This window comes from Nyctibius grandis, chromosome 9 (assembly GCF_013368605.1).
Source record: "Nyctibius grandis isolate bNycGra1 chromosome 9, bNycGra1.pri, whole genome shotgun sequence".
Taxonomy (NCBI): Eukaryota; Metazoa; Chordata; class Aves; order Nyctibiiformes; family Nyctibiidae; genus Nyctibius; species Nyctibius grandis.
In genome coordinates, this window is record NC_090666.1 from 14,337,934 (window position 1) to 14,459,829 (window position 121,896).

The window sequence follows — 121,896 nt, forward strand, 5'->3', positions numbered from 1 at the left end:
CTCTCTTTTTTTCTTCTAACTCAATATTGCATTTCTTTCTAAGGCCCAAAGTTACTGCTCAGAAGTCAGTGTCATACTTAGAGCCTTCCAGTAGCTAAGTCTAAGCAGGGAAGCTTTTTTCCTGAATATTTTCTCAATTTTACTCTTCAAGTGCTCAGAAATCTATGATATTAGTGGTTATAGGTCCTTTGAATGCTGCCGTAAGCCGCCATGCTGAAAGATTTTGATAATTTGTCTAATGTACCAGCAGCTGTTCAGGCCCTTGTCTGCGGCTGGCAGCAATTACCACGGCTCGTGCCAGTGGTGCTGAACACCTGTTAGGGGAAAGAGACCTTGGTGTGAGACCTATGCTTTAGATACATTGAGTATATATTAAAAAACGCTTGAAAGTGAAGTATTTCTGAGCCATGTTGGTATGCAGTTTTATATTACCCAAAAAAACTTAGTTGTTTTTTTCAAAGAGCATACTTGGAATATCCTTCGGGTTCTGTTCTGGGGTTTTTTGATTGTTTTTTTCTTTCAGAATTTCAGTGGGAAATGAAGTCATGTCAATATTCTGATTGCTGAATTTTGCCATGATGAGCTGTTAAACAGGCTGCTATATGCTCAGAGCAGCAGTACTTTTGGTGATCTAATGAAAAAACATCCTCACAGTGTTGCGTATGTTTGCATACATGCAAAATTAAATTAAGTACATTTATTGAAGGTGTTTTGACTTTCTATAATTAAAAGTTAACTGTATTCTAGTCTCTTTTAAGGAAAAAGTTAATAGTTGACTTCTCAGTCTCCCATTTTGCTGCAGAGTAAGGGAAATCCTCTTGCTTGGTTTTAATCTGATATTGAGATGCTTCCTGTACAAGTTTGAAATTAAAATGAACTGGTGCAAAGTATAATATTCATAAGTGAATATTACGAAATTATTATTTCATAATAGTCAAATAGTAACAGCTGTATTCCTGAATGGGAATTATTTTTTGTACTGCAATCTGTATTAAGAGTTTACACAAAAATAACACAGGAAATAGTGTGTACAGTTACTGGAGCAAGGCATTTCTGGCAGATTTCCACGGCATGCTCAAACTCTGTGAACTGGCCTACATTTGTCTTTCATTTAGAAGTGTGGAAAAGATTTTTTGCTGAGTGCCGACTACAGCTCAAACCCCCACCTACGCGCAGAGGGCTGAAGAGTCACAAGCCATTGTTAAATAAAGGAGATTTATAAATTTGCAAGTAAAAGTGTCTTGTGTAGTGACGTCTTGCTTATACAAGACAATGGATAATAAATTATTAACCGAATGAGGTAAGGAATTCCATTTCCTACTGTTTCCTGCTGTCTCTAACAAGTAATTTGAAGCCCGGGAGTTTCTAATTTCTCAGGAACAAAATGCCATCTAGTGGTAACTGCTAAATATTTTGAGCAAATGCATTCTTTATATTGTCATAAAGTTTTGGGTTTGTTTCCCGCCCCCCCCCCCCCCCTCCCGCCCCGATGTTCTACATTTTACAGCACATTAAGTTCTTGAGAGAGGAAGAGAGAGAGGCTGGGGAAGGTCACAGCTTGCCCAGGTCTGTGCCTGTGGTGGCTGGGTGCCACGCTGCCTGCTGCCCCACTGCCTTCCCCTGCTGCCAGCCGCAGGCAGGTAGTGGAGTTTTCCCCTGCTAAGGGCTGAATAAACTTTCAAACAGCGTTGGCTGGCTGCACCTTACCGTCACTTGACAATAAAATATAAAAATATAAATTTGGCCAGTGCTGTACGAAGAAAAGCTGAAAGCCACCTCTGCTTCACTGACTGTTCATCTGTCTCTCCTGGTAGGAGACTTTTCCCTCTGGTTCGTCATTCTCCAAGGGGGTAAGGGGAAACCATTCCCTTTGCTCTTCTAATGAACTGCCAGGGAACGGTATAAACCTCTTCACAGCACAATTTGCCTACTTGACTCCTTAGAGAAGAATATAAACTCTAAAAAAGAAAATCAAAACTAAACTTCGGCCTCTAGAATAGACTGGTGAAAAACTCTAGCTTCTAGAATAGAATAACAGACTTTGCTTGTACAGCAAGAACAAATAATATCTCACACACACAAACCCCTCATAATTATATTTATATGTATTCACCAATGTAAACTGGGGATAGGAGACAGCAGTCACACTCCGTATGTGATTTGAGCCCATTGATGGAGACACTCCCACTTTATAACCAGAGCTGACTGAAGAGAGCTCGGCAGTGTTTCATCTCTCCATGGTTTTGCACTCCATTGTGATGGGGGTTTGGTGGTGGGTCTGATTTTCCCATGCACTATTTGAACTTCTCCATCTACTGGTCCATGTTACCCTGTTCCATTGCAAGATACTCGCAGCAGCGGTTGCCAGGGCTGTAATTAGAGGGAGGATCTCTCAGAAGTATTCTGCAGGCTGGTGCAGAAATCTAATCTGTCCTGCTGATGTTATTGTAGAAGTCGATGGAGATACCATGACATTGGTTTGAAGGGCTGTGAAGGAGTTAGTGGATGCATAAAGAAATCCTTCATTTTGATTCTTGTTTTGTATGATATTTGAAGTAAACTGCAGCAGACTGAAGAGCCTAATGAACAAGGGCACTAACAGCACAGCTCACCAAGAGGGTCATTTGAGATGGGCTCACTGCCCTTGCTGTGACACCAGCCCTGACACTCCAGCCCGGACACCAGCACCTGGCCCCCAGGATGCTGCTGGCTATCTCCCCAGGCCGTGACATCAGGCAACGGCCAGCACAGCTGCAAAGAAAGAGGAGGGAGCAGAAACAGGACTAAAGCAGCGCTGGTTTGGGTGGGAGTAAATTGCCACAGAAGCACATTTAGATAGGCAGAACAGGAAGAGTTTGGGGAATATTGGCAAATGCAGTCTGAAAAGCATCGAGAAATCTGTCTTGTTTGTCCTAGCTAAAAATACACGAGGAAATCCCTAGATCTGGGACAACTTCTTAAAGCTAGAATAGTGCCTTTCTCTACGTAACAACTGTGGTCTTGCAGGTGGTGTGGCTGCATCTGCCCTTCACTCACGTTTTCAGAGCAGCAGGATGGTTTGAAGAGGATATGATTCTTCACAGGCAGAAGGCAGGTGTTCTGTTGTGTGCACAGGAAAGAAAAGTAATCTTAAGAGCAAATGGCCATGTGATCAAACCTTGAAATAAAGGAGAAAGAATAATGAGAACAATCTGATTAGTAATGATCCATCTGAATTTTGCATGTATGTTTTCTGAAGCTATCAAGCTAAATACAAATCAATATATAATGCCTACACAATATTTTTCATTCCATCAAAGAACTGGACAGAGAATAGGCAATGTTACTTTTAAAGTTTTTTCATCTTTATATGAGTAATGATTATATGCCATAAAGTGGAAATTAATTTTAATGCTGTATAACATGCTAATCTGGATTAATACTTTTGATTCTTGACACTCTCAGAGAGTAAACTAATTGGATTTATTTGTCCCATGTTCCTTTAAAACAGTTTAAGACAGATTCTTCTTAAAAATATGTCCATTTGGGAGCAGAAAGGAGAGCAGTTTTCCTTTGGTGGACCAAAGAAGCTGTTTTCTAAGAACAAGCAGCAAACTGGCAGTTGAAACTTTGCTGCAGCTCACACTGAAATGGCGAGGGCCTGGGTCCCCCTGCTCATGCAGTACTGTACAGTGTTTGCCCAAGAGCTTTGCTTGGTTCCATCTTTTAAACACATATTTCCTTGACTTAGCGGGGTTTAAGAAAAAGAAAAAAAAAAAAAAAACCTCTTTGGAAACTGCTCCCCTTATCAGTGACTTGTTGCTGCAGAAAAACTCTGAATTTTGAAATTATTGTAGTTGCACAGCTGAAAGCATTGGTATCACATCTTTACTGCATGTAGAAAATGGCTAGCAACTGAATTTTGGAAGGACTAAACCAGTAATTAGTTCCCTGTGTATCTGTTTGATTGGGGATCGCGTGAGTTTGCAACTGACGATGTGAAGTTGAATTCCAGATCTGAGGTCAGTGCGGTCATGTGCAAGTCGGATTGCAAGATCCGTTGTGTGATCTCTGATTTTGTTTAACTAAAACTGCTGCATGCACAGCTGAAAAGTCATCAAGTCTTAGTAATTGTCTCTGGCATTGCCAATTTAGGACCTGGATATCTGCTAATTTAGTTTTGCTTTGCTGAGGGGCTTTCCTCGTGTCTTGGTTAACAATAAGCAAAATGTGCACAACCATGGGATGTAGTTACTCTATTATTAAAGAAAGAGGAAATAACACTTTTTTCTCCCTTCCCTCTTCCCTCCTCCCCCAGAAAAAACAGTGACATTGGGTACAGAAAAGAGAAATTTCTGTCTGTGAGAGCCACGTAATAAATTATGCTTTTTGGCACAGATAAAAGGGCTCAGAAGGGATCAGATAATTTTGTCCTTTCATAAGGAATCTTATTGTTGTAAACTTACGGTTCACTAAAACTATTGTGAGACTGGCAGGTCAATTAATGAATAGTGAAAATCTCAAATCCTAATTAAATCCCAATATTACTTCCAGGAGTGGTTTATCTCCTCTCTAGGAATATTTGATTTTAACAGCTTGTTTCACAGGAAAAGCTGATGATCCCTTCAATAACACTTCAGAATCACTCAGAGGAAAAACTTCAATCTCCTTCAGCTCTGTGAAGTCGCTTTGGTTAATGGCATCTCTCTGCGATCCTGAAGAGCTAATGCTGGTCTTGAAAAATATTTCCAATGTTATTCTATGCTGCATATTGTGCCCTGCTGCCGTTACCTGCCTGCTTGCAGGGTTAGCTGTGGTCAGTGCCGTAGAGCAGAAAGGCACCACAAGTGCATGTGCTTGCTTGCTCGGTTTGGAAAGTTTTACGTTCTCCTTCAAAAGTCTTCCTGGTAGAAGAAAACACATCTCTTTCTTAGAGATTCATTAGAACTGCAAATTAGTTATCCAGTCCTTCTGCTATCTCAACATTTTGAGACTTGGACTTAGAAGCATCTTCAGGTCATTATTCATTCTACAAAGGCACTTGATAACTAGATTGTGTATGTATGTCTACACAGCAGGAAATTCTCAGAACATTTCCAAAGTTCACTTCGTATTCGTGTAGTCCCTTTTCTAAACTATCACATAAAATTCAACTTCAAATTTGATGCAGTTTGCCTTACCAGGGCCCATACACCCTTGTTGATATAAGGCACCTTATTGAGCTTTAAAATGCCCTTAAGTGTTTCATGTGCTCTAAAACTTGGACAATCTTTCAAAGAACCCTAAATATCCTAGAAGATGCAACTCTGAGAGGCAAGTTGCATGGGATAACTAATACTCTCATTAAAAACATTATTTTTGAATGGCTTCAGCAACACAAACATTGGCTTCTCTAACAATGTAGAAATCACTTTGAGGGCTCTGATATTAGCAAATCAAATAATTGCACTAAGAGCACGCAGGTTCTACACAGCACTTCAGAATTGCAGGTTTGGGTTGCTTACGAGAAGGTTTAATTTCTTTAGCAATTCTTTAAAGCCATCCAGTGCATCTAGAAGTCTCACATGATTGCATGAAGAACCACCGTCACTTCTGTGGCATAGCTTATGGCTCCAAGTAGGAGATCATCTGCTCAGGGTTAGAGACAATTTGAAAGTCAGGACTAGAAGTATCTTGCAGATTTTTTTTTGATGGCTAGCTTGTTCTTAGTTTTTAGTGTTTATAGATGAAATTATACTCATAACAGTTTATTCCTAAGACTATTTTGCCATTGGCTTGCCTTCTGTTTTTTAACTTGCAATTTCCAATTTTTTTTCAAATGTATACAAGCACTACTTCAGCTAATGCCTTAATATGTATTTCTAAGCGTGGTATAAAAAGGAAATATTATGAAAGTTAAATTGAAGCTATAAGCTGCATTTTACAGCCAGTATAAACACACTTCGGTGTTTTATAGCCATCAGTATTATCTCCTTTGACACTTGAGGCTTGTCCCTAGGAGACAGAAAGCAGAAACTTCCTGGAATTTCTTTAATTAGCCTGTTCATTTCACTTAATAAAACAAGCAATCAGAAACATATTGTGTTTCATACACAGGACTCTTAAAAATGTAACTTAGACTACGTAGCTCTTACATCTGAGCAGAAGTGCAAGCAATTTTGAAATTTCCTAATATTTTAATAATTTTGTTAATAACTGATCTTGCATTAGAAGTCTGTGCTGATGGGATTATGCTAGTAAGTGTGCACACGAGCAATAAGAAAGCTCATAAAAAGGTCTAGTGCTAAAGTATATGCAGATCAGCTGCAAATAAAAACACCCTTTTGCAGTTATAAATAGTTTAGTCACTTGCGTATTTTGATATTGCTCACTCCGAACATTAGCTGGAACCTGTTGTGAAAGCTCCAAGTGTCAGCATAAACCCCAACATGCTGAGCGACCACAATCCACAGCGAGCGTTGGGGTGACCAGCACCTTGTTTGTGTGCTTGTGCCCTCAGGAAGCTCACGCCCTAACAGAAGGTAAGTCTCACTTAGTTTTGGTCAAATCTAGCAATTTATGTGATAGTGATTAGAAAAGTAACTCGGGTAGCTCTCTATTTTCCCTTTCCATGTAGCACACTTTTTGTTTTTTAATTGTTTTCCAGCCTCCATCCTCAGACCTGCGGGAGAAAGGAAGACTTGTCCTTTCTCAGCACAACTGTAGTGCTGAAGTACCTGTACATTTGTGTTTGAAAGTATTAGAGGAGTTCGTCAATGTTTATTAAATAAATAGTAAGGTAAAGGTGAAAGCTTGGAAGAAAACAGCAATGAGGTAGTTCTTGACGTGAAAGACTGGGCAGGGTACCTGTCAGAGAATCTGAAAGTAGCCACCTAATTCAGAGGAAAAGAAGGGGTATTTCAGATGTACCTACCCCAGCATTTTCCATTCTCCAGCCTACTTATGTCAGCAGTGTTAGAGTGGAGGTGTTACTGAGGGGGGCAAAGGTGGATGCTCTTGGAAAGTGCTGCTGGTTTTCTCTGTTGCATGGGAAAACTGGCTACGAAGAATAATTCAGGTGTGGGTTTTCTTTTTAATGGAAATTACATCCACATCATATGATTTTGCCAAGACACATAGAGAGCACCTACTGTATCCTATCCATGGTACCTGTTCATGATGTAAGTCTCATCACTTTCATGCACAAGTCCTGGAAATCCAATTAAGTGGGAACCATAATGTAAAAGTCCTTAAGAATTATTTTGGGAAGGACTTTGCTCAGGAAGCATAGGCAAGAGTGAGCTTTTTTCCTTTGATGCAGTTTCATTCAAACATGGCATAATGTCTCATAACATCAGTCTAAACACAGCACACTGTTTAGACATTAAGCAAACAGCTTTAGTTTAGTTTTAAAATTAAGATTGTCCTCCTGCGCTGCTTCCCCTTAGATTTTGTGGCATTCACTTCTAGTGTAACCAGAAAAAATATCTAGCTCTAAAGGTTGTTTTTGTCACCTACGTCTGTTAAACATTTTTTCATGACCCAAAGAGCCAAAAGCAGACATGTCAAGCCCATTTTTCATTTCATTGATGTACATCACCTACTGTGTACTAAACTGCTCTAAATTGTTACGGGATATAGTGCAATTCCTATTGATCAGGATAGGATGCCAAATGTGAGTTTGTAATGTGGTAGTTGTGATTTAAAACAGAAGGTATGGTGGATATGTTACACATATCTCACTTTCTTTGGCAATGATCATAAAATTCAACATGCAAGTGCCTCCTAGTAACTGTTACTTTGCTAGTCTGTACTCTGTAGATAAAAGAAAAAAAAACAAACCCACAATTACCACCAAAATCTGCAGACTAGCACAGATCCCAGTAAAACACTTATTATGCCTGATTTGCCAAGGTTGCTCATAGCTGCTGTACTTGATGCACGGATTCGGTCTCCCTCTCTGCCTTGTACAGCGTTGGGTAATACTGTGGTTAAATTACTTTGCCATTAATAATGAACAACAGCGTCCAAAAGATAAGCTCAAATGCCAGTTCTCTCATCAAAGGGAGAAATATTATCCAAAATGCTAGTAATATGCAAGGACAATTCTGGGTTTGCATCTATATAAACATTAATTTTAACTAGTAAGGTTGGTAGTCAGTCTTCAAACTTTTTATTGATGACTTTTAAATTAGATGATAGAACAATTGAATTTATCTTACTGAACAAGTGGTAGAACTCTGCCTTGCCGTTTTCCAAGGAGTAAATATTGCGTTGCAAATAGTGTGAACTCTGAATCTGCTGAGTAAGGCAGCCCTTGGCTGCCCCCCGCCTGCCCCACATGCTCCCAGCAATTACACTTTAGAAGCTAAATTAAATTCTGCACGTGACAAGGCTTCTACAGTGCTGTTTTCCTGCTGCCAAGAGGGTCTGTTGCAGGAAGACACTAACTGTGGTAAGATGCTATCCCTATTTGTCAGGTAGCATCTCATGGTGCCTTCACTTTTACTGCTTCCCATTAATACAGGACAGCTTTAATATATAGGGTTTTTTTCTTCACACAACATCGTATTTACTAGCTGGGAACCTTTCTTTACAGTTGTGTATAAATCTTTAAAAATGTCAGTGAATAATTTTAAAATCTCATTTATCACTACATGATTACTGAATTAGTTAAGGTTTGAAGAATAAATGTCTGGTAATTAGAAGCCATTTTGTACCAGACCCCCTGACAAGGTGACAGATCAAAGAAAGGCCACTGTGGAAAATAGGCCATTGCTCCCGCAGTGCTCAGCACCAAGAGCGAGGGGGCAAAAGGAGAGAGGCAAAAATAAAAAAAACCCTAAACACTGGAAACCAACCCCAAATCCCAGCAATGAAATTTTACATTAAGAATGAAGCAGTAGTAACCGGCTGCACTATTTGAAGAGCCTTGAGGCTTGGGAGATGAGGCAAGAAACTAACTGAAGGACAATGAGCAGGTCAGAAAATAACGTGTTACATATAGATTTATCTTCTGGAGACATTATTCTTGAAGTACACCTACGAGGTGGCAAGTATAATAATGCTTTTTCTATAGAATGTGATGCTAACATACCAATTTTGAAAAAAAAAAAAGGCTTTTCAAGGGCTGAAGAGCCAGGGGAACAAGACACTAAGCTCATCCTTGCTGCCATTTAAATCAATGGCAAACAACTCCCTCGGTCGTGCAAAACAGGGTCCTCTTTTGTGCTTCCTCCTGCAAAAGAGCAAGCGTAGGAGCTGGGGTCTCTCTGAAGGAACAGCCCCTCGGGCCGAACAGGGCCAGGCTGGGGCTTCGTGCTAGTTGCTCCAGGGCATCCACGTTTCTTCCCCTCTCCCCGAAACAGGCGACAGAGGGTTAGTGCTCGCTCAGCCCCAGCTCTCTTCTAACAAACTCCCAGAGTTGTAGTTAAATCATTGTTATTGCTGGCGCGCGAAGATGTGCTGGCCTGATAAGGCGTTATGTAATTTTAAGATAATGTTGTTAAACAGAAATCGCCCTGAGGATTTGAGGTCCATTGAAAAAGCAGGGTGTGGGGGAAGGAACCTTTGCCTAGTGAACTTTGGGCTAATTTTTTACCTGATCTGCACCTTTGATGTCTCCCTGCTGTGCCAAGGCTACCAGCCTCTGTAAAAGCCAGAGCTGCCGTTGGGTAAGATGGTACGTACCGTGTACGGCCACTCTCCTTGCCACCCACAGCAGGTTTCTTGTGCCAGCACCTGCGAGGGCACATCGAGAGCTCTGGGTGTGAGCCTGGCAGTGAAGTCCTTCCAAAAGCCGCAGCAGTTCTCTGCAGGCAGCTGGAGCCCAGGCCAAAACATCCTCCCAAACCAAGCAAACAATCTAATCAGAAATAATGATTGAGCTCAATTTGTTTTGAAAACTCAGATCAGCTGCAGATCTCTTCCTGGCACAGTAAAATATGACTCTAGTAACTACCCGTGAAATGACAACACACTTCCCTAGGTTTTAGCCGTAACTGCATTAATAGCAAAGGCATTATTAGACAATTGAAATGACTAATCAAATCACTCTGATCTTAACAACTCTAGTATTGATAATGCCTATTATGAAAAATAGGGTTACTTTCTCCAGACAGGAAAACATTTCTAATGTAAACACGCAGTTCAGCAGATAGCAGTAAGTAGTGGAAGAGTAAAAGCTGCCTATTTAATTGAAGGAAGTTGGAGTGAAAGCTTGGGATTTAATTCCAGGAAACATGAGAGAAAAAAAATCTGTATGAAGATCCAACTTCTTTCCAAAAAGCAAAGCAAAACACTCCATGCACACGGAGGTCAAATCATGCAGGCAGAATGGCAAAGATTTTTTGGTGTTGCTTTTTTCCAAACAATCTGTCATCTATTTTTAACCTTCTTTTAGCCCTGCAATTAAAATATTATTTCTCAGGAGTCCAGCTGCTCAGCAAACTTTTGCACTTTATACATGCAAAATGAAAACGTTTTGTGAAATCAGGGCCATCGTGCTAGAATTCATTTGGGAAGGAATAAGATGTAGGAAATGATCGCTCTGGGATAAAATGTTTATTTTTTTAACTTTGCACACTAAGCAAAATATATCAACATAAAACCCTCTGTTTTAAAATATTTGACAGACATAACAAAACCTCATGTTTTCCTTGTTGTACTAAACAAGAGTTAAAGATATTGAAAACTTTCCCACACAATCTTTCCCTTTTGTTCTCTACAAAAAGACTAGGTAGAATTCAGAGTATGAAAACCTGTGTGCAACTAAATACATAGAACACCCCTTTTTCAGACAGACCTTTATGTTTTAGCTGCCTTGTTGAAAGAAAATGTCTTTTATGTACTTGCTGACCCTGAGCTGCATTCACACAACTGGAACCATTAACTGCAGTGGCTGTAGACGCAGCCTATGTCCGTGCTCTTCCTCCTTCAGACTGTCCTGTGGCAAAACCCTCGTCTTCAATGCGTGCCTCCCACTGCACACCCGCTGTGGTCGCCACCAGTGCCCCAAGCGAAGACAGGATAGGCTGTGTGATGCTCACACCACCACCTGCACAATCTGCTTGCCCTGGCTGATGTCTCAGAAGCCTCCCCTGAAGGTTGGGGATTTGCACAGCTGTCATGGATTAAATTTGAGTAAACAATTTGTGTCAATCGTGCTCAGGCTGGGTTTGAACTCTCAGTACCGCAGCTTGCATCTGAGAGGTGAAGCAATACTGGAAAGTGAGAAACTAGTGTGTCACCAAACAAGGTGGGTCTGATTATTCTGCATGTGCCCAGGAAGATCTGCTGAGTACTAACTAACCTCTGGTTTAAGTATCTGTTTTCACGTTAAAAATGCAAACTGTACAAATGAGTTACACCAGGCATGATACGGTCTTTTTAATTAAATGCTTTTAGTTCTGAAATTTACAGTCCTGGACAGCGAAAAATGACGGCAGCTGGGCTGGCTGACATTTCTCACACCAAAACATTTTAAGGGGAATTCCACGGGTTTGCTCCCTTCGTGCTTGCTGGCATTCAGGTGAAAAATTTTCTTCTCGCTTTAAAAAAAGTCACGTTTCTCATAAGATCGTTGGTGTCTGTCCTGTACCAGGTAGGCGCACCCCCGCCAAGGCTGAAGAGGCGCAGGCCGACCCTGCCGGGCCGCTCCCCGGGGGACAGCCCGGTACCCCGAGGCTGGTTTCCTCAGAGAATCTCCTCAGCGGAGAGGAGTCGCCCGGGACGGCCCCGGGGGTGCCCGAAGGACAAGCCGGGCGCTGCCGGTGTCACGTACGTGTGCGGGGATGGGGTCTAGGTCCGACGTTCCCCTCCCGCGGACGGGGGAGCCCGGCCGGCCGCCCCGCCTGAGGGGACGCCGCTTCCCTTTGTGCCCCGGCGGGCGGCGGGCCGGCCGCGTTGCCATGGGAACCGTCCCGCCGGCTGCGGCGGGAGGAAGGCGGCTCGTGTGGCGGCGCAAGATGGCTCCCCGAGGCGGCGGGCCGCAGCGTGAGGGCGGGCGGGGCGGCGGGAGGGGCGGGAGCGGGCAACTCCGCGCCGCTGCCGCGCGTCCCCGGCCGTCGTCGTTCCCCCCCTTTGGCCGCGCCCTGCCCTCTCCTCCCTTCCCCTCCCCTCTCCTCCGCTGCGGGCTGCGGCCGCCCCGTTCCGCCCCGCTCCGCGGCAGCAAGTGGCAGCAGCCGCCGGCGCGGCGGGGTGCGCTGACAGCCCCGCGCCCAACTTGTGTTGCAGGCGCGCCCCGCCGCTGATGCGAGAGCTGCCGCGCCAATGCCAGCGCCGCGCCGCCCGGCCAGCCCCCGCCGCCCCCCGGGCCCGCCCCGCCGCGATGGCTCTGACCTTGTTCGGTGAGTAACCGCCGCCTCAGCCCAGCGGGCGCGGGGCTGCCGGCCCCCATTGTCTGCTGCACGGCAGCGCCTGGGCGTGGGCGCCGGCCCGGAGGGGCTGCCGCAGGCCGGGGCCCGCCGCGGGGCTGCCGGGGGAGGGTAGCGGGCCCCGGGGGCAGCCCCCGGTGCCGGCCGCGGCGTGGGATCGGGCTGCGAATCGGCTGTGGGGCGTGAGAGACAAATAAAAGTTGCGGTGCCTCAGCCAGCCCCCCCGCTCGCCTGAGCAGCGGCGCGGCGAAGCCGTGGGCTGGCTGCGAGGGACCCCCGCTCTCCGGGGGGCGGCGGGGCGCGGGGCGTCATTGCCCACAGCGGTGGGATGCGTGTCTGCGATGGTGTTTAATAGCACAGGTTCGTGCAGGGACGGTGTCAGGAGGCTGCGAGCGTGGGCTGTGGTTGGCTTCACAGCCCGAGACGGTGCAGTGGGAACCGGCGCGTGAAAACTGTAGTTTTAACTGTTGAACGTGTGGGTTCTCTTAAGTGAGGTTACTAAGCTTGCTTACGCTTACTATGCTTCATTTTACAGTGGGGGAAAAAAAAGCTACAAACTGCTGCTAGCAGCATCAGGTAGATGCAGCAATGCAAAGGAAAGCAGAGATTAGCATGACTATAACATCAGTACAGAATTAACGGGATAATCGGGATACTCTTTCTCGTAAGAAGCTCATGCACCAGAAGTGATCTCTAGTGAATAGGTTTAAGTGATGATATGAAGTCTATTTGTAGTGTTTAGACTGTGGATTTCACTTCCTGTGCAAACAAATAGTTTGCTTTCCTTCATCTCGTGGTTCTTGGTCTGGTACAATTTCCTAAAAGCATAAAAACTGTCTCATGGGTTTTCATAAAATTTGACACCTATTATATTATTGTGGCATATTAAACCCCGTCTAAAAACAAGTGTAGCACATGTTGCAAAATAGTTCTCTCTAGATAAAATCTATGTGGTATTGGATTTAGCTACAGTGCTGTCACTTAAATTTATATTTCCTGCCTGAGTTTTTCAGGATGCCAAAGGTGGTAAATCATAGTTCACAGTGGCGCAAATGGTCTCCATCCTTATGGGCCTGATCTTGTTACTCAGCTCATGTGAGCCCCCGAACTTCTAGAGGAGTCAGTGGAGGTACGGGGCCTGCACGTTGGCAGTTGCAGGTTGGGCATTAAGCTCTTTCACTTGGGAACTCGAGTGAATATGCAGAGTGCTCAAAGGGCAGATTGGCTTTTGTGGAAGAGCCTACTGTGTGTGTTGCATTGTATCAGTGCAACTTCAGCTTGTTAAGAAAAGGTGTAGGTTGTTACACAGGCACTCAAGGTAAATACTGTAGTTGTCCTTAACCAAAACCTTTTTAAGCTATTAAAAAGACACACTTTTTCCATGGTGGGCAGTTAGTGTGTCGTTACAATCTTTGGCTGCAAAAATTAAGAACATTTTAATTTCAGCTTTTAAATAAAGTGACATTCCTAAGTCAGGTACCTGCTTTTTTTTAAGCTTACATGATTATTTTTTAATTCACATGTATTTTATCTACTTAATGACATTTTTCTATTAATACAAATTTGCTTTACAAGGTAAATTGAATTAGATGTTTTTGTGAGCTATCACATCTGTTGTTAGAGTAAATGACATTGATACATGTAGAACATAATGAGTAAAGAGAAGACAGAGTGGGCTACCCTGCTGTGTGTAGGTTTTAAATAATATCTTGCCAAGGGTAAAACCTCAAGATTTCACCCTTCTAAGAGAACACAAAGTGACGATAAACTAATGCAACAAATAAGGCTAATGTGTGTCAACAAATGAATATGGTGCCTTTCATAAATGTGAAAGCTTTAGAGTACATCTTAAACCATGAGTGCAAGAGTGTGAGTGGGAGTTGGGTGAATGCAGAAAATGCACAATATGTTTGCAGATGAGGCTGTGATTAACTTACGGTTGAGTTAGCACAGCTTAGTGAGTTGCTGCGTGTCCTCTGAGCTGAGGTAGTGTGCTACACTTTGTCTCTTAGCGTATAACAAAGACGGACCACAACGTGCTTGCTTTGAACATCAAGGACAGCGTTCAGCCTTTATCTTGAATTTTGGCTGCCTGTGGACAGCTGCATTTTCAGTTACTGCACCACAGCTGACCCATAGTAACTCATTAAAAATGTAACTCACAAAAGAGTGTTTTTCAGTTTGTTTCAATGTAAGCCCCTACTAAAGCAACATCAGCAAATCTGGGGAAAGGCAGAATAAATGTGACTGAATTAATATATCTATTCTGAGGGATTAAGCAGCTATAATTGTACTATTTTAAATTCACACCTATCTTACACCAGTAAAACTGTCCTGAGCAAACAGGTCCTGAGGGAGGTGCGTGCTTTGGTTCTGCTCATTCACATAAATTCTAGGCTCAATATTGCATTTTTTTCCTAGCATAATGGTATATCATACTGAACCAAGTTTCACGCATTCTGGGGCTGCTTCTAATAGGTTGTGCTACAAAGCGTGTAAAACTTGAGATAAATTGCCATGTCAGCTTGAGAGGAAAAATCCACCAAGTTTGCTGGGTCCCTTTCAATTAATGTGTGTGTGTGTGAGCACAGCGAGAGAGAGGGAGGAGACAGATGGGAAATGTCATAACATGCTTCCTCCGTGCTCTCGATACTGTTTTATGGCTATTTCAGTGCCTAGTCCAAAGGTTCTACTTAAAGGGGACAGGACTACAGATCAGGGTGACATTGTTGTGGATGCTGTATTAGAATGGACACACAGTTATCAGGCAGTTGGAAGGTCAGGGATGCCTTATTTTTTCTGCTTGGCAGAGTGGTTGGGAGTTTCCTGTTCCTATGGGAGCTTACCCTTTGCCGCTGTCCTCAGAGCAGCACCATGTAGCTGCTGGAGCACTAACTGCAGTTTGCACCTTTGAGGTGGCACCTTGAGACTCTTTGGGAAATTGGTTGGAGAAAAGAGCTTCTGGTGTATCAGCAGCATTTTTCTGCTACAGAAGAAGGCTGTTACCCTTGGGCTATGTGTGTCTCTTGATTTCTTTTTCCTTTTCAGTTACAGCTTATCATCCAGAGTATGATGCAACATTAAAGCACAAAGGGGGAAAATGTTAAGACTCTTCACTTTCTCAGTCTTAGTTATTTTAAAATTCTTTTCTTCATCTTGTCATATTGTCCCAGGCATGACCTTCCAAGGTATCCTGTGCTGACTGTTGGCTGTATTGAAGGTGGTAGGGAGCTGCTCGTGTTCCCACAGCGCAGTGGTACAGCTGATGAGTCAGTGTGTGTTGTGGGTTATGAGGGAGGGGAGGTTAGCTGCTCCACAGAGGTGGAGAGGAAGGGCAGCCCCTGTTGGAAGCAAAGATGGGAGAGCATGGAAGCTGTTGACTGAAAACATACCTCTGTTACCTATTGTCCTGGTTTTGTGGGGATTAAAATTTATAGAATCAATTTTCTGTTACATTTTGTTTCAGTTTGTGGCCAGCTGTGGTAGGGTGATCAAGGCCATTAGCAGTTAAATCCAGGGCAGCTGACCCAGGCTGACCCACAGGTGTATTCTGTAACATTAATGTCAGGTTCACTATAAAAGAGAAAGGTGCTGGGGAGGGGTGGGGCTCTTTTTGCTCTCCTCTCTTCTCCCGTCCCTCTTTCTCTTTCTTCTCAACAATTGCTGTCCCCAGAGCAACTTGCTACCACTCTGTGGGCTAAGTATAATTCTGTGTGTTTTGTATTACCATTGATATTGTTTTCTTATTTTATTAAGTCTGTTTAAATTTTAACCCATGAGTCTACCTCCTTTTCCCAATTCCCTTTCTTGGTTGAGGAGGGGACATTGGGTGATAGAACAACTGGGTATTGTTTAGCCCCGGGTGCGGGCTAAACAAAGACACTTGTCAGCCACATTGGCTACTTCAGGCAAAAGTGTCATTCCAACAGCGTTCATAGTTACACAAAGTTACGGTGGCAGAAATGGCCTGTTGTGACTGTAGGTCATCACCTATACGTGACGTGGCTTTTTGTGGTACCAGTAGAAGTAGGGTTTCACCAGTACATTGAGTTTGTGTCCTAGTGGCCAAACGCTTAGAGCGCAGGTTCGATCTAACAGAGGAAAGCAGATCCTGTACTAGGACCGCATCAGCAGAAGACTGGAAGAGAGTCAATGTATCTGAGAAGTGATAAAAAATGCTGCCTGATCCTGTTGTTTGTCGCAAATAATAGATGCGATGAATTTGATATCCATATTCATGAATTGCTTACCAAGGGTTGGTGGGGATTTTAAAAACGTCTTTGTCCACAAAACAGTGCAGACTTTCACACCCGGTGTGTATAAATGTCAGGAACTTGAGCAGATGTCCAATCCTAGTACTGTTTTTCATCCTACAACAGATTCACGTTCTCTTACAAAAGGTTGTGGTGATTGCAGGTGTAGCCTCTTTTTTTCTCTCTAACCATTTCTTTCTGCCTGCTGCAGCAGCTGGAATGGCATATAAGCCTGTGTCCTTCTCTGTCATTTCAGCACGAAGTCCAGTGGCTTGATGCCCAGCCTTTGTGGAGCTGGGCTGAACCTGCTTGCCTGGTTTAGCTAAAGGATACCCACCAGTTCTGCTCTGCTGAATCCCTGCGAGGGGTGGCAGCTTTGCAGAGGCAGGAAGAGCAATCAGTTATGTTTCTATGGCTAGACTTCCTAGCGCCTGTCTGTTAACACCCCGAGCTGTGAGATCTCACAGTGACACGGCGGAGGTGTGTGCTGTCATTCCACTTGGATGACTCGAGTATGGGAAAGATAACAAACAGCGTAGAGGAAAAAGGAGAGGAGGTGTTAAATTATCCCGTTGCTACAGCTGTTTGCTCGTGTCTTTGAATGTCCTGAGAAGTGTTTAAAGAAACATTGTACTTTGAAAGAAAAATAGTTTTATGTTTTAGTGCTTATGAGTTGTCCTTATGTTTTATGAATGCCCTTTCTGTTCATTTGTTTGCTCACCAACTCCCTTGTGTGAACAAAGGAAGACATTTCAAAGTGGCCAGGAGAGATCTTCGTGGACATATTTGTCATCAGTTATTCATGCTCTTGCCTTCTTGCTCAGAGCCTGCCAATGGATGAAAACTCACCCTCCTGAATAATGGTGGTTAAGAAATGAGAAGTGAAGCAATTCTCTTTTAATCTTTGAAGTGCTTGCACTCTGATGAGTGGCTACAGATGAATGGGATTAGAGACAGAGCTGTAGTCAGCATGACAGATATGGTTATTTAAGGAGATGATGAACAAGGGCAATTTTTAGAGAAATTTGTGGGGAAAATATCAGATGAAAAGAAACAAGCAATGCACTGCTACAAGCAGGAAGGGTAGGGACAAAGAAACCAATTATACCTCCATTGCAGGTGTCCATACATTGTTGATAGAGCACGTGAATATTGATTTGCCCACTTAACAGAATTCCTCTCCACAGCTGTGAGCTCTGGTGTCATACTGCATGGAAGTAATTTTCTATGAATCTATTTACTACTACAAGTATGAAGCAAACCTTTTGAAATAAGTTCTTCCATACTTTAAATACTAATTAATAAATGACTATTTTAAGTTCTATACACCTGTGATTACTGTTCTCCATGCAAACTGTGCTTACTGTCTCGTGGCTGCTTTGAAAGGTAGGGTATACTTGTGTTGGTACAAGCACATATTTTCTAATGTGACAATGTTAGAGAGAAATGAAATCAATTCATTGTTCTCTAAATAAATGTTTTGCTTGCTTAGGGAAGGCTTTTCAATTTTAGAGTGCTTGGCTAGCTTAGTCACAGGTACATAGAAAGTAACTGTTCCTCTGAAAAATGGCTCATGACCAGGTAATGCTTGCGGATTCTCTGCAGGATAGGAAATACTCAAAAAATAGCCTGCTTATTTCTTTTTTTGTGTGCAGAGCCTTCTAAGAACAGAAGGTCAACAGATCACCTACAATTCAAGTTGGTCTCCTCTGTATTTTTATACGTGGCCCTGAACTACGCGTAAAATACGACAACTGGTGGCTAGCTGTAATGGTAAAAGTTTACTGGCAGAGCCCCTTAACTCTGAAGAGTTAGTTTGTGCCAGATAAGTGTTCTTTGAATCTGTTCCTTAACTGCAGTAGGTAGTGGAAGTTTGTTTATGGAATTGAGACTTTTATAGTAGGGCTTTTGTCACTACAGGGAGCATAAATGTGGAGTGCTATAGGAATTGTACCCATCACTGATGCTTCTAGGCCAAAAAAAAATGCATGAAGAACTTCATTGCTCATCTTATGCTCTTGAAGTGGTTTTTAAAGTGAATACATACCCCATGTTGCACTTTTTCACCAGTAAAGCACTGAATTCAAAGTGATGTTTTTAACCTGGTTACAATAGATGCTCTTGAAGTGTTTAGCCCTTGCTTAAAATACTTGAGCTTCATTCAGTACCAACTGACACAGCCTAATTTTAAAGGAGATTTAAGCAATTTAAAATCTAGTGACAATTGGAACTTCAAATAGTCTAATTAGACAAAACAATTTAGGGACATTAGTACAATGTTTGGGGTTTGTTTAAACAAGATTTGAAAACGAAGGTGGTTTGTTAAAAATGGAAACCATGTTAGAGAGAAACTCAATCTTTCAACTCCCATTCACGTATCTGGGAGGGAAAGTAACCAAGTGCTGAGAATCATGAGATTATTTTCTCCTAGGTGCTGTGCTAACCTTACCTAATTTATAGAACCTAATGAAGCAAATAAGGAGAGCAACCTTGAAAAGGTTTTGCTGGCAATGCAATCTCAAGAAAAAATCGAAAGAAAAAAAAATCGAAAGGAAAACCTGCATAGGAACGGGGAAAATAAGGTGGATCTATTAACTAGTAAGTTTGTATCAATTGATCAAAATATCAGAGAAGTGTCACTAACACTTATAAATGAGGATGAAGAAATTTCAGTCATGGCTTCTCAGCTTAGCACTTAGAAGTGTGCTTCGTGCAGTGGCTGGTATAAAATTGTGTTAATTGTATTAATTGCGAATGTTGTATAAGAAATAAGAGGTTTGAGGATCGTTGCTGAAGCTGGTAAGGGCAGGTCCAATTGTGTGCACAAGTAATGAATTAAGATGAGGTTTTGGAATTTTCTCCAAAGAGTTTCTCTTGCAATATCATCAGCTCAGGCACACCATTGAGCAACGGCATCCCTTTCCTCCTTGGCATCAACTGACCTGCTGGGAAGTGGAGACAGTCTGCATAGCACAGAATCTCATCTGACTGTGTTGAACTGAAATATGCTCTGGATCCGAGGATCCACGAGGAGGTCCCAAGCTTTGCTGATGCACACTTCACATCAGCCAAGGACTCGCATTTCAGGTGTAAATCTGGGTTTTCTTCTATTTGTTTTGGACTCAGCCAATCCTTCCTGCCTTGTTGGGTTTGGGGACTTCATTCTCTTACTAACTCCAAGAGTTCTTAACTGTTTTTTCAGATGTGCTAACAGATTTCCATATGATAGAAAGCGCGTCTCAGTGTCAAGAAAAGAACGTGTTTGCGTACAATGGCAGTACCTTAGTTATGACTTAAATATTTTAATCAGTAAACTCAAAGCATAAACCTAATACAAGCCTTTTGGAAGACTCTGTTATTTTTGCCAAATAAAAGCACGTTAATCAGGATCCTCCAAGGGTGCAGGCATAGGTAACTGCTCTGGGCAGTCTAACAGTCAGCTGTGCATTGTTAGACGAATCTTTCCTTTTTTTTGAACTTGGGGCTTAGCGTCTGCATCTCAGGCTATTGAGCTGCTCCACCTTGTGGACAAAGATTGTAGAGTTCTGCAGAAACGGCTTCAGATGAAACAAAACAAAACAGACCCAAGACCTGGCCCAAGGGCAGTTTTGTAGTTATTAACAGAAGATGTGATGCTTTCTCGTAAAATCATAAACTGGCTTGGTTGTCATTTCAGTGGGGTGGATTGTATCTGCCTTGTACCTCTTTGTAAATGACGGCAGAAAATTAAAAACCCTCTAGATTTTGCTTTTTTGAGTCTGTCGTGAAACAAAGAAAAGTGTCATTTAAAGTCACTGAAATATTTGGTCTTCTAAAGTATTTAACAACTACTACGACTTTGTAATTGCATGGCATCTGGGCCTCAAGCACCCTCGCTGGCCAGACCCAAGAAGGTGCTGGGAAGAGTTCCTGCAGTTTTCCGTGCTGTGCCCGAGGGTTTAGCTGTACGGTGGAGTGCTGGGTCAGTGTCCTGGTTCTAGTCAGGGGGAGGAGGGTTGATCACACCCAGCTGGGAAGCCGAGAGTATTCACTGTGTGTGCAACAGCCTCTTCTTTGAATGTGAAAGAGCTGATTGACATCTGACATTTCCAGCACTCAAAATATTTGTTCATCCTCTGAATGAAAAAGGTGACATTTCTGAAGTGATTTTATAGTTACTGGAAAATGTGCTTGTAAAATCCTATTTATTCCTGTGTGAGTCTGATTTCCATGATACGTTTTGATACATTCATCCCCAAATTTATTTTTATGACTGTGTTAGCAGTTCCGTGATAAGCATCGTGGAGAGACTGTCAGGGCTGGTTAGCTTTTGGTTAAAATTTTGTTTAATGCTGATAGGATGCGATAATGTGGTCTGGTTTTTCACATGACCAAATCTTAGTCCCCTGGGAAAATGCATTAGGAAAACTGCATCCTCTGGTTGTGGACCACTGCCAAAGTTGCAAGCTAGACTTTGCTGCTCACAGTGAGCAGGTAACTGTGCTTTTGGTCTCGGTCATCTCTGTGAGGAAGCTCAATGTCACATCCATCTTTGGTGCAGATGGCAGGATCTGGCTCTGCTGAATACATCACGTGGTTGGGGATGGGTGTTCCTGGTGCTGATGGAAGGTGGTGGTTTCCTCTCTGCTGCACTCCTCCTCTCCATCTCCGTCTCCTTCCTGCTTCCTTTGTTGCAAGAGCAGCTGCTTACAGGTAGCCTTGACATTTAAGAAGCTGAAATAAAAATGTAAGTTTCTGACCTTGATCAGAAACTGAATGTCCTGGGGCAGCTTGCCTGTGGGAAATTCCTACTCCAAAAGTAAAACACTGTTTCCTAAACACTGGAATTGTTTTGTTGCCGGCTGCTTGGTGGTGTGCTACCATGGCTAGCAGAGCCACAACTGCAACCATTTAAATTGCAGAGCAAGTACAATAGAGCATCATGTAGCAAAGTCTTTGAGTACTGCTGCAGCAACGGAGAAGGAGGTATGGGATTACTCCTCGTGCAGAGTAAATGTGAGACTGTGAAAAATGGAGTGCAGTACCTAACTGTTCGTTGCTCTTGCATCGGCAGGGTACAAGTCAGTCTCCTCAGTGCTGAATTAGTATCTGATACATATACAATCCAGAGCAGACTATAAAAGTTGCTGATAATTATTTGGTAGGGCCAGTCTTCCATACTTTTTCATCTGCGCTTTATGGTTTCCATATGAATCTAGACACAATGCTTCAGTGCAATCTTGGATCGTTTTTAATTAAAAAACCAAAACAGAACAAACAGGACGTAGCTCTTCCTCACCTCTGCCTTACTGGCTGAACATGCACACATGGCTCTATCCTTCCAATAAAGGAAGCATGGTTTTGACACAGCAATTAATTTTACTGATTTCCTTTTCAGGTCTTTCAAAGATTATGTTTATAAATGGGACTTGAAAGTGTTGGAAAAAATCTTCAATGGTTTAACGGAAGCAGAGAGGTATTTCAAAATAAAATAGTGATTCTTCTTCCTGGTGAGAAAACATTCAGAAACGTTGTGTTGCATATTATTTCAATGACAAAATTTACGTGGTAAAGGAATTATGTCAGGTACTTTTTTATTGAGAAATAACATTTGTAGTATAACAAGGTAAATATTTGCAAGTATGTAAAGGAAAATTACCAACCCAAAAAAAAAGGAGAGGAAACTTACCAAGGCGTTTCCAACGGTAAGCTCATGTGCATATAGCTGTGCTGTTGCTTTGTTGTGGTTCTTGGGGAGATCCTGGCTGCACTGTGTATCTGCCCACTTCCACATGGTGTCAAAGCAAGCTGTGGTTGTAGCCCCCTTGCCTGCCCCTCCTCGGTGACAGAGCAGCAAGCTCATCAGTAACTCGATGGAGCATCTCTTATTCCTTAGCTTTTATTGAAACTGTGCTGTATAAGAAGATACCTTCCACCCCGATCCACCTCTGACTGCATCAGACCAAAGCAAGATGATCGTTCTGTCCTAACTTGCTCTTCTGCAGGTTCGGAATCTGCAGGAGGTGAAATGTAGTCCCAGTGTCACTGCCACCCTGAAGCATGACGAGCCCTGGGCGGGACAGAGTATGCCGTGCTCCTGGGACAGTAACTCAGGGGGATGCCTCCAAGCAGCCTCTGAGATGAGTGAGTTGCAGACCTCTCTGTCTGAGGGAGCAGCTAACTCAGCTGCTAAGCTTGTTGGCATTCTTTTCCACTTAGTAGGAAGATCTGTGAGAAGCAGGAAGAGCTTTTTTCTGCTGCTTAAATGCTTTGTTGATGGGGTAGCCACGCTGCTTATCATGACTCTTAAATGTAAAAACTCTGCCTTTTTTGGAAGGCATCTTCCTTTTCCCGTTGCTGTGCAAGAGCAGCTGTGGAAGACACGGGCAGGGCTTGCCGTGTCTCAGAGCTGTGTTAGCATCTGTCCTTATTTCTGTACGGAAATCCTGTATATCGTGATCTCTGACAATTGCTTGCAGCATTCTGCCTCCCGGCAGTTCCCATCTAGCCACGCAGGTAGGCTAGGACAATTTTAAACTATAAACTGGAATTTTGATCTGTCACATCCTACAGCTCTCCGTGTGTCTGTCTGTACATGTTTTCCTGTGCTGCCAATTGCCATGATAGGGTTCTTTATAAAAAGTCAAAGTGGAGCTAAGGACACCAAAAGAGCTGTTACTCAGAGAGGCAATGCTGGCTGAGGGATTATGGGGTTGGCAAGACTTGGGAACAGAGATACTGATCTTTGATCTGTAGGATGATCTCATCTATGTGGGCTTCTGCTTCTCTTGTCAGCAACTGTTCCTATTTTCTATTTAGGCGTCTCATTCTGTAGGACAACGTCTGCTTTTCACTTGTGGATATTCCCATGGGATCCGAGTTCCAGTAAAGATGCACCAATATCCCAGAAATGCAGCTAATAATTGTTGAAAACCTCCTGTTTAACACGGTGCCATGATAAAATGAGAGGTAATAAACCCAAGTTTCCATTATTTGTGGGCCAATTTGTCTTTCTTCTAATTAGTGGGGAAAAAAGAGAAAGAACTTAGAGAAAAGAAAACCATCTGAATTAATTTCCTATAGGGGGAAACAATGTTTGGAGTTACCCAGAAAAGGACTTGGAGGTTATCTCTGAGCATCAATCATATCGAGCTTTCTGGCCAGCTCTCCTGTTCCTGCTGAGCGGTGACAAACCTTTGAGTTCAGCTCTCCTTCCAGCAGCCTTTGCCCAGCTCCCCTGCTCTCTGCCTTCATCCTCTCAAATGCAGAGGGAGCTGAGGACAAATGGGAGGCCCATGCAGAAAACCTCTCAGTGCTTGCAGAGCTGCTAAACCAGCTTTGAGATGATCATTTGGCTGTTGCTGCAGCCCCACAATGTGGTGGGTGGTGCAGGAGTGGACTCAGAGCACAGCTTCTCCATGGCCTGGACCTCATACCTGCTCGCTCTCCTTTCTCTGGTTCCTGCCTAGTGCAGCACATGAACCTGCCGAGGAGGAGTAGACTTATGAAAAAGATGGATTTAATGCTAGGAACAGGGAGAGGCTAGTGGGTAAATATCTTTTGCCATAGTTCTGTGACTGCAGTTATAATAGTGAGCCATGGAATTGCCAAAAAGGAATGAGAAGTTTTCATCTTTTCTACCTGGAGCATCCTGCTTTGTGCCATTGGAGGCCTCTTGGAGGTTTTGTATGAGAACAAAGAAGAGGTAAGGAACAGCACTTGCAGCTGTCAGATTGGGGAAAAGCTCACAGCAACTGGTGAATGACTTTTGGAGTAAAAACTTAATTCCGATTCGAGAAAAGGCATCCCACCACATTGTATCCATTTCCCTTTCTCTGACCCTGCCAATAATGGTTTTTAGGAGTTTCCTTCATGATTCTATAGAAAAATTATCATGGTTCCAGGCAAGGGTACTTTACTTGGTAGTCTGTCCTCCTCTTTCCAACCATCAGTGTTGATGTATTGCATCTGCTCTGGAAATAAGGACATAAATACAAGCCATGTTTTTGCATGAGCAATGGTGTGTGTTATTGACGACTGTTTTAGAAAATGAAAAATCTGTTTGCAATAAGAATTGTTATAGGTTTGTTATAACTCTGATGGTCTAAGAATTTAAATGGGTCAAGTTTGGGGAAGGAGAGGCAACAGCATCTATTAGACCATCTGACACAGTTAAAGAGAGAGATGTGCTTTGGAACACGTGAGTCTGTCTTGAGGCCAGTTGTAACAGCAGTCAGAAATCAGATCTGCTCTTAATTTTCTCCTGGTGACTCTGATTTTTGCCTGAGCTGATAATGGATGGTTTGGTTTGGTTTTGTTTTTCCCCCAGGAGGCTAATGAATGCACAGCAGCTATCTTGGTCTAAAATGCGAGGGAGGACAAGTTCTCAGCAGATTGTTACCAATGGACAGGGAGGCAGGGTTAGTGTTGTGCTCTTTTGTTGTGTTTCAGCTTTTGGTAAAACCACAACACTCTCTTTAAAAGTGGATTTTAGAGCAGGAAAGTGAATAGATGTTCATTATCTTAGTGCTGGGGGCAGGGGGGGAATCAAAGCAATCAGGTGAACAGTGGTAAAACATGCCTCCCCATTCAGGAAATTAGGGCATTATGCAATGGATGGAGGGGTTGTATTTCAAAAGTCCCTGGACGTTCATCCTTTATTTAGGGTCTCTTCTGCTCAACCTTGACCAGACAGACTTCTTATTCAGGGGAGGGGATTGATTTACAGCCAGAAGACACTTTTATACCATATCATGTTTGTTCTTTTTCATTGTTAGGGTGACTGCTTAGAATATTTGTGTAATCAAGCCCCAGTCAATATTCCCTGTTGGATATGTTAGAGAAACCAAGACAAAAACGTATTTTTGTGAATGCCTTGAGGCTGTGGCTGTAACAGTTGCCACTGGCTTGAAGTTATGGTAAAACTGATCTGCTCTTGTTGATATTATTAATGTTTGGAAGCAGTAAAACAAGTGATGGGAAATGAGCTCGGTCTTGGCGCAGGCAGACTTTTAAAATAGGAGACAAAGAAGGATTTGTGGAAACAAAAGATAAGAAAGGAAATGTCGAAGGGTAAATGTTTTCTCCTGCGTTATCCCTTGCCATGGTTGGAATGAGAGCGGTGTAAGAGCAATAGCCTTGGCAGGTATTTCTCCTGGCTTCCAAGCGAACTTCACTGACCGTGATCAAAACAGTGTCTCCAATGAAACCAGTCTGGATTTAAACCAGGGAAGTTTTATTACAGTGTTCAAGCTTGTGTTACCTGATGTTACTCTGAATTGCTCCAAGACTTTACTGTACTGATATAGAATTGGACAAATTATCTGTCATATCTAAAAGATGCGATTAATCCAATAAAGGCACATTTCTGTCAATTTTGAACTTGCAGAATTAATTTGCAAAAGACCTTTCAAATAACCCTTAGGGAGGGTGGGAAACTGCTTAACTCATTGATCCAGTGCTTCTGGGCTGCAGCCAGCCACAGTCAGTTTTGCCACAATGAGTTTAAAAAAAAATTGACAGGCTGCTTTTCTTTTAAATAGATAAATTAAAGAGGCATATTTGATTTTTGACATAATTTTCAGTTGGAAGTTGTTTACTGTGTAAACCAGACATTTCAGGATACCTATGAGTCTGTAGAGCTATCACAGCTCCTATAGCAAGATAAATCAGAGGGCTGTAGACAGCTGGTGGCCTGACTCTGTTGTACCTCCAGCTAACCCGCAGAGCCACGTCAGGTAGTGGTTCCCATCGTGTCTGTCTTTTCTTGGGAAGCAAAGGTGGTGTTCCCAGAAATGCTGAAAATTGGCTGCGGTCTGTTGTCTGGAGGCTGAGATGCCCCACTGGAAATGGAAAGCAACATTAAATTCTGCCTTTTATAAATGCCCACAAGGTGGCACTTGCCATCTTTTTACTTGTGAGGTCTAGATTTTTATACTTGAAGCAACAGTAAGAAATAATTTTAGAGGTTTTGAAACTTTTCTTAAACAGTAAACTAACTGCGCTTTCATGGGAGGACTGTTTCCCTCCTCTCCGTTAAACTACAGTCAAGAGAAAGAGGACAACAGCTGTTTTGCTTGTTATCATTGCACATGTGAAAATTCCAGCTTAAAATTAAAAATTCATTTTCAAGTTTTTTGTTATAAAGGATTTTTAAAATTTTTATTTGTCATCATTTGTGTAGTCAGATGCCACTATTTAGCTGGCAAAGAGGAAGAAAAACGAGTACTTGCTTCCCTTGCTTTGGTTAAATGAAAATCTAGACACAGATCATTTGTAACCTGGTCTAATCACTTAGATGAGTTCATTTAACAGCAGCAGCACCTGTGATAGGCAAAATATTACTCATTAAAATTTTCCCATCATTCATAAAGAGGCAGTAATAGTAGACCTGCTAATAAAAGGCGTTGAACTCTAGCTGTTTTCAGTGGGTCTCTCATTCAACCCCATTAGAAGCAATCTCACAGAATTTATTGTTGCCGGATCAGACGTTTGTAGAAACCAGGATGATAGTGTGATTTTTTTCTCTCTCCCCCTCAAGACCGATGCAATTATTCCGAGCATGCCCTTCTTTAAGCCCCTTCACTTCTGTTGGCTTTTCTTGTCTCCTACTTGGTCACATCAGAGAAATGTCAGTAGCCCTTGTAGCTTTCTGGGGCACCATTCACACGAGCTTTCTCTTAATCATTTTTACTCCAGTAATAATTAGAAACCTAATGGTACTTGTTTTGAGGGTATAAGCAAAAATATGTGAGGATGAAAGAGCAGAGAAAAATAAGCTTTGTCCCATTAAAAACTTCCTGGAGCACAGTGTGTGTGATGTAGTGCCATGCTGCAGCCGAAGGGATGCTTTCGTTCTAAGTGCCTGTTTTCACTGGTCTGTATCTTTCCCTTAGATTGTATCGTACTCTTTTTCTCCTCCCAGATGGGAATGCCTTTGGAAAATGTGAAGAAAATATATTCAGCTGATGTTTTTGTTCTCTTGCTTAAGTAACTGCAACACAGTTTAATTTAAAAGTCCAAAGCTGCCCAGGTGCATGGAGTTTTATGGGCATTAAGGAGTGCAGCTACCTGCACCAAAGGACAAGGCAATGGAGTAAAACTTTGCATAAGGAGAATTGCTGTTGGTGACCGTGCCCTCTGCCCCCAGGCTTGGGCCCATCCATGTGGATGGATGGCTTTAGCGATGGAGTGACTTTCTTTCGTTGCAGCTTCTCCAGGGTTGGCCTGGAAACAGCTGGGTACGGTTCAGCAGGCTACCTGTAACCCCTGCCTGCCAGCTGCTGTCCCCCGGCAGGAGGTGAACCATGTAAGCTGGTGACAGCTCCTCTTCTGACCTAGAGGCTGCTTGTGGTCAGACTGGGCTGTAGTTTAATGCTGAAGGGCTGCCCCACTCCAGCTCCCCCCGGAGTGGGTTGTGTCGGCAGCACAGCGGGCTCGGAGCCGGGGACCCTTCGCTGGGAGGGTGAGCTGTCCGCACGCTGCCGGGACGCCTGCCGAGCTATTACGTCTGCCTGCATGTTAAAGTGGATGCCTGACTGGTGTCTCTTCTCCACCTGGAGAAGATAGTGGCTTATTTGGAAGCTTTTGCACTGAAGTGCCTTACAGCATGCAATGATGTCTGCCTTCCTGAGGAAGAGCCTCGACATGTCTAAAAGTTCTCAAAGCTTTTTTTTTTTCCTTAATTCAAAGGAATTTGTGTGCCAAGGATAACATTAAAGTAGCATCAAAGACTCAATAACAGTCCAGAAGTATCAGTCATTATTGCTGAGTGTCATACAGTGCATTGTATGTTTGGGAATTGGGAGAAGACCTGGTGCTCAGTGCCCTGGGGTGTTCTCAGCCCTGTGGGGATCTTCCTGTAAACAAAGGAAATTCTGTGATGCCCAAGTTGTGAAACCCTGTGTGTTTCCCACGTGGGCCCGGGCTATGCATGCCATCAGGGTTTTGTCATTAATGTCTTTGTTTTTAGGGACTAACAGAGCAACTTTACTTTTGGATCAACATTATTTATTCAGTCACTTTTAAACCGCAACATTTTCTGTAACATAACAATATAATAGTTTTTATTTAAGAGAGCGGGAGTATACCAAAAAGTTGCCTGAGATCACTTGAAAAGCGTGATGTAAGCCCGTGCAAGGTATTTTGGTCAGAAATAGTTTGTTACCCCTGTGCTATGGAAAGGCAAGGACAGGACAAGACTGACCCAGAGGATCGTTTCTCTTTTTATAGTAACGTGGAGGACTTGAATGCCGTCGAAGTGTTTGTTCCTAAGAAAACGTTTCAAGGCAAGAAAGGTTGACTGTGGCTTTCTCTCTTGTTTACTGAGCACCAGCTGAAGTGAACTTCTCTGCAGGCTTTGGTGGCAGTGTGCGTGGTATCCTGCTTGCTAGGGAGGGGTGGGCTGGCTTCCACTGGACCTCATGTGATGGGCAGGTAGACACGCATGGCTGCTCTTGTTCTTCACTTCAGGACTCTGCCTCTGCCTGCCACCCCATTACAGACCGTCGTTTAACTTGCTGCTGATAGCAGAGGGGTGGAGAGGGGCTTTGTGGAAAAAAAATGTGTATCCCAAGGTCTTGTCTAGGAGTGCAAAGGACCTTTGGCGTGTGCCCTTCCTACCAGTACACAAGCAAGGACAAGGATATTTTGGCTGTTCTCTGCGCCGTCTGCCCTGCCGCCCCCTCTCCAGGAGCCGCCTGCCATCGCTATCACCGTCCCTTCCCCTCCTGCCACCAGCTGTGCGGGGACTTCTGCAAAATGCTTCCAGCGCTGCAGGGTGCTGCCACAGCCAGCGATCAGCTTCTCGTGTTTGCCCTGAAACCGAGTATTGCAGCCCATCTGTGCTACTGCCGCTGCCTAGGGCGGTGGCTGCGTTCATCCTTTAATTACCTTAACGCTGTTCGAGTTTTATTTTGGTTGGAGTGCGTAAAAGCCCTAACTGCTAGGGCCTGCTTGGCTGCAGCTTAAAATATTTCGTGATGGCTTGAGCTTAGTTTCTGAAATGCTGTTGGCACTTGTACTCTGAAAAACAGAGGTGAAAGGACATTTTCTGTTCAACTGCGCTGCTTTTGTGGCTTGAGAATCCAACCAGCAAATAAATTATGGCTTTATTTCTGTAAGTTGAGTGATTTTATGCCCATCCTTTGGGCATAGAGAAGGTGCTAACGAGCAAGATTTTGAGGCTGAGGAAGAATTTTCCAGAAGTTGGGTTTTTTGGGCACAAAAAGGAGTCTGTTGTATGGGTCAGCAAATGGCCATACCTGTGGGTCATGCATCTCTCCAGGAGTTAAATTTTGACACATGCTGCTGCCAAACAAAGCAAGATTAGCATCTTAAAATGCACATTAAGGCTTACTTGTTCATACCTAGGCCGTAGATTACAGAAGAATGTTTTATACTTTCTTCCATCTTTTCATATTTATGACTTACACCATTCCTTGGTCGTAGACTGGTTCAGAAAACAAGAAATTTGATTTTTGTCTCCTGATCATGTTGATATTTGGTCCATATGGCTAAGAACTGGCCTCTTCCAGAATGTTCACCACCTGAGGCCTCACCTGTGTTCAGTAGGGATATTGCCAAATAAAATCAAAGTTTGGGGCAAGAGCTGCTGTGTCGGTAGATAGCTGATTATTTTCTCCCAGCCTGATGTTACAGATCACCGTGCTGCAGGGAATGACATACAGGAAAAGAAAAGTAAAACTGAATTCTCGACAGGAAATCTCACACTAAGTCCTAAATTGCTTTATGGGGTTACCATGCATAGTTAAGCTGCTGCTGCTCTACCCTAGATCCGGCTGATCCTCAGTGGGGAGAGAGAAAGAACCATTTCAAGCAGAGGTAAACATTTTTATTCTTTCTATAAAAGGAATACACAGAGACAAGCAGTCTAAACAGTTTGAGGCAATAGTAACAGTTTTCATATCTGCAGTTAAAACGTACACTCTGGAAGTACTACAGTTGTCCAGATTTATATAAGGAATAAAATGGAAATGGGTAAGAAAGAAGGAAAATAATGAAAGGAAACGCTACATTGTATTGTCACAATTAGTCACATTTGTGTTTATGGAGAAGTCTGAGATGCTCTCCTAGCATTTGTGTCTGTATATGAACGTCTCTTAAATGACTGTATGATATTCTAATGGCAGAAGCGCTTTTCTGTGCAGGCGGGTATTGCTGATGATCGCTCTGTGCTTTTCACTTCTTAATAGCAGATGGTTTATGCCCAAGATACATTATTTCCTTTTTCTTTTGTAAATTTGTGTGCTTAAAAGAGGGCATGCTGGGCCCAGAAAGCAACGCTCCTGCCCCACTGTGGCATTTCTGCCTGTAAAGGGTCTGCCTGTTGTGCTGTTCTGGGCTTTTCTGCCTCTGTTTTCTCTGCGTTTAGACAAATTTCAAGGAAGCCTTGAGCAGAGATGAGATGTCTTGAGACTGTGATGCTGAGCAGATAGAGTGGGCTGGGTAGGTGAGTCCTAGCAGTAGGGAACAAACCAAAGCGTTGCTCAAGGGTGAGGGAGAGGTCTTGTGAGCAGATGAAGATTGCTAAGGCTGGGGGAAGGCAAAGTCCTGGAAAAGAAAGGAGGAGAGTGTCTTTGGGAGGAAAGAGAATGATAGCAAGAAAGTGCTGAGAATTGTTTAAGAAATAGTTAGGGAATGCTCCTGTCCTCCTCCACTGAAGAGAGAGAGAGGGGCTGGCAAACCCTTGCCCTTGGAGAAGCAGAGGGTCTCATAACCTGTCCTGTAGGGTACGTAAGAACTGTAGGTCTAAGCCTGAACTAGAGGCACCAGCTGTGGTGCCTCTTACAGCACCAGCTTACAGGTCTGTGATAAGATGCTTCCTTCAAAGATGAGTTTGATTTTGCTGTGGGTTCAGGAGCAAAAACTGATTTTACAGGGTAAAGAACTGTAAATGTCTGCAGAACTGTAAAAGTCCTGCAGCACTGTTTATCCCCACCCCTTTACCTTGTGTATAGCTGTGGGTCTCAGTGGGATTTCAAGTGATATATCAGTTTAAGATGTTCTTACTCTTTTCTTTACACATACATACATATTTATATGATGACGGGTCTATTTAGGAGCCTGACAGTACATATTTTGAGCAGACAGCTGTTTCTTTTCTTATCTGTTCCAGGCTGGAAAAATATTAGATATCAGTATGGATTCAGGGTAGAGAATTTGAAGAAGTCCCGTTATATTATGTAAAAATAAAATCTTATACGTATACCCTTCTAATCAGAGCAAAATTCTGACGAATTAAAAAACTGTCATTGCTTGGGATAATGGGAAATGGTCAAACATTTTTGCTTTTAAAGGTTAGGAAGACTATTCAGCACCAGCATCTGTCAGTTTGAAACTGGGCTGAATTTGAAATTGCAATTTAGGTACATGGGCAGTGTGCTTGATCTAAAATGTACCTGCTTATGAGAGTGCCCTCATGCTGGCCAATGGCTCACCAATGCTGACAGCATCAGTTTATGCATTTATGTTTTCTACAGTGTTCCAGACCTTTGGAGAAGAGCAGCTTTAAGATGAATCGCATATCACTTAAGGCAGAAATACAGTTAAGATAAAACATGATGCACAGCTTGTAGAAAACAATTTTATTTTATCGTGGAAACATTTAGCAGTGCTGAGATACTGTGCTGATGGGAGCTGTAGAAAATCTGAGAACAGACAGCACAGAGTTTATTGCGTTAATTAGAAAGTAGTGCAGCATTAGTGAGAAAACGTATTTTGAGTTCAGCATTTTCTGTGGGTTTTTTATCATGCCTTAAAGTGCTTTTTGGGTACTTTGGATGCCTAATTGGAGATGCTGCATGTGGAAGCCTGTGCTATCTGGAATTCAAGCCCTTTTCCTAATAATGCATTTCAAAATACTGATGATGTGTTAAATGAGACCACATCGATTAATCTTTAAAAACGGATAACCAACACAGCGGTCTGATGTTTATGCTCATTCTGTTTTATCTTTGTGTAGTGGAGTGGTTTTAGCAATAGAAACATTCTTGCATAGACCCTCTGCTTCACTGTTGTTACTGCACTGTACTTGCTGCTACAGTATTTTATATCAGATAACTTTTTTTTTAAATCACAATAGACATGACCTTTTGTTTTTTCATTACTTCATGTGGGATGGCCAGAGGGTATTCTCACACTGTAAAGGCAGTAGAACTCACCGACAGATTTTTCTAACAAAATCCTTGTGCACAGCTGCATAACATAAATCATTCCTTCCAATTTCTGGATGTTAAATGTTTGTATGAAAGTTACTGCTGTTCTTGTCTGACTTTAATAAGGTTTGTTTTTTTTTGTTTGGCACAAATATTGTTGCTTTTCAGCTTTATAATCATGCTGCCCTTAGTTGTAACAATTATACAGCTTGAGTGCGAGCATGTATAGGTTAGACTGCCAAGATATTTGTATTTTCATAACAGTCAGCTCATATTTTACAAATACAGTGAGTGTTTTCCTTTACTTAAATTATTTATTTGTAAATCCAACTGGTGCGTATACTGCCAAAAAAAAAAGACTATAGCAAAAGAAAATTCAGCTGGTGGGGTGAGAATCGTCTTCTGGGACTAAACCCGTTATTTTTACTTACAAGTTTTGCCTTTTTTCCATGTGACATTGCAGTGTGAAGGGATCACGTTGCAATGCTTCTGGAATGAATCGCCTTGCACTGCCTTAATTAAAGGTATCAGAGTAGGCATGAATATCCATGGGCTGCATCAGTTGCTGCTGATTTCCTTTCGCTGCTGTAGTACCGCACAGGCCGCTGAATGTGTCCGAGGTACTCCAGCCGATCCCCAGGACGCGGCCGCACATCTGCAGGACCATCTAAAGATCAAAAACCATCATAGGTTGAGGAATGGCAGTTTGACTAGGTGCTGCCTTAATAATAAATTCATAATGAATTGTATTTATAAAACCCACTACCACCAAGGTAGTCTGTAAGGACTGCACCCTCTTCACGCATAGCACTAAAATACGGGATAAAAAGTTGAGCAAAATGGTAGCTCAGGTAGGGCAGAGAGGGTGCTGGGTGGGTCCGGGGAGGGTCTGGGCAAGTCTGCACCAATTAAACTGGAAAATATCTCATTCCACTGAGCTCTAATTTAAAGATACTTTGACGTGACTGTAGGTGGGAGAGATGGACTGAAGTATCTGAAGAAGGCAGATTGCTTGTCCTAAGGGGAGGCAATAAAAAATCCTTTCCCAGCTTCAGGCTCAGTTTTGGAGGCCTTAAGGACTCTCAAGCAGAGATGTCACTCATGCCAAAATTCAAGCAACAGGTTCCCAGATTGCTTGATCTTGACATAACCTCATAATAAAAACTAGAAATTAGGGTTTTGTTGGATGCAGCAGGTAGTTCCAGTGAGCAGACAATTGCAAACTGAGCTCAGAAATGAATGCTGCAGTGAGAAGAGGCCTCGAACAGCAAGGCTGGCTGTGTGGTTGCCTCGACTTCTGACCCTGTGGTGTAATGAGTTACCCTGAGTAACTCCCACCAGCTCCAAGGCAGATAAGCACAGCCTCTTGCAGAAAGCCTCGGGACCTTGTAGCATCAGAAGCAAAGCTGGTCAGAGTGGTAAAACAGTGGATCAGAGATGAAGTTTGCAACAGAGCCCTGTGCTCAAAATGTCAGATCAGTTGTCAGCAAGTCATAAGGGAGACAGGACTTAGAATACAGTGGGAATTATTCTTTTTTAATTTGAGAATTAAAATTTTGGTTTAGAAATATGCTGGTGCTTTTAATACATACTGACTGCGTCCAAGTAGAGCTTGTACTCAGTATAAAAAAAACCCTCCTTTTTTGCAAAATATTTCATAGTACTTGCATACTCTGATTATATTTTAGGAGTTGTTAATTGCTATCCAGAAGAGGAAAAAGCTAACGGTGGGAATAAGTTGGATGTAAACTGATTTATTTGAGTATAAATTGAGAGTAAAAAAAAATCTTTCTGGTGTAGGTTAAAAGGGAGCTTACAGTTATATACATAGTAAAATAATACGCATTCCTCTTCCCCGCGCCGCCCCCCCCCGGTATTTTGGCGTCTGATCGGCATGTTTACCATTTTGCAAATGTACTTCTGTAGTTTTTATTCTAGCTGGCTAAAGAAAATACCATTTCATATTTTCAGTTTAAGTGAAGGGAGGAACTTTTAACAGGTTGTTCTATACTCTGATAGTAAAAAATAATTTTAGAACTTAGGTGCAATATTTATCTTAATAAATCTGCAGGTGCTTCTGCGGGGTTATTTCTGTGTTAAAATGTTTCCCGCACAACATTAAGATTTGTTGTTTTTCTTTCAGATACTGATGAATACAGACCACCTGTTTGGAAATCTTACTGTGAGTATCTCAATGTTTTTGTTTGTTGTGGTTTTTTTTTTTTTTTCCCCAAGTCAGAGCTGAAAACGTTTCAGTTGGGTGCTTTAAAAAACTCATTTTTCTTTTCATCAGTATATGAGTTTAAGAAGCATCAAAGGGGTTCATTGCTATTTAGAGATAGGTGCAGTTGTTGATCCTCAAGGACAAGTGAATGCAGGTTATTCGGAGTAGACTCTCTGTACCTTACTAACATAAGTGATCCCACTCCTGTGTGGGTCTGGCTTATATTGGTTTGGCTGCCTAGACTGAGGCTTGCATGAACTCTGTTCATGCCTTAAAGTTAGTATCACTTGCACAATAGGGCTCCTGTGCTTTAGTACCTTGCATCACTAGAGTTGACACTTGAGCTGGTTAGAAAAACTCATAATAAATAGTTTTCCCCCAGAATTTGCTGATGTAGTAAAGTGAGAGCATTTGTTTGGCCTGGCATGACAAGCAGGTTTTTTGAAGCCCTGACTAGAAGGGCCTGTTTTCCTACCAGCCTGCCCTCTTTGGCTCTGCAGCTCTTTGGCTTGCGTGCCCTGGCTCTGAGGAAGCTGGCTTTGCTGGCTGCCTTACTCAGGTGTGCAGGGCAGTAGTCCAGGCGCGTTGCCCTGAGATCAGAGTGTCACTCCCTTGGGAATTTCACAACTTGCTGGTTTTCATTCCTAATTAAAAAAAAAAAAACCAAAACCAAACAAACCACCAAATTTACATAGAAATTTTTTTGTATTTCAAAATTTAGAGGGATAACGTGGTGTTTGGAAGCCCTGATGGAGGTTCAGGGAGACTGAAGAAAACACGAGACAAATGGCACCATGGTAAAGCATCGTAGCTTCCCTCAGTGTCTCACCTCTAAATTCTAGTTCTTTGTAGATAGAAAAGCTAAGGTGTGAGACATTTTGAGATTTGAGGAACCACAGCAAGAAAGAAGAGTCTTCTGTTAAAAGCAGATTTTGAAAGCAGACTGTGTGTTTAACACACTTAACAGTTCCCTAACTCTTATGTCAGACATATTTTCACTTTCTTTTGTATATATTCAAAAAGCTTGGTGTCTTCAGGCTGGCTAAAGAGATTTGTTCAAGCAACATTTCACATGATGAAAATGTTGCTCTCTAAAAGTTGGGGGGATTTAGCACCTGAGAAAATATAGTCATTTCAAAAAGGTTTCCATTCTGCAGTGAGAGATTGTTTTCAACTGGAGATTTTGGGTTGGTCTTAAAGGCTTGGTGAAAACCATGGTTAGAAAAAGAGTAAGAGAGCAGATTAATTTTTTTTTGTCAGCTAAAATATATATAGTAGAGTTAAATGAGCATTAGAAAAACCGCTTTTCTGTCACCTAGACCAGTCTTCTGTTAATGGCTCACAGAGGTCAGTTGTTTCTCTTCTCTCCCTGCCATTGCCATCCTAGATGCATTGAAAAATCACAATTAGGCCTTAAAACTCATAAACAAGCCTTGTTGTTTGGGTTTGGTTTTCAATTTTTGAGTTGTTAAAGTCATCATGAGTTACATAGTAAAGATCTATGCGATATGAGCATTAGATTACTTCTGTAAATGAGAACATGTCTCATAAGAAATTTCAAAGAGCTTAAACTGTATCTAAATAGTCAGATATCATGAAATTTGTAGTAAAAATTACAAGAGTTGGCAAAACTGCATACGCCTTAACAGTCGAGGAATGTCAGGGTCTCTTAAAATACAGTTATGTTAGTTGAAGAAAATAGAAAGGCAACAAGTCTAAAAAAAGGCTGAAGACTTAGTTTGTCCATCTTCAGTGTTTTCTTTAGATGGATGACTTCAAACAGTTTTTAATAACTACCAACATATGCAATTGCTGTCATGTAATTGAGAGGGCTGGGACCTTGGTCTGTTTGTGAATCTGGTGGCAAAGCCTGTCTGTACCTTTTGTATCATCATTTATTATGCCAGTAACTTGTCATATGCCAAGTCAGCCACTTAATACTAAAGAAGTTGCACACAGAATGATTTGAGCAAGCTTTTTTTCTTGCAGTGGAAGGCTAAAAGATAAAACTGAGACACTTCACTACTTGGTATTAAACACCATTAGTCATGATTGCAATACTTGTTACCAAGATCTGTGTATTTTGCTCCCGGTTGTAAGCATTAACAGTGAATCACAGCTCTGTACCTTCTGTGAGCTCAGGGAACACTGCCTCTTTGTTTGGTTTATTCCATGCCGTAATCTATAGCAGGAGGGTCCAACCTCTGCAATACTGAAGCTTCGTTGGCAGCTTCCCAGGAGGTAAAGGCTCGGGTGTGTGCACATGTGTGCTGTCCTACACCATCATGGTTCGCCATGGTGAGCCCTTCCCATGGTTCAGAATTAAGCGCAGAGTCATGGTGTTTGATTATATTTCTGTCTCATGATGGATGAAGAGAAGTGTCTCGTTTGACTTCCCTGGCAATAATTATGGCAAGGAAACTGGTGTGGAACAGTTTGAATTGCATACATCAGTTAGAGGAGAGGGAATAGGCATCCTGTTTTGTAATTTACCTAGTCTACCTGCTGTGCTTCTAAGTGGAAGAGGAGAAAGGTACTGCCTTTGGAGAAGAGGAATTTCCTTCTTGAAAATCTTCTCAGCCTGGCTTGAAGTAAGGTGGGAAACAAATCTCAGTTTTTAGCCAATTTCTGCAGAGCATGCTGATTGTGAGTCTCCACTGCCCTTCTGTGAAATTCAGAGAAATCCATATTCACTTCATGATTTTTATTTTTTTTTCCTTTGAACTTGACTCTACAGTTCTCAGAGTTAGACATGGACAAGGGCCAGTGCCATCAAATATGACTTTTACAGTGGAATCTAGGGAATTTGTGTGCTGGGAAAATAAATGGTCATGCTATGCTTGAAATGAAAATTGCTGTTTTATATACTAGTGTGCTGTTTTTCATCGCTTGCAAAAATCTTTTTCTAATACCAGTACAGACGGTAACGACTGATTTTGGTAACATCAGGAAAAAACATTAGGTTTTTTGTTTGGAACAAAGGGATTGATTTTTTTCCAGTTTATCTTATGATTGCCATATTATCGGGCATCTTGCCATTTTCTCCATTCTCATGTAGCTTAGCACAAAAATACAGCATTTGTCAGTGGAAAAGACTCATGATCAAGTGAGAAGTGTAATGAAGTCAAATCTTATTGGGTAAGGTATGGTATGGTCTTATTACCTGAAGAAGGTGACAGCACTTGTTATTAGACCTTGGTGTTAGTACTAATGATTGAAAAATAATTTAATTTTAAAAGATTACAGTTCCAAATGTCCCTTTTATGAGTTTGAGTACTATTCAAATACTAACTTAAGTGTTGACAGCCTCATTTTCAAGGTGACTTGCCAAACCAAACTCTTTTTGGGATAGAAGTTGAAAGTCACTCCTTTGGTATTATATTAGAAAGTCTGCACATTAGTACTATTAAATTTACAACTAGCTCCTAAGATTTATTCTGGCTTGATGAGGCTTATTTAATAAAAAGGGGAAAAAAAAAAAAAAGGGTGGGGAGGGAAGATATTCGTAAGTGTATGTCATAATTTGGGCCTTAATTGTTTTACCCTGCTACTCAACTCCTGATGTCTTTAGATCTGCAATTGCAAAGGCCATTTTTTCATTTGTTCAGAAGGGTTATCCCTGAGCAGTCGCAAAAGCCAGAGGGTTTGATTCTGCAAAGTCTGAATGATTCTTGTAAAGTCTTGACATATTTCAGGTGACTGAATGTATGCCCAACGTAGTCAGAGGGGACTCCATCTGCTTACTGAAGAAAGTCTGATAGCAGCCTGATTTGACATATAATGAAATTTAATTTGTGTTTATCATGATTCCTTTTCTGATCTGCTTGATGGAAACTTGACTGATCTTACCCCGTGACTCCCTAGTACTCGATTGATTAATTGTAAAGATAATCAATAATTCCAGGTTGGCTAGCAACATTCTTTTTTCTGACCACTTGTAAGTAATTTTTGAGACCTTGATATACGTATCCTCACATTAAATCTTGCAGAGAGTCTTATTTTTTATTAAACAGCAAAATGTAATGTTAAAATGCCTAATTTATATAATGATTCTGTATTAATCAGAATTTTTCTGCCTTTTCTCAGTGTATCAGTTGCAACAGGAAGCTCCCCATCCTAGAAGGATAACCTGCACTCGTGAGGTGGGTATTATACAGATTGTTTTATAGTGTCCAGTAATTCCAAGTCTATCCTTAATGGTGTCCAACCTAAACAACAGTTCCTGAGAGACTTGGTGCTGTGGTTAGAGTAAGTAGCCTTGGTGGCACTGGTACCTGGAAATCCATTTGATCTAAAAATTGAATTAAAAAGCATTTTGAGTATGATAGGTGTACCTGAGAATCATTTACTGGTTTTTCGTTCTTGGATAAATGGAAACATTCATTTTCTCCCCCTTTTTGGGTCAGAAATTCACAGAAGCGAGAGCAGAGCTGTACAGGGGAGCTACGTACCTGCTTTTACACACATCGCTGCTAGATGCGTGCGATGAATCAACAGAGGGAAGACTGAAACCTCCCCTCATGCTGTTATTTGAGTTGTAGTACTTAAGACTCATTAATACTAGTTGCTAAGCTATGCAGAGCCCCAGCTTTTAAGCATCCAAACAGTAACAACAGGATCCTGCTGATATACAGCAATACAGGAGCACCTGGGCATGGGGTCAGTTGCTGAGGCAGACCCCAGATTGCCAGTGTGCCCTGAGCTGCCGTCCAGCAGAGCAGCACCTCTCCAGACCTGTGGTGCTGGAGGGTTTAACTGATACCAAACATCCATGCCAGCAAGATTTTACTCATAACTGAATCTCTCTTGCAGCTTCAGTTAGGAACCTGGGAAACACTCATTTAAATTTCAAAAAAGCTGAAATGTTAGGCTTGACTTGTTAAGCAGTATTACCAAACACAGCTCTTACTGAATAACCACTGAAAGTTATTACGTTGCTGCAATAAAACGTAAGCATTTTTATCATATGCCAAGAGAAAGGAAATTAATCTTTGAAATACATTAGTCACATCAATGTAGTATTAAATACAGAGAGACATGGTACTGTCAGGAACATTAGTAGCTCACAGTCTAGATCACAAAGAAGATTACAGAATTAAACAGGTGTTTTGATGTCGTCTTTTCAAACGCCCAATTGTGATTTTATACAGTAATCTGTCAATTTTTAACATAAAAAGTAGAGATTTAACAGAAGTGAAATTGCATTTAGTGGAAGCGTTCTTGTTTTCTTTTGTTAATTTGATAGGTTTGTATTTTTATGAAAGGTATAGCTATAGCTGATTGCACTTAAGCAAGACATAGCTATATGAAAGAACAATACATGAATTTTACAAGAAGCATTGTAGCAAAATGTTGTTTTAACCAGTGTTTCTACTGTTAATGAGGGTCCGAGCAGGGGTATTCTTGTTAAGATTGTTGTGCAGATATCTTATATACATGAAACAAGGTGGGATAGAGATTTGAAGGAGAGATTTATAGAAGATAAGATCGGAGGTGTGAGAAAAATGGGAGGTTTTCCAGGTTTTTATTCCCATTACAACATTATTAGAAAGTTTCTCTATGTGTGTTCTCTACGATAGGGTTTTTCATTACATGAATATACAGAATATCTGAAGTCTTGTTGGAGTTTAGGCTTGTAATACAGGTTAATTCTATAAACAGGTAGTTAGAGTCAGTGGGGGATTGGCGAAAGTACCGCGAGCAATCAAAACACTCTGCTAAGTCCTGTCATCACTGAAGAAACAAATGCAACACATTAGTGTCTGTAATGTCATATTTCTATGAATTTATTCCAAAACAGATTATAACACAACAAACTTTAAGTAAGTGTAAAACTTTCCCTGTGCCAGAGTGAACAAAAAAAGGAGAGAGACATTCTGTGTTTTAAAATAGCTTCTTGAACTCTGCAGAGTAAACCTGTGTCTGCACCATGAGCATTGTTGTAGAGACTGAGAAATAAAAGCTGCAGGTTTTAGAAACTAGTGAGAATTGGACTTAATAAAACAGAGCTATGAAAGAATCACTCAGTTGCGGATATTTAGCTGCAGAACAGAGCATATTAAATACACATTTTCTCATTAGAGAATTCATTTATTAAAAAAAAAAAGCTCTTTGAAGCTTATTTTTCTGATGAAGGTAAAATTGAAATAATACATTATCCGTGTGCATTTTCCTACTTCTTCATTGATTCGTTATAATGGAGATAACTGTTTTTTGTTGTAAGTATCGAACAATTTATGCAGCTGAGCCAGACTTGAAGTGAAAATACATTCAGCGAGAAGTAACGTGTTTAACCTTTCTCTCTGATCTCAGCCTTTCCTGCTAGTGTTGAGCTTTGTGATCTGCTCTTTCTCAGCTGGGTTTCTATTAGCAGCCATGTGCAAGTCAGTGGGGAGCAGAATCTTTTCCTAAGTGGTTGAATTATTGAGCTGTATACACAAATTCATAGATCTTAGGAAGAGAATTTTGGTCCAGAGAACACCAAAGAGGTCAGTGGGAGGGAACAACATGTAATTTGATTAAGGTATTAGCACATAAATTGCTTCTCTTGCCTTATTGTATTCCACTTGTTGACATAAGCAAGTGTGATGATTAGGGGAAAGTGCACTTGTTAAAGAATAAATGGAAATCACACTGTAAAAAACCCAACCTTTTATTTAAGGTGCAAAGGCATGTGTTGTACAAGTGCTGATACTGAGAGGTGTATTCAACAGAATGACCTACTTAACATGAAATGCTTCTCAGATAGAGAGAATTCGAGTTTCTGCTCTGTTACACCAGTTTTGTATCAGAGCAACACACAGATCAGTGGAGTTACACTGACATCAAAAGAGCATTGCGTTCATTTGGGGTTTTTTATTGTGAAGGTGCAGCAGAGCCAAGGCTTTTAACACTGTATGAGTTTAATCTGTAAAGTTGGTGGTTCCATAACAATCTAAGGATGTTTGACTTCTGCATGAGGCTTACATCCAAATTATAACGTTGTTTGTCCAATTAATATTGTATTACTTCCAAGGAATTCGTATTTGTTGTGCATATAATCTTTTATATACATGTGTGCAGGTGCAGGCATATTTAGGGCATCCTTGACTATTATATGAAGGCACTCCATGATAAATTTTAAATAACTATAAATGAAAAAATATCAGACAAACGATGGAGATAATTAAAACCACTGGCCTTTTCCATCCTATTACGAAGCTTCAGCCTAATTCAGCGCTAGTAGTTAACAAGCCTGTTAAACAGCATCTCTGTGTGGTCTTGTGAAAATGGCCTCTCTGAGTAGTCAAGAAACATAGCATAGATGGGCATATATAAAGAACATCCTTGTTAGAGCTGTTGCCAAAGATGGCTTTATCTGTATGATACTCAACCAGAATGACTTCCCAACTTTCCTGGTAACTAAGCTCTTCTCCGAAGGAATGGCTGCTGTAAGGCACTTGCCAAGTCTGCCCCTTTTATCTGTTCATAAACTTGGTTTCATTGGCTTCACACCTCAGTTTGAAAAAATCAGAAATGAAACAATGGAGGATATCTCATTGACCTTTGTGTTTCTTGCAGGTACCATAGTGAGACCTGAATCTTTCCTGCGGCCTCTGCATCAGTGCTATACAAATAAGCGCATTGAAAGCAAGTCTCTCAAAAGTTATTTTTTTCTTTTATTTCTAAGTCAGAAGCAATTTTTAAAACTCTGCCGAGCATAGGCTAAACAAACAGCAATAGGAATTTTTTCCCATAAGTAAAAAGTCCTGAGAAGTCAAAAGACTTAGCATTAAGCTGATCTTTGCTGGATACAGAGAAAATGAAGTAGCTAAGGCTGCCTTTACTAATGCTCAATGATACTTTGGTCCAAAAATACTGCCAAATCAGAAAGAAACTGCAGAGGATAATTACACTGTATTTTCAGCTAACAGCTTTAGTTAAAATGACCATTTTCGTGCTACTGCTTTCATTTCATTTAAAAATGTATTTTCTTTCTTAGGTGGGTTTTAGTTCCAGTCCAAGATGGATGTTTTGGTTTTGTCTCCTTAACTTAAGGCTGACTGAGTGTGAAAGGCTAATGAAGCTTCTGAACTGAAGTATTCTGGCTTTCAGTGCTCACATGCAACTGGAGAATACATGGGTGCCTGCTGTTGTAATTTGTAGAAATACAGTCTGGCAGGAACTTTGTGAAGTTCAGGCAGACACAAAAGACCAAGAAAGCTGCATGTTGCTTCTAGTTCTGGCGCAGCTAAGGATACCTAAAGTAAGAAGAAATGCTACGCTGCCTTTTATGATGAAGTTGCTATGAGTAAAGTTGGTGTAATGATACTTGCAGGAAGCATTTTGGAAAGCTGGAGAACAGTGTTTACTGTCTTACATGGTAAATTTGGCTTACAGGAAGTCTGTGTGTTTTAGTAAGTTGATGCGGACTGCACTAAGTGTGTACATAGCCCAGCTAATTCTGACTGAATTAGAATGCCCCTCCTGAGTTCTGGTGGCGTTGCCTTAGAATCTAAATATATCCATTCAATCCAGATGTCAAAAAGCCTAATATTATAATAAATCTTAAAAGTTACGAAAAAAAAACCCAAAACACCAAAAACTAGGCAATAAAAGTCTGTGAACTGGCGTTCCAGTTGCAGTGACTCTTATACAAGCAGTGTTATACATCAGCATTTATACTGAAGCTTTTGCGAGTTGGTAAAACTGATCAGTAGAGGCTCCATGTTAACAGAAGTGGTTATTTTCCTCTTTAACTCATCATCCACCGAGATGAACTGCAAATCCAGCCACAATTGCCTGGAAGTCCAGTGGAGCTTTTTCTCTGATGCTTCACTCCTGTCATCTGCCAGTTCACATTTTCAGATGTTTGCACACACAGTATATTATAATTTGTCTTAGGATTTGTAAGTACTCTGAAGATGCCCTGTCATGTTACTAATCTATTTCTGAAATGGAATGCTTTTGCTTATGTACATTTTCCAGTTCTGTCATATAAATTCACTGTATTTGCTGAGATAAATAAAATTTCAATAGACAGACAACAAAGTCTTACAACAGGATTCTTTTTTTAACAACTACCTGAGATTAGTGTCTTGTCTTGAGGGTTTTAGTTAGGAATTGTTGCAATTTTCTATAACAACAACAGTAAAACGTTTTTACTTTTTCTCCATTCGTGTTGCTGTTTTCCTGTTGAAGAAATAGCCTGCATTTAACAAAACATATGTATAACTCTCTTCCTTTTTTGAAATGATCCAATGTTCAAGGTTTAAATCTGGGCTGGCTATTAAATGGATGGCAGATACTTTCTATTAACCCTTTCCTTCCCCCAGGAGAGGAAAGGACAAAAGAAAAGGGAGAGAGACTTACGGGTTGGAAAGTTAAAACAGTTTTAATAAATAATAACAATGAAAACGAGTATAATAATAATAGAAATAATTAAATGTATACAAATACATACAAAAGCAAGATCGAGCTCCCCTGCACCACCGGTGCTGCAGGGCGGGCTCCAGGAGGTCCCAGACTGGACTCAGCAGGAGATGGGAACTCGATTCAGGAACTCACAGATTGGGATCAAAGGCAGGAGAAAAAAGGACAGAGTCCTCTTTGGATGCCAGACGTAGAAGAAGAGAGAGTGACCCTCGTGATCCCTCAGCGTTAAACTGAGAATGACATGTATGGGATGAAATACGTCACTGGTCAATTTTGGGTCACCTGTCCCGTCCACTCCTCCCCACAAGTGCGACCCTTTTACAGCCTTTCACTTGTGGACCATAAGAGACTTAGCAGTGACCTTGGTTTCTATAGGAATAAGTGTAAGCAAGAGCCTTTCTGCATACCGTTCCTACCGTTACCTTAGTAATAACTATAAACTTCAAGTGTTACCAATCCTAGAAGTGAACGTTGTCTGAAAAACATGTAGTTAGCTTCAGAAAGTGCAGTTACTTAGAAGAAAATTAACTGAAAGGAAAAATCACTGAAAGGAAAATGGGTTCTGTTCTAGTCTAAACCAGGACATCCAGTCTCTTCAGGCCCTTTGAAAACAGTTATCACACCGGTCAACTCTTGTTTGCTGTTATGTAGGAAAAGGAAATCTTTTAGAACATTATAAATCTTTCCAGTGATGGAATGATTTTTCAAAAGTGATGAGTAGCTTTTTGTTTGCTGGGAATGTGGAAGAGTTGTTATTAGACTGGACACCGGGATATACTTTCAGTTGTTTTGGACATCTGAAATCTTTATACTCCACTGAGATAACTGGAGAGAAGTGCTAATTATAATAGTTTTTTTCTGAAAAGATGGAAAAAAGAAACTGAAGTGGCAGTTTACTGTATTTTGTGTTTTATTATAGCTGGATTGTTTTATATTCTTGTAGTTCAGGTTGTACAATTGTTGAATTTTACTCCCCAGAGTTTCCTCCTTTAAATTTAGCAAGGAGGGATAATCTGGTGGTTTAGATTATTGAGCTGATTTCTGGGAGGTCTTCAGTTCCTCACTCGTCTGTAAACTTCCTGAACAATTGCAGATGAGTTACTTCATCTGAAATGCTTACAAGGCAAATTGTGTTCCGACACCCTTGCATGTTGTGTGCATTTACACTGTATGGTCTTTAGAGCACGGACGGGCTTGTGTTACGCAGCATAACACATGCATACCTGTTGTTGAGGTCTTTTAGGTGATACTACAGATCACACCGTTTAGCAAAGTCAGGAAGCGCAAGACTTAGGTACTTGGTAATGGTCGTTTAATCTCCCACTGGCCCTTGCTCTGAGGGGATATGGTAGTGGCTTAATTTCTTGCAGCGGTGGCACCAACAGCTCTATGATGGAAGATAACTTGTAAGAGTTTTCTAGATGTTTCACTGTATTAATGCACTTAACAATATAGTACACTTACACCTATGAAATGAATCTTTTGTTTCCCCATTTTGGCAGTTTATACAAGCAATACTTAATGCTATCAGTTTGTATTAGCAGAGCCCTGAGGATGACATGATCCAAGCAGCTCATTCTTCCTCACTCCATTTTAAGCCATTCAGAAGTGCAATGTTTCCCAAAGGTCTTCTTTTAGTTTCCCTATATTCCACCCTCAAGGAAAATCCTGGGGTAGTAGGTGATTTTTGTCTGTGCTTTCACGTTATATCCCTTTCTATTTTTAATACTATATTGTGGACAGTATGCTTACTGTATGGGTTCACCTGTTATGAAACATTACAGTCTCTGTTGTTTCTTCTAGGTAGAGAACAGACCCAAATATTATGGAAGAGAGTAAGTAACATACATCTCTGAAAGTGGTTTATCTGGACTTGTTGGTTGATAATAGTAACAGAAAAGGTTGCAAACGTTTGCTCTGGGCACTCTTTCTTCTGTATGTTTTACAGCAATGTGTCTTGCTCACCATCAGATTATTATTGCAGTACTATCGCTTTTGTCTGCCTAAAATTACAGCTACGTTTTCTGATGGATATGGATATAGAGTGCTACCTTAAGTGAGAAAAACATATCTTTCTGTACTTGCAAAGGGTTGTCTCTACCCTCACCTCCAGTTGGCTTTTGCAAAAGTTGTTTGTGTGCAGGAAAAAAAGAGATTTGGATCACAAATGCAATATAAGTGTACAGTATATACATGTCTTCTATTTCAGGCTGCTAAGGCAAAGATGGTTAGATTTAGTGTGGGGAAACAAAGCAGATCTTATTTGTGTTTATTTTGGTAAAAGATGTGTAATATTGCTAGGTTATTACACCAGTAATTACCGAGATTATGTGCAATCCTCAAGATTTTAGCAGATTGCCATAATATCCCTGAATGCTGCAAAACATTGCATACCACTGGTGCAGAACATGTGAAGCCAGCAGGAGAAAATGGATTTATTTCTACATATTAAATTGATAGATGGATATTTAAAAAGCAGTATATTTGTTTCATAGATACTGTTTCATAGAAGCCTTTCTAAACCATTTGAAGTGACTTCAAATGCAGGCAGAAAGGGGGATTAATTTAAGCTGTAGATTCCTGCAAATCAGTCATTTTTATGTTTGCTTCTTTTTTAATTACCATGGTTGGTGGTTTTTAAAAGAAGAGGAAAAGGTGATTTAAAAGTGAAAAGGCGTGTGTTTCAAAAAGTCTTTGTTCCTTAGATTCCATGGGATGATCTCAAGGGAGGAAGCTGACCAATTATTAAGTGTTGCAGAGGGAAGCTATCTCATTCGTGAAAGCCAACGGCAACCTGGAACCTACACTTTGGCATTAAGGTTGGTAATTAATATTTAATTTTTAAATTCATAAAATATTCAAAAGATTGTACTGTGTTGTTGGCCTTAGCACTTAAACTTCCTTGTGATTGTTTTAATTTTTTAAAAAAAATCATAGTCAGCATTTAATGAATTGGTACTTTTTTACTTTAGTTACAGATTTGGTATCTTTAACCTTCCCTAACCCTTTCTGAAGTGCTAACGCTCCTTATTGTTTGCACCACCAGGATAATAGCCGTTGTGTTTTTGCTGGTGGTGCTTCGTTTTGCTCTTCTCCCGCTATGTTACAGATGTGACCCCATGTAGACATTGGGAGAGCAGGCAGTCCAGAAATAAAAGGCATCTTATGAGTTCACGTGACTAGTCTACTGTATGGGTTACTTACTAGTTAGCTAGCTGTTGCTGAAGAGCAATTAATTCTCTCTAGTCCCTCTGTGGGATGGCCAGTAAATTGGGAGTTTTTTTCATCTGAACATCTGTTCGCTAACAATGTTTGCAGATCTGTTTTTCTTCACTCTGCACAATTCTGGCAAGTGGATCAGATATAAATAAAAAACTGAAATAAAAAATAACTTAAATAGTTGTAAGTTTTAAATAGTTTAATTATTTTTAAGGTAATGGAGGTTATTTTGGCCTGGACTGTACACCTAAGTACTCAGATGGGAGATGGTGATTATTAGCAATGTTTTAAATCTAAGTGGGACAGAAAGACATTGAAGGAGAAGATGCAGTTACTGAAAGTTTTATGTGGGTAAAATAAGATTACGATTAAAATAAAAATATCATTCATAACAGGTTGTGATGAATTAGTTTTCTTTTTCAGGGGAAAAAAAAAGGTATGTTTTACTGAGATATTTGTTTTTGTAGTCACAAGATTCCAAATAGAAACACTATTGACATTTACACTAGTTTGCATTAGCAGTGTAAATAAGTTGGTGTTGCCTATTAGGGTCTAATACTCCATTTCATCTACTTCTGCTCTTGGAATATTCATTTAAAGCTAAAAAGAAAGCAGTTGTCTTTACACTTGGCTTGAAGACAAAGACCTCCTGCCCCTTGCTTGTGATGGTGCAGAAGGCACAGGGCCTGCAAGCAGTTGTCTTTACACTTGGCTTGAAGACAAAGACCTCCTGCCCCTTGCTTGTGATGGTGCAGAAGGCACAGGGCCTGCAGGCTGTGAATGATGAAGCTGCTGAGCATCTTGCAGGATGTATTGATAATAGCTTGTTTTACAAATGCTCCTTCAGTCCAGCAAGTCAAAAGATGGATCTCTTCTAGGTCTTATGGTATCTCTTTCAAACTGGAAAACCTCTTTGAAAGCAATAAAATCTATTTTTATACCCAGTAGAAAAGAGAATGGATAGCTGTTGGGGATCAATTTGGGGAACAGTTTCAAATGATAGCAAAGCTGTTATCATTGATGTATTTTGAGGAAATTCAGCATTTGGCAAAACACCTCAGAACCTGAAACTGTAGCATGTTGCAGCCATTTCATTAAGTTTAAGCACCAGCTGGATGACTTGTATATTAAGGGCAGTGGTCTAGGTGGCTGCTTTCCATCCCACAGCAAGTAATGCTCTGTTGTCTTGCTGTTGGCCTTTAAAGTATAGGAATGAGGGTCTTTGCTCTCATACCTTAGGTGAAAATTCTCTGTGAACTGCAGTGCTATGTCTTCCACACATGGGAATTTTACCACTAGGATTTCTTTTTCTCTCTACTAGAAGTGTAACAGGAGTCTGCGTTTCCATTGACTGGAGGCAGAGTTTTGCCCAGTTTCCATTTTTCCTCTCCCTGGAATTATATATGCAGAATATACTCACCAGCCAGTATTCCTATTGAGTGTGTTGCTGACGTTGTAGCATGTCTTAAAGACTAGGTAATTTCTGCGGTCTGTCTGTTCATTCTGACTGTGAGAAGTTTGCTGTGATTGCCTTGATGAGTTTATGTAATTTTACCTGTAATTTATAGCATTTTTGAGACTATCATTTGTGTTTGTGTCGCTACACTGCCAGACAGCAAAGGTAGCTCTGTCTGCAGCTTACATAATCCCAGTAGGAATTTCAGAATGTCATCTCCATGGCCAGAAATGGAGCTTATTAGTAGGGTGGTATGTGTGGGCAAAAACTTTCCAAACTCGATGGAAGACTTTGATTGGTTTAAGGGTCTCCAATTTCACACTTTCTTTTCTAGCTGTGTGAATCAATTTGATCTTTTCATACTAGGCTTAAATGCCACTCTGTCATTCAAGCAGTCATATTAGTTTTAAGATCTCTTCTGTATTATTTTTGCTTTTCCTTCTTTACCTTTGTTTTACCCTTTAGAAGGTGTGGGAGGAAAGAAAACTTGGTCAGCTGTTAGTTTTATGTAAGGAAACAGACGCAGAACAGGTTTCACAGCATTTTACGAAGTTAACCCAGCAATGTTGAAGAGGTGCTCTAATCCTGCAATAAATAACATAATGACAAAACAGAAAATGTTTTCTGATTGTTTTTCAGACGTGCTTTGGAAAACGAATGGAAAACATTGAGTAAAATTTAGATGCTTGAGGGCACCCATTGACTCGACATAAATACTTGGTTCCCTCTGTATTTCTGTGTGTCTACTCAATCTCTCTCTCACTGTGTATGTTTGTTGCCTGACTTGTCTGTCTTTGACAGTCTGTCAGCTGTGATTAGGATAAATTGGAAACTGCCTATGAAATGTGATTGCATCATAAAAATCCCAATTCATTGAGACCTAAAAGTCTTGTGGAAACACTGGGTAGGATCAGCTGCTGTTGAGACTGAGACAGCATTTTTCCCTGGCTTGTAGTTACCGGTTCTTCTGCTGAGGGGCAGACAATTCAGTAATACAGACGGCTCAGCATGCTCAGCTCTGCAATGTCTTCTTCCTGCGTTTGTGTCAGTGTGCCTGGGAATCCTGAAAAACCCAGTGCATCCAGTCGTGAAGAGCCGTTTAGTGAAACAGGATCATAACCCTTTCTGTGGCAAGGTATGATGTCTCTGTAATGAAATATTTCCAGTCTTCATTTCCGCAGTGGAAAAAACAAGCTTTTTGTGCTTTGTCCTGAGGACAGGACATGTGCACTTGCAGCCCAGAAGGCAAACCGTATCCTGGGCTGCATCAAAAGAAGCGTGGACCAGCAGGTCAAGGAGGGTGATTCTGCCCCTCTACTCCCCTCTCGTGAGACCCTACCTGCAGTGCTGCGTCCAGCTCTGGGGCCCCCAGCATAAGAAAGACATGGAGCTGTTGGAACAAGTCCAGAGGGGGGCCACGAAGATGATCAGAGGGCTGGAGCACCTCTCCTATGAAGACAGGCTGAGAGAGTAGGGGCTGTTCAGGCTGTGGAAGAGAAGGCTCCAGGGAGACCTTACAGCAGCCTTCCGGTACCTGAAGGGGCCTGCAGGAAAGCTGGAGAGGGACTTTTTACAAGGGCCTGTAGTGATAGGACGAGGGGTAATGGTTTTAAACTGAAAGAGGGTAGATTTAGATTAGATATTAGAAGACATTCTTTACTGTGAGGGTGGTGAGACACTGGGACAGGTTGCCCAGAGAAGCTGTGGATGCCCCCTTCCTGGCAGCATTTGAGGCCAGGGTGGATGGGGCTTTGAGCAACCTGGTCTAGTGGAAGGTGTCCCTGCCTGTGGCAGGGGGGTTGGAACTAGATGATCTTTAAGGTCCCTTCCAACCCAAACCGTTGTATCATTCTATGATGACCCAAACCAGCCAACTCCTTAAATCATAATGCAACAATTTGAATGCTATATTTGATTCCACCAGCTATTGTAGCTGATGTCTAAAATCTCGATGGTATGTTCATACCAGACATTGGTGAAGGTATTTTGAAATTAGTTCCAATTGTAGTTCTGTTTTGTCTAATATTTTGGTTTGGTGTTACTAAATTATGTGAAGGCTCTGCGTCCTCGGAATTCAGAAGGGAAGATATCCTCGTGTTTCTTTGATTTATTTATTTTATATTACAGTTTATTTAATCAACTTCAACATCAGTATCTGCTGTGTTGGTAAAGTTTCTAACATAGTTAAATTGGAAGTTAGAAAAAGCGCTAAAAAAACCCCATTGGCTACAAAGCAAGCTAGGTGAGAGATAAAGGTAGAACTCGGAATCCTTATTATGACTGCCCAAACATTGTATTTTTGAATACATCATCCTCTGTGCTGCAAATCTGATAGAGATTAATTGAACCCTAGCTCAACTTTGTAAAGTGAGTTTTTGTCATCTCCTGGAATTACTAAAGATCACCTCACAGAGAGCTGTGTTATAGGGGAAAACCAACCACATTCTCTCTTTCTCTGTCTCTATCCTCATTGCTCATTCCCTTCTAGACTGTACTTACAGTGGGCATTTTCCAGAGATGCTCAGATTGTCTTTGCTCTGCACTGAAGATTTCTACTTGTTAAACAACTTAGTCTTTCTAGAAGATAATGAATAAACTGTTAACACGACAAGTCATAACTCCTTTGTAGGCAGACAGAATTCACAGTTATAAAAACATGTTTTTGTGAAATCTGAAACAGATTGGACAATCACATGAAGCTACAGCCTTCAGCTACAGCCAAAATGCACAGAATGCAAATGCAGTTGGTGCATGAAGGTTCTTTTATGGACCATTCTACTCCTAACATGGCTCTTCTGCATCTCACTTCTTTTTAAGTTACTCTAAAGGATGCCTTAAGTCTTCATAAAATGGGCAATCTGGGGAGAGATCTGGGTGATTGCAAAGAGTTTTCCCCTGGTTATACACCTCTGTTACTGTATTAGTGAGTTCTCTGAAAACGAACACACTGGGTCAGATCAAAGGACCAGTTTGTAGTCCAGTCCACTATCTACTCTTTGGCAGCTATTAATAGCAGACATTGAAAGCAAAGTAAGAACAAGTAGTTCTCTAACGTGCTCTCCCAGCCTCTGAAAATTTGCTGTTCAGGGACTTCTGAGCAGAGTTGTTATCTTTGCTATTTTTTCAGGCTTTTGATGGAGAGATTTTTGATTTGTCTAGTGGCTTTCTGAGCACATTTTTGAACCCTCGTAGACTTTACTGTCTGCAACCGTAGCATGAGCTCCATGCCTTAACTAGGTTTTATGGGAAGCAGCATCCCGCTTTTGAAGATTCCATCTCGCAATTTTATTGGTTGCTCCCTAGTTTTTGTATTATGAGAAAGAGCGAACAATTGATCTCCGTTTACCTTTTCCATGCCACTCAGGTCCCCCTTATTGTTCTCTGTACAGGTTGATGAGTCCTAGGCTATACATTCAGGTTTTGTAGTGAAGCTGTGCCATATCCCTCATCATCTCTGTCATCTTTGTCTGCACCTTTCTCTTACTCTGTGATGATTTTTTGGAGATGAGGGGACCAGGACTGCACATCTGGTCAGGATGAAGTGGGCCATGGAGTTTTCTTTCTTTGTTCTCTAAACCTTTCTAAATGAATTTTTGACCACTGTGGAGCATTGGGCTCTGATGCTTTTATAGCGCTAGCTTTGGTAAATTGAAAGATCTTGTACCTGAGCTGCAGTAGCTACAGACGTAGCCTAGCACTGATTAAATGACCAAATATAGGACAGGACAAATAACAGCTTTTGCAGGCTTAACTGAGACAGTAAAATATTCTTAGTGCAATGCTATAGAATAGTTAACTGAGTTCAAAGTGAAGATTTTTAATATTTCTTCTTTAAAAAGGTAGGAAAAGTGATTCTCACCCAAAGAAACTTTTCAGTTATTAAGGTTGCTGGTGAGTTACTGTAAAATCTGCTTTCCACTTATATGAGAAGCTGCATTTTTATGAGCTTCTGATGAGCTGTTTGTCTACTTTTGTCCATTATTGTGCAATTAATTTGCATCATGACTTTTTTTTAAGATAGACTACCTTTTAAATCTGAATTTGAAACAAGAGAGGTTTTGTTTTCAGAAAACAAATTTCTCAGAGTTTGTAACAGAGGTGGAAGTATGTTCTTAGGGAAAAAGAAAATGATAATTTAAATGTTGTTTTAAGTGTATGAGTTCGGCTAAATATTCAGAGCTGTCCTTCAAATAAAATTGATGTTCAGAGCCTAAGAAGGCCTGTGAAATTGTATCAGTTCAAACACCGGATAAAAGAGAATGAAGCATAAACACAAATGAGAGCAGCAGATCAGCACCCTACTATATTTAATGCCCATACTTAATCATGGATGTGGTTTCTCATAGCTTATTTAAAAAAAAAAAAAAAATAAGCAAGTGCAGCAGAACTCACCAATGTTTGCTAATTAATTAATCAGAGAATGCCACTGAAAATTTTTTGCAACCCTGAGGTTTAAAAAAAATTACTAACAAGAGAAAATTATTGTAGGTTTATATGTGTTGTCCATACATATAGCAAGTCTCTGTGACAATAAAAATATATACAATACATTGTAATGTTAATTAGATGTTCCAAACAGATGAAAAGAACTGAAAATTCCTAATTAACTCCTGGAGGTATTAGATCTGCTTTTAAATTTGACAAAAGAGTAGTACAGTGCTTAATGCTAGGACCTGTAGCAAATGACAGTAACAGTAAGACATGGTTTGCGATGTAGCCTTTTGTGGTTGAGAGCTTGTTTAATAATTAGGATTGAGGATAAAGAGGAAGTGGGTAGAGATTGTGCTGGGGGTAGGCGTTGAAGTGTGATGGTACTGCATGTTCTTTTGAGCAGATATCTGCTGTAGCACGTTTAGTTGGTTACCATGGTTTCCCTTCCTGCAAATTCTATTGTTGTGATACTGAGAATGAATCGAAATAAGGTTCTGCAGCATGATTGAAAAAAACAAGGTAATAATGTTAGCTGTGATTATGAGTCATGTTTTCTTTATGTTTGGGGGTTAGGGCACATTCAAGATTATGTGACATCAGGAGAGAATTCTTGAGGTGAAATAAATGTCAAAAATTAGTAATCCTTAGTTTAGTCGACCAACTACATGTATTGTGCAAGCAATTGTTACACATAAATTATGAAATTGCGTTATGAAACTAGCCACTGATATTTTAAAAGGAGACATAATTGGTAGGCTATTAGAGCATAACGCTGCAAGTGAACCTTTTGAGGACAATTGCTTTGGTAGCCGAATGTTGTTCATTTTCAGTGGGCTCTTTTGGGACACACGTGCAGTGCTCTTCCAGAACACGCGTTGATTGCCGTGGGATTACTCACACATGTAAAATTCAACATCTGCAAAAGGCTTCTTGAATTCAGAGGTTAAAACTGTGCATCTGTATCCTGCTGGAAAGCCTCATTGTACAGGCTGGCACATGGGAGATGAATTGGGGAAAGAAGAGTTGTTTGAAACAACTTTCTATGTGGTAATAGCTGAATTACGTTTTTTTTAATTATGAACGTAACAAAATTTGGTGACAGTTTATCCTGAATCCACAGTCATCTATAAGTAGTCAGAAGGAGCCCAGCAGCACAGCAGCTGACTGCATCCCTTCACTTCACTGTGGTAGTGGTATTCTGACATCATGCTAGTTGGTAGGAAAAAATTATGAAGACCATTTTAAAGACTAAACTTTGCATATCTTTCTATCTGTGTGGTTTTTACCTGATTTGCAACTCTATGCTAGGCACTGATCGGCAGTAGCAAGGGCTGAGTTCAGTTCCTAGAAAACTTTCTAAAATATTTACACAATATTCCGTGGTCACTAGCTGAGAAACCCGGGAAACTATATATACATACGTGTATACAGACACATGTGCACACACCACCTTTAAAGCTTAGCTGGCTTAAACAGAATTGCTCCAAAATGTGATCAAACATACCTGTGGGATAAATATGTTTCAGCCTGACCCATTTTAGTCAGTTTTCTTTATTCTGCATGAGATGGCTAAAGAGTGCTCCTTCCTCTGCGGCCGGCCGAAGCTGTCAGGGAAGGACTCTTCCTTCTCCCCCAGGCTTAGCCCGTAACACTTCCATAGGCACGGAATTCAGGCGAGTTTCAAAAATTGGCCACTCAGGTATCTGCGGCTTCTTTTAGATGAAAGAAACAGTTCACGCTTAAAGCTATTTTAATAGGCTAACACGACAGGTATGCCAGCTAATATGCTGGGATTTTTTTTTTTTTCTTGTGAAGAGCCAAATATTTCTTTTATGAAGGCTTAAATTCTGCTGAAACTAAAGCTGTCATTCTCTTGGCTGGGTACATCACGCGAGTTAGTGCTAGCCCCAGGGGAGAGTGTGCTGATAAATTTTGGAGTTTGCTTTTCTGCTCTAAAGTAAAACAATTGGACCTCTGTTTAAATGGTCTTCCATGTAAAAGAAGTTTCTTTTCCTATATAAAATTTCATACTAAATAATATACTCTGTTACTTTGTCAATAACGTGGAAGGTTCAGCTACCAGTAAACAGCATTTATGTCCTGCATGTCATCTGCCTTATGTAAGTGCACCTGGGCACTACTGAAATGGCTTCACTTAAGCATTTAGAATAATAATAAATAGCTACTAACCTTAATGCGTAATTAACTGGCTACCTAGGCCCTCCCACAGACTAGAATGCTTTTTTCCTTATGGTTCATGTCTCCTTGCTGTGTTCCTGTTCTCCTTCCCTCCTCTTCCCATCTGTTGTTGTTGTCAGCTCTGTTTTCTTTTGGCTAGAGTGTCTAATTTATCTTTGGCAATTCAGTTTGCCGCAGTCTTTCTCCTGCTTGTGTAAGTTCAGCCCTTCTCAGAGGAATACTCTCTACTTTGGTGGTGGTGTGAGCTTTTTGGTAACATGTCCAAGACCTGTCTGTGCTCAGTGCATGTAGCTCGTGTTCATTTTATGCCGTGTCCTTCACTTCTGACTATAGCTCCTGCTGCGCCACAAAGATCTACTGTAACCTGGTGCACAGTAGAGGCACTGGGATGTGGTGAGGCATTGGGCTTGTGGTGATGGACTGTGGTGGAGCTCAGGAGATCTGGTCTCACTTCTTTGCTTCACATATGACTTGCCTTGAGGCTTCTAAGTTTTCCATGCCTCATTTCTCCATTAGCGAGGGTATTTTCTTTCCCATATTGTCTCACATGCCTGTTCAGTACAAAAGTCCAGGATCTCTTAAAAATGGCCTAGACAAACTGAAAGGTGTACCCCATCTCTGACTACCCCCATCACAGCTCCTGAGCAGGAATATGTGTTGTTCTGTGCTGTTTTTATGGTGTATAATGTCTGGCTGGTTTGAAGCTTCTAGGCGCTGTTGGAATTGACGTAGTAAAAAGTCAAATTATAATGCAATCAGTTGATAATTAAATTGTGTATACGTGTACATACATTGTGCTCTCCTCTTCTCCCCTGTTCCCTCCCCTGTCGAAATGATACATACCTTTTCTGACTTCTACAGGTTCTCCTGGAGTGCCTTTTTGCTCTATTGCTTTCAGAAAATGCTATTTAGAAATATATCTTCAAGTTAGTCCTTTTGGTTGGCCTCTTCTTTTATATGCTTTTGAAATATGTATTTGTGAATTTTTGTGTTTGGAGAAACAACTCTTTTCCTGTGCTTCATCAGTAAGCAAAGAAGTCCTTTAGCTGTAGATGCTATGGATGCTTTATAAATATGTTTTCAAAATAACACACAATAGCCTCATATTGTTGTTTAATCTCATATTTGTTTTCATCAAAACATTTATGAACTATTCAAACACTAAAACAACTGACAGCAATAAACATTATCTGGCCCAGTTTTCCTGTTCCTTCTCCCTCTTTTATATTTGATGTTGCTTATCTGAGTTAAGTATAGTTCCTCCTGATTTGATAGGTGCTATGAAGAGAATCAAGCTATTTTTTTTTCTTTTATAACTTGAGTAAATGAACTCTAACAGTTTCAGTAATAAATTGAGATCTGCCCCACTTACTGCTGCACTTGCACCAAGGAATAAATAATATTCTAGAAAAACAGAATATAATAATAGAAAAGCTGTCGATCTTTATTGATGAGCTGTTAGTAGCCCCAAAAATTCTAATTGCATATGCAGGAACCATTTCATTTTGCATTATTATGCTTGTTTATTGTTGAGAAACGCAGCCATTTTAGAGAGCAGGATGAGTATATTGGTGAATCTCACTGTTCATAAAAAAGTGGTGAGTCATTACTAGAAGATCAGTGGTAGAGTACGTTGAGAAGACAATGTAAGTAAGTAGCAAATTGCATAATAGCTTTAAGTAAGTAAAGTAAACCTGCATTGTGAGGTTGGGATTAGCAGTGGCTTAAGGCAAATTAGGTTTGACAAAATATCTCTGGAACAAAAATCTTACTGTTGTTATTTGTAATCTAAGGGAAACTTTAAAAATATTTCTTTTTTTTTTTTTTTTTTTTTTTAATCTAAACTTTGAGACCTTGAACAACAACCTCTGGAGTATACATTTAAAAACAAAACCAAAACAGGAACAACAACAAAACCAATATTTCTCCGCTCTAGTCTCCAAAAACCCTTTTTGCACTTGCAAACCTATTTTATGATAAGGACATTTCTTTGGATTTTCGCTTGATGTCTTCCGCTCGGGTTTCCTTGATATACTGAATTAAAATATGCATATTATCTTAGTAAGATAAATTAAGAGCAAGTTGCTTTTAGTGTGAGAAAACCTATAGAAGCAAAAAAGAAATGTGCCAGTCATGAGTAACTTACAGCAACTTTTCCTACAGGGGTTTAAGTGAAACAAAACCGAACACGTTTGAGCATTATGCTATGGCAGTTCTCTCTCCATAGTACGCATGATTGCAGTGGAATTTCCGTTACAGATCTAATGTTGTTCTACTTCTAAATTTACCAGAAAAAGAATGTCATATATGACCTAAAATGAAAATGGTATGTATAGGCAGAGTAAAATTTGCATGCACATTTTGAAGTTTGTTGAGCAGACACCGGTGAGGTTTCATAGCTTAGCTTAGAAGAATTAAAACACAGTTCTGCTTTCAAGTACTACAAAACCTCTCAGTAGCATGAAGTCACGCAGTAAAATTAACTCTTGGAATCACAGAATCATAGAATGTCCTGAATTGGAAGGGACCCACAAGGATCATCGAGTCCCACTCCTGTCCCAGCCTAGGACAGCCCCAGAATTCACACCATGTGTCTGAGGGCATTGTCCAAATGCTTCCAATGCATGCAAAGAACCCTGAACATACCATCCAGGCAAAAAAAAAATCAGCAACACTATGACTGACGCCATTTTCTATTTTATGTGAAGGTAAGAACCTCAAGAACATACCTTAGGCTTAATTTGGGGTGTAACACTAGTGTCAGGAGAAAATATTCGGAGGGGTTTGTTCCCCATCACTCTGTCTTTTTATGTTTTTCAAAGCTGAGGTAAGATTAAGTATTTTGAAAAAATTCTCAACAGTAGCAGTTGGTAAAAAAATATTAACCAGAAGTTGATAACTAAAGAAAGAAATGTGAATAATCATTAACAAGTCTACTCAGGGAACAACAGGAAAGAAGGTATTGGATGTTAATTGGATGTGAATGTAAGTGGACTATTAGACATACACCTGATATTCTCCAACAGTGGCGGATGTGCATTTCTTCAAAAGTTTTGGTAAAGAAACATAACTATTTGCTTAATATGAAACTGTGAAAGTAACTAACATTCCTGCTAGTAACATTTACAGGAGGTGTTTATTCCAGGCATGTTGACATGTTTCCAAATACTGCTTTCATTTAAAGAGAAAGTATCAGGCTTTTACTACTTTCCCATGTGCATATAGACTTCAAATGTGTCTTGATCACTAATCATAGTGAGTCTTTTCCCAGGAAGCATGGAAGTTTCATCAGGTAGAAAAAACAGTAAAACATTGCCCAAAACATTGGTATTGATTCTGATTCAATCATCAAATCAATTCCAGGGACTTATATGAAGTTTAAATGGAATACGGCGTGCAAGCACAGTACTAAGAAGAGGTAATACATCTGTACAAGAGCTTCTTTTCAGAACCGAACAGATTCTTTTCAAATGATCTATCACTGATCGAGAACATTAAGAGTGATCTTAAGTGTTAAGTGATCTTGCTGCACATTAATAGCATACATGGTCCTTGATCAGCTGACATTTGTTTAGAGTTTGAGATGGTGAAAATCAGCTGTTAAAAGTAAAAGAAGATATTGAGACAAAAGAAGACTTTTCTTATTATTTTGTTATATTTATTTGTGAAACACACCATTACAGGTACTGAGGGCTGATAACACTTTCAGTCTTCATTGTTTTCAGCAGCTATTAGCTCCTGCTGATGCCTAGAGCAGTTGTCTCTTTCTCACTTGTGTTGTCCCTGACAGTCCTTATGATGCACAGGAAAGTGCCATTGCTCTGGTCCTTGCTGCCTGCTGTTTGCAGCATGCTATTTGCACAATATAGTTTCCCTCTTGGACAAGCAAGTCTGGTCAGTGATGCAGGTAAACAGTCTTCAGTCTCAACTGAGAGGGACTTCTGGGAGGCTGTTGTCAGTGATACAGCACCAGCTCTGAATTTTTTTACTTGATCCCGATTAGACAGAGTGAGTTGAAGGTTGTGTCTGGATTGGCGTGGGGTACACATGTTGCAGTTCCAGCTCTGGGATCCTTTTTCTGTTCTGAAGGATGCCACACTTTTTCCATGCTAAACTAAACTATAAAGCATTCAGCCAGTGCAGGGAGTGTGATCAGGTTTTAGAGATAGCTTTATGCCTAATTAATGTTCATCAAGAAACAGTCAGCCAGACAGCCAATACAGCCCCTCCAAATGGCCCAGGAAAACTATCTGTAGTGACTGTACTCTGCCACCTTTCCCAGCCATATCAGAGAATAAGGACTTTTTGTCTCCACTTGTATAAAATGAACCTTTAATTTAAATCCCTAATGCATTTCATTTCATTTCATTTATGCGTATTGTGTTCGTGTAAACTACTGCTAAGATTTTGGAGATGATACTATTTGTCAGGCAGGTACTCTGGGAAGATGGCAAGTTCCACAATTCCCTGGCCATCCTCAGAAATGTTGTTGCCAATAAATAATAAAATAAAAAAAAAAACAACAACAACGATGACAAAAAAAACAACAAAATGAGCTGCTCTCAGGAGTTGAAGACCTTCAGGGATAAGTGTGTAGAAGAGGTTTTGGCTGCAAGCAAGTCTTGTGTTTCTTTGACAAGAAAATGGGCCAAAAGAGGATCTGTGGAATAATTTGTTTTCTTTCACATGAACACAGCATGATTAGGAGACATTCCTGATTGCAAGGTTGCTTATATTTCTCTGGCTTTTTAGGGAGTATCAAGACGCTAGTCTTAAGTGTTGGTTGAGAGTTTTCCGAAGTTAGAGCTGAAATTCTGGCACCTAATTTTAAGTGAGACTTCTGCCTTCTGGCCGCAAAGCACGTTAAGACACTCTTTCTCCAAGGGAAGATTAAGTCTCAGTGACCTTCAGGCACAAGTACAGAACTTAAGATTTCCCATCTCAGTGTATGAAGTTGCTTGAAACTAATGAGGACACGAGTAGCCCCGAGGGGCATTAACTTTGTGGTCTGGTTGCAGCTACACGTTTTAAATAATGCCTTTGTCTAGATACTCTTCTCATCATAAAATGGCCTGTGAAGGAGGTGAATACCTACTGTACAATTCTGTATGTGGACTATAAAAATCCATCTTCGTAGATGGTAAGAAAGTGCGGATGGGCCCTTCGCTTCCTTTTGTTTCATCAGTGAATGCTGCATACAGAGTAGGTGGCTGAGTCTGAAGCCTGCCTCTCTCATGCTCTGATACCTAATTCAACTTCTCAGTCCTTTATTACTGGCCATATTTGCTCTACCATTTAATCCGTTTTCCCACGTTGTTATCCACTGTGCCCCACTGGCAACCAAAGGGACTAGACAGAGTGATTTCTTTTCAGACAACTTGGAATAAAGTGTCTTTTATCCGTAGTCCTGCTGCTTGCAAACAAATGCACAATGGACACAATGAGACTGTTTGACATGTCAGAGGTCTATTTCTTTTTCTTGGAAAAACATCTGATGTTCCCCTGTTTAAACCAAAAGAGAACATACATTATCTGTGTCCTGCTTTCTATTTCTTAAACAAAAACCAGCTGGTACTAGTGCTTGCCTTTAGGAAGAAACCATCAGGAAGTTGAAATATCAAATCTTGGCTCTACTTAGTTGCCACGGTGATGTATAATTAACCAGGCTACAGCAACGTTATAGAAAGTAAACATAAGGAAATATTCTTGCTAATGGAAAAAATTACACCATGGTATTAAGTAAGACTGAAGGGATTGAAGGTTACATTTTAATTGATCATTTGCAATTGGGCATGTATGTTTGTATTTTTATTGTAATTTGATCAAAACAGTATCATTGTGTGGTCAGAAAGAAATTTAAATGAGTTTGAAAGAAGTAAAACAGGATTCTGAGACACGTTATTGATGGTAGAGTCTTTGTAAGAGATTGGTGTTTCATTGATTTGTGGGGATTTGGGTTTTTTTTTCCTCCTTGTTGCTAATAGGATTCTGTTTGAAAAACAATACATTTCCCCACAAGGTATCCAATAAGAAATGAATAGAGAGAAAAAAGTTTGATTTGGAACAAATGGGAAATCTGATAAAGGCAAACCATTCAATGTTCGCCTCTTGCAACTGATATGGAAGCACCTTTTCCAAGTGGTTATGACACTGATGCAGAGTTATTTGTTTGTCTAAATACCTTTCTTTATGTGGTAATTGTTAAATTATCCTAATGTATTTTAAACTGAGAAAGTTGAACATACCTTTAGAAGGCCACACACGCCAAAAGAAATTGATGTGCAGTTTCCCAGATCCATACAGGAGGAAGTTTCAGTCTGTTTACAAGAGAGATGAGTTTAGGTATGGGATGCTGTTAAAGAATTAAAACTGTGGAACATTGTGTCTATGAGAAACTAGTGTGCTGAAATGTGGGTCAGGAGCAGTGGGATAAAGATTATGTACTTTTGGGAATCCTGTTCCTTATAGTATCTCTCAAAGACATGCTTTATGTGCAGCAGTCTGAGCAGTTGTACAGCATAGGGGCTGCTTGGTAAAACATAGCTGGGGTAGAGCCATGCACCCACTGACTCTGATGGGAAGAGGATTAATCCTTTAAGAACTTTTGTTTGTTCTCTGCATTTGGCCATCTTCTTCAGAACTTTGTTTTAGACTCTGAAGGATGTTACTAAAATCAAGACACCATGTCTACTCAGTAACAGGCCCCAAGAAGCTTTTCTGTGCCTTATCTTCTCTTGGTAAGATTAGTGTAATAGTTTCTCTTCTAGAAAGCTAAGAGCAATAAATGACCTTCAGCTTGTTTAAAACTACTATAAGTAGTGTCAGAGCATGTGTAACTGAGTAGAGCAGCAGTTCACCTGCTACCTCTCTTTAATAAAAAAAACTCTGTTGCATATTGTCATTTAAGGCCCATTACTCTTCACCTTCAAACTTATTCAGTTCTCCTGCCAAATTTTAACATCATAGTGCTTGTATGTGCTCCACGTGCATTATGCCCACTGACTTGAGCAGAAGACAGTGAAGGTTACTCACTTTGGCACAGCAAAGTGCTGAGCATTCTTGGTTCATGTTGACTTCTCTGTCAGTGGAGGGTATGCAAGGAGAATGTCTCATGGTCAAAGCTTGTTTGCCACACACTACGCTGAGTAGAACGATGCTTTGAAGAATGAGCCTGAACGTGTTCCTTCCCCTTCTGATGTAACTTAGGACATTATCTTTCTAATTTCTGAATGACTTGTATTCGCTCAGAATTGCATCTTGTGATGAAATTAGCATTGGGTAAAAATGTATGTCTTTCTGTCATTTTGTAATTTCTCACTTTTCAGGTTGATTCAGTGAACTTTTAGTTTGTGTGGCATAAAAATGCGCAAAGAAGTACCAATTCATTTCCAGTAAAATGCCCAGGTAGTTTCTACATGTTGTGTTCTCTTTTCTTACGGAGCAGGACGTGGATTCCTGAGGGCCCCCTCACATCTGAGCGTTGTGTAAAAATAGCAGCTCCTGAAGTTAGAGTTGCTGTCAGATTATTGATAGGGCAATGGGGAGGTTTGTCATTTTGATTCAGAACACTAGAAAAAAAATATACATCACAGAACAAGTGGTTTTGCCCATATTTGCAAGAAGAGTGCAATATTTCACCTGAGGCAAGGTTTAAAATTATGCTTTCCCCCATTTGGCAAGGCCCCATTGAAAAGGAGCTACTTCAGCAAAGCACCAGTGTTTACTTTGTTCCTTAACATCTCCTATGAAGCATTTGATTGTAAAATCAAAGCAATCCATCCTTTCAAATTTAGTTTTTAATATTTGTTCGGCAGATCTGACCTCACAAGGGGGCCCAATACCCTGAGCAGCCACCCTTGCTGCTGTGTGACCAAGGAATAACACTGGAGTGAGCTGTGAAAGCAGCTTCTTGCCTCCATCTTCTCCACAGGAAATGCATCGGTTGTTGCCAAGTGCAAATACTGGTGTGTTTTCACATGTTTAGATTGCTTTCAGGCAGAAAATTGTTGCAGATTCAAAGGACAGTTTTTGAAAATATGCTCATATTCAGGTAAAATTGGCATTCTTATCGTTGCTAAGAGGCTGTATCGAAATCCTATTCCACCCTGACTGCAGAATTGCTAGCTGCAGATAGCTTACGCGTTATATATCCTGTATATTACAAAGATTTGCTTTAAGCTCAGGACTTAACAAGCATAACACAGAAGCACTTTTGTACAAAGCTTGAAGAGTTAGTCCTTGGCCTTTGGCCAGGAATAAAGAATGCTTGCTCTTGTGCCATTTTGTCCTGTGCTGCTCCAGTCCTGGCAGCGGTTCTGCTTCAGTGTAGTTGTTGGCAGTGAAGCTCAGCTGAACCCTGAATGGCCTCTTCCTGCAAGCAAGCCGGGGCGCAGAGGTCCGAGACAGCATCAAATCTCCGTATTGATCAGCTGTAATAGAGGACTCTATTATGAGAACTCTTCATATCAGAGCCAAGCAAATTGACTGCGGCGATGCAGTAGTAAAGTACTAAAAAAAGCCATACAGAGTGTGAAGTAATTTTCAGTTTTTCCATGGGTTAATGGAGGGACTGAAAGAATAAGAGAACAAACAGCTCCTTCTGGGACAGTCACTGTTTTGGCTATCTATCTGTAGTTGTTGTTGATCTCTCCTTCCTATCTGTGCTAAGTACTAGTTGAGTTTTTCATTCTCGTATGGATCAGCCACAGAGCATAGTCACAGCTTTAAGTGATAAAGTGTTTTTTATTGTTTGCAAAGGCTTGCTTACTCTTCTTTATTCTGCTTACTGTTCTTTAAAAAAAAAACTTTCCCATTTCATTGAGGCAGATTTGGAAGTCAAACCAGAAACTTCAGACTCTACTACGATGGAAAGCACTTTGTTGGGGAGAAACGTTTTGAGTCCATCCATGACCTGGTGACAGATGGATTGATTACTCTTTATATTGAAACGAAGGCAGCTGAATACATTGCCAAGATGACAATAAATCCAATTTATGAACACATAGGATATACAACTTTAAACAGAGAGCCAGCACACAAAAAACATATGCCAACTCTGAGAGATGAACATGATGGCAAAGAGTCTACAGGAGAGGATGAGGTAGCAGAAAAGAGGGTAAGCAATTGTTAACCCACACTTTTTTTTCTGTTAGACTTTTTATTTTGTACTTTTAACCCTCCCCCTCTACTATAAAGTGCTAAAGGTATCTGTAGATACTTAGTCTACATATTTATTTCCAGTATTGCAATAATAGTAATATTCAAACTGGTTATAGGGGTTTTTAATGGTAATTTTTGCATATTGCAAATTTCTATGATTTGGAGGTTAGTTATTTGTCATTGTGAGGTTCCTTTCTTCAGGTATTTTCACAGTTATAGATGTTACCATTAAGCCACTCCTTTATTTCAATTGGACTAAAAATATTTCATCTTAAAATTGTTTACAGTGTCTAAGACAACTGCCCTTTCGTCAAAAATTGTATTTCTTAATATATTCAGCATTCCCCAAACAAATGCATTCCATAATCTATTCAGCAGTCTGCATACAATGACAGTAAAGTTGCCCACATTATAAATAACCCTGTTCATTAAGATGATAAAATGTTAAAACTTTTCACTTGGCTAAGTTCAGCCTGTCAGAAGCTGACAGAGCTATTTTTGGTGTCAGCCAGACTTACGAAGAAGGATTGCTCTCTTCAGAAAGTTGCAGTATCAGCTGAGAACTAACTGTGTCCTGGATTATAGAAGAAAAACAAACAACAAAGAAATCTTAGAACCGGTGAAAATAGAAATAGTAAAGGAGGTTGGGAATGTATCAGGCAGATAAAGCAGCTGCCTGAAACTTCATTTGTGTGACAGAGACTAAACTTAAAAAAGAAAACATAATGTAAATTCCATCATGTTAAACTAAATACTTTGTTTATTGAAATGCTGACATGTGAAAGTCTTTTTAAAGTGTATTTTTACATGTGTGTAGGTGTTCATGCATGTATAAGAGTCTGATATACTCCCCTATTTCACAAACTTCAGAATGACTGTAGGAGTATCTAATAGTGCTTAGAAGAAATGCTAACCTTAGTTGGGATTATCTGTTTGTCTTTCCAATCAGAATTATGTCTGTGATTTCAGTTTTTCTTGAGGTGGAGAAAAGGTCTCTCTGACAATTTCCAACATACATGGCTATTATAGTGAAACTAAGCTCCGTACAGAATCCACAGAGAGAGAAGGCTCATAGCTTTGGTCCTTCAAATCCTTCTCTAGCGGAGTCTGTCATCCTGCACTGAATTTGCTGAGAGATGAAGCACCCAACTTAGCTTAAAGTATGAATCTTCACTGTTATCAGATCATTTTGACAAAAGAAATACTGTGGGGATATTGATGCTAGCTGACCACGTTAAATATCCAATTTCTTGCCTGTTAGGTACCAGTAGTAGAGGGGTGAGTTATCAGTTATAATTCCTGACAGCCACTGACTTGCAGTGTGCTGTTTCAAAAGGATTTTTTTGCATGTTATGATAAAAGAGTTCATTATAATGCAAATCCTGGGGAAAAATCTTTTGCAAGAGTTCTGAAAGTCACCGCTTTGGGTTTCTTTGGTAAAATTAACTCTTCCTGCATTTAGCAACTTTCAAGTGACAACAGAACTCTGTTCTGTCACAACATTTTTTAGACTGATTAAAAAGTTTTCATAGTAAAGGGTTTTCAATGATCATTATTGAAGAATGCTGTTTTTTCCATAGATTACATGGTGTCATGTCAGACTCGTCAACAAGGTATGCCTATTGTTTTGAAACATTTTTCATGAAACAGCTCAAGATCTATTAAGTATTTCTCACAAATTGAAATTTTAGGTGAAAACCTTTAGAGAGGTTAGTCATATAATTGCAACATCCCACCCTGTTTGTCTGGAAGCTACAAGCAACTAAAGTGGCTTAATCTGCAACATATTTCAAAAGCAGTGGTGTTTATTGGCCTGAAGCCCAGCTTTTGAGCCTTTTCTCTTTATTTGTCTTGGAACCATGTTGATGTGGACCCGATGAGGCACACAGACATCACAGTACAGTTAAATGTGGAGATTTCAGTTTAATTTTCAAGTCATTATCCAGCTGGGATTACTACCTGTGGCTGCGTGGGGAAGGCACAGTGTGATCCTTTTGACTGTGGAGTGGCGCATGGGTGACATCTTTGCTGCTTTTACACCTCTCGGGGCCTTTGCTGGAAGATGACACAGAGTCACAAGTGTCACTTCACTCAGCAAATCTCCAAGGGGAATCAGGCATTCAACCCCATGACCAACACCCAATCCCAGTAGCAACCTCAGCATTTGGAACAAGCCCCAGTGTCCAGCTAAGGCTTGCCAAATCCTTTCTCCCTCCTCTGTAAGTCACAGGATGTGGGGAGCATGGGAATGGGGAGAGAGATGGTGGTGACCTCACCGAATGTCTCATGGAGGGTGGTGACTATGTGCAATGTAGGAGTGGTGGGAAGAGGAGACCTCGGAGGGCTTTCTCAAGTGTCTCCCGTCACTGTCTGGGGGATTCGACAACTTGCACACCCACTAAAGCTGTCACCTTGACAGCCTGGGAGAACTATTTCAGGTTCAGTGGGGTGAACGTAACTGACCAACTGGAGGACTGTACAGGAGGGTGACTGAATCACAACTGGTGGTTAATTTTATAAAAAACTCATTGAAATCATGAGATATATACTTGTTTGACAAATAATTTGCATTTAAAGCATGAGTACTGGATGACAGGAAATATTTCTCTGGCTTTTTTAAAAGTCTGCCTACTACAAAAAGTTAACATGCTAGCATGAAGAACGATGGAGAGCTTACATATCCACTTAAGCAGAAGACTCAATCTCTCTGCTAGTTTATAAGCTTTCTTTGGTAAAATAATAATAATGCAATAAGAAAAATATACATATTCATTACTAAATTGCTCAGAAGGTCATTTTACCCATTTTTGTACAGGCTCCTGCTTCTTATGGAAATTTACTTGAAAACTTCAATTAATAATAATGTATTTACCTTATCATGAATCATTTAACCATGATATAAGGAAGCTTTCTTATAGGACATTTATAAGTAGGTCAAATAGTTTTTCTTTCTCTTTGGTCGGAGGGATGGCAGAGTGATTCCTGTTGTCCAATATAAAGAGAGTATCACTGAACTGATATTGACAATTCTAGCAAAGAACGCAAAGAAAAATATCCAAAATCCAACAAGAAAAAAACATTGTCTTATGATCCAAAAGGCAAAATCTGTGTGCTGCAACATTAGCCCCATGGTGAGGATGAAAACTTCTGCAGGGTACGGTGTTTGGCAATTAGTGCATCTTTATCAGTTTTATACCGTAGCCACACAGCTTCTCCCTACACTGTGTGCTGCCTCCTCCGTTAAGAGCGGAAGAAGTCTGAGTCTTGAACATTGATCATCCTGAGCCAAATAGATTCCCAGATTTGCAGACTCTGAGGCTGTTCAGATCCGAATCTAAATTTTGTGCCTGCGACTGTTGCCCAGTCCTGTGTGGGTGGTGTATGAAAGATAAACCTTCAGAAGAAGGAAAGGAGAGACACCCAGGCTCTGACTTGGGAACAGCTGGTGGGAACGTAGTTTTGCTTTCTGCCATAAAATCAAGTGGAGGAAATTGGGCAGCCAGAGAACACACCTCAAACTTGAGAATGAAATATTAAAGAGCACTTCACCTAGCCTTGAATTTGGTGTGGGGCAGTACCAGGGAACGCCACAGGTTCGTGTTCAATAATACTTATTTGTTCCCCACTCTTTTCAGCAATTAATTTATTTCAGTGTGTGTTGGATGACTTGTCATATGCAATACATTAAAAATGAGCCTTAGTAAAGGGGAAGGATTTAAAGACCGTAAAAGATGAAAGGACAAAAATTATGCAATCATTAGATGAGGATTGTAGGACACAGGTCACAATACTCCTAAGTACTGAGTCCTGCAAGAGACCACATTGTGGTGTGATTTAAGATGCAGTTTTTAATAGGAAAAGCATGAGAATATAATCCACTGCGCAGCATGTGCTTCACTGATTATGAGAAGGAATTTGACTGCTTACCATACACAAGTATATATTAAAAATTAAAATTAAAATTCCTGGTTAATGATTTATGATTTTCATAACCTATGAAAGAATTAATAAATAGTCAGAGATAACTGGAGGAGTGGAGATTGAAAACAGGAGAGTGCTTGTCATGCTTGAATGCCCTGAATAGGTATTTTAGCTGCTGTGCTAAAAAGGTAATGCTGGTTCCCAAAACAGTCTGCAGATTGTTCAGAACTCAATTGTGCAGCCATTGTGGTCTGTGTGTTAAGAGAGGGCTAAGATTCCTATGAAAGAGGGCTTCCCATGTGGATTCAGTCTGTATGGCCTAGTGTGGAAGTGGAAGTAATACCCAGGATCACAAGATTTACTATTCCTCCCGTGCCTTGAATACTGATGGATCTCTGAACATTCTCCACTCTCAAAGGTAATTATGGCCTTGGAGCAGATAACTTGATTCAGTTAAATACCTTATAAAAATGGTAGCTCTCAGAAATTAATAAATACCTACCTACATCTATCAAAATCCTTCTTGAAAGCCCTGCAAAACGTTAAATATTTATTTTTTTCATTTTGACATGCTTTTGAGATATTAATATAAGAAGCTGTATGAGTGATTTATTCAAGATTTAATATTTAGCATGAGAAAATTAAATAATTCGTTATGAGTTATCCCATCTTCCAGAATGAAATGCTGAGGTTAATGTTAGGATAGCAACTGAATCACATTTATTCATGTTTACTTTGGTGATAAGTGCTATTTCTTCAAGAAACTTCAGTGGCTGTGAATCAGTTAAAGACCCCTTCAAGACTGTACTACATTCAGTTCAATTCCTACAGAGAGAAAGAATTGAGAGAAAGTTTGTGGCAGCAGTCACCCAACAAAAGCACTCTTTTGCTCTATTTTTAATTACTTTAGTGGTGATACCATTTTTTCCTCCATAGTGATGAAGGCTGATTGTCTGCAACCCCGTGCAAGGAGATCTGGAAATGTAAATCTGTGTCATTTTAGTAGGAAACAGGCTTTTAAGCCTGCCTCCAAAGATAATCCAGATCACAAAGTTAATTGCAATCTCTGTGTACATTTCTAATGGATTCATAACAGTCTCCACATACAGAACCAAGGGTCATATTTAAGGGTGTTTGCAGAGGGACCAGTCTCACTTTCCAACCTTGAACTGACACCGATATTTTCATTAATGACACTACTACTTTTCTACTTTTGCTCTCAGTCAAATCTGTTAGTAAGATCTGCGTAAAACCTTCCTTCACCAAGGCTTATTTTATCTTCAGTGAAAGGGCATCAGAAATTGTAACCGAGGAAGTTACAGTAGGCTGTCGTAGAAGCGTAAGCCCCCTTAGCAAGGTCTGTGATGGAGGAAGACAGCTTTGAACCACACTGTTTGGTGCCCGGTAATGCCAATGCTGGAACTGCTAGGAACTAAAAAGAAGACGTGGTCTTAATAATCAGGGAGGAAGGTGTGCTTTGAGGGTGAAGCAATCTTGATGCTGGAAGTTGTTTGAAATATTTCCATTTACTTGAATTAACTTAATTTTATGAGAAAAGATGAGTGTGTAATGTATAAAACTCTAGACAAGCCACAGCTATAACAAGGGTAGCAAGGAAGCAATAATGTTTTTAAAAGTACAGCTAATAAATGTTTACCTTAAAGTGCATTTAAAGATGCAGGAGACTGAGCGCTGAAGAATCCCATGGGTTAACTTGAGGAGATTGTCAACTCTTTTCTCACAAATGTTCCTTTCCAGTCCCTGCGCGGGTGTCCATGACAATCACTCTGTAAGTTTAATGTAATTTATAAATAAAACATAACTCTGTGGAAGGCAAAAAAACTTCTATTTATTTCTTCTGGGTTTAGCCCATCTTTCAGCAGAGACTTCAAAGCACAGACAATTTTGTCAATACTAAGAAAGTTCCTAGCAGGATGAAAGACAAGCCTACTTTTTAGGTAGCTGCTCCAGCGTATCAGCAACGCTGTAGGCTGCAGAGATTGCCCCAGCCTCAGTCTTCCTCATGTTCCCTTTCTGTGCTTAGCATTTATGGCGGTAGGGATCTAGTGCCATATATGTTGTTATATATGGCACATACAGTTCAAACTAAGACTGCAAATGGTTATGATGCCTTTTTATAAGCATATGTTTTTAACTGAACTATACGTTTATTAAGACCTGAGAAAGGAGAGCTAATCGCATGTGCTGTCCAGTGTGAAGATACCAGCCCAAAGAAAATCCTTTTCTTCAAACTGCAGGGTGCTTTTTCTACTCATAATCACCGAGAGTAACCTAAGCCCTTATTTATGTTCAGTGTGGCAGTAAAATTGATACACTGAAAAGATTATATAAACTGATCTTGGTTTAAGATTCCGAGCTTCCAAACGAAGCATAAACTTTGCTTATTTAATCCCCAGGTCATCCCCCAGAATATCTAGTTTTTCTCTAGTCAGTATCTCGTGCTTATAAATTAGCAAGCCAGACTTGTTTTTTAAGGGTTCCTCACTGGACCTGTAGCTCAGCTCCAGTGCTAAACATGATCCCATAGCACTCCTGTTTTTCCCAGGCCAAATTCTTTCTTCTCTCCTTGCCAGCTCTAGTCGGTGCTCAGCTGTGCTCTGTTAGTTCCTGCAGGTTACAAATGGCATCCCAGCTGATTCCAGTTTGTCTCGCAGGACCTCACCTGCCTGCCTTTGTGTGCTTGCCTGTGCTTCCAAAGCACATTAATTTAATGTGCACACAATAATGTGTGGGATTAATGGGAAATGGAAGTTGCATGCTTGTGTTAGTAGCCTGATTGCATATTGCTGGTCTAGTATTACAAGGTTCAAAACAAATAAGGCTCCACAAACTTCAGCCAGTGAGGAGTGGCTTAGGTCAGGTTGCATTTCAAATGCACAGCACGCCTCTCGTTACAATGCTACTCCTGTAGAGAGGTTTCCTTCATTTTTTAGGTGAGCACAGTTGAGGATCAGCATCCCTCTTCAGCCTTTTGTCGTGAGTACCAGTCATGTGACTGCTCGCCGAGATGACTTTTCACGTTACTTTCTGCTTTTTCACATACATGTGGCTCTTTTATGATCTGGCATGTGAGATGTGTGCACAAAGATATAGTCTTAAGAAAGTCCAGTGTCTAATTATACTGAGACAGGCAGCTGCCATGTGAAACTGGGGGGGACTGGCCTCTCAGACTCACAGGCCAGACCCTCAGCAAAAGCGTGGGGAGTAATTACCCTCAGTGTATGCCCTGTGCCTGATCCAGCCTTTGTAAAACGAATAGCATACATAACTGTTAAAAAGGCTGTAAAGCAGTACAGTTGCTGTGCAATTAAACCTGAAGAATACTGGTGGTGTTGTTACTGATAACGTGAGACCATTAGCAATGAATAAGCTATTATTCTTTCCTGGTGTTGTGAGGTAAGTCAGTGTGAAGCCCTCACCAGCAGTTCTTTCCAGGGTTTCTAATGCTTGGTGGTTTGGATCTGGTTATGTTTTTAACACCCTTCAAAAAATACCGTATAGCCTTAGCCTTTCTTGTATGTCGTGGCAGAAGTTTCCTTCCTGTTTAACTGGGATAGGCTAATGCAAGAAGGATTGCAGGGAGGGAGGAAGGAAGGAATCTCCCTTAGCTCTTGAAGAGCCAAAGAGGATAGCTTTCTTTGGGTGCTCTTCAGGGGCAGAGAGATTTCTCCCATCCTGGTGGACCTTAGTAGATGGGACACGGAAATACAGAGGTCCCGCTCAACTCCTGATGAGCAACGGAGAGCTGTCATGGCTTCAGTCCTAACACGCTGTAGGATTCTGCTGTTTACCTTCTCTATGGGCCTTATACTTGAGGTTTCCAAAAAAGGCTGCCTAGATAGTGGGGAAGCCTCATAGTCATATATAAGGAAATTATAATCTTTTTTAAAAAAAACCCTGTGGTTTCCCTTGACTTTTTATGCCTTCTGACAACTGAATAATCCATGCAGTGGCCACAGAAAGGAGAAGGTGGGTCTCTTTCAGAGCAGTCTCTAAAGCAGGCATCTGGTTGTCATTTATTACTTATGCAAAGACCTTCCCGGATGGTGAGGGACTGCGGTGGGTTGCTAGCTGGCAGCTCCCTCGTTTGTTGTTCTCTTTCCTTAGCTGTGTGAGTTCTGGGTCTTTTTTTTTTTTAACTCCTCCTCCCATCTGGCATCTCCTAATTATTTTCTATTACTAGTCACTTCTACAGGAAACAGACCGGACTGTTGAATTAAGGGCCCTATAAAAGGATAATTTTGTTATTTACAACTTTCTTACCTCACTTAGACTTTATAATGTGACACACTATAGCTGGTGATAATCACCTTGGGCTACGATTGTGTCTAATCTCATAAACAAGGCAGGGTCAGGTCTGGTCACTAGTTGAACATGAAAGTCCCAAGGAAAAGCCAGGGCTGCGGGAAGGTGCGTTGGTAGCACCTTTGGCTGTGATCTAATATCTGATGTGTCTTGTGTTTCATACCCTCTGCATCTCTGTAGCCTGTGTCAATCTGCACTAAGAGTCTTGACTACCAGGGATTTTCTCCACTTACCTCTACCATTATTCAGATAAGCTCCTTTTTCTCCTTACTGTTTGCAGTGGTTGGGGGGGTGGGTTTGGGTTTTTTTTAGGTGGGAGGGGGAAAAGCATTTTACATTGGCCACTGTTTGCATGCTCACAAGTACAAATACATGTCATTTGGCTTCTGTACAAAGATGGAAAGGACATGGAGCTGTGGGGGTCTGGTGTGTCGCCCCCCGTTCAGTTGGAGAATGGCCTGATAGGCAGGCACATCTGCTCCACTAATAATTGCCCATTCATAAGTGATTACCAAACCCTTAAGATTCATGAAGAGTGAAATGCTTGTTTTAGAAGTGGTAGCAGAAAGAGAAGTAGTTAGAGGTGCCTAAGTGAAGTATTAGACATGAAAGAAAAAAAGAACAACCATTTATCCTGTGGTTAATGCCAGGGAAGCTGGTCTGTTCTAGCCCTTGTTTCTTTCCTTTTAATCTTTCACAAGAAAAAAGATGTTTTCAGATAAAACTTCTCATGCTTAGTTCTAGTCTCTAGCTGAATGTTTTTCTTTTCTGAATTTGAACAAAGTAAGGAGAGCAGTTTTGTTACTAAGCTCAATAAACTGCCTGCTCTTATTACTTCAAACCTGTCACACTCGTCATCAGCGAAGACAGCAACTCTTGACAGTTTTGCAAAGTCTTCCTTTGATCATTAACTTTTAGAACATTAACTTTTCCATATTTAACCTTTTTTCTGCATGGTATCAGCAGTTAGAAACAGTGTTGCTTCTGGCATTCACTGTTCCTACAGTCCTAATGTTTAAGCAAGGTAAAGATCATCACACTGAAAAAATCTGATTCTCAGTTGATGAAGAGTTGTTGCTCTAATCCTCATCATCTCAGTATTGATATTCCTCACATCCGTACAATTTACAAGATAACTACAGGATGATGTGTTTCTAATAGTGAAGTTCATATTATAATGCACTTGGACTGTATTGCTTTTTCGTGGGGATTATTATTGCATTTGGTGAGAGCTAAAGCAGTTTGAATTGCCTAAGGAACATTAGAGCTAGTATCACAAAGTATAATGTCCTCTGTTAAATCTTAGTCATGTGTATATGTGAGTTAGTAAATTTTTTTATGATTTCCAGTTTGTGAATTAGATTAGTAGCACTTAGAGGCAAGCAGCTTTTCCCCTTCCTGAGAGAAGAGTGGAGGAATACTGTGAAAACATGAAAGGCTGTATTCCCAGTTTCCATTTGCATGTAGTGCTGAAATATTTTAAAAGCTCTATGCTTTATATCATGTATCAAATAGTTTATTGGTTGAAGATTTCTGATGATTTTACGTTGCTAGAAAAGTCCTGAAGCATTTACCAAAGTTAGTATAATAGTGAATTACATTTGCGTTCAGGCATTTCTGTGAATTGGCTGATGATTAAAGTAATGACCTGTTTAATACAAATGCACAAAAATTGCAAAAAGTATGGTGTGTTGTTATCTTTCACAGAATTTGTAGCGCTCAGTCTCTTAAGTGACAGCTTCTCTTTCACTCCGGCCTCCAAATCCTTGCTAGCACTTGTCGCAGCGCTGCAGCCTGATGCCTGGAAGGTGCCAGTCACCTTTGTCACACACTGGAGTCCCCAAAGCAGACTCACTGCTCAGCGAGCTGATAATGCTGAGAGCTTCCTGGATAATTTTTTTTATGGGCCTTAGCGGTTAAGTCTCTTGGGCTGTTTTTATAGTTGAAAATTCAACCAACCTCACTGTTAGAAATCTTATGAGCAGTGTCACTTAAAGTGCTAGTTGATTGTGGCAGTATAAATAAAAAGTTGCCCTGTAAAATGAGATGAAAAATATGACTAAGAAGAAAGCAGTTGTGCTGGATAAATGTTTTGTTCATTGCCAATGAATTTAAGGAATAGAACTATACTCCAAACTTAGTCTTTTAACTTTGATGTGCCCATGGACACACATGCACCTAGAAAACTGGTAATGAGGGTCTGCAAGGAGTGCTGATGGACACTGGGGGTCACCCCATTTTGTAATCTTTCTGCAGTGAGGTGGTCCATAAGTGGGTTTTCACCATTGTAATTTTTGCAAGAATGTTGCATATCCTTGTCACAATTCTAGTATTCCTTCAGGTTAAAAAATGTTTTCGCCTTGATTCATGGGGTTGAATCAAGTGATAATTAAGGAAGGATTAGGAGACTTTGCACTCTTAGTCTTATTTATGCTAAATAAGTATGATTATGGACTGAAAGTATGTTGAAGGAAGAAATTGTGACAACACATGTATCATATAGCAACATAGCTTATTCAGGAAGAAGTGGATGGATTCAAAATAGAGGATGTGCCAAAGGAGCAGTCTGAAATACAAAGAGTGTTTAGAAATTAATGAGCTGCAGTTTTCAATTATAACATACATTGAATTCCTCTAAATTGAATTACCATGTAGAACAAAAAAGGCTAATATTAGACGCATTAAAGTGCCAGGCAAGACTAATGTGAAATGAATACATCAGGTAAGAAAATATTAATGAGACATAAAAAGAAATTTCCATACCACTTGCCCATGTTATACCAGTAGCCAAAGCTCCTATTCCATGAGGAATAAATGAAAAAAAAACCTAATAAATATAATGATAGAAAGACCTTGTGGATTACATGATTGTCATTATCCCTAAGCGTATACACTTTCAGTTACAAAAAGATACAGAGGTTTCTTGTAGAAACTGCTTTTATCAATATGATTCTTAAATGGATAACATAAGGGAAGTGTTGTAAATTATTTATTTCATAAAGTCTGGCCACCGTCAACATTTCCTTGCTAGGAGACAGGTAAGGTTTGTCATCAAAGGGTATGGTTAAGCTTTTTGATGTGTCTTTTTTTTTTTCTTTTTTAATTATTATTTTTCCTTTTATTTGAGGAAATCCTTGTAACAGTGTGGGTCAGGTGAGAAATAAAACTATCACCAGTCCCTTGTGGTTTCAGAAGATTAGTCGAAGAGCCTGTTTTCTCTTACGATACTCAAATGTAGTATATTAGTAACAAAGAGCATTTGCCAAAAGAGTAGCATTGATGCAGCTGCCAATTTGCATTACATTTTGACTGTTACCACTCCTATAGAGCACATTGTCTTGTGGCATTTATAAATGACTTTTAAGGTCTTTTTGGAATACAGTCTGCCTTGACATGTCACAAGCCAAGAGGCTTTTGCTGGAGTGACTCCTCGCTGCAATGAACGTCAGTTATGCCTCGGTCACAACAGCACAGCTCCCTGCAGGCCAGCAAGGAGACAAGCCCCAGACCAGGGAAGGGAAGAAAACATGATGCAGTTAGCTGAAATAGAAAATGCTGACTAAATGCTGACTAAATGGAAGCGAGATGGAGAAGCTGCTGAGGAGCAGCCTCTGCATGTTGCTGGCCAGTGTGAAGGTTGCTCCTTAGGCAGAGCTCCTTGCTCCATCAACTCCTCTTCCTGTAGGCCTCATAGCTGCAAGACAGACCTTTCTAGCCCCGATTTAGCGATGCGTAACAGTGTAAGAGTTAAACTCTGTGAGTAGTCCTCCCAGTCACTCTGCTTCTGCCTCTCCTGGGGAGAGGAGTACCTGGCACAGGTGGCTGCTTTAACTCACTGTTTAGCTTACCACCTGCATGGACCAGGCTCCTGGCAGGAGGAGAGGAAGATAGGATGGACCAAAACCAAAGCTACGAAGGATGAAAGGGTGGATGGAAAGGACTGAAAGCAAAGCTGTGCAAAGGACAGGCTTCGTCTGAAGGATTTACTGGACATAAATACCAGTGTTTTGTGATGCTTCTCTCCTTGCTTATGAACTGTTCTGCACGCTTTGCCTGGGGAACAACGATGCTGATGCTGCCAGCCCCCTGAGGCAGGGAGGTGGTATCTTCTGTGCTCTACCAGCTCTTGGTCCCCTTCTGTACTTACCAAGTTTGGCTGGGGTTGGACCCCTTTTAATGCACTTGTTTTCCCAAGGAAATAACAGAATTGTGGTAACGAGCTGTTGCAAAGCAAGGAGAGAATTGCTGAGGCTGATACCTCAGCTTGAACTCACGGTCATGGGGAACTGCTTTCCTTGCCACAGTCAGAGCTAGGAGTGAAAGGAGCTCATTTCTTAGCTTTCTGGGTAGCTTTTATCATGGTGTTTGATTGGCATATCCTGCCTCGGTGTCACACAGCTTGGTAGCAGCTCTGCTTTTGTCGAGCAGTCGTATCTTGCCCCTTGTGAGCAGGCTGGTAGTCTCTGTCTTTGAGGGAAGGGCTGGAGCGGTCGGTTATTTTAACAGAGGCAGCCGGGGCCGTGGGGATGCCCTGCGTCTGTAGGGAAGGGCCTGTGGCTTTGGCCAGCTCGGGACCAAACCAGGACAAGGGAGGAGCCCCGGGAGATGGGCAGGACTCTGCCGTCTCGCCCAGAACATGACCCAGTAAGGAAGCATATTATTATTTATACAACCTAAATGAAGTCGTAGCTATTGCTTGTAAAACCCAACTTAGCACCGTTATTGATTGCAACACCCACATCCGTGCCTGTGTGCATTCTCACATGCCCACGTATGCCCCTGCAGTGGTATTTGTACCTATGGGGTGTGAAGGAAATCCCCAGAATTACCTCCCCTCTTTCAGTGGACACAGCGGGCCAGTTGCTGACCTTGCTAAAAGCTAAGTCGCTTAGTGTTAGCAAAGTCCTCCAGAACCAGAGCAGAACTTGTTACTGCAGGTACTGTGAGATTTTAATTTCATTTTGCCATGGCTAGGTCCGTGGCTATATACCAAAATAGCCCCCTCCCTCAGAAATTAAATGTGGTGGTTGCCTCTGAAATGTGCCTTGCTTTTGTGCCACTATCCGGAACAGCAAATGTTAATTGTTTTTGTCTTGTCAGTTATTGAAAGAGGAATAGTCACAGTGGACGCTTTTTGCCAGTGTGCAGTTTCAACTTGTCATTTCCAAAGGCCCACACTGGTAACTGCTGGGAGCAAACCTACAACCCGCCATGCCACTAGGAATAAAATAAGCTGGCTGACCTAGATCCGAATCAGCTGCAGTGGCCGGTAGGTTATAGCACTAAAGCTACAGAAAAACAACTTTTCTGTTGGCTTCCCCTAAGATCTCTCAGCTTTTTTATGAGTATGCTCCCTTGTTATGAAAACAAGGGTACTTCAGGGTATTTCTGGTAAGCACATCAGTGCAAACATGAACTCTTCCCAAGTAATGCTAATAACATTCTAATTGTATTGCACAGTACCAAATGAACTCACTTTTTATGCGGTAATTTCTAGCAGCAATATTGGGCAACATTTTTTCCATAATTTAAACTTTGGTTTAGATTATTTATTTATTTTAATTTAACAATCATACTTTAAACCAAGCCAACACTTTGGCTGAATTTGTTTAATTAAGGTTTTAATTAAAACTTTTTTTAAGCTTCTTTTTAAATTTTAGATATAAAAATGTTCATTACCTGCTGTGAAAATCACGTACACTTTTATCAGAAATAAAAATTCAAAAATATAAATAGGCATTTCTTTAGATTTTGCAAAAAGCATTTCACTGGGGGGTGTGGGGGTGGGAAGGTCTGATTTAATTAGAAGCCAGTCCATTTGGAAAATTTTGTTTCAAAAAATAGAACTTTCTCAGCAGTAAGTTTTCATCATTCAACCATGTCTTAAACGCCAACTCCCCTTTGGGTAACTGTGGACTCAAAGCCAGGGTTGTGTGTTGCCTGAGGATCCCAGTACACTTTGAGTATTGTGTGAGCCTGATACAGTCTGTGTGCCAGCTAAAAGTGGCTGTGCTGGAATGGCAGCAAGAGAAGCCTTACCCTGGTGGCTGAGACTGCGTGATGGTCCTTCCCATCCAGCTCCTGAAATGTCAACTTTGAGGTTGAACTTTTCTTTGAATAGCATTCCTACCCTCCACTCACAGCATCTATCTGTGGGCAGAGGCTGTGCCTGGCATCAGCATGCCTACAAGTGAAGAAAATGAAATGAAAACAGCTTATCACCAATTTTAAATAAAAAGAAAAATTTTGGGCTCCCTTTCCCCCCTTGGAACAATTCTGTGAAAGACATGCCTGGGAAAATTATATTTAGCGTGGAACAAGCTTCCACCGAGAACTGCATTGAGGAAATTGGGCTGAGTTTCACAATCTGACTGATTAGCTTTTGAAAATTGTGTACTGAGCCCATAAAATATGCTCATAAAGTGTTCAGGCAAGGAAGGATTTTCTAAGCATGTACATTTGGCTAAGTTGGCTATACAATGAAACAGAGCACAAAAAAATATACAGTGGCTCACCGCATAGCAACCCAAATATCTTGTTTCTTGAGGTATGTACAACAGGGCATCATCTTTGATTTTTAAAAAAATGCATGCAATATAACTGCTGGTTATTATTATTATTAAAATACATGCCTTAGAGGGAAGGGATCGTATTATATATGAAGTCTGAAACAATAAAGGGATATTTAGTCATAACAACATGAAAATACCATATGAGAATGAAAAGCCTGCAGTGCATGAAAATACGATACTGTGTTTGAGAGAGGAGCCAGGTGGTTGTGAAACCAAACACTACATCGTATTGGAAACGCACGTGGGCTTCAGGAGTCTAATCAAGTCTAATCTGGGCATTTTAGGACTTGTTGAGCTTAACCTGACTCTTGAATTTTCTGTGTTGTTGAGGTTTTTTTCTGAAGTGATTTTGGTTTATTACTCAACAAATGGGAAATGCATAGGTTTGCATTTTTAGAAAGATAATTTGTCCAATGTTGACTGAATTGTGTGACTGTATTAAACTTACATAATGTGTCTTTCAGAGAGTGACTAATTGGAATTTACTGTAAGCCATGGATGACTTTAAACTCAGTTCTGTGGAGTCTTCATAATAAGACTTAATGATTGTGAGTTTAGTACCAGAAAATACACATGCATTATCCAGCTAACACCGAGAGCAAATAGCGCTCAAGAAAACAGCTGTTTCTCCCACACCCTGCAGGACTGCTCCAGGGGGAAGTAAGGAAAGCAAATCCTGGTAGGACGTAGGCTGAACCACTCTGATGGTTGAGGTTTCAGAATAAATGAGAACATTTGAAATAGCAGGTTACAATCTTTTTTTTTGTCTTTTTTTTTCTCTCTTAGCCCATATGTACAATGTAGAACCTCTAAACAGATGTCTTGGTTTAAAGGTTGTTGTGTTGCTGGGTTTGTTTTTTTAGTGCTTGTTTAAGTCACTAAAATTACAGGACTGAGAGGCTGCTCCAGTTGTGTGCTCTGCTGAGAGGTTGCTTGGCTGTTACATCCAGTCATTCCATTTTCAGTTCACCTCAATCCTGTGAAATCATGTCCCTAAATTAAATTTAAAGAAGACAGCCCTGCAGTTTCCTTCCTCCTGGAGTCTGCACAGCGTATTGCTCCCTACACATGCAATGGTTGCAAATGCCTGTCGCAAACAATTAATAAAAAAAATAAAATCAAGACTTTACTTAGAAAAGTGGAAGGGAGAAGACTTTCCTCCTCAGATTTCTACCTCTTTTGCATCCAATATGTAGCAGACGGTATCTAATAATTGTTCCTGTTAAGGTGGACTTCAGACAGAGCCACTGGTGGAGAGCAGGTGTTGAATCAAGAGCCAGCCAAGGGTGTAAGAAGAGGAGCAGAACCTGCAGGCTTGTAGGCTGGGAACAGTGACAGCATAGGGCGCCTGGAGCAGGAGAGTGCATCGGGAAAGAACAGCATCCTCTAGGATTTGAGTTGAACCCCCAGGTCCGTGACTTCACTTGTTTGCTTTCAGGAATGGTGACTCATCTCTGCAATGGTGAGGGCTACCTGAGGACAGTGGCTTGCTCTCTCTTGCTTTATTATCTCATGCACTGGTAAGCTAAAGATCTAGACCTGCCCGATGACCCAAATTGGGGTCAGGAAGGTGTGTACAACAGGACTTCCATTCTTCATTTTGGTTTTCAAAAGCAAGGAAGAGGGCAGCATTAAGAAGAGCACTAGCTTGCAATGCCAAGTTCCCAGTTAGGCAATGTCAGAAGAGTGAGCATTGCATTATAGAATTATGTCATCTGAGAGCAGTTGTATGAATTTTAATTACAACACTATGTTGGGGAAATACATGTAAGAAATAAGCAACAAATATATATTTTTAATCATTTTTCAGTTGCTAGATTTATGGCTTTAACTTTCTTTCACTCTGGGTTTCTGGTGTGCACAACTGTAATGCATATAGCGCACGTGAAGGGCTGTAGGTGTAGGTGAGCCCAGTATTCCTATATTTGTAAACAGCAGAAAATGCTTTGCACTGAACAACGGGAAACTGATTTATGTAAAACCAATAAACAGTCTGAGTTAGATTACTGTAACACAAAGTAATGTTAGAATTAAAATTCATAATCTTAAAACTACTTTCCAGATTATAACGCATTTTCATAATTACAGCCATGAGATAGGACCTTTCCCTGTTGGGTAGTTTTGCTTAGCTTTTTATTGGCATTCTTAAGATTTAATTTTACAGGATCCAGAGATCAGTTTCTACTAACGTGACTCTAAAGTGCAATTGAAAATAAATCAGTTCTTCAGAATTAGGAAGAAGGAAACTGACAATTAAGGAATATGTCAAAAAACAAATATGCTCTCTACCAATGATTGAAAGGAAAATTCGGAATGCTTCATCTTGCTTCTGAAGTGGAATCATACAAAAACCAATAAGGGTTGATTCTGATGGTAAATGTACTCTTGAAAATTGCGGGGTTATTTATTTCCAACAAATTCAATTTTCAAAGAGTTTATTTCCTGCTATGAAGTTTTAGTAATTTATTTTTTCCTTTTAAAAAAGAAAAAGAGGAATTTTGGTTTCCAAGGAAGCATGTAATGAAACCACCTTTCCAGAACCCCACAATTTGCTTCCTGAGCCTGTTGTCACTCAAAGCTGTTTGGAGAGGATGACTCCTCTGGGGCAGGTTTAGGTCCACCTCGTTCCATGAGGACTTTTACCTGATGTAGTCCTTGGGTATGAAACCATGAAGTGGCTTTAGCTAGAAAGAAAGGAGAGAATTAGTTCAAAAGCCTGTTTGCATCCTCCACCCCTGAATCCCTCCTACTCTCACAGGTGGTCAGTTATTGCCATCTCTTACTCCTCACCTCATTTTTCTCGATCTCCTGTTGCTGTGAGTGTTACACTTAGAAGGATGTGCAGAAAAATGCGAGAGGGGAGCATTTATTCATCTGCAGCAGAAATGAGCTGTTAAAAGCAAGACAGGCAGATTGAGGTAGCCGTTGGAACAGTATTTCTCAATGGGATGGATCAGCCAGTCTCCTGTGTATATTGAAGCTGGGAACTGAGCCAGATACTCCTAAGGCCCCTGTATGAGCCACTAATGCCCGACAGCTTCATCCTGTGTAATCTAGAGCCAGTGTTTTGATTATTAGCTATTAATTTGCATTGCAGATTAGTGGTTGGTGAAGCACGTATGTTGGTCCTTAATCTCTGCAACCTGACCCTATGCTGAAACCCAGCAGATTTTCAAAAACCTGTAGAGAAGGCACTGGTGGCCATGCCAGGGGGCAGAGGAGGGGCTCACGGTGAGCATTACTCTCGGTGTATTGGCAGGATTGAGCTAAATGGAGACACTGTGATCCAGCTGCAAAGCACACACAGATTCCACGCAGAAGACTGCGACAAACTGTGCCTGTCTTTGGTTGTTACTGAGTCATGAGAGATAAAAATACCTTTGCTGCAGAAGGGAGAGTGGTTGTGGTGCTGCAGGCTGTGGCAAGGGAAGGGAGAGCTGCGCTCTGGCTAGCTGCACAGGCAGGCTGTGCACGAGGAAGGGTCCTCTTGCGCCCTACACGTTGGGATGGTGGTCAGCCCCACGGTGTAAATCACTGCCGTAGTCAGTCAGACCAAAGGTCCATTTTTGCAGTCTCTCACAAAGACTCTTCACAAACGCTTGGGGAGCACTACAAGAAAAAGGGCGGGAGTCGAGTGGCTGTTGTGGTGTCCCCACCTGTCTGTCAGCATGCAGCTGAAAAGAGCCTGAGCTGGGCTGCCCTGGGGAGCGGCTCTGGGTGGGTACGGCATGGTCTGCCTTTGTCCTCTGTGAGCCCCTTACACTCGGACTCAGCTGTGTCCTGTGGCAAGACTTTAATGATGCTGGTTTGAAGTACTGTTTCCTTTGGTTTGTGTGAGGCGTAGCAAGGACCAGATTGTCCTCTGCACGTTTTATTGTCAGTGGCAAATCCCAAACAGCACGTTTCAGTCTGATTTAAGACTATGTGTCGTTCAACTTCTGTTGATATTCATAAATCCCTAATGAGAGGCACCACAGCAATTGAGGGTTTAGGTCTTTGGTGGAAGGGGTGGTGTGGTGAACTTTTGGTAGCATGTGTGTTCACATCACTGCTAGAAGAGGCTGATAAATGATGGGAGTTTGATGAGCCTCTTCTTCTACGAAAGGCATGGAGAAATGTAATTTTAAAGGAACAGCGATGAGCATCAAGGGTTGCATTAACTGCTCCCAGACCTGCCTTTTGGTGCCTAACCCTTGTCAGACACGGGGGGTCGGGGATCGCTTTGTGTCACAGCCCTGGGGGCTGCTGTTCACTGTGCGCACCTGAGGGTGCCCCGGCACCCCCGCACCCCGCAGGGCGAAGCGATGCCGTTTCGTAGCGGTGCGTGACCCGTGCCCGGCTGACAGCCCTGCTCGGGTCCTTCCCCCGGAGCCCGCCGGCGCGGGGGCGCAGCGCTGCCCGCCCCGCCGGGGCTCCATTGGCTGCGGCCGCCGGGGGGCCGCGGGGCCGCCCCCGCCCGCCCCGGGGGCGGTGCCGCTGCCGCCGCCCGGCCCCGCCCGGCGCAGCGCGGCCCGGGCGGCGGGGCGGGAGGGGGGCGACCAGGCGTGCGGTCGCCGATGGAGGGAGCGGCTGCGGGCTGCCCCCCCCCTGCCGCTGGCTGCCGCACAGGCCCGGCCCGCCGGCCGCCCCCCGGCAGGCCTCCGCCGCCGAGCGCAGGGCAGCCCGCCCCGCTGGGTTAGCCGCGCCGAGAGCCGGTGCCCTGCCATGGCCGCGCCGCCCTGCCCAGCAGTTTAGGTTCCCGAAATGGTCCTTTTCGGTTTTTCAAACCGAGTCTGACACACACAGGGCGCCGATCGTTCCGGGGGGGCTGTTCCTCCCTCCCGTCAGCTCCAACATGCCGGCCAGAGAGTCCTGGTCGGGGCACAAAGCGAACAGGTCTGCCGGGCACAACGCGAGGCAGGAGAGCCGTCAGCAAGATTTATTGCTCGCAGCCTTGGGGATGAAGCTGGGTACTCAGAAGTCGTCTGTGACGATCTGGCAACCTCTTAAACTCTTTGCTTATTCACAGCTGACATCGCTCGTCAGAAGAGCAACTCTGAAAGAAAATGAACATGTTCCAAAATACGAGAAGGTTCATAACTTCAAGGTAAGAAATTATGCTACTTATTTCTTTTTAAAGCACAGGAGCTATAGTTTTTATTTTAAAATGGGTCCGGTATTGCAAGGAAATAATATATATGCAGACTGTGACTTTCTAGGAACTTACATGCTTCAATTAAATCTCATTGCCGCTTAAATCAATTAGACATCTTGAGAACATTTCAGCAGAAGAACGAGGATTTTGTTGTTGACTGCTTGTGTGCATGTGTTTGTTTCAATAATATTTGCCTTATCTAGGTTCTGTCTTTTATTTAGAATTGTTTTATACAGAGAGAGATGCTAAAGGTGAGAAAAACTGGCAAAGTTTTCTTTCCATTCAAATGAATGTCCTTCAGTTTTACTTATGATGATATGATGCCAAAAAGTCTTTTAGATCTGTGATTAGAGGATTAAACTGGTTTTATCACAGTTTGTCGCTGGTAAATAGCTTTGGAGGTAAGAAGCATGTTCTACTGCATCTGGATGGAGCAGATGGTCTGCATTTCCCTTCGTTTCTGGCTTTTCTCCTGGGTTAATGAATTGAGTGTGTTGAAAGCAGCATGGCTTATACCGTGGGGCTATTGGAGCTGCTGGCATTAGCAACTACCTTGTGTTTTGGTAACATTTACTTAGTCTTCTATGTAGCTTCTAATTATTGTTTTAATTATTGTAAATAAACAGTGCTCTTTGGTAAGAGAGGCATCTGTCAATACAACATATGCGTGTTTTGTGTCTGTATCTGTAATAAGTGTCCAGGAAGGATTTAGTAATTTAACCTTTTGGTGGTCAGATGCATTGCGTAATAGGCAGTCTTTATTTGTAAGAGTAAAAGAATTGATGTTATACTGAATTCCTGTAGATGACGATACAAACTTCATATAGAGTACCTGAAGCCCAGATTTTATCTTTAATGTGTGGGGTTTTTCCCCTGTGTAGCTTTTGCTTTTATTTATTTTAGGAGAAAGGGAGATGATTAATATAATACAGCCATCTGATGATAATAAGCATCTGTTAATTGTCTTGTATTTTCAGTTTTTATTTCCATCACACTCATGTGCATGTGTGAATGTACACATGCGTGCACATATGTATGTTTATCTATCATCCATCTATTTTTATTTAAACCACCTTCTGGCTTTTGAGTTCAGATAATCACTAAAATTGGAAACTTTAAATGATCAGGATGTTTTGTTTGACTTGAGTTCTTCAATAAAGCATGAATTTGAAAACCATGTACAAAAGGTTATACAAAAAGTGTTTAATATGAATGCTTGGCATAAAATAATCCTGCTGGCTGTCAGTTAAATGCAGAGCATTTTTTCACAGGCTCCTGAGGTGTCCTAGAGATCTGAAATGTCTTGCACCTTTCATTTGTTCTTTAGAGTCTGAAGATAGTTCTTGCAGGTGCCAGCAGACAGTGAATTTCCATGTACTACAGTGTATGTAGGATAATACGTATTTAATTTTGTGCACATCTGTATTCTTTAGTTGCTTTCCTTTACCAGCCTGAAATACATCTGTTTTGAAAAAAATCCAATAACCTGATTTTCATTCATTTGGGTTTGTTTATTTGTTTTTTTTACAGAAGTGGTTTCTGGAAAGTTTGGAAGCTGTGAGTTTTCCAGTCTTTTTTCAAAACCAAACTGTGTGTCTGATCCAAGGTCATAGCTACAGCACAAACTTCCCGCACAGTTTGTTTTCTTTCTAATAGTTCTTTCTAATAATTCTTTATAATATTGTACTGTAGTTCCTTTATACATACAGTTGCCAGAAAAATACACCTTGAGAAGTAATTCTTTTCTCAAGTCAGTGAAACGGAGTTACCTTACACAAATAATTTTTGTTATAAAAAAGTAGAAGGGAGCAAAACCCCTTACCCCTTAAGGGGTGTGCAGCAACCAACCTACCCGCTGAAGGAATGCTGCTGGCGTTCTCGAGCTCTGAATGTGGCCACTGTCCCATTTGTAAAAAAATAAGCATAAGCCCTTCATAATTATTGCGTTATGGATCTGAAATGAATGGCCATCGTTAGCTCATGCGCTCCTCTCCTTTATCATTCCTTGCATCTGTCAAATTTTTCTTCTCATGTATATAGACGTCATCATTTAAAATGTCTACAGAAGCCTCCTAGGTTGCCTGCCAAGCAGCAAATGTGGCCACCCATGTGGGAAGGAAGGAAATGTCAGCCCCAGAGTCTTGAAGCTAGACTTTTGAAACAAAACAAGAAAAAACAACCCAGAAATTAAATAAATTTATATAGTTCAGCTAACCAATGGTGACTGCTGTCCCCAGAGGCTCCACCAGCACAAAGGAGGACGCACGCTTTGTACCTCTGCGGCTAATCTTCTCCTCCTTGCACAGGCACGAGGCAGCAGATAGGGACCCCTGACTCTTTCCCAGCTGCTTCTTTGATCAGGCACATCGCTGATCACAGAAATGAAGGGGTCTCGGAAACCCTTTCATACTGGAAACGCTGTAACATCCCAGCAGAGGGGGGAGAAGTGGATAATCACAGCAACTAGCGCTGTTGTCTTGGAGAAGGGAAGAAGACAGCGTCAGCCGCTCCGGAGGCGGGCTGGGGTTAGCAAGTGCCCGAGAGGCTTAGCCACAGGTTAGGAGACCTCCATTCTCCCTCCACCCCTGTGCCTCCTGCCCCTGTGGGGATGCAGGTGGAGTTTGGACCCTCAGACTGTTGCCTGCAGCAAAGCTCAGGTAGAGGACCACAGCAGCAGAGAAGCAATGTAGTGATGGTCCTCACAGGAGCAGAGATGCCTAGGGAGGGGGTGAACACAAAAGTTACTTTTAAGTCATCAAGAGGTCTCCTGAATAAATCTGTTAATCTATGTTTTGTTCCGAGGGTTGTTTGGAAGAAGAATGTAAAGGCAGTTCTGCTAGGAGTGCTGACACGGCTGGGTTTTTGAAAGATTTTAGACTTATTTACATCTGCTGGAACGCGAGTTGTCTCCTGCGTGAAGCGAGCAGGCTGGCCAGCCAGGGTGACGGGGAGCTCTGCGGGCAGAGCTGGCCGGTAATGATCTCCTCCAGCTCCATAATATTCTCCTGACTGGGAAGGTCTGGGCTCTCATGAGCACATCTCAAATGCAAATACAGAGTGGCTGATTCTTTTAAATTAATCTCCATAAGTAAAGAAAGGGAGGATGATTTATAAATGTCAGATCTGACTGAGTTTTAATGCCTCAGGATGAGCGCTAGGTATTAAAAATATTTTTTTAAGCATATGTGGGCTTTTTCTACTTTATAAAAAGTTTTCAATTAATATTTCTGTGTTCTTCTCTATAAATTCATATAAAAGATTCATTTTCTATTAATTCAAATATATCAGCTAAAAGAGATCCACATTGTTTGACACGGCATTTTATTTAGCGCTAATTGAATAATGGGATTTGAAGGTGAGCTAGGGCTGTGAGTGTAACTTGATTGGGTCTGTCTATTTGCATATTTTATTTCTTTTGCTTTCCCTCCATATACTCTGCTTTCCTGAAATCCAGCACACCAAATGAGATCTCTTGTAAAGTGAATCCTCAGGCGTAATCAGGACAGTCACTTCACCATCCTCAAAATTTCAGCCCCACCTTTTTTCAGAGAAAGGCTTTTCTTCTCTTTCAGTTTCTTACCCATTAAGGGGAAGAAATCTCCCCACACTCTCTGATACACACCTATCTATATGGACACGTGTGTGTGATGGATATCAAGTTTGTTCTTCCACCCAATGCAGATGAACAATAGCATCTTCTGTTTGGAAGCTCTGAGAGATCTGTGGGGTGCTCTTTCAAGTGCTGACAAGGGGCATGGCTGAAGCCAGTGGTGTTACTTTCTTGCAAAAAGATGGTTTATCATAGGGGGAAGTTCTGTAACATTTCATAGAAGTGAACAAAGTAGACTTATACCTAATTGTTCCCATAAATTTCTTCTACAGCTGGACCCTACCAATAAGAATACTTTTTTCTGTCCCTTATAAATCTCATATTTGCTTATCTTGTCCCTAAAATGCAGCAACTGTGATAGCTTGTAAATTAAAATACAATGTCTTACCTAGCCAATATCTGATCCATTCAATAATTTTAAGGGGAGGAAGCAGCTGGGCAGCTTCTGGGCAGGCGGGTGAAGGAGGAGCTTCAGGCAGCAGAAGGAACCTCAGATTTGAGGGGAAAAGGGGCCTGTGGCAAGGTGCTGTGTGGATTGAAACGTTCGGGGTGGTTATTGAGGGGAGAACCGGGGGTGAGCTCTGGGTTAGGATGTGTGAGGTGGGCTTTAGGCCAAAGGACTTACACAGCAGAGGAATCCGAGTTGGGTTTAAGGTTACCTCACCTCTTCTCTCTCCGGTGAGGCAGTCTTTGTTAGGGTGCTAAACACATAGGATTGCCCTTGCTCAGTCCTTTGGACTTGCCCTCTTTGCATCTCCTCATCTTTCCAGCTCCCCCTTTTTTTGCTGTTAAAAAAAAGAGATATGCCTAATGAGGTACCTTCTGCCCTGAATCCATCCCCACCTGACATGGAGCATCTTCCGCACCTCCTCCCCACCTGGTGCTGTGTTTTGGACTTGGGCACTGACCTCGCTCCTTTGCCTGCTGTTTGTGTGGGGCTGGAGAAAACAGTAAAACTATGCTTGAAAAATGTTAAGGGCAAGGAGGGCAGACATGGAAGAGGAACATTAGCTGGGGGTTATGGGATGATAGCTTAAAAGGGAGAGGAAAGGGAAAATTTGAGATTAACAGCAAGAAATCTCCTGGGTAGTGAAACTTGTTAGTGCAGTAACCTCCCCTTCACTTGGCACATTTGAAATAAGCCTGGACAAAACACCGTAAAGGTCTTTACTCCCCTCCAGCTTGTGTGACTCATGGGCCCTGGGGAATTTTTAGCTCCCTTGGCTGGTCATAGGTATTCATTCTGTCAGACACCTCTGGCTCCTGAGGACTTGAGCCAGCAGAGCGCTCTGCAGGTGTTTTGTAACTGCAGATAGTCCAAGGCATAAAACCACTCTTGTGCCTAGATTAGTGCTGTGGTGCTTCACTGAAGCAAGAAGGTGTCCGTGCCTGTCAGAGCTGGACTGAAATCTGTGTTTCCATGCATCATTTTCCCTAGGATATTGTCTCATTTCTCTCTTGCTCTTCACAAAATAGATACGTCTCCAGGTGACCGTTTTTTGCTGTCTTTCTGTGCAGTATTTGGTACTGTCGTGCTGTTTCTTAGTCCCTGTCTTACTAATGCCTGAGAAGGCACAGTCAATTAATTGTCATAAATAACAGTTTCAAGGCTGCTTGATGAATCGGTGAAGGTTCAGAACATAATTCCCCTTCAAGCCACACTTCTTCCAGAGAGGAGAGATGTTTTTCCACGGTTGCTTAAGCCAAGTCAGCAGAGATGCTGATGAGACTTGTTTGTTGAGGTTCCTTATCTCCCTCCTCGACTAAAGTGACATCCCGACTTTCTCTTTGAGGGTGACCCATTTGAAAGGCCGAACAAGGAGCTCCAGAGAAGAAACAACATGCTTTTCCAGAAATAAGTGGGGTAGAACATAGCCTTAAATGTGCACAAAAAGTGAAGGCTCAGGTGAGGACCAATCTGTACGGGAAAGGCTTTGCCGGTATAGACAGACTCAAGCATCACTTTAATGGAGAGACGGCTGGTTTTAACAAGAGTTACTCTGCCAGTGAAATTTGTACTGCTTCTTTGAAACAAGTAAGCTAACCTGGCCCTGGCCCAGATCTTACCGGTGTAATTGCATCTGTGCTAGGTGCTTTGCTAGTGTAAAAAGTCATAGCAAATCACTTCCATGCCAAAGCTTATTTTTCTAACAAGAGCTGCTCAGCAAAGTCGTGCCTAAGCACTGGGAAACAGGGAGATGGAAAGTGCAGAAGAAAGGCTGCAAAAAGGCCAGAAACTATAACAAACTCTTGCTATATTAAGCAGAGCCATTTTTCTGTGACTTCTAACATGAACTCGTTTCTATTTCTGATCTTCTGAAAACTGGGGCAGGTGCCGATTTGGGGTAAATTGGTCTAGCTCCGCTGAAAAGAGGATGTTGATTTTTTATTAGGCACAGACCTGGCACTGAACATATTTTCAAAACATCTTTAAGTGAGTCACTGCACTCAAATGAATATTCAGAGAGAGTTGGGTGCCTCTAGCACAATCCCCAGGGAGAATCCCTGCGTGTTCTCACAGATAAGAAAACCTCAGGAAATTTGATGTTTCTTTTAGACTCCTAGTACTTGAGGGGAAAAAATTGTTCAAAGGCAGGGAAAATATCTGGAGAAAAACTTCCACAAAACTTCTGAGATCTCATCAGCTCTGTGTTGTTGCTTCTGAAACTCAGTGTATTATAAGACAGTTCAAGCCAGAAAAGCTTTTAGACAATGATGGATTTTAGTCTCCTAAGGTATTTACTTAATGTTACTTTTACTCTTCTACTTTTCTGGAAAAGCCAGGGCTTTTCCAAAGCAGATTCCAAATAGCACAATATTATTTAACCCATTCTGTTTTCTTAGTGCTAGTCCTGAATTCAAGCTTTGCCTATGTTTTAAAAAAAAAAAAAACAGGCGTTTTTTCTAAATCCTTAACTTATTGAAGCTGTAATTCCTTCCCACCACACCAGTAGTTTTATTAGTCCCTAGACGTGGATGCTGTGAGTCTTCCATGTGGACAGCCCCAAGAATGGACCAGCTCATGTCTGTGGTGAAGCTTAGAAATGCTCTGCTGGGGAGTACTGGGAGCTTGCCTCAAGGAGCATGTAGCGCATGTCATGCTCTCTCATCAACAGCTTTTCCTCCAAATTAGCTTTAGAATCATTGCAAAAGCGTTTCTTTAGGAATCTCTTAGGGTTTTCTAGTCTATTTATGTCATTACATATAGCATATATAGTGTGTGTATGTATGCAGTTTTAATTCTAAGGATTTTATTCCATTTTCACCTCTAGTTTCAGAATTTTTTGCATGGACACAGGTATCTAGTAACTTGGGCCTGGAATAAAATGGACAATGTTCCGGTTTCTAGATATCAATTTAAAGAAAATCTGCTATTCCATCCTGAAAGAAGGGTGGCCATTTCCATTGAATTTACAAGCAAAAATGACGATAACCTGCTACCCTCCAGTTTTTTGCTTTGGCTCTCGTTGAGCACAACCTAACCGCAGTTTCCAGTTGTTCCCATCTCTGCTGACATGATCAGCGCAAACCAGAAAGTAAACAAGACATGACAGCGCTTCTGGCTCCGAGTGGGTGAGGACCTGGAGGACGGTTTGCCTGCTCAACATTCGTGTCAGCATACCCACTGGCGACAACGATGCTATTTATACTCCACGCTCTGAACGATGCGGCGTTCAGCCAGCACCTCTCTTCTCAAGAGCTGCTGGACAAAGTCGTTGGAGTGGTCCCAGACTGGCTCCCCACGTTAACACCCCAGCTGGTCCAGGCCAAGTCAGCTCTTGTTTTGGAGACGGTATGTTCCAATGGTCTCAGTTACTGCCATTTCTGTTACACCTTTGCATGAAAGCAATTATCTTGCAGATACGGCTCTGCCGTGTGGGTTGTCATGGCAGTCTTTTCGCTTCTCAGATTACTCATCAGCAGCAATATTTGCCTCACAGGAGGAATATCACGTACTGGAATATTGGGAGTGCTTGAGACCTTTGTTTTAGAGGCACTATCTAATCATAGTAATATATGCAATGATTAAACAGAAGCATTGCCCAAACTGGTAGCTGAGCCGATTGACTTTCTCGCCGATATCTCTTCTGTACCTTTCACATCCAGGCAATCTGTGCCTAGACCAGGGATGGATGAAAAGGGCATGCCTGTTGGGTGCCAGCACGGGTACGCTCGGTGCCTGATAAAATCAACTGTGACAGGGAAGACAGACATTAATAACACAGGCTGATTTCATCGTTTTAATTGAGAGTTACGATGTCTCCCATATCCAATTAAAAGCTTGGTAGAGTCCCAACAGGCAGAATTCAGTTGATAGAATTGCAGATCAGCTAGGGCCACTGAGCTGACAGCCTTCATCAGCAGTGTCACAGCATCCTTGGGAATTTGTTTGAAAGACAGAATAGCCAGTGGAGCTGTACCTTTGGAGCACCATGCAGTACAAATGCTGGGTGTGTGACATTTATTCAGTCCCTGGTTGGCACCAACAAGGCTTCTACCCAGAGTGTAGGACTCTGGTAGCCCAAGAGGGTAGATCAGCAATGTTTTTTTTCCATCCTTTTTCAAGTTCATGGATTTCATCCCAACACAGATGTTAATGCCGGGATTTTCCAAAACCCGTTATTCTCACCAGCAGTCCAGCGTGGAGGGCCATCGAAGAGATGCTCTGTACGGAGCAGGGTCCTGATGGAGCGTTCGGGGAGACCATGGCAGCAGCATCTCAACAAAGGCTTTTTTGTATACAGTCACAAAGACTTTTGTTTTCTGTGTTCAGTTTTGGTTTTGCATAACCATAGTTTGTCAGATCCAGCCCTGCTTTCTTCCCAGCAGTGACTTTGTTAAAGCTCTGCCGATCCATGCTGTTCATACCACGTTTGCACAGCACTTGGCTGATGTTTCCTCATTCTCTTCCTCCCCACCTTGACAAGTGATATAATGTAAGTCTCCCATTTACGAATACGAATTATCTGCTGGCTCATTCTTAGTTTTCGGATAGCAATCAAGGCTAACTGAACAACTGCCTAGTAAAAACCAAAAGCGTAAAAAATAAGTGGAGTTACGAGATACATGGGTAACTAACTACAAGAGTGACCTTTATAGAGCCTGAGAAATAATGGTGAGAGATCTGCTTGAGGAGTTCACAGCTTGTGGTATAATCTGTTGTCAGAGCCACCGGATCATTTTTTGTTTGGTTCTCCTAAAACTTTGTCTCTTTTTCTAAGAAATATTTTAATTAAATGCAAAACAAAAATCAGTGAAATTCTATAATACTTATAGCTGTTAATCACAGGAGTTAAGCTGTCTTTGCCTGTGTATAAGAAAATGTCTTTCAAGCCTAAGCAAAAAACTGTCCTACATAAGATCAGAGTAGTTAAATGTTTATTATACCTTGCTGATGTTGCGGGAGGGTTCAAAATAGAAACGCCTAGGTGTAAGCCCAATCGTGAGGCTTTCCTCTTACCTCAGACTTGCAGGACAGCTTAGTAATAGGATTTTATCTAGTTTTCGAAGCAGGTATTTTCCTTTAAAATTATCTAGATTTTTCTTTTAAATTGGATATTTCCCCTGGAATTTTACAAATTAAGATAAAACCAGTTTATCTTGTTCTCCAGCTCACCCATTTTCCCCATTCCTAAAAAATCACTCACAGTTGAAACCTTATGGAAAAAGAGAAAAAGATTTTTGGGGCGGAAGTGAGAATGGAAGGGTTGGGAGAGATAAAGCCACAGTTGGCAATCCTGCTCTCTCACATTTTATAAGACAGTAAAATCTGCATATGGCAGATGCTCTTTTTATAAGGGGAAAGAAACCCCTTGTAATTTAAGTCAGGATCTCTGGGACTCTGCTGGGTGTGTTTTCAGAAATTTTTCTGGAAAGCATGTTTTAGTTTTGAAAACAAGCAAGTCACTTGGCAGATTTTTAGAATGGGGAATTAAATATAAAAATCAGAATGCTATATTAAACAGTGTCATGTAATAAATGCAGTATTGTTTGCAGGTGCTGGCTCTTGAACTAGCAAAGGGATGCAAACGTGTTTCTTTTTAGCATGCTGCCAGGCCCCACTCTGCAGGATGAAACAGGATTAGAGGCTGTTCTGACCTCAGAAGACCAATTTTTCACTATTTTCTGGCATCGCTTACTGTCTCTGATTTAATTTCCAGAGATGGTGTGTATTCAGACCAGCGCAGGGTTAGACGTCCAGTTCCGCTCTGTGGTAGTGGGAAGATTAATGCTCCAGCAGCACTGAGCTCTGGGAAAAGACAGCACCCCTTAGAAACCCCAAAAGAGGCATCCGAGCTGATCCCACGGGGTTGTGTACACCGGGGAGGATATTATGGCCTTTGGGCCTCCTAATTAATGTTGTCAGAGAACCTCCCTGTTGCATGTCAGATAAAGGACGAAGCAAGGCAGAGCATTATGGAACACAGAAAAACCTACCCTCACCTTTTAATTCGTTTTGAGTTTGCAATCAGAATAATGGATAAGAACGAGTAATTTGGATGGGGCTGTGTAAAGCTGAGCAGGCTCTGGATAAATCTTCTAACAGAGAAGTTAATTTCTTAACTGATGATAGGGAAAGGCATTTCATTATTTGGATGAAGCCTGGATGCATGGGACGAGAGAACAGTGCTGATGATGCTGAGATGATGATCCTGAGGGCAAAGTCAATCTTGGTCTTGTGAAGGGTGACCAATACATGTGGTGTTGGTAGGGAAGGGGAAAGTCTGTTTGGTCCTTGTCATTTTTAAGTTGATGATGAGTCATGTGAACTTCTCTGAGGGGTGAGCTGGGAGCCAGGATAACGTCAAGGGAACTGGCTGTAGCAGAAAGGCAATTTTTTTTTTTTTTATCTATGTGGATAATAGTTACTAGAAACATAAGAGAAACTGAGCTCATAAAAAATTTCATAATAATAAAATAGAAATAAAAATGAAGGGAGGCAAAAAGTTGGAGTAGCAGATTTGGGATGTGGTAGACCCTGCAGGAGAGTTCCTAGGAAGAGTCAGGAGGAGGTGGAAACATGCAGACCGTGGTGGGGAGCGAGATGCCAAGAAGGAGGGATGTTCACTGCTAAAACAACAGCCAGTTAGAGCTTGAGCACCTGAGGTTTGGTGAGTATCAGCGCTGGAGATGGCCTTGGAGAGGCCAGGATAGGACCCCAGCATCAAGGAAAGCATTAGAAATGCTTCGCTAAATTGACACGTTTGGTGAATTTGATCAATTGAGATCAGCAAGCAGAGAGGCACAGGATAGTATCATTCTTTTTATTTAGCAAGAAATATTAATGTGTCAGAATTTGTTCTTGTTCTGCCTAAAGAAAGAAGTTAAAATGTCAGCATTTCGAGGAACAAGACAAAATTCCCCTTCCTCTATAATCAGAAATACTAAAAAAAAACCAAAACCCACACCCAGGCTGAAAGGGATTCTTAAAAAAGATTAATTTTTGCTCAAACTTTCGAACTGTCATTTTTATTTCACTTTTCCTCTACGGGAAGTATTTTAAATAAGTGTTTTTTTGGGGGAGCGTTCCTTTGACCAAAAAAAAAAAAGATGGTCCCTGAAAAAGTTCTGTTAGTCCTGCAGGCATTAAAGCACAGTGTTTTGCTTGAGGATATTAGAATGGGCTTATTCTGGGAAGTGAAGACTGCCAAAGACCTGGGAAAAAACCCACAAGGCTGAGGAAGAAAGCCAAGAGGATGTGGGTAGCGCAGGTGAGTAACGGAGAAGAAGGTGTGAAAAATCTCTTTGTGGTGAGAGGAAAAAAGAAAACGGAGATTACAGCTGCCGACAGCCTTGTCATCGTTTGCTTTGTGGATTTTGTGCATTGTGTTTATAAGCAGAGCCCTGAGTGGGTGTTAGCATGGGTGCTTCCACCAGCTCCTTCTCTCTCCTGCTCCACGCTGACCCGGCCGGGCAGGGCACGTGCGTGAGGTTACTGCCTGCTCTGATGGCCGCTCAGTAGCTCCAGAGAACCGAGTGACTTGAGCCGAAAGCATTTTTACTACATTTCACTGCAAATTTCATTTCTTTATGCTCATCAGTTACTGATATTTTTTTTGTCAGCCTGTCTACTCTAAATAGAAGCTCGAAGCCTTTTATGCTGGCTAAGGAAGAAATGATTTTCACTGTAAAGAATCCTGTGGTTTCCTACAGCAGGAACTTTATCAGAATAAAATCAGAAGCAGCTAGTGGTGGCTGCAGGATTTGTAACGAGCATGTGAGCTGGGATTGAAGGCAGCATTGGTTTTTTTCTTCTTTAGCTTTGAATTTTTTCCTCGTTCAGTGGATTCTTTTTTCCATTTACTGGATTCATTTGGATTTTCAATACATAGCATTAGTTTGAAGAGAATTAATTTCCTTTCAGAGTTATTCTAAACTGGAAAGTCCTTAAGTGCATTTGCAATATTTCTGTGTAGCATTGGTATTTTTGCCTGGCAGGACTCCCTCCACCCGAGGCGAAACCTTGCAGCCCCCTACACATTTCACACAGTACCTTATGGAGGGGAGGGCAAAGCCGAAGACACTTTAAATTGAGAGGTGACCTCTTGCATGGTCGCTGCAGAAGCCCTGCCTCGTGGCTACAATCCCGCGTGGCCGGAGGGATGCCGAGAGGCAGGAGCAGGGCTGCGACGTGCTGTTGCTCCTCTGTCCCACAGGGCCTGGGAGCAGACCCCCACAGACCCCTCTCTGGACAGCTCGGGATGGAGAGCTCCCATTTGCCGTGGGTCTGCAGGAGTCCTGGCAGTTAAACCTCTCTGTCGTTTCTTTCTTCCTTTCCTGCAGCGATAAAGGGAAGCTTCCAGCGGCTGTGTGTGGTGCCTTCGAAGAAGAGGAATTCTGCCGTGTTCAGACACATTGGTATTGATGTCTGTGAAACAGTTGGGTCATTTTCTGTAATTTTCCTTTCTGCTGCTGTCTTCCAGGTGCACACGTTCAGGGGCCCGCACTGGTGTGAGTACTGCGCCAACTTCATGTGGGGCCTCATTGCTCAGGGAGTAAAATGTGCAGGTAACAGCCATTCAGTCTTCTTTTCCTCAGACAGTCCTAACGTTGTAGCTATGTAACGTGCTGCCTGCTCCACCGTAACGCCACGTGGCAAGGGTCTGATCTGACCCCTGTTAAAATCAAAGAAGGAAACGCATCCACTCTGCTGCTGGTGGTTTCAGGTGCCTGTTTCAGAAACGCCACCGCAGTGATGCACCTCTGGAGCGCTCACGAAGGGGAAATTGTAATCATCATTAAGGAATTTATTTTTTTTCCCCCTTTTAGAATGGAGGAGAAAATAGGCAGATGTGTTGTTAGCTTTATTTCTTTTATACCGCTTGTATGTATCAGTAGGTGTGAGAAACTCACTGAGGATCTCAATGTGCAGGGTGGGCACCAGCAAATATCACGTTGCTGCTGTGAAACAGGCATTCAGGTTAATTTTATGTATAAGCCAGCAGACTCCAAGCGTGCCATAGACACCAAGTCATATCTCCTACTTGCAAACTGAAAAGAAGGTAAGAAAAGGGATGATGAATAAGGGATGCATACTGAAACGTTACATAAGCATTCAGGTGCTGGTAGAAATGTATTGCATGCATGGGTGTCACTGCAGGCATTTCTGGGATAAAGCCTCTCTGAAGTAAAACAATTTGACAGTGTTATTGATACGATTCTTCTGGAAAGAAAGGACAGTGAGCTTTTTTCAAAGACAAAAAAAAAGGATCAAAGTGATCAAAATAGTTTACTGTATTTAAAAAGTATTTTATGACACGCTAGCAAGCAACCACATTTATAAAAACGGTGCAAAGAAACGTTGATAGATGAAGACCTGTGTATGTTGCCCTGGAAACTGAATTTTCAAGCTAATTTAAGAAAATCTGCTCTGTCTAAAGCTTTCTGAAGTCTTGTCTCAAGCAAATAAGAGGGCTTTTTATCACAGAACTGCAAAATAATGTTAAACGTAAAATAATTTATACCCAAATAGGACTGAAATATTTTAAAATCCTTCCCTCGTAATTATTTGAGTGCAATATTTTGTTGTTACTGATAGACTCTGCATTGTCCAGGATGTATTACAGTGCAGCTCTGCTTTAAGAAATGATTATGTAAAAATGGCGTTTCCTTTCTCAGTATTTCCCCCCTATTAAGTCTTTAGGGTTGCAGCCACGTCCTTCACTTATGAATGAGGTTTGTTAGTACTTTTTACTGCTGTTGATTTTGCACGGGGTGTACAGTGCTAAAAGAGGAAGCCTAATTTTGTTCTTGAATTGTTTTCTGATTAAAGTAGTCATTTTTTGATGACACATGAGTCAGCAAGTGTGCCATCTTCCTTCCTCCCCTGAAGTAGATTCCTCAGTTCTGGCATTTAGGAGAAATATCAAGTGTTTTTCAGACTTACGTTAAGTAACTTTGATCCAGAAAATCAATGAGAACAGTAGGAAGGCTTGCAATGCTGCGTGGCACTGTGGAATGAACAAATAATATTGCTTTTATAATTAAACCCAAAGTGCTTATGATTTTGTACTGCCTTTTTTTTTTTTAACTAAAGTAGAGCTGATTTTCTGGTTTTATGCAGATTTGTCTAAGTGATGAAATTCCAAAAGCTTCCAAAGTCTGATTTTCTTTCCTGGTTATGAGGATGGTAATAAGTACTGCATGTCTTCTTTTTCCTCCTTGCAGTGTAGAGGAACATATGTGTATTAGATGACTTCATAGGTTCAGAAACTATAATTAGTGCTTTCTGTCTTGTGTAAGGTTTCATATCGCTGTTGGTAGCTTCCAGTAATTTCTGTGATCTTACTTGTGTTTAAAATCCCACGTTGTATGACCACACCTACTTGCTGAAGCGTCAGTGAGGCGTCGGGGCAGGGGGAGGCTGAGGTTTTTTGGGCCGTGCTCGAGGCTGTTGGGCACAGCCAGGCGAGCTGCTGATGCGCAGCGTCGTCGGCCGGGGTGCGAGGAGGAGCAGGTGAGGAGGCAGGTCTGGTTGCTGCACTGTGAGTGCCGTGAGTTTGGCTGAGTTTACGTGGGTCTTGGAGTGTTGTTGTTTTTTAAAAAAAAAAGGTAATCATTTTGCTTCTGAATGGAGCCATTTTAATATGGAAACAATGGCGCACAGTAAACAAGGAGCCACATGAGGCCATTGCTTTTCAGAGTGGGTTCGTACTTCAAAAAAATTACAGCTTTTAGCAGGAGACAGCCCACTTGCATTCAAATGGGGTTCAGTGCCACTCCAGGGAAATCCACGAGATCTGTTTGGTGGTCTGTGTAATCATTTTATTGAAAATGCCTACGAGCAAAACTGCACTGATCATACGTAATTTTATGCTTTTTATAGCAAACAGTTGCACATCTCAAGAGGACTTTATTTGCTGTGCAGAAGCGTTAAGTTTAACAAATACAAATGGATTACTGCATGGGCTACTCTAAACCATTTTAAATCCTCCTCTCTGCAGAAGCACAAAAACATGCAAGAAGATAACTGTGGGACAGTCCAAGACCAGACAACCAAGATAAATGTCACCCATTTCAGAAAGGAGGAGGAGCCGGAGGAACAAGCAGAGCTTATTTCTAATGGCTGGTAGATTAGTTATGTTACACAAACTAAGCCAATCCTTTGGAAAATAATAAACCAGAACGAAACATTCGTAACCTTACACGTGCCATAGCAACCAGCGAGGATGCCTTAGCCACTTGAACTGCCTTGACTCGTGCTTTGTTGGAGTCGGGCATGACTGAATGTGTCCCTCTCGGCCAAAATACAGCCTTGACTGCGTTCAGTGTCTTGTCAGGTACAGTCCTGTATGATTAACCCCTCAAAGATGGATTCTCCCTAGCTTATCCCTGTTTAGGTTTTATGGCAGACAAAGAAGGAGGAATACTTGTTTTCCTTCCATAAAGATGAGAGGTAAATGTAGGCACTGTGTTTGCCACCTGAAGGGTGGTTACTGGTTGAAGTAAGATGTTGGCTGTCATCTTGACTACAAAGGTTTCGGGATTAATGCAAGCCACCAAACATGGGAAGACTTTATTGTCTTCCAAAATTAAGACTTAGGGTCATGTCCAGGATTTGGATCCTGTAGGGGATGGTTTGGTGGACTTAGTCTGACTTCTGCTGGCGATATAGCCAGCAGAATGGGAATAATTTCTCTTTCCTTAAATGTTACTCTCTCATATTTGATCTTTATTTCATCAACTTCTTTAAAGACAGATTTGCTTCCTTAAAGTGAATCCTTATAATAGGCATCTGCCCTACTGCCTCGGAGGGTCGTGCATCCAATATTTGCATTCTAGCCGCAGGCCCTTAAAATTCTTGTGAGATGAAGACTCATCTGTATGCAAGGAATCTGCCTTTTCTGACGGCGTGCTACATCTCCAGCGTGCCTTCCTGCAGGCTTTTGCCATAAGTAGAAACGACTGAAGAAGTGTTTGAAATTATAATGCCACCAGCTTATGTAAACATTGAAGCTCAGCAGAAGTTAATGAAGACATAAAGAGTTTACCCCAGCTCAAAATCTAATGCATGAACTTAAAAAAATGTGTTCTTAATTACATTCCTCCTATGTAAGGCTCCCCTGTGCTCACAGGGCTCATCCCGTTGCCCAGAATGTGTTCAGGAGACAAACTGTAACAATATCCAAAGAAGATTTGCAGATGTGCACCAGGGATTTAATTTATGAATGATACAAACACATAATACCCAGTAGCATTAACAGAGAATAGTGTGTGTTCTCAGGGACTAGAGCATGGCATTAATGATGCTGTTAGTGTACTACCCGAGTAGACTTGTAGACAAGCAGACTAGTAGACTTGTCAAGCTGCTGCGTGTGTCCTGTCCCCTTCCCCAGCCCATCAGAACTGTTTAAGTTACTGTATGATCTCCTCCTTCCTCTGTACACTTTTGCTTCTTGTTCTTAATGAATAAGTGATGTAATCAGAAGATTTTTTGGAACAGGCTGGTTTAAGAGCATTAATTAGCTTATCTTAAAGAGAATTTTTTTGACTGTATTTCACTAGATGCTTTTGATAGTGTTTTGGGCTGCTCCTTTTGACGCCAGGCAGCACCACCCTCTGAGGCTGTACATGAAGCACCATTTCTGCTGCCTTGGTAGATGTGCTCTGGCCTATCTCAGCCTGCCGCCCATGTAGCAGTGGCCTATCTTTTGCTTTCCTTGGAGTAGGTAACTCCTCTCTGAAGAACTCGCAGAAATAAACTTGTAGCTGAACTATCAGTGTGGGTGCAACCAGCTGCCCCTGGCTGAGCCCAGGCAATATTGCTGCCAGCCCTGGCCGCAGTAAGCCCCAGGAGTTCATCTTCAGAAAAGTTAAAGTACAGTCTCAAAGCAGGATTGTTTTGTGAATTACTGTGTGTTTAATTTCCCCATTTCATCCGTTTCCTTCTCCAGCAATTGAAAAGTGTACAACTGCCCCATTTCCTTCACTGTTTTGTTTTGCCTTGCTGTTAAATCCCTCGTGTTGGGCAGCCCTGTGTTGCTCCACTGGTGTGTAAGGATGAAGGAGACCACAAAGGAGCCTGCCCATCCTCAGGCATTAGTTGTGCAGGAACAGTGCTCGCGCTTTTAGTGCCTGGAAGAACGGCTGATGCTCTTGTGACAGTAACTCAGCAAAGGTGAAGGCAAGGTGTGCTCATCGTGTTGCTCACTCTCAAGGTATTTTGCATGCCTCAGTCATGATAAGCTCCCATTCTGCCCACATCCGTACCTTAAAAATACATCCAAGCTTCTTCTGAGGTGTGCACCCCAGTTCTGCTGGTTTCCCTGACCGTGTAGGGCACAGACAGTCAGCCTGAGAAGGAACAAGAGCAAAGCAAAGCCACAGAGGTCAGGGCTGTGGGAAGGGGACTGTTTGGAGAACAGTCCCTGCCCACCTCAGGCAGGTGGTGATGCTGTTGGAGGAGATGGACGCTGCCTGACAGGCTGTTCCACCAGCTCAGGATCTAGTGGTGTTCCTGCGAGGAACAAGCTCCAAAATTTTGAAATGCTAATCAGGCAGGGGAGCCTTGCTTCAGAGCCGTTCCCATGGGGAAGCTATTCTGGAGCTATATATTCTTGAAATTCTTAAGTCCTAAAAGCGGCTTTATCTCCAAGCCCACACAGACCTGGAAGCCTTGAGCAAGCCAGCGGCCCATCGGCAGAGCTGTCGAGGAGGTAGGCAGGTGTCGTGGCAGGAAGCCAGGGAAGTTTTTGAACAGACTGTCTGTGATCTTTCAGAACTTCCATAAAATCAAACCATCGCCACGAAACGTGTTCTGCTGAAAGAACATTTCACCTGTGTTTTCCAGCCAGCTTTTGGAGGCTCAGATATATATGTTCTTTTGATGGGGGATAAGGGGAGATAGGCTTGTTCGATGGGCTTTTCTTCTTTTTATTTCATAAGCCCTGATTTTTCTGTAGTATTAGGTAATTTTGTTGCCAAGTGACTAGCTGCCCTCTAGAAATTCCTTCCTAAAGAATACTTTGCCCTATAGTGCACGATATAGTAGTATGGATGCTAGCAGGTTTGGGGGATCATACACATGTTTGGAAGCAATTTTTGCCACAGCACTGCTTAACAAAGTGGCTTAAGACTCTGGTGGGACCAAGGTTGCTTCCAGATGTGCATTGCACCTTAACTAGTGGCACATACGTAAGGCAGCATAGCAGCTCCAGCATTGCCCCCTGGGCTGGAACAGCTCTGCCGACTAGGAGGAAGAGGGCAGACCTTCATAGCACCCCCCTGCCTTGTGCTTGGAAGCATAAAGTGCAGCACGCAGGGCCAGTGGGGTTGCTACGTTCGCGTGCTTGTTAGCATGCACTGCATCCGAGGGGACAGAAAACATTGCTTCCTCTGCTACAGAAAGGAACATTAAGTTATTAAAAGAAAGCTACTAGCTCGTGATTGATTTATGAGAGCAAATTCCTTACTAACCTTTTCACCCTTGCAAAAGTAACGATGCTGATACTTTGTGCTTGTGTAGAACCCGCGATCTTCACGTGTGTGCTTACCAAAGGTGAGGGTGTTATCCCGTCTGGCGGGTACTGCAATGGACCTGCCCAAGGCAATGCATGGTGCCAGCGCCCCAGCTCCCCGCTTCCCATAAACCTCTGAGGAGTCTTTCAGAACTTTTTGCAGATAATGTAGCTTTTAGCTCTTAAAGCTGCTCCCCAGAGTGACAAAATGCATAAATTTTCTTTGGGATAATTCAAAAATACAATTAGAGTGATGTAAGTAGCATACGGTATCGTTCCCATGGAGCGTGACCAGCAGCCATGTTAGCCAGTAAATCATAAACCAAAGGAAATCTAAAACTGACTAAAGTCAAATCAGCACTATAACAAAAAGCGACAGCTAAGAATATTTTAGTCTGCAAATATTTATAATGTGTGCTCATGGGGCGGTATTAATGTGCATACATCTTTTGGCTCTGCTCATGCATTAATATGAACATGTTATTTGTTCTTTCAGCCCAGTGGACTAATATCAGTATTAGCTGTTCCTAAAATATTACCAAACCTTTTTCTGGGCATCATAGGAAAGTATTGTCAGGCTGGTTTTAAATTTAATACCTCTCATAGAAGTTATGTCACAGCCCACCTGAACTCCTAGATCAATATGCTATTAAAGTCAGAGTAGCTTATCACAGACTTTTAAACCTGTCATCTAAAATTACTCTTTTTTTTTTTTCTCTAAATTTCCAAACTTCCTATAAACTCTTGAATTTACGACTTCACTTTTTGTGGTCACATTTGGTATATTTGAAAGGTGGCCATAGTTTGATAGCACTGTCAAAAGGAATAGTAAGTGTGACTTACAGTTCTAGTCCTGAGAATCGTCTCTGTATAAGGTGAAATTCTGATTAACTGAAGTCAGCAGAAGTTTTCCTGTTGACCTGCAAGGATTCATGATCTCTTAAATCTGTCCTGTATTATTATAGGATTTATCAGCAGATAAAATACTTCAGGGGGATTTTTCTTTAGCTCCTTACCAATTAGTACAGCTGGCCAGCAGGTAAGCTCTGATGAACTTCTGTAAGAAATGGATAAGGCTCCTGGTTACTTTAGATCCGGAGTAAAGCTGCTAACACCAGCTTAGCTATTCTGGATTTACTTTGATATAACCAATAGTAAATAGACCCTAAATTTGAAATCAAATTAATCCTCTTGGTCTTAACGAACCCAGCCAAATCACGAAGCTCATGTGTGAGCAAGGCAAGGAGTCCTAAGACTTCACCACGCAGCAGCACACAGAGAGATTCAGGACTCGGCTTTCTTGTTCCTTCCTGGTTGATTCTAAAATAATGGGTTTCAAAGCTTTCATGAAGCATCTGCAATGAGAACGGAGGACATTTTTATTTAATAATATGTAGCTTGCAGAATGATACCTGGCTTTTTGCACTAACAAGTAAGCTGAGTATGGTTAGAGTGTAAGGCTGGCACGTTCTCAGTGCTCTGTGGAGAGGAGGACTGACCTCCTGCCATTGTGCTTTTTACCTTGTTGGAGTTAGCAAGACATCATCCTTCATCCTAAGTTATCAACTGAACCAGAGACTAGTGACTGAGACATGGCAGTTCTGCCTTTCATGAAGTACTGTTAGCTGGGGAGAGGGGCCCACCTGGTAGGAAGCACGGCGCTGGTGAGTTTCAGCTGCTTTATTGGAAAAATTACATTTTTTCCCTTGCAAATTCACTGCAATCTCCTACAAGTGTTTATTGATGTGGAATTGCTAAAGTAAGGTGGTCTCCTACGCTTACATAAGAGGCAAAGAGCCTTGATTATTAGAAGGCTAGTGCAGAGCCCAGTAATATTGAACGTGGTGCTCATACATTTTCTACGCATTAAATACCTGAAATATTTCTAGGTTTTAAATGTTTCTCAGGAGTGTTTGTAAGCCCTGAAGCAGTCAGCTGGTACATCAAATGCAAAGGAAGAACAAATGAGAGAGGAGAAAACTTGACTTTTGCATTTGTAATTATTATTCTGGTATTAATGAGGTCAGATCCAAAGCCTGTTTGAATCTATGGGATTAGCAATAACACAGTTATTTTCAGAAGCAACGTTTTCACATTGAAAACATCTCTGTAAGTTAGATATTTTAATGAAATGAAACTTTCTTGTATATAGTTACGATGATCTCAGTGAATGCGATAATTGTTTTAAGTGTAAGATACTTGGAAGCACGTTTTTCCTTTTTTTTTTTTTTTGTATATTTTAGTCTTAATTATCCTTGAATTCCCAGAAACATAACTGTGACCTATCTTGCTGTCTGTGTGAAGCGGCTAATTTACACTCACAAAATCGCTCCTGAGTCCTCACGAGTGAGATGCTGCCATGTTGTGTTACCTGGCTTTGCCCAAGGTGGGGTTCGCAGCACAAAATCACAGCGGGTGGGAAGTTCAGCACTCCCAGTTCCCTGTCTTGCGCGTTAACCGCTCCTCGCAAGGCCGGGAGTTGCTCCTGCACAGAAATAGCTAAAGAGAATTTTAATCAGCCATTTCGTCTGGATTGGGATCTGTGTAAGTTTTGACTGATTGAAGGTGATGTGCCGAACTTTAATTGCAACCAGAGATCGGATGTTTCACAGAGGATCCGAAGTGACAAAGCCGGGCACTTCACAGGCCTGTTAAGTAAACAAAGTGACTTTAGCGGCAGGCTGTGGCTGACTTAGCGAAATTAAACTTGGTGATGAATTCTGGGGTTCACTGTTTTGGAAAGAACAAGGTCAAATAATCATAGAATCATAGAATGGTTTGGGTTGGAAGGGACCTTAAAGATCACCTAGTTCAACCCTCCTGCTACAGGCAGGGACATCCTTCCACTAGACCAGGTTGCTCAAAGCCCCATCCAACTTGGCCTTCAACACTGCCAGGGAGGGGCACCCACATCTTCTCTGGGCAACTGTCCCAGTGTCTCACCACCCTCACAGTAAAGAGTTTCTTCCTAATATCTAATCTAAATCTCCCCTCTTTCAGTTTAAAACCATTCCCCCTCATCCTATCACTACCTGCCCTTGTAAAAAGCCCCTCTCCAGCTTTCCTGTAGGCCCCTTCAGGTACTGGAAGGCTGCTGTAAGGTCTCCCCGGAGCCTTCTCTTCTCCAGGCTGAACAGCCCCAACTCTCTCAGCCTGTTTTCATAGGAGAGGTGCTCCAGCCCTCTGATCATCTTCGTGGCCCTCCTCTGGACTCGTTCCAACAGCTCCATGCCCTTCTTATGTTGGGGGCCCCAGAGCTGAACACAGTAAGCCAGGTGGGGACTCACGAGAGCATAATTTATGAGGCATTAATGAAAATACAAGTATTGGCAAAATCAGCAGGAATGAAATACAACGGGAGTCTGTATAGACAGATACTCAGTACTGTGGTGGCAGAGGCAGTTCAGACTTTCATCAAGGCATTGATCCTTTAAGCTCCCAAATCCCTTAATTCTGCAGCAATCCGGGGGGCTCCGTATGGCAACGCAGCGAGGCAGAGAAACGCCTGCAGCACTGGAGCCTCGGCATACAGCGAGTGCGTGTCAGGGCACGGCAAAGGCCCTAACAGCAGCGTGGCGCCCTCTGGCTGGTGGCACCTGCGAGTCCCTGATGCAGAGCAGGAGCAATGGCGGTGACAGGGGAGTCACCGGGGGCTGCCCCGGGCCATGCAGGACTTGCCTCACGATAGTGCTGACCGTGTGCTTGGCTCAAAGGGGACTGTGTTGCTCTTCCCAGCTTCACTGTATAATTGATGGTGTTTTCCAAGATCTTTTTTCCTAGACCCTGGGCATTATGTTTTGAGTGGGTTTGGGCAGAACAAACATTTTTCTGTAACGTGATTTCAATTAAGTTTCACTTAAACTAAATCTTGTTCTCAGTATGTTTACAGTAAAGCTGTGGAGTTATTTACTTATGTTTTAAAAAAAAACCACAACAGATTTTTCCTAAGTCAGTTTTAAAGTAAATAGAATTGGTTTGGTGCCTGCCAACACTTTGTTTCAGAAACACTCTGTGAAATGGCATCAGAATTGCAGCCGCTGTGACTTAGCAAAGTCCTTTGTAAACTGCTCGGTAGCAAGAAGCCACCAACCAGCTTGGTGGCCCCTGTGTCTCTTTTCCAGCTCCCCTCTGAGCTGGGGAACAGGCCCTGTCACTGGCAACGCTGAGCACAGGCTGTCACACCTGGCAAGAGCATAGGGGTCCCTGAAGTGGTGCAGATCTGGGGGCTGCCTTGCCAACGCATGCTGCAGAGGGGTTGTAGCCTTCTGAGACCCAGTCCCTACCTTTGTCTCCCCCAGGAGGTGTCTAAGTGCCACAGTTCAGCACTATGTTAAACTCTATGTGTTAGAAAATCCACAGCAACTTGGGAAGAAAGTTTAGCAACATATGTAATAGTGGTGGGGAACATAATTGTCCCTTAGATCCCGATTCAAAAAAAAACATGTGGAAAGTTTGTCACTTTGCGTTAAATCTTCTAGGGGCAGAAGAAATGTTTTGGGTAGAAAATCTGACTGACTTCAGGTCTGTCCCTACCTCACGCATTTGATGGCTAAGGGGTCTCAAGAGAAGTAGTAGTTGTGAGATCGGGTCAGACCCCGCAGGAGCCATACGTGCCCCACAGTACTGACATCGGGATGCATTTCCACCAAACACCAGCCTAACCAACTTTTCATTTTTCTATCAGATTGTGGTTTAAATGTGCACAAGCAATGTTCCAAGATGGTCCCAAATGACTGCAAGCCAGACCTGAAGCATGTCAAAAAAGTGTACAGCTGTGACCTTACAACGCTAGTAAAAGCACACTTCACTAAGAGACCAATGGTAGTAGACATGTGCATTAGGGAAATTGAATCTAGAGGTAAGGCATAGTTAATGGACTTCTGTTGCTTTACTGATAATCCGTTTAGATTGATCTGGGTCATCTGGGTTTCTGCTGAATGTATGATTGCTCAAAACAGATTTTGCACAAGACATTTTATGACTGCCAATTACCCTGCACAACTAATATTATACTTTGCATTATTTCATAGTTCATACCCATTTATAATTTTCATAGATTCTGCTAGAAATTGCTTAATGGACAATTACTGCTTTATAGTTATATGTTGGCACCTTTCTTTCCAGTAATATTTTTATTAAAAATTTGAGTGAATGTGCTAAAACAAAGGCAGGCAGTATTGATGTGTTTCCTAGTGCTGGTTCCCCTAGCATACACTGAGTATCCTTTTCTAGAATTAGAGTATTTGTTTTCATTCTGAAATAATGACTGAACATCAAGTATGCTAATTGCAGTTACTTTGAAATCGGTTGTAGTTGGTTTAATATGTTTCTTCAGCTCTGAAGTAATTTGTGTAAGCATCATTTAGTGCTGATATAACAAGGCAGCTAATGCAAGGGTCAGGGTTAAAAGGCCAGGATAAGATTTCATTCTGAAAGAAAAGCCTCATAAGGCTTTTAAAACATGTGTGCTTTTTCTGCCTTAAATGAAGAACCTGGCAAAGGAGAACAGGGTGGAAGGAAACTGTAAAATTAAGACTAATTTTAATCTTGTTAAAATGTTCATTGCAGGTCTTAATTCTGAAGGACTATACAGAGTCTCAGGATTTAGTGATCTTATCGAAGATGTCAAAATGGCATTTGACAGAGGTACAGTCTTTCCTGCATGCTGGAACTTTGTGCTGATCTACTAAATATACACAGTTTTCCTGCCCAGCCTCTGTCTGTCTCACGCTTCACTGCCTCAGTGGGCTGAAGGGGTCCAGCAACTGCTAGCAGAAGGGGAGCCTTCCCGTCAGAAACACGTATCAGCTTCACTTTGGCCTTTATTACCAAAATCTACTTTTCTCCTTCCATCAGTGTCTGTGCTTCGGTAATGATGTGCGTAGGAAAGGACAAAGCTTTCTGAACTACTGCCCTAATTTGCAAGTAAAACTCCGCTCAGGGCGGTGGGGGAGGGATAGAGGGCAAGTGGTAAAGTGCCTTAAGAGGGCTCTGCAGCTTAAATCCATCTTTCTGGATGAAAGCTCCAAAATAATAAGATGAATACAATAGTGCAAACAAAGTGTGAGTTATTACAGTCTAAAAGAAGGTCAGTGAGAACAAACTCTTCTCTCTGAGAAAAGAGAGTGGGAAAATTAAAGGCTTTCCAGCTGCAGTCCCCCTATCCCAGTAGAAATCAAGGCCAAAATCTGTGCTGGAAACTCACTCTCTCCTGTTTCTCCGGAGGACTGGACCTATTCAGACAACATCTGCCTCCTCTGCAGCGTTAGCAGGGTGGGGATGCGCTGGAGAAGCCAAGTTCTGTATCTGTGTCCACTGTGGTCAGGAGTAGGTGGTATGCTGTAGTTAAATGATGAACACATGTTTTTCGTATAAAATTAGGAGCCTCTGGACTAAGCTGGTTTTCTTTCTTTTACTTTTTTTCCCAGACTCCCGTGATTTCTCATTCAGTGCTGACAAATGTGTTGTTTGGCAATGCAATGTGTTCAGAAATAGCTAAACTTCCACACATTCCTAGAAGATAGATACTGCTAGATCAGGCAGGCAGGTTTATTCCAAAAAAAAAAAAACAACTTGCATTTTTTTGTAATCTTTTGAAACGAAGAGAGCATACGTTTCTTTATAAAATGCTTGAGGTTTTCACCCTGAAATGATGAACTTCACAGCCCAGTAACTCTCTCTTTTGCTTATAAAAGCCAAAGTCTGTAGTTGTATCCTGTTTAATGATTTGCTTAAGCAAGTTGTTATTTTTCTTTTGAATGCTGTTTTACATCTGTTTACATTTCCAAGGCTTTAATGGCAGTGCCTTTTCCACACAGATGGGGAAAAAGCTGATATTTCTGTGAATATGTATGAAGATATCAATATTATCACTGGTGCACTTAAACTGTACTTCAGGGATTTGCCAATTCCACTCATCACGTATGATGCCTACCCAAAGTTTATAGAGTCTGCAAGTAAGTATAACGCATTTTCCTCCTGGTTTTCATTCTTAGCCTTTTCTTCTCCTTTTTGTGCAGTACTTGCCTATTCATTTAATAGCTGTCCCATCAGCTCTTACCCTGCGTGCCCTATCTAGTCAGGATTGCAGGAGTAAACATGCACTGCACATTACGACGTGACCGTGTGGTGCTACGTGATCATGGTTACATTTTTCTTTGCCTTTGTCACCAGGAATGCTTCTTTTTCATCACACATAATGGATTACATCGCTTTGTGTGTCTCGCATGAACCCTTGATACTTGACAGTGACATTTAAAGTCTGTTGGGTTTATGTTGCCAGAAAGAAGGTGACTTGTGAAAATGTTTAGAAATAAGAAGTCATTTGTTTCTAGAGGTGTCCATTTTGAGTGTTTTCATAAGCTGATAAACACTAATCCTAAGGCCACCTTCAAGGCTGGCCTTGCAGACAGTGAGCCTGCGAGTGCGGCAGTAAGCCCAGCTGGAACATCTCTCCCAAGCATCCTGGCTGCCTGAAGCATCTCTGCAACGTAGCAGTCACACCAGCCACACCTGGAAAGGTGTGAGGTAGCTGTGGGTAGAAAACAAGGGCCGGCTGCCTGCCTTACCACTCCTCTGGAGAAGGCGCTTTCCACGTAGTACCGACACAGCCAAAGACGCTGATGGCAAAGTTCCCGGTACATTCTGCTGTCCCAGGGTTGCACCTGTAGATTATTTGTGCAAAACGAGTCCAGGCAGCAAGGATTGCCAGGGGAGGTTTTTTTTTTTTTTAGTAGGCTGCGAGGACTCTTTTGGTGGAGTGCAGAAGACTTTGGGGAGTTGTCTTTGTCCAAAACCAGTCACATTCTGATGGTGCTCTTAGCACCTCTTTGGACAGGCAAAACCTCCACTATGAGGTTTGGATAGGTTCTGGAAATCAGTAATCCAGCAGGGCTGTGAGACCCTGTCTTCTCTGCAGGCCACTGTTGTCTTTCTGTATGTGAATTCTGGCTGTACATGTGGTGACAGTTGAACATCTGTGTTCCAGAAACCACCGATCCGGATGAACAGCTGGAAATTCTCCATGAGGCGCTGAAACTGCTGCCGCCTGCACACTGTGAAACATTACGGTATCTCATGGCACATCTGAAGAGGTAGGTGGACTAGCTGGAAAGAACTCTTGAGCCGAACTCATTTTTAGCAAAGTCCATGTTAGGACCTCCAGAAAAGTCTAAGCAAGGCCCACCAAATCCTGGAGACAGGCTGTGGTGTGGAATGCTAGTCTGCACAGCTGCGAATACCCATACACTGGGGTTTATCCCACTGAAAGCTCTTGCAAAGCACTTAAAGGAAATAAGAAAAAAACCCCACAGTTTTGAAGGACAAAAGTCATCTGCCTGACAAATTTGCTCTATATTTAAGGTCACAGTGAATATTTATGGTAAAAAAGCCATTCACACCTCTGGGAATAATAAGTCACTCCCTGGTTAAGATACTAATACAGCTTAATGGCTATAGACTGGTGTCTTTTTCTGCTAAGTCTTGTCTACCCTGGTCATCCCTGACATCCCAAAAAAGACAGCACAGGCTAGGCTTGAGTGGACTCTGATTAGGCGCAGTGTTAATTGGCCCTCCAGCCACACATCTGGTGAGATCTGCCAGCCATTCCTCATCAGCGTGGAGCCCCTTGTTTCACCCGCCACCTTCTCAAAACCGTAGGAGCATAAATTCTGTCTGACGTTTCTCCTGCTCCCCGAGCCATGATGGAGGTTGGTCAGTAGGCTGAAAAATGAGAGAGTCCAACAGATGAAATCCAGTACAACAGCATGAGTTCTGTTTCTTTCAGGAAAGCCAGGAAAAAATCAATGTGGCATATTAGGCTGTCCATTTTAGTTCCTCAAGTAACATGAACTTACTGTCAATATATAAGAATCATTCCCTCTCCGTGGAAAAATACTTTATTTTAAGCTCTCTCTGCTTTTTTTCCTTCTATAGTTCTACAAGTAGGAATATGTTGACTCTGCTGAGTGCCTCAGGCAAAATACAGCTACAGCGTTTCTGCCTGATTTGTCCGTTTATTTCAGTGTCATTTCTAATGGATGTTTAGAACAGACACGGGGATGAGAGATGTGGGAACAAAAAAACCCACCCTACTGCTTGTGAAGTGTGAAGTTAATTTTTACCCTGTTCAAGAGTAGCTGTTGCTGCTCTAGTTAGCAAGTTGCTTTTGCACATCATATTTCTGGTACAGGTGAATGATAAGGTAGAAAGGTAACAAAATTCACTTGTTTTTAAACTCCCTTTTAATACATTTGCTGAAAAGAGCTGTGGTGCTCGACAGGCTGTTGTCTTGCTGCTGAACTCAGGTAATCAGACACAGCTCCTTTATCTGGAATAATTACAGACTGAAGACAGAGCAGCTTGGAACTATCAGTCTGACTTGTTTAAAAATTAAGGCAGAAGGGGGAAAAAGGAAGAAAAATCTTGACTTTTTTTTTTGTATGCCAAAGGATTTGTTCGTGCAGTGCAAGATGCCACAGTGGTGAAAAGAGAAATAATTTAGCCAGACTCTTTCAGTTGCTGTCCCTGGATTCTTAGTTGTTTCTGAGAATCCTTATGGATTCTTTAAACCGTAGTGTGTATTGAAACATTTGCATAATCTAAATTTGTTTCTTTGAGCGAGGCAATTCGCCAGGGTAAGGCAAGGCAGGAGCTTAGGCTTCGAGGCACGTGTGTGTCTCCCACGCGCGTTGCAGCAGGCAGCAGCGATGGGTGCGCTCGGTGCGGGATACCCCAGCCAGGCTGTCCTCCTCCCGCCCCACCGTGCCGGAGCCTGCGTTCTCCGTGCTGGGGCAGAGCAGCGCAGGAGAGCACAGGCTGCCTCTGAGCCCGCGTTAAGAAATACCATCCCATGACCCTGGAGACTGTTGTGGCTGGGTAGCAGTGACCCTTCTGGCATTTGCTGAGCAGACGTGTTTCTGCAGTAGCCAAGGCAGAGAATGCCTCTCCTGTAGGTATAATTCTTGGGCAAATTACACATCTGGATGTGGCCGGCAAACCTGCCCTGCAGCGGGGCCTCAGCCCACAGCTTTGAACAGGTCGGATTCCTGTGGAGCAGCAAAACGTGGCCTCCCGCCTCCTCCTCTCCCGCAGATGGGAACCAGGCGGCAGGAGGCTGTCCTGAGCTGGGGGCTTGGCTGTTGGGCAGCTGCTGAGGTCCCCAGAAGAGGGAAGGGTGGACGTGGGCCTGACAGAGCACAGGTTTAATGACCTGCTCAGGCTGCCATGACGTTACAGTGAGACCTTGGTGGTTTCAAAGGCGCTCTGAAGTGATGATCCATTTTTTTTTTTAGTACACGCCACAGGACATAATTTGTCTTGAAGAGGAACCAGGCGTCCAGCTTAGCACGGTTAGCCTGTAGTGCCTAAAGGCAGGGAATTTACGTGTGATGTGCTTCACTGCCATTGCCATCATATGCACGAGAGAGGAGCAGTGTGACCACATGGAGCCATGCCACCAGGGGACCTGGGTAGAATCCCACCTGGGTGGGCACAGTAGCACGTCCCTGGTGACCATAAAACTGCTAACGTAACGACAAACACGGTCTGCTCCCCATAGGAACGGCCTCTGGATGGTGCTGCTGTAAAGAGCGAAAGCAAAATTGTTCTGATTTGTCTGAATTCACCCCTCAGCCCCCTTCCTCACCGCGGAGTACCGATCCCTCCGGCAGTAAACGTGGTCTGTGTGCGGGGTAGGAGGACAGAGGCATCTGACTCATCGTAAACCCGCACAGCGTTCGCACTCACTAACTTGTGAGTGTTTCACCCGACGCCTCCGTATAGATCCTGCTGGAAGCAGCAGCCTCTCTGCAGCTTTGGGGAAAGGCAGGCATTTCTGTCCAGTTTCCCTGATTTTCCAGCATATGCAGGCATAGTTTGGCACAGAAGGAATGTGAAAAACACTGTCCTTTTTTTTACAGAGTAACTCTCCATGAAAAGGAAAACCTGATGAGTGCAGAGAATCTGGGCATAGTTTTTGGACCAACTCTCATGAGAGCGCCAGAACTGGATGCGATGGCTGCGTTGAATGACATCCGTTATCAGAGACTTGTGGTGGAGATGCTTATAAAAAATGAAGACATTTTATTTTGAATATTTTGGGGGTTTTGTAATAAAAAAGGAAGCAACAGTGTTCTATGGATGAAGGAATATTTTAAAGTAATTTAATGGCTCTTGTCGCTGAATTCCATATTTGCTAGAGCTTTCGATGTATTCAGGATAAAAATGAAGGAACTCTTTGTCATTTCTGTAGTGCCATTCAGCTGATGTTGAAAAAAGGTTAACACATACTTTCCAGTACTAGTAATCCTGGGTGTTTATCATGTTAAAATAAAAAACAAAAAGCCTAAAGCTATTGCATGATTTGCTCCCTGTTCTCCCTGTTCTGGTGAGACTCATTCCATGAAGAAGACAACTGAACTGGTGCAGCATCTTTGTTCTGGATAGTTTGTGATTGTAATTCAGCATGTTTCTCCGTGTAAACCTGTTGTGAATTTGCTTTTATGTTCTGTGTAATTGGTTTCTGATACTAAAAAGAAGGCCGACTTATGTGAAATGGAGCCTCTGGCAGTTTATTGACGTTTCGTATCGTTCTCTGCCACTTTTGGGGCCGATTTCTTCTTGGGTTTCTTTTGGTTTTTTTCATCATATAGGAATTTGTTTTTAACAGAAACAAAATGTGTACTTTAAATGTTACTTTAAGTAATTCTCCATGATGTTTATGGTGGTTGCAGTGAAATCTGCAATGCTGAGCAGTGTTCCTTTATTATTATTGCTATTTCAATTGTAATTTTGTATTTTTATCTGGCATGTGTATATTAATTTATTAAATTTTGCTTTTAGAACTGTAACATTAAGCTATTTTTATTTAATGAACATGTTTCAAAAATACCGTTTGTTTCATTTTTCACATTGGCACTTTAACCCTGAACAACCTCTGACTCAGAAGCAGTGAGTTAGAGTTTTACTGATTTTGACAAGACCTTTCTGATCTCAGTACTTTGGAGCCTGACACTTTGCTGAGTTCCCACCAATTACTCTTTAGTTTGAAAATTTATTTCTTTGTTGTCCAAGGTGCCTGTCAAGAATGTTTCAGAACTCTTAAAACGGAAGCCGTCTACTACTTCTTATTTTATATATAGATTGTTAAGATTACCTGTATGCGAACTGGAGTTGCAGTTTACCATTACGCAGTTGTAGCTGCCCAGAGTAGATGGATACACCACTGAATTTCGAATGCAAATACATCGCAGAACACTTGCTTTGCAGTTAAGTTGTTCAGCAGTGGTGCAAGTGCTTTGGCCTCCCCTCCTGCAGACACGTTTCTTCCATGTGAAAGGAAAACAACCCAAACTTAGAAACAGTTTCGCTGTTCTCTCTGATAAAGCGTAAAAAAATCCCTTGTCACCAGCCTTGTTGCGGCCCCTCTGATGGAGATGCTCCATCCATTGATAGTCTGTCCATCTGTCCCCAGGAGCACTTCCTAGTGTGGCAGAAACACCTGTCCCTGGGTGGGTGCATGAGGAGTTACACACTGGGATGGTTTGCAGTCCTTACAAATGTTAGTTTCTCCATTTCTACAATTTCTGACAAAAAAAAATGGTATCGCCAGTGAGTTTGATGTGGCATTATGAGAATTTTCTGCGCTGTAGTCCTCCTAACTCCAAATGCTCCCCCTCCTGTCGGGGTTCACGGTGGCACTGCTGCAGCCAGGAGCGGCAGAGAAGGCAGCAGCATTGCTTGTGACCGAACGCTGCCCCGTGTCACCCGCCTCGCTCTTGTTCTTCATTGCCTCGTGCATGGGAAAACGCATCAGAGAAGATCAATGGCAACTGGCACATTGGTTCGATTCAAAACTTTTGAGGAATGCTTTGGAACCTAATTATTTTGATGACAGTGGAAATGTCTAATTATCAAAGAAAGCAGAACCCTGTGGCACAAGACAGAGTGAGGGAGCTGGGGTAAGCAGAGACAGGAGAGAGGTGTGCGAGTGAAATAGCAGGTCCCAGGGAAGTGGCGTAGCTGCCCTCGGGGAAGCAAGAACTGGGCAAAAGTCCCAGCTTGAAGGGCTGGTAATAAGGGAAAAAGGAGAAAGGAGGGCGTGAGTGTGGGACCTGCAGGGCAGAAAGACATAATGAGATGCCAGGAGTGGGGGGATGCTGTGGTGGGGCACCTTCCCTAATACCAGCCCCCCAGGAGAGCAGCCAGGCTTGGGCAGCTCAGGGGTTCTGCCCTTTCACCCCCCTCAGGCAGCCAACACCATCCCGAGGAGGAGGCACCATCCCCAGTGATCGCAGGCAGCTGTGTTCCCTTCCCGTGGGCAGTGAGGTGCCTCCCTGGGTCCCACCCCTTCCCTTATGGGCCCAGCCAGGAGAGGAGAGGGAAGGCAGCAGCTTTCCTACAGCTCCCCTGGAAGCGGGGAGTGAAGGATCCCTGGAAGGAAAGGCTGGAGCTGGGGGTACACGCTGGTAAGCACGTGGGGACTGCTGCTCTGGGCTGGGGGGCTGCTGGGGGCTGGTGGAGAGGCAGTGCAGGGGGAGGTCTTGAGACAACATCTGAAGTATCATCCTGCCTTTTTTTATTCTTTTTTTTAATCTTCTGTAGTACTAAAAGTGACTTGCCACTGTAACTCCTGTATTTATTAGTACACATTATCACTTTATCTATCCCAGTGAACTGACACAGCTGCAAAATAGTATGTCTCCAACACAGTCTGGCCCCCCCGCCCGCGCAAGAGCAATGGCCCATATGCTCCCCAGTCACATCTGCCTTGTGCTCTCCAGCAGCCCCATGTGTTCACCACTACGTCGTTTCCAAGCCAACTCCTAGACGTACTGTATTTCCCCCGCTGCCTCTACAGCATGCGATGCGTTTCCTCACTCCTGTGTTGTGTAATGGCCCCGTGTACCCCAGCCCTCAGACTGTCTGTCACTCACTAAAGGCCCCTCAGACCGTCCGTCACTCCTGCCTCCCCTTCCCGGGTACCTCGTGGTGGCTCTGGCTGGCCCTTTGCAATGTCCCATCTCCCCAGTCAGCTCTCAGCTCCTTGGTGTGGCAGCACTCCTGTCATCAGGTCTGTAATCAGGAGATGGGATTTTTTTCTAAATAATGCTGGCACGGTTTTGCACGCACGCGTTTGACCTGCTTGTTGCACTGCAGTGTTTGCGTGACCTGGTACGTGCTTGTCCCTGACACCTAATGCCACCACAGCTGGCCATGGCAAAAGCATCCTTTCCTCAAAGCACCTGGCAGCGGCACTTTGCCACTGATACGAGGCATGGCCAGGGCAGGGCATATCTCTGCCTCAGCAGCTCTGGCTGGGGTGGTGGCACCTTGTGTCCTCTGGCCGCCCCCGTGAGCTGGAGCAGCACACGGCTTACCTGAGCAAAAGGCATCTGTTGTTCCCCATTGCCATACAAGCCAACCTGAGCCAGGTAGTTAAAGTCCCGCTTCTAAAGCATATAGTAGGAAGCATGTAGTAAATAGCAGTAATTAGGATAATTACATTTTCTTCTTGTGAGAAATATCCAGCTCCTGTGTCTCGGTGCAGCAGCAGATGGGTGCTGCTGACAGCAGTGGCTGTTCCCCTCACCTTACAGGTACTTCTGACTGCCTTCAGAAGCAGCGATGGTAGGTGCAATGCTGGGTCAGTCAGAGAAAAACCACCCCAAATAGCAAGCTTAGATTCACTCTGGGGATAGACACCCTCTCCAATGCACGCAGGGCAAACAAGGTTCACTAGGTACTACCAAGCACTGGTCTCATGCTGGAGATACCTTTTTTCCAGCAGAGTTTAACAAGTGATTATGATCATGGAAGTTCCTGTAGGAAAGGAGAAAACCTAAATGGGAACCCACTGCTGAGAGGTGAGCAGTTTGCTGCCCAACTTAAAAAAAAAACAAAAACAAAACAAAAAAACACACCAAAAAAAACCCCCAAACAAACAAAAAAGCCCCACAAAACAACACACACACACCCCCCACCCCAAAACCCAGCTCAAGAAAAAAAACACGTTTCCTTAATGCATGTACACCCCCTCCCCAAGAGCTCCCTAATGAGGCATTACTGCAGCTACTAGGGGTGGGAGCTTAGAGGTCAGGCAGCCAAGTCCCTGCCATAATAAGCAGACTTTATTTTCCCCAAGTCTCACATGCTGATGAGATAGGAAGAAAACTACGTGCCAACTGATGACAAAACTTCAGAATATGTTTAACCCCCAATAATCTCAATATTCAAATAATTAAGGCTGACAGTGTCTGCTAACCATGCTGCTCACCCGATGCGGGACAAAACCGTCCCACCACAAAGCACATCTCTCAGAGTCAAATGCACAGGACCTGTGTTGTGTTAGGGATGGGAACGTGGAATGGAGGACCACAACAGTCAATTAAATACTTGCTTGACTTTGAACCCCTGGAATCTGTATCCAGTGACTGTTTTTTTAAAATCTCTTTAATTTAATTGTGATTTTCCATTAAATATGTAGGCAAAGTCTCCCATTTTAATCTTGTTTTTGGTTTTGTTGCTATGCTAATGAAACTCTGATCTTTCCTGAGTGGTAACCATGAAAGCATAAATGTCATCTTTGCAGTGAATTTGATGCTTTTCTTTGATCACCAGGAAGATACTTTGTGTGGGCATATAAGCAATTACATGATTTATGTTACATTTTTTCAAATTTTTAATTAAACACAGAAAACTAATATTTTTAATATTTGTATTAGTTAAGTGACAATACAATAAATAACCTAGGTCTATAAGAAGTAAAGGGTATCACTAAGTTGATTTGTTTTCTGAAAGAATTGATTTCCATGATGAATGCATGTTCTCTCTAGTTCTGGGGTTGACCTTATTGTCTCCAGTGCTGCGGGGTACGTGTCTGCAGCACAGCGTGGGGCTGGGCAGGCACTGGAGCCACCTCACTGGCCACATGTTATCAAAAGGCAGTTGGGCACAGTCAAAAAGATGGGAAAGAAGGGATTAAACTGAGAAAAACTCCTTCCTCAGACTTCTAAGGAAGAAATGAGGGGCACTGGCAAGATGTACGAGCTGGTAGCAGTCGAGGAACTGGCACAGAGTATGAGGGAAAGCAAGTCTTCAGTGAGGATAAAGGAAGGCAAAATTAGTAAAAATTATGGAGGTAGTGAATAACTTAAAAATGCATGTCTAGTAAAAATTAAATATCAGAACTATTGGGGAAAGAAGATATATAGGACAGTGCTTGGGGGCATAAGTAGGAGCTTTAGGATGAAAAGGGAAAAAAATCTCGTGGCAATTTCAGGAAAACATCCCAGCAGTGAATTAGCCCAGCTGTTTAGCACAGGGTTACTCGACCTCTTACCAGCCGGGTCAGACCCGGTGGGAAAGACGTCCCAGCTGGACGCAGGGTGGGCACAGCACCCCTTGGTCTGAGCCCCGCTCCCGGCATACCCGCAGCCATGCCCGGCAGCCCTAATGGAAAACTGTTACTTATGATTTTATGTAATACCAAACTTCTCCTGCCCTCCCCCCTCCAATGGCAAAGGAAGAAGTAAAGGTTTCTGAAAGGCGTATGTGATATACTCGCTCTGTTCCTGACCTAATTTTTGCATGCTGATGAATGTTCTGCAATGTTTTCATTATAACTATAATTATATTGCAATAAGGGAAAAAAACATTGATTGAACCTAGCAATCATGGCTTTCTTTTTTAGTCACGCAAAATTACTGCTTAGCAACCGCACATCAGCCCTAGAAAGCTTGTGTAATGCAAGAGAAGGAGGGTTAGGAAACGCGTTGTGGATCAAAGCGGTTGCTGAGCAAACCGTGTAGGGATTTCCTTCACTCACGTGCTAGCAGGAGCGTAGGGGAACGGTGGAGGACACGTGACTGAGAGTGGGGCGTGAGAAGCTTGGTGTGGGGCTTGTTGTTGCACCCCCAGCAGACCTCCCCAGGGTGCCCTCTCCGCAGCGCTGGGCTGGTTAGCGCTGCCAGCTCTGCCTCCAACAGCACCCGAGGACCCCGGGGCTGATGTGCAGAGAGGAGGAAGCCTTATGTACGCATGAAGTGACTCAACTCTCCTTCACTTCTTCAGCACCCTCTGCCTCTGGTGGTGGGCATTTCAGGTTATACTGTTCTCCAGAGCCCTTGCACAGACTGATCATTTCTTTGTGCTGGCCTGATTTGCTCTCTACATGATCTGGGCCGCACCACAGAGATAACTCTTCTTGACACCACCTTCTATAGTGTCACGGTTTAAAGCTGGGCTGGCGATTAAACCTGTGGCAGATGCCCTCTGTTATCCCCCCCCCCCTCCCCCCAGAGGGAAAGGGAAAGGGAAAAGGGAGAGAGACTTCTGGGTTGGAAAATTAAAACAGTTTTAATAAACTATAATAATGAAAAAAAAAAGTATAATAATAATAATAGAAATAATCAAATATATACAAATATATATACAAAACCAAGATTGAGCTCCCCTGAAGTCAGCCACGTCACCACCGGCACTGCAGGGCAGGCTCCGGGAAGGCCCAGCCTGGGCCTAGCGATGGTCGAGAGCTGGATTCAGGAACGCACGGATCGGGATCGGGGGCAGCAGGAAAACAGACGGAGTCCTCCCTGGACACCGGCCATAGCAGAAAGAGAGCGAGACCCTCGTGATCCCCCCACTTTATACCGAGAATGACGTGTATGGGATGGAATACCCTCGTTGGTCAATTTTGGGTCACCTGCCCTGTCTGCTCCCCACTGCAGCTGCGACCCCCCTTCGGCTCTTCACTCGTAAGCAATGAGGAATTCAGCAGTGACCTTGGTTTCTCTCAAGAATAAGTACAGCAAGAGCCTTTCTGCACAACATCCCTACCGGTGCCTCAGTGATAACTACAAACTTCGAGCGTTATCAGTCCTGGAAGCAGACACTGTCTGCAAAAACATGCAGTTAGTTAGAGGAGACTTAGCTGAAAGTAAAAATCACTGAAAGGAAAATCGGCCTGGTTTAGGCCAAACCAGGACATATAGCTCAATGTGGACAGCACAATTCATGAACTTCTCTAATGTCTGTTTCTGGTTTCACTGTCAGAGTACCATTTTTTCTTATTTGATCTCTCCCAAGAGTGATTGTCAATAAGCTGCTCAAGGAATTTGTTTAAGAGCTTTTAGTTAGGTATCCTTTCCTATGTCTCATGGAAGTATTTTGTCTCAAGGACATATGTAGCTCCTTGTATTACTCGGGTCTTTATCACTACTCTGCCTTGGTGGATTGGAGCAAATTATTCTTAGGCCTCTGGGAGCCCTTGATTAATGTATTTTCTGAGGCAATTAGGCATTGTTTTGAAAAATACATTTGGCAGCCAACCAGGATTCATTTTCAAGCACTATGTTGCCTGTAATTTTTGTGTTTCACTATCAAGCCTAGAGTTTGAATGCTAAGATTTTTCTCTTTGCCTCTTTTTTCATGCCTTATTACTAACTGTCAGTAATGCAAATAGGATTGTCCAAACTATTAAAATTACTCATTTTGTAGATTAATATTAATAAGGTGGCGTATCCTAAAGCTTACTTGA

General features: G+C 42.0%; 1 protein-coding gene across 1 annotated transcript; it reads left to right on the forward strand.

Moving 5' to 3' along the window:
• Window positions 1-12,148: 12,148 nt before the first annotated feature.
• On the forward strand, window positions 12,149-115,163 carry CHN1 (chimerin 1). Its single transcript, XM_068407484.1, has 13 exons — window positions 12,149-12,305; window positions 34,883-34,921; window positions 39,050-39,105; window positions 46,181-46,212; window positions 47,083-47,196; window positions 64,509-64,797; window positions 84,669-84,746; window positions 97,329-97,413; window positions 108,046-108,219; window positions 108,930-109,007; window positions 110,180-110,317; window positions 111,349-111,454; window positions 114,281-115,163. The coding sequence occupies exons 1-13, from the start codon at window positions 12,209-12,211 to the stop codon at window positions 114,450-114,452; spliced, it is 1,458 nt and encodes a 485-aa protein (XP_068263585.1). The 5' UTR covers window positions 12,149-12,208; the 3' UTR covers window positions 114,453-115,163.
• The last annotated feature ends 6,733 nt before the right edge of the window (window positions 115,164-121,896 follow it).

Bases quoted from the DNA above. Each gene is read 5' to 3' on its own strand.
- CHN1 (XM_068407484.1), top strand. From the start codon at position 12,209: ATGCGAGAGCTGCCGCGCCAATGCCAGCGCCGCGCCGCCCGGCCAGCC. The intron at 47,197-64,508 runs GTTGGTAATTAA...TCATTGAGGCAG, and splicing joins ACCTACACTTTGGCATTAAG to ATTTGGAAGTCAAACCAGAA. The intron at 109,008-110,179 runs GTACAGTCTTTC...TTTTCCACACAG, and splicing joins CAAAATGGCATTTGACAGAG to ATGGGGAAAAAGCTGATATT.